The sequence below is a fragment of the Strix aluco genome, chromosome Z (assembly GCF_031877795.1).
Source record: "Strix aluco isolate bStrAlu1 chromosome Z, bStrAlu1.hap1, whole genome shotgun sequence".
NCBI lineage: Eukaryota > Metazoa > Chordata > Aves > Strigiformes > Strigidae > Strix > Strix aluco.
Window position 1 is genome coordinate 71,883,004 of NC_133971.1, and position 144,179 is coordinate 72,027,182.

At 40.3% G+C, this 144,179-nt stretch overlaps 1 protein-coding gene across 1 annotated transcript; it reads left to right on the forward strand.

Moving 5' to 3' along the window:
* Positions 1-54,032: 54,032 nt before the first annotated feature.
* On the forward strand, positions 54,033-101,432 carry SLC28A3 (solute carrier family 28 member 3). The gene is made up of 18 exons (XM_074813664.1): positions 54,033-54,089; positions 61,768-61,869; positions 67,569-67,651; positions 74,895-74,986; positions 76,413-76,602; positions 78,593-78,737; positions 80,395-80,508; positions 81,940-82,017; positions 87,522-87,602; positions 88,549-88,629; positions 89,682-89,807; positions 90,970-91,100; positions 91,921-92,089; positions 93,699-93,896; positions 96,549-96,630; positions 97,474-97,572; positions 99,315-99,438; positions 101,318-101,432. The coding sequence occupies exons 1-18, from the start codon at positions 54,033-54,035 to the stop codon at positions 101,430-101,432; spliced, it is 2,067 nt and encodes a 688-aa protein (XP_074669765.1).
* The last annotated feature ends 42,747 nt before the right edge of the window (positions 101,433-144,179 follow it).

Sequence of the window (144,179 nt, forward strand, 5' to 3'; positions counted from 1 at the left end):
ATTTGGAGTTAATAAATAGCATTTACACAAGCTATGCTACATGTTTCAAGTCAATACAGGCAAAAAGTAATGAATTTGATTGCTTAAGATATATATGCGAAGCTCAGCAAACACAGACATTGCTAGTGAAGAAAATTTACTGCAAGAGATACCTAAACCCCAAGCAGGATATTTAAATCAGTTCTCCCCTCTTTGCTCTTAAACTTTGCCTTTGATCTTAAAAAAGGAGCTTACAGAGGTCTTCAAGCTTTTCTCAGATCTCAATTTGAGATAATGAAGACAAAGATAGTTTCTCTTTCTGAAAATTATGATCTCTGCTCTCTCAGACACGGAGGAATGGCAAAGATAGACAACATGTCTCCAGTTGAACACCTTCCTTCTAACAAAACATAACCTGAAATTCATGCTGAGACTTTGGTCAACAGTCAAGTGAGTTGCATTCAAAACTGAGTGTCCATAACAGGTTGTATTTTGTTTGGTTATGTCTGGCCTTCAGAGGAAGCACCAAATTTTTTTCTCTTCACAATATATCCATATTGAATGAAAGCAGAAACACAAGTGAAGGCTCCTGAGTCCAAAACTGCTCTGCATTACAGCCCAAGGTGCAATCCAACATGAAAATGAAATTGAGTAAATAAGGCCAATGACTATAAAAGCAATCATATTCCTCCTTGAACCTGTACCAGTGAATAACTCACCTTATAAAAATTGCTTTTAATATGGGATCTTCTGGTACATTGGCAAAACATTTAGCATTTAAGGTCTCCATTAAGATTATTCCTTGATCTTGAGAGTGTTGACACTGCTTTGTACTGTGATGTTTCCTTGTCTCTTGTCAGGGAAGAAGGCAGAAGAAAAGACAGGAGAGAGAGGATTAATTTTTAATTTGGGCATGTTTAAAGTAGTTTCTGGCCATCATACCAAGTAATTGAGTGTCAAAACAGATACACTGAAAATAAGTACTAAGGTTGTTTGACGATCATGTTACAAGGATGAAAAGAAATGCCCTCCCAAAACAAAATAATTTGTTTTAATGATGAGCTCAGGAATTCAGCATAATGTCTTATATGACTAAATATTTTAGCTTGGGTTGTATCATTTTTAGTTATATTGAATAGAGATCCTTTTAGCATGTATCATGTCACTGAATTCTACAAGATGACAAATGAAAGAAGGTACCATTTCTGTGGTTCCCACCCATAACAAATTTTCCAGAGGAATAGAAGATACCACTTCTTTGTTTAGACTCAGCTGCCAAATATATTTGTTCATGTTATGTTATTTCTAAAACATCTAAGACCTGCCTAGGAAGAATTTTTCCAAGAGCTGCATCTGTGTTGGATTTAGGGAGCTTGTGAAAAGCTAACGTCAAATGAAGCTGCATACCTTCAGTGCTGAAGGATGAAGAAAAATTACTTAGAGCAACATAGATTAGTTTAGAGCAATTTATGTCAGTTTATTACTATACGAAACATTCAGGCTATTTCTTGCTAAATTGTCATGTTAGATGAAAGAAGGACACAGGGTGAAGAGATAAGATGTGACCACAGAAGAAAATTTCATAAGAATACTAAAATATTAAATTAAAACTGATGTTGCAAAGTTTAAATAGAAAAGATTCAAGATTTTCAGGAACAAGTGTATGAGGCGTTTGCAGTTCCATATTTAGAAGTCTATCTTCAATGTACAGAGCCCAATTTTCAAAGCTGTTGACTATCTAGATGCCCGAGATGGTCTCAGGGATTATGTCTAGATACTTAGAAAGCTTGCAAATTATACTAGCTTCTAATATTTCTATCCACACTACAGGAAGTCCCATTAAAAGCATTTTCAGAAACCTTATTAGTACAAATGGTACAAGCATGTCATCTACTTTGTAATATCAAACTGTACTAATCATTCTCTCAACACAGTCTGTTAATAGATGAATGCTTTATCCAGCTCAAGTGAGGTACCAGAAACTGTGCAATGGACAACAGTGTCCAAAGCATAAATACCAAGAGGCCACATTTGTTGCTGTCATAGCTTTGCATCAGTCTAATTTGTTACTTCAGAGACTATGGGATCAAGCAAGGTAAGGGCATGAGGGAAGCAGATGCTTTTCATCTACCAAAATACCAGTGTGGGACAGAAAGGGAAAGAAGAGCAAAATGTAGTTTAAGATGATATTGGGCAGAATGGAGCAGACGCGACATTGGAGCACACACAAATTTATATACCTCACAGAAATAGAACATTTCACTATAGGTTCCCTCAGTTAACAGCTATAGGAAGCTAACTGGATGTAAAACAGAGGGAGCAAACTTGCGGCAGGAAGAAAAGTCATCCCAGAGAGCAGTTTCATTGCTTTGTAGTTCCAGCAATGCTGCTGGCATGAGCATAGTGTTTATACTATAAATCCTCAGTCTACTTCTATTTTATGGTCTTTTTTAACTTTCCACTTCTGGATTGCTTTATTGCAGAGGGGATTATGTCATATTTTACCAACTGTGATGCTCTAAACTAATAGCTGGGAATGTGCTTGTTTTAAATGTTTCTGTTCAATGCAAGGAAGAAGATTATCATTATAGGTTTCAATATGCTTCTCCTCGCAGATGCTTCATTGCCTCACCTTTTCATGTTGAACACCCTTTATTTTCTGAAGCTTTAGGGTTTGCTCAGAAGTAAAGCACTTTCCTTTATAGACTTGAACTCTCTACTCTTGATATAGACTGCTCTTTATTCTGTCTGATTTGGTTCTCATTTACTTTATTTTTATAATTATTTCATTCACCTGGGTGTAGATGTTAATGAGATTTAGACCAGAAGGCTGTCTCCACGTTATCACTGCTCACATTGTCCACCCATGAATCTTTTCTGTTTTCATGCCCATACATGTACACTCATGGTATTTCATACAATAAGTGACATTCACTGACCAGAAACAGGTTTTGCACTTTCTTGGCTTCATCCTGCAACTGCATTTAATTCTTAGTCTCCCCTGACCTACTGACATCAGATAAGCAAAAAAAAGCCTTATCTATCCACACCCAAACCACGTCATGTGCAAGGGCGGGAAGGAAGGAGAAGCTGAGCGAAGACGGCCCCATTCAAACACTCTTCCTTGGGACCATGCCATCCCATGCCAGGTGTCTCCCCAGTCTCCTGTGCTCACACTACCCTGGCCCCTGCAGCAGGACAGCCCCATATGGGACCACTGTTGGTCCCAGGTCACCCAGATCACAATAACTAGTCTGGCACTGAATTATGGCTATCATAGTGCCCACATGCACCCGCTGCCCTCATCCACTGTGCTTCGCCTAAAACCGATGCTGCAAAAGAAGTAAGAGCAGCTCATGAGCAGCCACATAAGACAGATCAGATAGTCATTAATAAAAGAGATTCCTCTAACCAGATCCAAAGCAATGTATGGTCATTTAAAAAAAAAAAAATAGAAAAAGTGTACAAAATTGTTTGACAACTACTGACATGTTAAGACATGCAGTTATTATGGAGTGGAAAGGGGTTCACTTAGACCAATAATACAAAATTTTTTTCAGGCAAAAATTCCATTAATTTTATCTGATTGGCTTAATTTGTCAATTCAGGGTAAACACATTCATTTACAGCAGCAGCTAACACCAGGAACAATGCCTGGCATTATTTCGCCCACACCTGTCAACATCCCACTCAAAAAGAATTAAAACCCATGTATGTAGCTTTTCTGTAGCAACAAACAAACAGTTAATGCTAATTAGCCACATTTATATTCTCTAAATGTGCTATATATATATATGGAAAAACCATGTATTTAACTGTGTACATGGATGAAATTGTTTACTGTTCTACCTAAAAATAAAGCACAAAGCTATAGGCTAAGACAGAAAGGAAGGCAAAGGAATTCCTAACGCATTTACAAGTCCTTAGAATTAGGGTTTAACTGCAGTATAAAACAATTTGTGATGAGAATAGGGCAGTGTTCTACCTTGAGGCAGCCCTTTTTTTTTTCACTTTGATAAAAAGTTATCCCACAGACTAGGCCAGACACCCACAGCAGTTTGCAAGATGGCTGTTGCTGAATATCCTTCACCCTGATGGCTGTGATGGTGCCAGGAGCCCCCATGGAAAAATTCCTTCCATGCGGAGCAGTTCAGGTCCTTAAAGCAACATAATCCATTCTGGATTCCTTCAGTTTTTGAAGTATGAGACTGACTTTTCAATCACTAAATCTACACTTTGGCTGGTATTTTTACAAGTACTCCTGCCTCTTTGTGCTTCAAACCAAAACACAAAAGTATTTGCCAAAAATTCTAACAGCAAGAGTTAAACCAGCTCCAAACAGATTAAACTCAGCCTCTTTACTGTCAGGCCACAGAAACGACCCTAGTGCTTGACTTTTATCTTCCAGATTAAAAATTCAAAGGAGAAAGAAAAGCCAGATAAGATACTGGAACTGAAGGGATGATCTGGCGTTTTCAGTCCAGAAAGAAATCATGTTTATTGGATATCCCAACTGTTCAAATTCTATATAGTTTCTTTAAGTAGAGAACCTGAAGAATTTATCCCTCTATAGCAAGCTATGCACAGTTTGGAAGATAAATTAAGATTTATCTGTGCTCATCACAACTTCATGAAAGATCATTAAAAAGGTTTCCAAAAGTCCCAGTTGTAAGCAAAAGTAAAAGCATGAATTTATGAGAATATAAATCAGCTCTTGCTGATACAAATTTTCCAATTTCCTAGGCTTCTCCAGCTCTATAGGGCACACTGGTGCTACTTAAGAATGGCATAGCTTTGTGAAAAAAGGAAATCTAGCTTTCACTTAAATATTAATGTCAAATACTTTACAATAATCACATAAATACCTTTGACTGCAAGCGTTCAAGTGGAGGAAATTAATTGCTTCACAATGCAGAAAGATTAAAGTTATCTGTCAGAAATTAAGAGGCTGATTGGGTAACATCAGTAATCTTCTTTCCATACAGACTGAGGTAGACTTTTCTGGACAACAGTGAGAACAACAGCCTCTTATGAAGACCTCATAATGAGCTTTTATAATTGCTTTAGTAATTCCACTGATACCAAAAGAAGCACATCAATAATGCACCCTCCCTAAATATAAGATGCCTTATTACCTGATTTAAGTTACCTGATTTAAGACTGTATTTTCAGAATCACACATGCTTTCCCAAACACCTGCCCTCAGTGTAGCCCTCCTTGGTGTGGTGAATCGTAACCCAACTATACTAATTTATCTGATTGCCTTCCAAGGGTGATGTGGGGAAAAGCAGCTGACATCAACCCATAGTCTCACTGGGATACAGAGAACCCATCTGGTGTGTGACTATTCAATCAAAAAAAAAAGGTATTGAGAGACTCCTGTTTTCTGAATCCTCATAAGGGTTAAGAACGTACTGAATACATCCAACAATGTACATAAGGGAACATCACTGGTGGGAGGTTGGTACTGGCAGCACAGTAGGATGGGAATTGACTTATTGCTGTGAATGGTGACATACACCCCAGAGCCGAAGAGGGATTGGAGCCACAGCTTGGGAGTAAGCATAACAGGTACAAAATGTCTTAGTTTGTCCCTTATGTGACATGTAATGAAAGTGAGTTCTGCCCATGTCAACTTGTGCAGAGGTCCGGATCCTGGCATTTTCCTTGGTCCTAGTCAGGCTGGGCTGGAGGTGGTCTGAAAAAACTGGCTACTAAAACATCACTTGGAAACTTGTTTTATCCTGGGATCCAGAAGTCTCCTCCTGGCCCTGCCACCACTGCTGGCTAACAGCAACTCAGTGGACATCCTGGATGGAAATGGCTATGAAGTTTTTTTGCTGTTTTGTTAGTAGATAATGCTACGCCAGCAAGATGTCCAAGGCCATTTGATTATAGCAGTGGTGCCAGGACTGTCAGGCTGATGCATTTTAAGGTTTATAGCTGGCAGCTAATAAAAACAATTGACCATCTCTGATAGCAGATGCTTCCTTAAGGGTATATAAACAACATTTTACTAGAGTCATCCAGTTCAGCACTGATTGCTTTCCTGTATGTGACAAAACCAGATGTGACAATAATAACATAGCAAACCACTGACTCAAGATCCCACATTACAGAACTATGTAGAGCAGAGATGTGGATTCCTATATGTAAAGTTAGGGAAAGGTCAGTGCATTGTAAGTGTCTCTTAAATGCACTTAACCATAAAATCAGAAAGGTCTCATTTTTGATGCATGGTGGGGTTTTGGTATTTCTTGGCAGAGCTTCACTGTCAAAAGACTTTTAGGTAGCTATCACCCACTTACATGGATTTCCAGCTTAAGCAGATGACATCTAGAAAACAGTTATCCCCACCTTTCCTATTAATGCCTCCATAAACTTTCACTAAAATAATTAGGTTTATTGGTGTTTCAAGAACTGTTTCCTTACACATTGAATCTCTTGCCAACACAATGATGTTACAGAATTCACATGAATTAAAATCCCAACTAACGTGAGGCTTTTACTTTAAAAAAAAAAAAAAAAAAAACACACCATAAAAACTTACCAAACTTGTATGAGAGTTTAATGTCTGTGATTTGAGTCATGAGGCACTTACTATGATCAGCTAAAACCAAAAGTTGCTTAGTATTCCTGATAAGTGATTTTCAGTTTAAAGCCAAAACTATTTTTCCATACTCTGTCTCCAAGGGAATTTGTAAGAGAAAGCTCCTCTTTCAGTTTACATTACGCTTATGATAGACTGAAATATCTTTTTCTGTACTCTGCAGTTAATAATCAGTATCTTTTATTTTGCTTTTTGACACTTGAAGAGTCTTTTGATTAATAGACCCTATGAGCCCTGTATGATCTCAGGATGATTTTTCAGGTAGACTTCAATAAAGTGTCTTCCTAGCCTGTCACCCAAATGTATTGCTGTTTCTTATCAGTCATGCATGAATGTGCTAGTAGAATTTACTCATGAATCTTAGCACTTTCAAATAAAATGGAATTGAGATTTCAGCTTTCTCGAGGCCAGGATCTGTATTGTTAATGGTCTTTGATTACAAAAAGCTTTTGGCTTTTTAATGATTAGTGTAGAAAAACACATCAGAGAACTTCATGGGTGTTTTTCTTTTTTTTTTTAAATACTAGAACTGCCAAGAACACTGATTTTTTTATCCAGAACGTTTTGACATCAGAACCGTAAACTCTTAAAAAAACACCACCCAGTTGTTTGTTGATAACATCATAAATGTACTAAAACACATTCCACTCATTTTCAGCATTTGTCAGTGACATTACAATTGCATGTATATGAGTGCTTCTCAGGTATGTTTCAGGAATTCATCTAATCCATGCAAAATTCTTTGGAATGGAAACTCTTCCACTGCAAACATGACACTTGCAGAACTAAGGTCTACGGTTGTGTTTCCCAGAATTTGAAGCTGCCTCTAGATATAAAAACAAGGTATTCTAATGGAGAAACAGACTTTATTCAGGTTATCTTTTCATATGTACTGATAACTTACTGCACTCTAAGGGGAAAAGAACTCAAAGGAAGGGGGAAAAACACAAATGTCAAAAAATCAGTACAATGCAAACTGTCTGCTCACTTTATTGTGAGGTGTATGAAGAGCTATAGATGCTTTAGGCTAGCGAAAATGAGTGGAATTCTGTGTATGACTTTTTGGTGTTATTTGTTATACACGTAACGATGGTATTATCTATTACCTTTCTTAAAAATAAGACTGTATTCCTGCTGAGAAAAATGGTATCATAGCAAATTTGATAATATCAAACTCCCATTTCCCCATTTACCTTGATTTTTCACTATTCCCTTGCCAAAATGAAAGGTAAGTATTATGCTGAGTACATACTTGCTGAGTATGTTTGGGTTTATGGTATCCTCTGCTTTGATACAATGAACTCTGCTTTTGTCTTCGAGTGTAATTCTTGTACATTAAAATATGTATGTTCTCTGTGTTATTACCATATACAGTGATGATGTGTGAATAAATCTGTCAGTTTAAATCCCTGGGGAAGGATGTAGCTTTTAAAACCATTGGGTAAGTGAAAGGTTTGTATTCAAGAATGCTAACTCATTTCTAAATATACATTGGGCTCCTTTGAAACCTTGTTAAAGATTCTGCATCCAAGAGTGAAGACAAAACTAAACCATTTTGACTGCTATTTTTAGAAACACCAAAGGACAGCAATTCTAGCACAGATGCAAGCAGAGCCAACCATAGTTTTTGGTATCCCCTTCAACCAGGTATATAGGCAACTTGGTAGACTGGATCAGGTAGCTCCAAACCTCTCAATGAAGTTAATGTTATCAGCAGTTTGCTGTCTTATTTCCTTCCTCCTCCACTCCTGCACAGACACTCTCTAACTAGGTTTTCTATCATCAAGGAAAAATTTTGATGTTCACCACTTACAAGCAGAGTAACCTGGGAGATGCTGCTGCAGCGAGCTGAATGAAGACATCCTGAGACACAGTGACTGTATCTCTAGGTGTCACACACTGGCATAGTCAACAAGAACCAGTGAGAAAATAGCTCCCATCTTTCCAGTAGTTCCTAAGTCTGCTACAGTTTTCAGTGTTTCCCAAATGTAAAATATTTCCTTTTAACTAAAAAAGTTATGGAAATATTTAGCTATGAAATCGTACCTCTTCAAGAAGACACATTGTCTGCTTTTAACTTTGAAGAGGGATACAGCTGCTTGGTAGATCCAGAGGATTTACCTTTTGGCTCTAGCAAGTTTTGCAGCACAGAGAGAAAAATGTATTGAACAGAGCATGTACCTTCCTTATAATACAGTGTCAGGAATATGATTGAATTCACAATCTCAAATAAATTGATTTTCCCAAAACTGCCTTTAAGTGTGGAGCTGTTGCCTATAAAATATTCAACAGCAATATTAAAAGACAATTCCTCAGTTGTACAAAAGCAGGAAAAGCAAAGATAGCTGGGTTTGGTTCAGTTTGATATGTTTTGTGGATGGGGTTTGCAGGCAGGCCTGTGCAACATAGGGTGGGTGTGCTTAATTGTACTGGTTGCAGTAGCCTTCTGTGGCAGTATCTTGGAGTCGCCCAAGTTCATCTGATTAATGAACTTTCATAGCCTACTACTCTGACCACAAGGTGCATTAAACAGCCCTCTGGGAATGACTCCATTTTCACTAAACTCTTATTTTATAACTATATTTTAGTATGGCTTTAGATAGTACATTTTCAAGTCTCTGTTTTACTTTCTGGGGTAAACTTAGGGTTTCATACCCCTAATCATGAAGATGTAACACATGGGTGTTTTTATCTACTTTCATGGAAACTGATGGAATTGAGCACTGGCTCTTGTACTGAAGTACTGCAATGAAGCTGTACAAAAATGGAGCAAAATTAGACATATCAATCATGTTTAATAATATGTAGGAAAAGAAAACAGTAATCAGAGCAAAAGCTCAGTAAGAGAAAGACACTAGTTTAAGTTTTTCACAGTCATTTTCTCTGTCGGACTATGTTCTTTTCAGTGTTGCATAGAATAAAGCTAATCTTAATGCAAATATTGTTTGGAAAAGGAATAATGGTATCCTGGTGAATATTGGAATGATTTGTAATGTGTAGTAGAATCACAGCTATCTGTGACTTCCAAATATTGGTGTTCAACAACTCAAACATTTTTCATTTCAGTGGAAGAGTTTAAGGCAAAAGTACCAAATTCAGAACTTGTCTAAAAAGTCATAGTACCCAGGACATTGAACTTAAATTCCTTGCTCTTTCAAAAATACACGTAAATACAAGTGCAGCAAAAGTAAAGCTTGAATTCAATTTTTAAGTGCAAATTGTCATTACTATTTCAATGTTGCTTATCGAGATTTTAGTGTATGAATAAATGTGATAACTGAGCTTACACCTACTTCCATAGTGACTACATGGCAATTTACTGGTGATTCATGATGTCTTCATTTTATTTCATGTTAGAATATCTCCCTAATTATTCCTTCATAAGCAAGTATAAAGACCTTTTGTTTATCATGTTACCAAGCTGGAAGAATCCAGACCCCTGTCACAGTGCTGTCAGTTTCCCACACTGCAAGTGTCTGAGCACATTTATGAATCATGTGGTTCCTGATAAAAAAGAAAAATGCCGGTGGTTCATGCACATGCATGTAACTTGGTCTCCTAAAATGGTGACATGTTATTTTGTTTTGGTGTTATTCTGTACTATGGTACTGTGGTACATCCCCCCAGTGGGACAGGGAGACGAATTGGAAAAAAAGAGTAAAACTTGTGGGTTGAGATAAGAACAGTTTAATATCTGACATAAAATATAATAATAATAAAAATAATTTTATTGAAAAGGAAGATAACAAAAAGAGAGATAAATAAAAACCCAAGAAAGACAAGAAATGCACAATGCAATTGCTCACCACCCACTGACCAATGCCCAGCCAGTCCCCAAGCAGTGATCGGCCCCTCCTGTCCAACTCCCCCAGTTTCTATATGGACCATGACATTCTATGGTATAGAATATCCCTTTGGTTAGTTTGAGCCAGCTGTCCTGGTCATGCTCCCTCCCAGCTTCTTGTGCACTTGCTCACTGGCAGAGCATGGAAAACTGAAAAATCCTTAGCTTAGGCTAAGCACTACTTAGCAACAACTGAAACATCAGTGTGTTACCAACATTATTCTCATACTAAATGCAAAATACAGCACTGTACCAGCTACTACGAAGAATATTAACTGTCCTAGCTGAAACCAGGACACTTGTAAAGGAGACAAATATTTTATCCCAATCACAGTTCCCTTTATCCCCCAAAAAGGTGACTTGAGGTATCTTTAGACATAGAGCTGGAATGTATCTCACATAAAAAAATATGCTTCCTTCTGCAAAAACAGGGTGGGAACCATTGTAAGGGCTTTACGTTCTCCTAAGGTTACTTATCAGCCATAATTACTCATTTCCTGTGTTGATTTTTTTCAGAAAATTGCCTATTGCCTCTCTTTGATAGAATCAAGATCTACACAGTTGCCTTAGGACTTTCCTAGTTAATCTCCATCCAAACAGAGAACCAGTATATTGCAATTTAGGCAATCAATCAGAGCAATCATTTTGCAGGATGGGGTGCTTTATGCAGGACAAAAGGCTTCTGATTATTAATGCCTTTGCCTTTCAAGTACAAAAGTACATTTCAGGAGAAGAGAAATTTTTACTAATGAGGAATGAGTTATGGCAGACTGATAATAGCAGATGATTATTCCAGTTCAGACATCAATTCCATACTCTACAATGCATGAGAGAAAGGGATCACAACAGAATTTCTCAATTCAAAACAATACATTTTATATACTCCAGAAGATCCAGAAGAAACTGCAGCTATGCCAGTTAGATGGAAAATGCTGACAAATTGACATTATGACTTAACTTACTCCTGAAATCTGAGGGGAAAAAACTTGAGCACTATGCTTTTTGCCATTAGGTTACCAAACAGATTTATGATTCTCTCACTAAAGCAAGTCCATATTTGGGCCTAAGGCAGGATATCAAGCTTTCCAGCTAGCTGAGTGCATCCAAATACACATTTGTTTAGAATATCAACCAACATACCTGAAAATAAATTTCCTATGTTATTGTTCATAAGATCTAAGCTAAAGGTATATTTGTGGAGGGCCTGAAAGCAAAGAAGGGGAACCCATCTAACACTGTTCAGTAGGACAGCTATCCTCCACCACACATACTTACACCATTCCCAAGAACTACTAAGGATTTAAGGCTGAGGTTACCCACGTCTCTTTTAGAGGGGGGTCTCTCATGGTGACAATTCCCTCCTAGCCTGGAAGGAAGGGGATAGAGAATCTCTGAAGTATGTCATTGCTTCAAGAGGCATTTAAAGGGTGCAGCTGAACCATTTCTTATGAAAACCCTGGAATGCAGATGTAATAGCTAGTGGATTAGTGAACCCCTGAGCATCTGGTAATCTAATGCTGGGGTTAGGCCTTTATGGATTGCTGGGAGCTGCAGTGCTAAGGCTTGGACAACAGGCCCAAGCCAGAGTTGACCTATAGATGAATCCTGTATATTTTATAACTGCTAACCATTGTGCTAGTAGGTATTGTACTAAGTAAAAACAACCCACTTATGCTGATGTAAAAAGTGCTGAAGTGTTGAAGTACTGAAGCCTGAACAACAGGCCCAGAGCTGAAGCTGCTAACTTAGTATCATTAACAAAGTATGTAAGCTCACTAGTGAAAGATGCAGCTTAGACAGAATATAATCAGTAGTGAGGATGAAATGCTGAGAGAATGTATCCAACTTCCCTGTTTAGCCTTGTTCAAGGCTGAGAACCCAAGTGTTTGGCCTTGTTAGAAACTCCTTTGCTTTCCCCTCCCCGAGCCCAGGCCAGGCCATTCACAGGAGAATGAAATCAGAAATTTTACGCTCAAAACAAAGGTACCAGTTATTCTGGCTTGCCAATCTCTAGTATATAAGGCTGGACCTGCTTGCAACGACTTTGGATGCCTCACCTATGGGTGGACGCACCGCGTAGGATTTCCCACTTGCCGGGACAGGCTCTCCAAATCCTCGCTGTAACCGGGGCTCCCCAACATCTGCGGATCTGGATGATGGTAACATATGCAAGTGGTGATGTATCTTTCTTAATCACTATTCTCTCTCTCATGTAGTAATGATTTGATGCATTACCCTGTATTTTCCTATTTATTTCTTTAGGTGCATTATTCTGCCTTTTCTTACTGCATGTTTTCTGTATTACTCTGTTACATTATTTAGTTATGCCCAGTAAAATACGCCTACTCTTTTCACTCTGGTGTCTGAGTTTAATCGGTATCCTTAATCAGCAAAACAGGAGCACAACTGGATCACGAACGTGCTCCACATTTCCTCCCTCTTCATAAAGCCACAGCATTTATCTAAACAAGGCAAAACACCCCATGGCCTGATTTGCAAGTTTAACCCTACTTAATTCTGTAAGGCCTTTTTCCTTGCCAGTTGGGATGCTTTGCACCAGCTGTAATTTCCATAGGATCTTCAAGGTTAAGTCCATGTGGAGGACATTACAATAATCCCGTCAGGAAGTAGGTGCTCAGAGCCTGGAGCATCAACGTGGAGTACAAATTTTGGTTTGCTTCTTCCCATAGAATTGCAAATTTCAGTCTTTGTCCTCATGAGCTGACATCTTACTGCATCTGGTCTGGAAAATGCCCTTCTTCCAGTTTGTAAAGCTGAAAGCTGCTGAAGTTGATCGGTCTTTATCGTTCAGGTCAGTGGAGAGGTCTGCCTGATCCATGCAGTGCCACTGGCAGGGAAGCTTTTGTCTTCCAGCTGGCACCATTATGGGGACTGGCAAGGAATGGTAGGTTAACAGCACTGGCATTTCAAGTGGCACTTGCTGGCCACTCCATGGAGGCTTCCTGGGGGGGGCAGGAAAGGGCCAGCAGCCAGGGCTCTCCCACCACCCCAGCCAGGGAGCAGGGCAACCGAGGAGCAGAAGGGCAACCCTAGCTCTGGGCACCAGCTTAAAAGTAGCTCCCAGAGGACAGGGGTGGTCTTTGGTCACCACCTCCCCACAGGGCATCAGGGAGCCTCTTCCCATGGCACTAGGCAGGCAGGGCTGCTCCCTTAGCAGGATCATCCTGAGCCCTGGTGGCCAAAATTCCTGGAGACCGACCATGTCTCTAGGCCCTGACATTAAGTGCAAGAGGTGTAAAGCTCATGAGCCCAATCTTTGCACTGAACACCAGGAACAGTGGCATCCCAGTTGTCAGTTTGGATACCCTCTAAAAATCCATTTCTCTTTCAAAAATTATTCTGTGTGCTCTGTCCTGGTTTAGCCAGGATAGGGTTAAGTTTCCCCAGCAGTGGGGGGGAAGCTCTAGCCGGGTTATTCATATATCATGCGAGCGCGGGAAGAATCGGTGATTGCGTGGGTTGGCGCAGCCAGTTCTCTCTTTGCTGTATCGGTATATACTTTGCTCTGTTCATTGTTATCGCTGTTATTCATGTTGTTATTGTTTGTTGTGTTGTTCTTGCTCTGTTGTATTAAACCTCTCCTTATCTCAGTCTCGGGGCTTTGTATTTCACTCCCTTTGTGGGGGAGGGGCAGCAGCCGCGTGGTCTCAGACCCCGGCAGGGCCGAAACCACCACAGCTCATGTACAAATTTTAAGCATCATGACATTACAAATCAGACTCTAGACTTCTTGGGAAGAGTTCTGTGGTTTTAGATATTAATCAGAGCATGCTTTGCATTTGGCTAAGATACAAAATCAATAATAAAGCCAAATTCTTTTCTCAGTTTTTAGGATCTTTGTAATTTTGAAAGTTCCAACAAAAAATACGTGCTTTTGAGTCCCCAACCTCCTTTGTTTTCTTTTAATCTTTTCTCAGAATTGTGATAAGCAGAAAAGGGAACAAAAAATACAAAAAATAACGGTTTAACCTTTCAGAAAAAAAAACTTTCTTATCATGTCCTGTCCATTGTAAAGAGACTGAAGAATAATTTTCTCCCTTTGGCTTCAGTGCAGCTGAACTGAGATTAAATCAGTGAAGACATGAGAGAATCAGGTTCATGTTCTCGTAGCCACATGAGATCACAAACAAAGCCTGTTAGTAAGGAAGTACAAAAACTGACTACTGCCTAAAGAACATACATACAGATCTTGAGTGCAGATCTTGATCTTGAGTGTTCTGAATACAAAGAGCTTTCCACATACTGCAGTGTTATGACAACAGGACTCTATCATGAAACTTAAGCAGTTTGCAGTCCATGAGAGTCTGTATTTACCCAAAGTTCATAGGTTACTGTAAGACTTCTAGCGCACCATACATAGGCTCAGTCAGCTATGGGAAGATATAGCCAACCCTCCAGAGCCCTACTAAATACCTTCTCAATGAAGGTGAGAAATCATATTAGAAGGAAAATTATGTTAGAGGCAAGATTCAGCAACTCTGCTTATATATGATTCCTGACTACTTGTATAAATATGGGCTTTCTGTGGATTCCACTGCACAGCTTTAAACCTTGTTGCACTGTGACCTGAAAATGGTGTTCAGGCACCTTAATACTTTGCATCTGTTATGCATTTGCTTTTCAAGACTCCCCAGGAAAATAAAAATGTCAGTTTTCATCTTGTGCACCATATGGTTCAGGCATTTTAGATCTGGCAGCTTAATCTCACAGATCTGGCAGTTTAGTCTCACTGTGTTGTTTTTCAATTTTAAAACAAAAACCTCCCCTTTAATACATAGCACGGTACTAAATGAAAACCTCCATGTAGCATCTAGTATGGTCCCAATTATAAATGTTGGCACAGGGATGTGTGCTGAAGAAAAGGACTTCTGGGTTCTTAGACAGAAAACAACCATAATTCACAAGTGGAGATCATATCATAAGGGATGCATCTCAACACAGTGCTATATCATCCTTATCAGTCAACAGCATCCCCTTTTCACTTGTGAATTCCTGGGAGCTCAGATGTTTTTGTATTACACATTCAGACACAGCTTTGCACAACAGGGTCCTGATCTACAGTGGGCATCATGAAGGCAGAGATGACAATTCTAAATATTCAGCTCTGATGGCTTTAGAGTCTTTCCCTTGGATGTTACATACTCTCCTAAGGGAAAAATTTGCCATTTTGGATATCAGCTGGTGTATTTGAAGAGCTGTGTATTTATCTGAACCAGGTCCAGCTGGGAAGAATAATGCTTTGTTGTGACTGAACTCATAAACTCCGTAGACTACCAAGGTGGAGATGTATGCTTAGATGCACTCTCTTGTCTGCCTGTTATAACATAGCTTTCCTCTGACTCACAGCAATAGCAAAGGCCAAAAGGCACTTTTGCTATCTGTGTCTCTTCATTATAGGCCTATAGTAAATGCAAATGCAAAATTGTAGTCTTCATCTGAAGGTTGTTAGCTGATGTGGTAAACTTACTGCCTTTGTGGTATGATAAATCTTCTGATTTGTTTATTGTTGTTAGTGTCTGCTTTCTGTTACTTATAGGCATCAGAAATATAAATTTCTGTTTATGGTAGTTGTATGTAATTTGTTAATTACAATCCACCATGTATTGTATATCCGCATGCCATGTCCTGCACTTGGGCCACAACAACCCCATGCATCGCTACAGGCTTGGGGAGGTGTGGCTGGAGAGCTGTCTGGAAGAGAAGGATCTGGGGGTTCTAATTGACAAGCAGCTGAACATGAGCCGGCAGTGTGCCCAGGTGGCCGAGAAAGCCAACGGCATCCTGGCTTGTATTAGAAATAGTGTGACCAGCAGAAGTAGGGAGGTGATAGTCCCCCTGTACTCTGCACTGGTGAGGCCACACCTGGAGTATTGTGTCCAGTTTTGAGCACCTCAATATGAGAGAGATATCGAGGTGCTGGAGCAAGTGTAGAGGAGGGCAACAAAGCTGGTGAAGTGCCTGGAGAACAAATCCTATGAGGAGCGATTGAAGGAGCTGGGACTGTTTAGCTTGAGGAAGAGAAGGCTGAGGGGAGACCTCATCACTCTCTACACCTACCTGAAAGGACATTGTAGAGAGGTTAGTGCTGGTCTCTTCTCACAGGTAATTAGCGATAGAACAAGAGGGAATGGCTTTAAACTGCAACAGGGGAGGTTCAGACTGGACATTGGGAAAAAATTTTTCACAGAGAGAGTGGTCAGACAGTGGAATAGGCTGCCCAGGGAGGTGGTGGAGTCACCATCCCTGGATGTGTTTAAGGGTCGTTTGGATGAGATGTTGGTGGATATGGTGTAGGGGAGAACTTTGCAGAGTAGGGCTGATGGTTGGACTTGATGATCCCAGGGGTCTTTTCCAACCTGAATGATTCTGTGATTGGACAATATAAGATGGAGGTTTTTTCCTATGTGTTAAGTACCTTCACTTAGAGTTACATTATTTGTATTTTACAAAGCAGCAAACAAAATCACTGTGAAATCTAAAAACATGGTAGGCAAAGTGGGGGAAGGAGGCAATCTAAATTACTGCTGCAACATAATAGACCAGGATATTTACATGGGGGCAGAGGGTTGGATTATAATCTTAAAAGGTAAGAATTGTTTTACAATGAGATCTTTAGTGCCTCTAATCCATCTTTCCATTTCACAGTCTGAGCAGCACTGGGTGCTTCAGAGGAACATATAAGAATGCTACAGGAGTGATAATAGAGTAAAAGTCCTTTACAGCTGTATTTATCTAAGCTCTAGTAGTTAAAATTCAGTTTAAATTCTAGAGCTTTCATTTAACAAACCCATTCCTTTCTAAGTACCTACAGTTGTGACAAGTCTAAATTTTGAGATCGTAACCATCTAGTCTCATTTTTAAACTTGCTAAACTATCATCCTTGATTACTTGCTGTAACGACGAATTCCCTGGGCTCAATATAGTACACCTCTGTAAAAATAGTCTTTATCAGTTAGGAGTTTTATACTTTCTGATAAAACTGAATAGTTCTAGTTTTGCTAGAGAATGCTAGTCTTAACCCCTGATCTAATTTAGCTCACTAATAATTTTATACACACACACATATGCATTAAAACAGCACCTCTTATTTATCTCCTTTCTATGGTAAGATATCTTTTCTACATCTCTTCAGAAGAAAAAACTTCTTTCATGTCTTAACCATCCACAGGCTTTCTTAACACCTGACGAAGACTGTGGTAGAAAATGGAGAAACGACTGCTACACACAGATGAAGATATGTCACTATACACATCAGTGCTATTGTGCTTTCCATACTGATCCTCATGTCTTTTTCTCTGTATTTTCCTTTTTCTTTTCTGTTTTGATGGTTGTTTGGCTTTTTTTGCTGTAGCTTCATATTGAATTGCCCATACAGATGATCTGCTCCTTGTCACATAACTATAAAGAACTCAGTAAAACATGGAAGTTAAATGTTTTCCTTCAATCAGCAACAGATGATAACACTTGTTAACACTGGATGCTGTCTGCCACCTTCCCACTATGGAGGGAAGGTGATGGACCCTCAGCATGTGAATCTGATTCTTGTTTGAGCCTCTCTGTTCAAAGGTGGATCAGGGCTCAACATAGCAAATAAGTTCAGGGAAGTAAAAGTGCTGTCCTCTTCTGCTTGCCTGTACTTTTGCTGCCTTAGAAAAAAGATGGATAGCTTGCTTTCTGTTGATCTCCCATTTAAAAAACTTCGACTATCTCACAGCTCATCTGAAGCCACCCCTACTTAAAAGGCTGGTAGTTCTGCCAGTGCTGTCAGTAGAAACACCTTATCTCTGTTCTGCATGGTGTAGAAGAAGAGATCATGTCAGAACTCTTTTGCAGTAACTTGGCTCAAACTCTTTTGCAAAATAGTAACATGTACTTATGTTGCATTACAAAGCAGATGTTTAAGACAACTCCTGCAAAAAAAAGCATCTAAGTCTAGGCTTCATTATTAATGTCTTTTTTGGCTTTTTTAAATTAGGAATTCTATAAACCTTTTCAAATTGCCGTATTAGAAAAGAAATTACAAAGCTGCACAGCCCCTTAGTTTAAAAGCCTTGTCAATTTGTCATCTTGGGATTTCATGTCCATTAATCTTATCACTGAAACATGTGATGTTCAGAACAATCAATGAAGTGTCCTGTCTATAAGAGAGTAATAGCTTCTGGAAATCTGAGACCACTATTATAGATAGTGGTTGCTATAAACTAATAGAAAATAAATGGAAGAGGAACAGAAGCCCAGGAGAACCCATAGCAGAAAGATAAAATAAAACAAAAAAATCTCTTGTCAGGCAAAAAATAGAAATGAAATAGTGTAAGTAAGGGAAAAAAGTCACAATGGGTACCTGCAGGGTGACAGAAAAGCATACAATTGAAAGAAAGCGTGAAATATAGATAGCCAAAGGAGCTATATCTAGACTTCTCACATGTGCTCATACTTTAGGCTTTTTTGTCACGGAAAATGAGTCAGATTTGCAACACAATCACACAAGAAACCATTCCCTCTCCCATCCTATTTCTCAGACAGCTCTCAGGATGGTGAAATTAACAAAACACCTGAAAAGGGAGAAAATAATACTATCTTGTGAAAGCTTTTGCTGTTTCTTTAACACACTATTTTGATCAACATTAACATTGTGTTACACTTTGTGTGTATGAATTACAGTGGATGGATGGCACTGAAAACTGAAATGATCTTTACCTACTAATGACATGATGTGAGCTTTTTCCCATACAAATGTATCTCAGACCTGCTCTAGAAGCAAAACTGCCATGGGTGAGAGAAGTCAGTGATGAAAGATAATCAGTCCTTACATTTTATGACTAATTGTTAAAGAAACACTTGATTAGTACAAATTACAGGTAGCTCAACATTCAGTAAATCTAAAAAAGTACTGCAAATAACCAGAAGCGTTAATATGTTTAATCTTTCCTCATTTAACAAGCACAGCTGGCACTCAGTCTGCAGGGAGGTGGTCACAATTTGAGACTTGCTTTTCATCACCGAGGTGAACCAGTGATCAAACAAGAAAGGTCCTGTCCCCACCAATTGCCTACTTCTTTTGCAGTTACAGAAAAGGATTCCTACCAACACACATGGTATTTAGAAGCCTAGTTGCTGTTCACCCTCAGTAGAAATTAAACCTTTAATAACCATCTGTGCCTCAAATTTTAACTTCTATCAAAAATCTAATGGTGATTGGCCTCCTAAATCCCACCGGTTCCCTTGCAGAATCTCCTTTGGAGTTTGAAAAAAACACTTTTACACTTAGAACATTGTGTACAAACTGCAGGGAATTACAGAGTGATGCATTTCTTTCATCTCCTATGCATTATCAACTGATAAAATCAGATGTTACTGCACACTCTGTTAGCTAGGATCCCTTACAACAGAGATGCTCTAATATGGGAATCCCTTTTGGCTTTCATTAATTCAATATAAATCTGAAACTTGCAGATTCAGCAAGGCTGTCCGTGGTAATTTAACTGGCCTTGCAGGGCAACTGCATTGATCTGTTTCACTTGGATAAAGACAGGAACACCACAAGAGCAGGTTTTGTGTTTGGAGGTCACTGACGTACAGTCAAAAGCTAGCATGCAAGGAGGTATTGCTCCTGTCATTTCTGGGAAAAAAAAAAAAAAAAAAGGCAGTTGACCAATACACATTAAATGATCTCTCTCACTCTTATATGTTTACCAGGAGATGTTACAGAGTCAGCAAAAGTGTTCATGAACACTCTGGAAGAGTGTAACAGGCAGACTATGCAAATAACATACATAAATAGCAGTATGCCAAATAAAAATTAATTTCCAGCTGTGAAAAGCCTGTCAAGTGTTTTCAGCTGGTAAAGACAGCATCTTGATACCTCATCATATGAATAATTACAAGTGCAGCAGGCTCTGTAAAAAACACACATAAAGAGCCTTCATCCTTTAGGAAAGTGATACTTGAGCAACACAGTAAGTATTGAACCTGATTCACTGCCTGTCATTCTCTGTGGAAGGCAGAGTTGTGTACAGTGTTAGTTTGCCTAATCATTTGTTAACTCAATGGCTTCAATATTTTTTTGCCTAATACTGAATCAAAGACATGCACTGTGTGCTTCCAGTGATGTGATGTGAGGCTGTACCTGGGTTTTCACCCTCCTAGTGACAACAGAAAAAACTCTCTCCCCACTCAAGTCAGCTTCACCAAAGGATGTGTCTAGCAAGGAGTTTCTGACAGTTTGAAAGGACCACCTAAGCGTTCTCCCAAACCAAAAAATCTATTTTGCTCTAAGCTCAAGTTTAATATGAAAAACAAAACCAAAGAAAAGAGTAAGCACCCCAAACAGTCTCTGGATATATTTTATATGCAGTTACATCTGGCTAGATCAGGTGTTTTCTACGGAATATGGCTGTATGGAAGATATGTCTATATGTTTTATATGGGATATGTCTCCTGTAGAGAAGGACTTGGGGCTACTGGTGGAAGAAAAAATTATATGAGCCAGCAATGTGCCCTCACAGCCCAGAAAGCCAACTGTATCCTGGGCTGCATCAAAAGAAGTACAGCCAGCAGATTGACAGAGGAGATTCTTCCCCTCAACTCTGCTCTGATGAGACCCCACCTGCAGTACTGCATCCAGCTCTGGGGTCCTCAATATAAGACACAGACCTGCTCAAGTGGGTCAGAGGAGGCCATAAAGATGATCATAGGGCTGGAGCACCTCCCTTATGAGGATAGGCTGAGAGAGTTGGGGTTGTTCAGCCTAGAGAGGAGAAGACTCCAGGGAGACCTTATAGTGGCCTTCCAGTACTTAAGTGGACCTACAGGAAAGGTAGGGAGGGATTCTTTATTAGGGAGTGTAGTGATAGGACAAGGAGTAACAGTTTTAAACAGAAAGAGTGTAGATTTAGATTAGATATAAGGAAGAAATTCTTTCCTGTGAGGGTGGTGAGACACTGGCACAGGTTGCCCAGAGAAGCTGTGGCTGCCCCCTCCCTGGCAGTGTTCAAGGCCAGGTTGGACAGGGCTTTGAGCAACCTGGTCTAGTGGAAGGTGTCCCTGCCCATGACAGGGGGGTGGAACTAGATGATCTTTAAAGTCCCTTTCAACCCAAACCATCTATGTTTCTATGATTCTGTATTGGAAGTGAAAGTGTGACTCCTAACATAGAGGCATTCCCAAGATTTTTAACCTACACAGACCAGCACAGCAACTGGTGTACAGGTCTACCAGGGACCCTGAACATATTTTTAGATTTCTATCATGTGCTCAGGTTTTAGCTGCCATATTTTGTCACATTTTCCTTCAACTAGAGAACCCAGTCTGAGTATTGGAAAAGGCAAAAGCTTATCTTCTTCCAGAGGTTTGGTTTCAATTTATCAAACTCCAAAATAGTTATCAATCACATCAAGACAACCAAAGTTCATTCCAAGTGTATTTCAGGAAGTGGTTCAGCCTACTACCTACATCTTGGTCATCTACAGATGATTCTTCTTAAAACATCACAGAGTTGAATCTTTCCTTTCTCCCAGTGCATCTGACTGATACACTCACCTTCAAAGTCTGATATTTCTGGCTGGTTTTTGAAAAAAGGACTGGCTTTTGTCCACTCCAAGAGCTAACCACTCTCACTGTTTTCACCTGTCCTCTCAGGCAAGGGAAGGGTTCAACTCAACATTTAGGAGTGAAAGCTCTGTATGCCCACAACTCTGAGAAATGGGTTTCTTCAAAAACAGCTTTTTGAAAATGTTGGCATGCATGGCACTAACCTTAGCAAGAATAGCTCAGGCCTTCCTTTTGGGAAAAAGATTTTCCCCCTTCTTTATCCTAAAAATCACTGCATACAGGTGCCATGCTGCGGGATATTTTAGTTAAAGGTTTATGGCGGCATGACTATGAAATTCACACCATTTATATATGCACATTCAGCTGTGCCTAGGACTATCAACATAGGGAGTGGGCAGCACACCACCAGTTGACCTTGGCTATAGTGTTTTCCCATATGGATTCAGGCAGTTTTCTAAACAAAAGTGCATCTTTTTTTGGCACATGTATGTGAGTTTGTGCATAGCAGTTGTGGTTACAGTAGCACAGACTATAAACTCTAATCCCAAAGCAGCTAAATGAAGTCTGGCCAAGGTCTTTTTTACTAGTCTGCCACAGAAGTACTAATCTGGTCTTTACAGGGTTCAGTTAAGAATCTGTCCATTTATTTCTAGTCTGATCAAATTGTTTTCTTGGGGTCCCGACTATCAAGATGTTTTCATTGTTGTGGGTAACCAGCATATACATTCCTTTTGTTCTCCTGCTGCATACATGTGACTGTGTTGTGTACCTGCTAAAATGACAGAGGAGTGGTTTTACTGTAAAACACACATATTAGGACTTATTTTTAATTATGCTACACACAGACCTAGGGACAGGTTGTAGAATCTGTTTATGTAACTTTGAAGGGTTTAGGTCTCACCTAAGAAAAATATGTTGGAAACTTCTGAAAAGGCAGCCTGAGGATAATTCTCTATTTTTTCATTTGTAAATGAAAAATTTTCAAAACTCAAAATATGGGGATATCTTGTACACCCAGGCTAGGCTGTGCATAGCTCTACGCAGATCAGAAGCAAAGGTACGACAGGAATCCAAAAAATAGAGTAGGATAAAAGTAAAGGAAGAGGGTTTGGTTTTGAGTGTATTCTGTAAAGCACAAGAATGAGATTGGTTGGCCTCAGCTGTTTCAACATACCTATTTTCATATATTAAAAAAATGCATTGCAGAAACCTTGTGATTTCTTCAACTGACTCATCTCTGCATTTACCTTAAAAGCAATTTCCTACTCAAATGGAAAAATTGTTGTACCACTGCTTTTGCTGGTTAGGAACAGTAACAAACCCTGTCCCTTAATTTTCCTCTGGGGGAAAAAAAAAAAAAAAAAAAGAGTGGATTTTATTTTTATTTTTTTAAGAGCTTTCTCTACTCAGTGTGAGGAAATTACAGTTCTGTAATTTTCACACTAATGCTGAAATCCTCATCCCCGTTCTGCCTAGCTGAGTTTTGGAGGCTACTGTTACAAATTTTAAAGAAAAACACAAAGAAGCCCCTAACTGGGAGCAGTCATTTAATGTACAGTCAGTTATAAAGACGAGATTTAGTCTAGGTAAGTATTAGTTCCCCCTTCAGCTCTAAAAAAACCCTTTCATTTTCCAGTTTCCAGATCTCATGAGCTGGAAGAGGAGAATTAAGAGACACTAGGCACAAACAGTTCATTCTCTTCGCATTCACACTGGGGTAATGCAGCTTTATTGACTGACAGGGTCTCCTCACTTGCAACCTAACTCTCCTACTTGTTACAGAAAGGTATAGATTAGACCCCCAGCTGGTGCAAATCACAGCGATCTGATGACTTTATTGGAGGTGCATCAATCTGCACTCTTCAAGATTCAAACTATTCTATTTTCTAAATGGTAAAATTGCAAGCCAGTGAAACCCATGTTTGTTTTCCCATTCACCACACTGGGGCCCCACTGTTCCCATGTTCAAGAAATTAAGAGTTGGAGCTAAACCCTAGCCAATTCACAAATAATTTCATATCATGTGAGATTCATTTTAAAATAACCTCTGTGTATTTGATGCTATTCTGATCTTATGGCAAAAGAACGACACTGTGAGGGAAATTAATGTCTGTTTTCAGTATTAGTGATTTTTTTCACCGGTAGCTAATTTCCTCTTGGTGAAAATATCCTGAATATATGCAGATTACCTTACAAATTAAGACTGTGTCAAAATAATTCTTCACTTAAAATATTAACTTTCTATGAGTTCTATGAAATGTTTTACTATCTTACCATTTTTCTTATTGATTCAAAGGCAGTAAAAATTAAACACAGTATTGCTTTTATTGGTGTATGAGGTTCAGTTTCTAATGTGGTTATTAAGGAAATGCTTTGTTAAAGAGCTTGCATTATTTATCAGAAAGAACAATAAAATCATAATTAATGTACACTTGCGGTACATAACTTTCAAGCTGAGAAATCCTCTTATTCCTCCCTGAGATACAGGGGCATGTCAGTACCAGTGAGCTAAGTGACCAGCATTATTGCATTAGTAAGTTACCCTCCAATTAATGAAACTGAGCACAGAAAAAATTTCAGCAAATATAGCACCATGTTGCATGAAATATATCTGCAAAGTTTATTGCTTTTCACTCACCCCTAGATTTTCAGCCATTCCAGCCTGAGCACCCCTTGGTGCAATTCCAGAAAATCCTAACAAGACTCCCTCAAGCCAGTCAGAGGCAATACAATACAACACTAAGACTACAATCTTAAAATCTTCTGAAATCCAAGTATGAAACCTTTGCCAGAGGAGAGGGAAGTACATTATTTAGCCAGTGATATTCTCAGAGAACATTAGGGACACTGATGAGCTTCATTTCTCATTTGATCAACATGCACTTAGCTCCCCACCTGACCTGAAGCTCAGTTCTGTTTGAAATTAATCTTGCTGTTGATGGTGATTGTAGCTAAATCTGTTCTGGATGGCTATAACAAGGATATCATAGATTAAAGTTGCCTTTTCAGGAGATATTCTGATGCTGGCAAAGGGTGAAGATGTCAGAATCACTTCTTATTTAATTAATTTTCAGATTAGATGTCCCCCTTTCCACTCCTTCCCTGCAATTTACACTGCTACAGAATGGAAAGAGAGCTCAAGACTTTGCTCTGCAAGTCCAAGAAACCGTATATGACTGCAAAGTCTAAGAAGCCTTTACAGCTCAGTTTCATGGGCTGGAAAAGCCCATACTGTGATGTCTCAGAAGTTTCTTACGTTCCACCCCTACTGTAGAAATGATTGCAGCTTCTCATGGAGCAGCAACTAACTCACCAGAAATTACCATCTGCATAATTAAAAAATTCATCAGTAGTAGTAGTTTCCTTTATGGTGCTGGGCTGTGAACTGCAAAAGCTCAGCAGTAGGAAACACCCCAGCCCACCCTACTGAAATACCGGACTCCTTACCTTGTACAGTTTCCTTGGCTTATTGCAGTAGATTACAATCAAGCAAGGTGCATTACTTTATTCTGAGTGCTGTGTGTACAAGTCTCTGTGTTCTCTTTGTCTCATGAAGGTGTAACAGGGATTTCCCCTTCTAAAAGTAAAACATTTAGAACATTTTGGCCCTGATTCAGCAAAGCCCTCATTAAAAATACAACAATTTCAATGGCATAGTTGTTAACATATTGAAAATACTTTGTAGAATTAAGAGTTGAGTGAGATCTACATGCCAAATCTAGAAACTTGTTCTTTCTAAAACACAGAAAGAAATTTTTACACAGATATTCAATACAAAACCAGTTTATGATGAAGGAAAAATACAACTGCTGGAACATCTTGTGTAAACACAGGCTGTAAATTTCTAGCCTTTCCTGTCTTTCAGTTAATTCAGTTCTCATGATTCATAATGCAAGGTGTAACCAAATTTTCAGCTCTTTTGACATATATGAAACGATATGATTTGACACTTTCTACTCCAGGCAGTTCTAAGAAAACAGCTACACCTATCCATAGTTCATATTAACCTCCTAAAGAGAGAATGTTTTGTCATACATTATTTCTAAAGCTCTTGCTTTACAGATTACAGGATATTCATATCCTGTTACCTTTCTTAGATCAAATTAAACTGATATTATGTAATGTAATGTGATATTTACAAAGATACAAGTATAATTTATCTCCACCTTGAGACGGCAGACTGTTGGTATTTCTATGCAAGCAGAGACTTGATACTGCTCTCACACAAGTTCTACATTGCTAAAATTCCTCCAGTTTCAATGATTTCTCCTAGTGTTTATTCACAGAAGTAACATGACAGTGAGGAATATTTTCCCACTTCAACGAATAAGAAACTGGTCCCTGACATACTGTTTTCAAGATGGTGGCATTATGACAGCCAAAATTAGAAATGGCTGAAATGGTATCCATTTTAAAAATTAAATGGCTGTTCATACCTCTTTCACTTTTGAACCCTACAGCTGGAGCTGAATGGGGAAAAAAAAAATCCACAGAGAATATGAAAATCTGCTAGTATTTTGCTTCTTTTTAAAATTTGCCTCCTCCTAAAACTAACATTATTGCCATTCACAGCTATATTAGCAAAGTTCAGCATCAGAGACCTTCACTATCCCCCTTTTCCCATTATAACAGCTCTCCCACTTTAGCCTGCACAGGCTGGTGCTGGTTTCTTATGAAACAAGTAATTCTTCATACCTCATGTTCTTCATGGTGAGCATTTGGTCCTCTGTGTTATGCAAGTAACATACAGTATTTAGTCTGGATTAGTGTGCTTCTAATCTTTCCAGAGGTCCAATATAAGTGAAGTGGACCTATCAGGGGTTTGTTTGCTTGTTTGTTTGTTTGTTTGTTTTAGCACTTACTTAAGTAAGTCCTGTTAATAACTACTAATGTGAATAAACTCAGGATTGTATTTGCTTCTGCAAGACTTCAATAAATACCAACATTCCCATTAAATTCCACAGCATATTATCACTTTCATTGACTAAATGTAGGAATCAGAATTGTAAGCTTTCATTAAGACTATTTTGGAGAAATTCTTTAGTCTCATGTAGGCACTCCATTTGTAAGCACAGTTTAGAAGTGAAGGTGTATATGGGAGCAATAAGCAACGTGATACTTTAAAAAATAATCAGAACAGAAGTAGTCCTACATGGCATTAATACATTTCATGGATTTATATGAGGAAGACAAAAGCCAAGTAAGTTTGTGAAGGAATCCAGCATCATCAAAGTTTTATCACATCTGAGATATGATCCAGAGGTTAGATGGTCAATTATGTGCCTGTAACAGCCTACTGGGCAATCTTCCAGTCAGATGCATCTACCGTCACCATTGCTGAAGCTCAGTGGTATCTGAAATTTACACCCATGTTCACAGAATATAAAATGACTGCAAGAAATCTCATAGCTCAAGGAAATGAAAACAAACTATCCAACCAGGATTGCCCATGGCTTTTTCTGCAGAGCCATGTGTCATTTATGTTATTGAAACTTGCACCTGAATTATACAATTTGCTCAATATAAACTTCATATAAATAGTTGTTTAAGGAATTAGTGCATGAGACCCCCTGGGAAACTGCCCTCAGGGACAAAGGAGCTGAACAGAGCTGGCAGCTCTGTAAGGGCATTTTTCTTAGAGCACAAGAGTTCTTGTTTCCCACGTGTAAGAAATCAGGGAAGGAGGGTAGGCAACTGGCATGGGTCAGTAGGGACCTCCTGGTCAAACTAAAGTGTAAGAAGGAAATGCACAGGCAGTGGAACCAGGGACATGTATCCTGGGAATAACATAGGGACAGTGCATGGATGTGTAGGGATGGGATCAGAAGTGCACAGCTGAATTTGGCAGTGGATGCAAAGAATATAAGAAGGGCTTCCACAGGTACATTGCCCAGAAAAGGAAGATTAAAGAAAACATACCCTCCCTGACAAATAAGACAGGAAAGCTGGTGACAACTGACATGGAGAAGGCTGAGGTATTCAACAATATTTTTTCCTCAGTTTTCAATGGCAATCTCTTTTCCCACGTCTCTCAAGACCTTGAACTTCAAGGCAGGGACTGAGGGAATGAAGTCCCTCCCATTGCAGAAGAAGATTGTGTTTGAGACTACCTGAGGAACCTGAACATACATAAGTCCATGGGACCCAATGAGATGCATCCCAGGGTCCTGAGGGAAGTGGCTGATGTAGTTGCCAAGACACTCTCCACCATATTTGAAAAGTTGTGGCAGTCAGGCAAAGTTCCCAGTGACTGCAAAAAGGGAAACATCACATCCATTTTTACCAAGGGTAAAAAGGAAGACCCTGGGAACTACCAACTAGTCAACCTCACCTCTGTGCCTCGTAAGACCACGAAACAGATCCTCCTCGAAGACATGTTGAAACACATGGAATACAGGAAGGTGATTAGAGACAGCCATCATGGCTTCCCCAAGACCAAATCATGCCTGGCTAATCTCATGGCCTTCTACAATGGAGTAACTACATCAGTGGACAAAGGAAGAGCTATGGATGTCATGTACCTAGGCTTCTGTAAGGCCTTAGATATGGTCCCCCACAATGTTCTTGTCCCTAAATTGGAGAGATATGGCTTTGAGGGATGGAACGCTAGATGGACTGGGAACTGTCGGGACGGCTACATCCAAAGAATCACAGAATCATATAGGTTGGAAAGGACCTTGAAGATCATCTAGTCCAACCGTTAACCTAACATTGGCAGTTTCCAACTACACCATATCCCTCAGCGCTATGTCAACCCGACTCTTAAACACCTCCAGGGATGGGGACTCCACCACCTCCCTGGGCAGCCCATTCCAACACCTAACAACCCATTCTGTAAAGAAATACTTCCTAATATCCAGTCTAAACCTTCCCTGGTGCAACTTGAGGCCATTCCCTCTTGTCTTATCACTCATTACTTGGTTAAAGAGACTCATCCCCACCTCTCTGTAACCTTCTTTCAGATAGTTGTAGAGGGCAATGAGTTCCCCCCTCAGCCTCCTCTTCTCCAAACTAAACAACCCCCAGTTCCCTCAGCCGCTCCTCATATGACATGTGCTCCAGATCCTTCACCAGCTTTGTTGCCCTTCTCTGGACACGCTCAAGTAATTCAATGTGCTTTTTGTAGTGAGGGGCCCAAAACTGAACACAGGAATCGAGGTGCAGCCTCACCAGTGCTGAGTACAGGGGCAAGATCACTTCCCTGTCCCTGCTGGCCACACTATTTCTGATGCAAGTCAGGATGCCATTGGCCTTCTTGGCCACCTGGGCACACTGCTGGCTCATGTTCAGCCGGCTGTCAATCAACACCCCCAGGTCCCTCTCTGACTGGCAGCTCTCCAGCCACTCCTCCCCAAGCCTGTAGCGCTGCTGGGGCTTGTTGTGGCCCAAGTGCAGCACCCGGCATTTGGCCTTATTGAAGCTCATCCAGCTGGCCTCAGCCCATCGCTCCAGCCTGTCCAGATCTCTCTGCAGAGCCTCCCTACCCTCGAGCAGATCAACACTCCCACCCAACTTGGTGTCGTCTGCAAACTTACTGAGGGTGCACTCGAGCCCCCCGTCTAGATCATCAATAAAGATGTTAAACAGGAGTGGCCCCAAAAATGAGCCCTGGGGGACACCACTCGTGAGTGGCCGGCAACTGGATTTAGCTCCATTCACCACAACTCTTTGGGCCCGGCCATCCAGCCACTTTTTCACCCAGCAAAGCGTGTGCACATCCAAGTCACGAGCAGCCAGTTTCACCAGAAGAATGCTGTGGGAAATGGTGTGAAAGGCCTTACTAAAGTCAAGGTAGACAACATCCACAGCCTTTGCCTCATCCAATAAGCAGGTCGCCCTGTCGTAGAAGGAGATCAGGTTTGTCAAGCAGGACCTGCCTTTCATAAACCCATGCTGACTGGGCCAAAGAGTTACAGTTAGTAGCTCAATGTCCCTGTGGAAACCAGTAATGAGCAGTGTCCCTCTAGAGTCTATACTGGGACCAATATTGTTTCATATCTTCATTGATGACATACACAGTGGGATTGAGTGGACCCTCGGCAAGTTCACAGATGACACCAAGCTGAGTGGTGCAGTTGATGTGCTAGAGGGAAGGGATGACATCCAGAGGGACCTGGACAGGCTTGAGAAAAGGGCTTGTGTGACCCTTGTGAAGTTCAACAAGGCCAAGTGCAAGGGCCTGTAACTGGATCAGGACAATCCCCAGTATCAATACAGACAAATGGATTGAGATGAATGGATTGAGATCAGCCCTGCAGAAAAGGAGTTGGGAATACTGGTGGATGAAAAATTGGATATTAGCTGACAATGCATGCTTGCAGCCCAGAAAGCAAATCATTTCCTGGGCTACATCAAAAGAAGCATGGCCAGCAAGCTGACGGAGGAGATTCTCCCCCTTAACTCTGCTCTGGTGAGACCCCACCTGGAGTACTGCACCCATCTCTGGGGTCCCCAGTACAAGAAAGACATGTTATTGCAGGTCCAGAGGAGGGCCACAGAAATGGTCAGAGAGCTGGAATGGCACTCTTCTTTCCTATGAAGAAAGGCTGAAAGAGTTGGGGTTGTTCAGCCTAGAGAAGAGAAGGCTCCAGGGAGACCTTACTGTGGCCTTTCAATAAGGGATCTTACAAGAAAAATGAAGATAGACTTTTTACCTAAGCCTGTAATGACAGGACAAGAGGTAATAGTTTTAAACTGAAGAGAGTAGGTTTAAATGGGATATAAAGAAGAAATTTTTTATGATGAGAATGGTGAGACACTGGAACAGATTGCCCACAGAGGTGGTAGATGTCCCATCACTGGAAATGCTCAAGGTCAGGTTGGATAGGGCTTTGAGCAACCTAATCTAGTGAAAGATGTGTTTGGACTAGATGATCTTTAAAGGTCACTTCCAACCCAAACCATTCTATGATTCTATGATACTACGAACTTTGCTCCTTATAGAAACACTGTATTTTGTTAACATGGTTAACATGGCACAAAGGACCTGACAATATCCCATTTAGGGCCATTACAAAATTATCAGAGAGATAAATGGGATATTAGCTCCCTAGTAGCACTGCTTGACATTGTGAGGAAGGCCCAGGCAATGAGGTGGTGTTCTTATGTGCACCCTCCCAGCTCTTAAATCAGGATTAGATATTCAGCTGAAGCAGGTAAACCAGTTTAGCAGGTTGCTTTCCTTTCTTTTCCCCACTCCAGACACCTGCTTTCTCTTTTTCACTCTCCCACGTGCTTTTCCAGCACAAGGAACTGTGTGGCAAATCAGATTAGGGAAAGAAACTGGTAGAAAAATAACCTCTTATATCAACAGTTATTTTTTGGCTTGCCACACAGCCAAGCACAACACAGAGATGGTGGTAAGTGGCCAGGGAAACACACAGCTACGTAAATTGTCAGAAAGTTCCCAAAAAACTGTTGCAGGCTTTTCAGTAGGAGTTTTGCATTAGACTATCTCCTTGCTGGAAATTCTGATGTTACTGTCTCAGAAAGCAAAACACTTGATTTAATATTCACGTACACTAATAAGAAAGCACATCATTAGTATGTATTTCTTATCTATTACACATGAAAGCAATTGAAGAGAGCCTGTATTGTATAGACCTACATAAAGAAAGGGAGTGTTTAGAAAATCCACTGTGTTTCCCATGAATACTAATATCTCATGCTCTGCACAACTCACTTCCCAGCTCCCCTTGTTGTGTCATGGGTAACATATCTTTTGCTCATATTTACACCAGAAGTGGTATAATCTCTACTGTTATCACACAGCAAACATGTACACCAAGCATTTACAGCAGTAACACAGCTTCATGTCAACGCAGCTGTCAACTTATGGTCTGGTCATAAGATGAAATCTATGTCATCTTGATTTAGCCCTTCTATATCAGCTATCAGTATATAGTAAAATAACACCAAAGGAAAAGGGAAACTTAATCTGACGTGATTTCAGATTTATTTTTCTTAAGGTCATATTTATATATTTTTCCTTTTTTTTTTTTTTTGAAAAGCTTCTGAGATAGTCAGGATTCTCTCATAATGTCCCAGAAACTCAGTTAGTTTCTCAGTTTCATTAGAAGAATATGGTGCTGTGGTCTCCAAGCTTGCAAGTGGTTTTACTTTGATGTTTTATGTTTTGCTCTCCTGAGCCTCCATAAATAAGACTCTAGAAGCCCATTTGCTTCATTTGAGACATTTTAACATAGTATTGAACAAAGCATTAGCTCCTCAAAGAGAACTACTGCATAATATATTTATGGATTTAAAAACTAGTATATGCTCAGATTGTATGGATTTATGTGCTTGAGGAAAGAAAAACCTAATGGATGTAATTTATAGTAAGCATGTGAGATTGATACCCTTGCTTATTGATGGCAATAATCTATTAATAATTGAAATACAGTTCCATTCCTATTATTTATACATACTCTACAACATTATTCATATTTATTCTGTGATGGTTTATCAGTATGATCTGCACATTTCTACTTATTATGTTTTTACAATGATATATTTTTAGGGCTATACTCGATTTGCCTCCAACTTTGAAATCCATGAGCAACCATAAATTCAGAAGTTTAATGCAGTGTTTTAGTTTTTCTTAAGAGAGCAGAGCAGGTGTAGGTATAAAAAATGTCCAATTTAAAAAAAAAAAAAGACAAGAAAAGAAAATAAATGTGAAGTAAGGAATCAAAGGATTAAAAATTACACCAGACAGTCCATGTTTTAAAAAAAAAGGGGGGGGGGGGAGGGGGGAAATACACATTCTAGCTGCAAATATATCTTTGGGACAAGATACCTGCATTACTTTGCTCATCTTGCTCAGCTCAAACTACATAAAACTAGTATAAAATAACATCAAACTCCTTGCTGGGTTATGTGCCTTACAGATATGCTTAAGCAGGATTTACACCAAGAACCTGGAGTGAATGTATTCACATCTGAATTTACATTCAGATGGAAAAATGAGGCAAGGAAAGGTATATTAACCATCACATCCTGTTTGACATGAGACTTTGCAAGACATCAGCAGTTCTGTTTCTAAACTTGACCAGAACTACTTTAGACTCAATAGCTAGGTGTCTAACTGCCATAAAATCATACAAGAAAAACAGGAAGAATTTTTAAGTTTTTTGATAAGCCCTGTCCAGTTGGATGCTGCAAGTATATTTCTTACATGCAGACTCTGACCAAAGTTTGTTAACTGCTTTCTCTCAAAATGCAGCCAAAAGAGGCCCCCGCATTTTATGTAACAACCCAGCAAAAAAAGCAGTCACATAGGCAATACAGAATGAGTTTCTAGCCCTCCTCTGATGAGGTTCAAGACATGAAAACACTCTAACCAGAACGTTATAGGTCATCAGAAAACAGAGATGATAGATAGGAATATGGACTGGCATCCCTTTTTCCTACCAGCTGAACCAGTAAGCTACCTCTTTCTGGCCCAAGAAATTTTGTTCTCTTCTACCCAATCATAAAATGTGCACAGGACACAAGAACTCATTGTAGACAAGTACAAAGTTGAGGAGCACATATTGAGGACTTGTACAACCAAAACCTTCTATGTTGAAGAGTCCTTTAGCAGCACTGAGGAAACTCTAACGTATCAAGATGGCCCCTACCAACTCCTCAACCACTCCACAAGGGGATAAGGTTTCACCACACCCCTGCTTTCCTATTGATTTGTTTCCTATTGACTAGGATACAGACCACCTAGAGCACTGCTCTGAAATACAAAATGTCCTGAAATATATAATATCCTTACAGACTATAAAAGGAAAAATGGGTCTTCAGCTCTGGGTTTTATATTCCAGTCTTGCACCACATTTTTGACATCCAGGTGTTCATTTTGGAATTCTCTATGTTAAGTGGCATCAGGTCAGCATACTCCCATAGAATATGCCAGAAGAGCACTAAAATACCTATTCTTCAAGAACAAACTGATGTGAACATCACAGTAATTACTTTACTACTTAATTTCATACTGATTCAGTTTTTAGCTCACTTACAACTTGCTTTTAATGAGGTGCTAAGTCTTTCAATTAAAGACAAAAGCTGCAGAGAGACCTTTGCTCTTCACAGATGTGCTACTTAAAGATTTCCTCTTCTCCACTCCCCATCTGTTAGCAACTGTTTGCCTGCTGGAGGTTGCCACCCTTGCAGAACAGTGTGTGTGAATGATGCTTAACCCACTGCTGGCAAACCAGCTGCATTAATTTAAACAGTTCATATAATGGTTTGAATTAACTTGGTTTATTTTGCCTGATCTGCATTAGGGGATGTTCCAGCATCACTTTAACCAGCCACAACTGTGGGAGGCGGAAATTTCAAACCAGCCAAGAAAGATACCCAGAGGGAGAGGGCAATAATGTCTTCAGCTGATGCTGGTGCACTCAGAAGAGAACATCTGTCCAAAAAATAAAATGCAGTTTCAGAAGCAGTAATACTGAAGCTTTTCACTAAGGAATTACCAGATATTATGAATTCGATCTGAATCAGGTGTGAACATGTAATCACATTTTTATCAAATTAGCCATAGTAAGCAACCTCTTATCCAATAGAAAGTTAGAGAAGTATGACAAATTATGCTTGATCCAAAATAAAATTGACCTGGAAAACCACAGATAAAATACATTAAAGCCACTTTGGATGAGAAAAGTGAATTTATATTGCTTTGCTGATTTGTATCATAGTAATGCAGCTTTTTTGATCCATATACAAATACCCCAAATCAAATTTACCATCGTATAGAACCACAGCTTGACAGAAGTCTATTCTGGGGTGTTTGGGGAGGGGGTGGTCTTGAGGGGTTTTTTTATGGTTTATTGTAAAAGAATTCATGCTTCCTATGTTTTTGAAGGGTTCAGAGATCCCCTTTCATAGGAGAGGAGGCCCCTGTTTCTTGATGAAGCTATGGAGTCAATAGTGCAGATAAGGGTCCTAATTGTAGGGAAATCTGCGTTCGTATGAAACATTGTTTTACTTCCTAAGTAAATCTGTGATAATTAAACACATTGAGATCACTGGGACCACAAATGGAGTAAGAAGCACCTCATAACAGGCAAAAGGACCACAACCTGACACAATGTTTGTGCCTTAATGCAGCTATTGATTTACTCTGTATGGAAATCTTTGCACACTGCTTTGATTTTTATATTATTTTGAAATATTCTGACTCACTATCCTCAAAACCCCCCATCAAAGTCCAAGCCAAGAGAAAATACTTGTTGATGTCTTTATGAGATTCATTATTGATCGTATCTGTAAGTAAGCTAGTGGTTTGAGCACTGATTCAAGAACCTGGTTTTGAAATTACATCTTGAAGATCAAACATTTCAAAACTTTTATTATCAAAAATAATAATATTGTTTGTGGGAGATGATTGTAGGGAAGAGAGATTTCCGTTAAGTACTGCTTGCCTTAACTATTTTGTCTTAACCATTATCATTACACTAAAATACCCAACTGAAGGATGAACCAAAATCAAAGTGACTGAGTCAGTCATTCTTGATGTGGAATGGAAACCAAATACAGCTTAGAATTTTGAATTGACCACTGTAAATATTTTTTTTTAAAAAAAGGTCTAGAATGAACATCTCTTGAACTATGCAGGATGTAAAACCTTGGTTCATTTTCAGATCAGAATTTTATCTCAACATTTGGACCAGATTCCAACCACACCGCAGCTCCTTTAAACACCTAAGATTAAAGAAAATCTATAAAACTCAATTAACCAGACTATTAAGGATGCCTTTACACAAAGTCTGTGTGTAGAGAAAAGCCCTGCCTTGCAAGTTGTATAAATGTGCTGAGGAACCGTGGGGGATTGTTTCAAGAACACCACTCTTCTCTGGTGATCTGAAACAGTTTTTAATTGACAGGTGAGACAAAACTTCCTGCTTCCTGGCTGCTGGCTTACGGTTATCTCACTCTGCTCAAACTCTAAAGCTAAAAAAAAAACCAATCCACAATTCTCAGTTACGAATCTGTAGATTATTTTCTGTTTGTGAAAAGCAGAAAAACAGAGAACTAGTTCAGGAGTAATGTTTGCACTGCAAATATTCTAGCCTCATTCTCTCAGCTGTTTCATTTTTTTGGGGTTTTTTTGTTGGGTTGTTTATTTTGGTTTTTTTTTTAATTTATTTCTATTATTATTTCCATATTTCCTAGAGGCACTAAAGAGAATCTAGGCTTGAGTAAATCAGGTTGTCCAAATGCACAAGAAAACACTATCCCATACCAGAAGATATATGAAGACTTGCAGCCATGTTTTATGACTGAGTTTTGCACCTTTACATTAAAGGTTCTATGTATCATGAGCATCTTTGCAAATCCAGTCATGATCATCTTTACACTCAAGAAGATAATGGGACACTCCCTCCAAGAATCCTATTCTACTATAAAAAAGCAACAGACTTTTCTGTTCCAGAAAAAGGATAAAATAACATTACATACTCTGGAGCACCATCTGCTGGTACCTGACCAATTGTTTAGCAACTAGATTATTTAAGTTTTTTCTCAGTAAGCAGCTTTGTATTTTCTGTGATTCGGAGTCTTGAGGGAGGGACAGAGTCTGGGAAGGGGGGAGCTGATGTTTTAATAGAAAGAGGAGAATTAGACTAAATCAAAAAAAAGTGCTACATTTCACAAAAGGATTCATAGAATTTCCAGCCACCCTCAGTGTATGTATTACGCAGCCATCTCTTTTTTTACAGCTTACCCTTATAATGCACCTGTATCTCAGAATGCACAGGACAGCTCAGAAGCTCTAACAACCCAGCTTTAAAGGCAGCTCAGGGCAACAGGGTCTTGGCTATGTAGACTCACTTGGAAGGACAGCGAGAAAAGATTAAATGGGATACCAGAGAATAAACGTGGAATGGGGTCTTAATAAACTATGTAGGTTTGTTTCACAATGGCCACTGTCATTCTATCTCCAGTATGGAGACGAAGTGGTGCCTAGGGAGACAGTGGGGGCCACTGTTACTATGTTGTCCTTCCAGTGTCACCAATATTTGACTTGCCTATTGAAAAGAGTTGGCTAGGAGTTTCTATTTGAAACTTTCATAAAATATTTTAAAATGTAGCCTGTGAAAACTGAAATATTGCATGATCATGGTCCAGCAAAACAGGCAGAGTTGTCTTCTCTTCGGGCTCTTCCAGCTAGCACAGGGGACAGCCTGAGGTTCTGGAGCCACCCTGAGCTGCAGTTCTGGGGTTGTACCATTATCCTTCTAAGTAGCTGGGGCTGGAGAATGCCTCAACTAGGTTTCAGGACAGTTAACTTTCTCCCTGGGAGAGACATAACCAAGTTAAGAAGCTCAGAATGTGGATTCCCAAAGGAAATAATTTTAAAAACCACAACTACAGCCTAAACAAATAACTTTAATCATTACTAAATAAAGGTCCTCAAATTCTTCATCCCACTGGAAATGCTGGAAAATCTATTTACTTTTTCCAAACACAGAGAACATTTTAAGAAATTTCCATGGAGAGGAATTTCAGTTTCCAAAGTGTTCTGGTGCTGAGCAAGATTGCTCAGTGCATTGCTGTCTTCCTAAATCCTGCCATTGCTAGCCATTCCTTTGGGAAAGTAAAAGGGGCCAAAGCTCTCCTCTCTCTCTCCCCAAACACACACACACATGCATCTTACTATCTCCTGGAGCCATAGTGATTTCAGCAAATATTTTCAACGGGCCCTGCAACTTCTGAATTTTGATTAGTTCAACTCCCAACTCCCATCAGTATTGCTTCACTTAGCATAAATTATTAATATATTACAGAGAATTTCAAGGGGACAGAGGAATAATTCAGCTGGATAAAGACATCAGCTGCAACAAGGCAAGTGAACATCCCATGTAGTGAGAGGGGAAATTTTCTGTTCACAGCTTTTCAAATGAAAACAGGTGATAAAGTGACTCAAGTGGACATGAAAAGTCCCCAACTTCATCCCTAAATTAATTACTCAGTGGATCACATCCATAGTTGACAAAAATAAACAACATTAAATCTATGTTGCTTTACAACAGCTGAGGACCTTTCTTAGCATCTGAGGGGGACTGAGTTGTTTTCTTGTGTGATTTTCTTTTACTTCCTGATGTTATGTTTTAGAATAAAATTCCAGAGTTGTAAGCATCATGAGGAAAGCCATACTATAACACTATATTGTATACTCAAAGCTGTGAAAACATCTCATGAGACCAACAGGTGCTCTTCTCTGAATCAAGCAGGAAAAAGAGAAGTAAAATTGGGGGTGGAGCATGACCCTAAAACATTTTTCTTGTTCTAATCCACTGCAGAAAGCCAATTGCATTAAGGAAGCAAAATATCTACCCAGAATAAATGCCTGGCATTTGATAGTTTTACCAGAGCACCAGAATGTAGCTTTTACTATTTTCACCACAAACACTTGCATCTGCTGTTCACATCTGAAAAAACAAAACAAAACAAAACAAAAAAAAAACCCAAACCAAAACGAACAAGAAACAAAACCAAGCATTTCCACAAACCTTATTTGATAACAGGGTAGATGAAAAATATGCCACAGCCTACAAGTGGGAATGTAGAAGGGGTTGAATTTAGATATTGGTATGCATATACCAAAGTGCTTGTATTGAGCTAGGGCGCACTTGCCAGCCGCCCCCCCCCCCCCCCCCGAATGACTTCTTGCCACATTTATTATACCTCTGCCATTTGTGTGCAGCATTAGCAGGGGATTGCTTCAGTCATCTGTACAGGCTAGGCAGCCTCAGATAACTATTTCCAAAGGTATCACCAGTGGCAGGTCAGCAGTAAGCTGTGCAGGAGGATGCCCCTCATTGTACTTGAGGATCACTCTCACCTACTTACCTGTTTAGAGATATTTTGCACCAGCAAGTTGCCAAGTGCTTCAACTGCTACTGAAGCATTGTAGCCCCCTGAAGGCAGTAATTATTGGGAGTCTAATGATATCATAACAATCATACCTTCACTCTTAATCAATATAACCCACATCAATGTTATCAGATGAACTGTGAAAGATTTCAGATAACTGTTCACTTAACTTTTATCCTGAGATTGAGCAGATAGCGTCAGTGAGAGCTCCAGAGGCAGAAAGTCAACAATAACTAGGAAAATGAAATATTTAAAGCAAAATTGTGTCTGGCAACAGTGGCAGTAGAACTGAAAAGAGTAAATAATATTTACTATCCTTCCACTTCCCTTTCTCTGTGATTCTATCTCTCCCTTCCCACCCTGCCGCGGCTCCCCAGGCAGCCAAAAATGCCCACAGCTCTCTGGAGGCTGCATTGAAAACCGCAGAGCTAATGGAGTTACTTGTACAAGAACCCAATGCAAATACTGCCATCAAGTGCCCAACAGACCTCTTCGCACTGCAGACTCTCATCGACAGGTACACACAAAGATGTGGATGTTAATACCCAGCATACATCAGTCACAGATGCTCATATACGAGTCTCTCTGGTACAGTGTCAAACAGTTAATGAATCTGAATGCACAGGTAAATGCCACCATCCTCCTGGAGACTGCAGAGCTGCATTAGAGTTTAAAAAGTGTAGCCCGAATGGGAAATCATTCTCTCCATGGCCTGGTTTCTATGACTGTAAGGCCTATTCCATTTCCTGGCATGCCCCAAAATTAAATTTAAACCCTTCTTCTTGATTCAGCACTTAGGTGTCCTGGCAAGGGCTTCAGGAGAAAGCACACTTAAATCATGTGGGATTGTTGCCAGCACCCATGCAGGCTGGCAGTAATGTGGGCATTGATGCCCTGATCACAGCTCAATATGGCCTGACAATGCCTGGGAGGAGCCCTCAACCTGCTGGGGACCCCAGGGCAAAGCCCACCCAGAGGCAGGGACCAGCTCCTGGGCAGTATCACTTCTTCCCACTGTGCTTACCATGGGAGGTGAGACCCTGCTGCCTGCCTGGCCCTCTGGCTCACTGGCACCAGCCACCTTTCCCCTCCTTAGTTTTTGAGTATACAAGCAGATTTCAACTAAATCTAACTGAATGTATCTGCTTTTTGAAAATTGGTGATTTTTAGTGAAAAAGAGAAACCCTAGCTGAGTTTTTTTCTTATTATTCTTGTGAGCCAGCTGGTCCATAATAAGGATCAGGACAGGATGTCTTCTTATTATCAGTAACTGTGTTTGCATTTTTCACTCTGTTACTTTAAGTAGTTAATGTACAAAGAGTGCTTTGCAGTCATCAAAAAAATGTATGTCCTCTGGCCATGTTAATTGTAACACCGTAAATTACTGAATCAGCAATGTAAATCAAAGTTTTGAGGGAACCTAGTGCAAACAACAATCGTTAAGTGAGAAAAGCAGGAGCAGGAAAGTTTCCTGGGTAAACAGTCTTTAGAGTGACTTGAAGGGAACTGCTTGTGGACAGAAACTGTGCAACTTCTTGAAGGTCAAGAAGCACTGCAGCAGGAGAGTGGAAATTGAGAGGCAGAGAAAGACACTAAAGAAAGGGTGAAATTAAAAGATTAGGAAAATTGAAGGAATTTGGGAGGAAAGTACAATAAATAAAGCTGGAGATTAAAGCAGAAGCATGCCTGTATGGGATACTCAAGGTAAAAATACAGGAGAGGTGAGATAGAATAGTTTCATTATTGTATAAGGCTTAAAGGTGAAGACTAAAAGCCTGAATATGATGTAGGAAGACAGCCAGATAATCAATGTGGTGTTCCTAAATGTGATCCAAGACACTGAACGAGAAGATAATCTCATAGGCAGGAGCAGGTTAGATTATTCTCTGTGTGTGTAAAATATTAGTATGACTGACCATAGTTGAGCTTAGGGATCCTTATACAGACAAAGGCAGAGAAAATTCTTAGGAAGACTAGACATATAAACAATCTAAGGAGTGGTTTAATATAAGTGCTGGAAAAAGGAAGATTACAGTTAAACAAGTAGGAGATATCAGGGTAAAACAGAAGGCAGAGTTTCAGTGCCAACAGAGGAGGAGGCAGGCAGGGAGTTGGCTGTTGCCATGCTTCAGCAGAGGATCTAGGATCAGGGATGACCTCTTCACCTAGGTGCCCTGCTATGCAGCAAGGGGAAGTCAGCAACATCTTTCACATCAAGCTTTGACTCTTGGCAGGAAAACTGATCCAAATGTACGCTAAGCAATGCATCCACCTGTATGCATGAACCAGATATTTTTGTTCTGTTATTTGGTCAAGAAATAAGGGCATATGTATGAATAATCACATACAAGTAATAGGAAGAAAAATTCTTATATTCACTTTTCATACCTCAAAGAACAGTGCTTACTAACAGTGTCACTTTAGGATAAACAGAGGCTTCCCCCTCTCTGATGTGTGGCCTATATCTGGAGAATACCACACATATACTGAATTTCTGATACCAACAAATGTTACTCCTCTGCTTAGAATGAGATAATTTATTGGCACTTGTTCCCCCTCCCAAGAAAGAAAGGGGGCAGGGAGTGCACCTGACCTTTCATAGTTCTCCACATCAATCACTGCTAGGGCTGTAATAAAATTCCCACACATTGTGGTTTGGTGCTGCCTAACAATTAATCTTATGTACAGCTGGTGCAGGGCAGCTCTGCAAGGTAATTTGCTTCCAGTGGAATTTTTGAATATGCTTTAAGGCACTTAAGTGTAAAGCTTTGTAAAATGAATAATCCATCACAAATAGTTAAAGCTGCTCCTAGAGTTTGATAGTCAGTCTGTCACCAAAACAGGATAAAAGAACTTATGAACACCAATGTGATGTAGATAAGCAGACACACCTTTTTAACAGCCGGGTGTACAGGGGAGTCATCTCACCAACAACGCACCCCTAACTCATGTAGCATGCTGACTATATTGGCTACAGTAATACATATCAATCAAGTTTCCATACATAAACATGATAATACCTGTAACTCATTTTCATATTCCCACCTCTTTCCGGTCATGTGCACTTGAGTCCTGAAATGAGCCTGGGAGCTGCTTTTGAGACCACCACGGACTACTGACCCAAAAGAAAGACCCTCCAACACCCTTGACTCAAGGACTTTGGCTCACATTGCAATTTTAACATGCTTCGAGGCCCTTTCACAATACAGCTTTTAAAACACCTGGTCTACAGGGCAATAAATCATCCTCACCAAACAGTCTAACAATGGTACCTCGTCCAGCAGCATAACTGGTTGTATGGTTACTTTAAGCAACATCTCTATGACTACTTAAAACATTACACCACTATCTATTATAAAAAGTCCAATATTTCTGTGAGATTCAATTTAATTGATTAGTCCTAATCATTCCTTATCAAAATCACCAAAAATCATCAATTCAAATTAATAACAAATCAGTGACAATCAGTAACAAGTCAGAAACAGATATGTCATGCATTTAACTTACTGGTTATGCAGGGCCTGAATTATCAGCTTTTCTGATAGGGGCTCTCTGACTTAGATGGCAGCAGCTCCAGAGGGTGTCAGTGGGCAATTTGTTCATGCAAGAAAAGGATAGCAAGAATGGAAGAGGAATTAGCAAGAACTTTTACAGTGGTTATAGGGAGATGTGTCATTCTACTTACTTAGGGTTTGTTTTTTTAATGTGGCATTCACTCTTCAACTGGCATTTACTAGTTTTCTGGCATGCAAGATCTTTTATCATTATGTTCTGCACCTGATTCCATAATTAACTAGAACATCTTGCTCAGCTACATGGTTACAATTCCTTCCCATTTTTAAATTAATTCTTTACTTTTTAGTGCAATGGTAAATAATTCCATTTTCACCTCACTGCTTCTTTTAAGCAACGTGTTACTCCTCATGCGTACTCAATATGTGTGTCCCACCCCACTGTGATATGTTTGTATACACAGTTCAGGTTTGGAAATGGAGCCTGGAAGGATTTGCATTTGACTTTCTTTAGGTACTCTCTTTCCTCTCCTAATGCTTCAAAAGGTCTTATTTATTCACCAGTAACCCTCAAGGATCCCATAGACCTATACAGGCCAAAACATATGGAATTTAAAGACACACAAAGAAATTGCAACCTGCAATGATATACCAAAATTAAAAGGAATTCCATGAGTATGGGGGATCAGAAGACTAAAGTGAACAGAAGACTTCTCTATCTAGAAGTTTTGTGCAATATTTATTGGCAAATTACAAGACAGTTTCCAATGCAAACTAGATCAACATAGAGTAGCCAATTCTTCTGTGGTAACATTGTTGTGTGTCATCAATACTTGGATCTAGGTGGCATAAATCAGCTAGGGGGAGCTCTGTTGTTGAAAAAGCTGGGAGAAAAATTATACTTGTAATATGGTGAAGTGGGATGGATGGTTTTGTCTGTCAGAAACATAAGGAAAATTTGTCTTCAGGCTATATTTTGTCAGTTTTATGATTACGTTGCTTTGTCTAGCAGTATATTTAAGAAATCCAAAAACGTCACTAGATGTCCTGGTTTTGGCTGGAATATGGCTATTTTTTTCTTCTTAGTAGAATAGAAGTGTGTTTTGGATTCAGTATGGGATTTGTTATGAGAAGAATGTTGCTAATACACTGATGTTTCTAGTTGTTGCTAAGAAATCAAGGACTTTTCAGCTTCCCATGTCCTGCTAGTGCACAGGTGCACAAGAAGCTGGAGGGAGAGCACAGCCAGAGCAACAGACCCAAATTGGCCCATGGAATATTCCATTCCATTCCATTCCATTCCATTCCATTCCATTCCAGTGTCATGCTCAGTATATAGATGAGGGTTGATTCAGAATCTAGCTCTCACTTCTGGGATTGCAGCTTCAGGACTCTCTCTAGGATTGCTAGCCAGGAATGGGCTGGACATTGGTCGGCGGGTGGTGAGCAATTGCACTATGCATTACTTGTTTGTATTTTGTATTATTACTATTATTATTATTATAATTATTATTTTATTTTAATTATTAACTGTTTTTATCTCAACTTACAAGTCTCCTTACCTTTACTCCTCCAATTCCCTTCCCCATTCCCTGGGGTGGGGGAGGGTGAGCAAGCGGCTGTGTGGTGTTTGAAGGCTGGCTGGGTTTAAACCAAGACACTAGGTCAGCAAATATTTAGCTGAAAGGATACTAATGAACCATCAGTACCTGCACCCTGCAGTACAGAAACATTATAATAAACATGCAAGGCAGGAGCTTTGGATTATTTTGAAGTACAGTAAAACAAGATCTGCAAATACAAACTTCCCACTAACAGATTAGTTGTGTGAACATGGGATCTGTTGGTCAAAGGAGGAATCCTTCGGGAGATTATGGTACTGGTTCTCCAAATCCACTTACATCCTGTTAAATCCTTTGCTTTGACAGACAAGCTATAGTTTTGTGTCTCTTGGACCTTGAAGATGTATATCCTGAATTCCTTAGAGGGGAGGCAGGGTTGCAACTCCTTATACTAAACTGTGCTTGGAACACATATTTTTTAATCTTAGACGTAATTCCAGGCTTGGTGTCTTGCAAGATGGGCTTAATTTTCCCAAAGAAAAGTTAGTGCAGGGGATGGATGAAGGGGTCCTGCTGTGATGACAGAGGGCGCAAACATCTCCAAGCTCCAACATAGGGTTCATTTCAGCTTGAAGAACTGGTCTGGGCAGCACTGCTGTGATGCTGAGGCAACCTAGAGCTGCCCCAAACTGTGCTCTAGGCCAAGTCCTCCCTGAAACACTATCAGGATGGTAACACAGCTTTAGCTGTATTAACAGGAGTATGTTAACAGTGGTGTTTAGCCACTGTTGACCTATTCATCTCCTCATTTGTGACAAAGGTCTGAACTTCTAAATACCCATTAAAAATTCAAAAGAGCATTTTAAATGGTGCCTCTCCCTACCCAGACAGCAGCAGTTTAAAAAAACGCCCTGGAGTTCAAACTGGGTGCATATATTGCCCTTGGCTGGTATAGTATTTCACAACCCAAGGAGTTATTTTCTCTTCTGAAGCACATTTTACTTCATCTTCTGCATCTGGTCAATAAATGCAAAATACACAGATACAGAAAATACCAAAGGGTGCTTAATCGCATTTAAGCATTTGAACAAATTGACTTCCCAATATTCAAAGGGGGAGTGGTGGTGTATCTTTCTTTTAAAAGGTTTTGATATTCTTATTTCTTTTAAGTTGCATTCAGCACTCAAGAGATGACCCTTAATAGAATCACACTGGGTGATCCCATTGCATCAAGCAGAGAGATGCTATATCATCTCTAGCATACCTAGGGAACCAGCATGGGGGAGAGATTTAGCCCAGTCACTTCAAGTTACTAGGTTGTATTCAACCTCATTTGTCTTCAAGACTTTATCTTTCATACTGTGCTCATTTCTGAAGTTTTATTCTTGCTGTGGACCTATGGAATATTTATTCGAAACCACAGTATGTGCTTGCCCTGCTTCAAAGTCATTCATTCCACTGAACATGAGATATGTCCTTAAAGTAGGATTGTTTAAAGAAGGTGTATGAGTAGCATATTTTCCATCCCCTCAGAGGAAGTACCAGTCTCTAAAAAAATCAGCCAAGAAAAAAAAACAAAAACAAAAACCCAAGACAAAACTAATGGTAAGGAATTTGCCTAAAAAGAGCTTATATTAGTATAGTCCTTTAACTTGATTAAACCCAAATTCTTTCTCTACTTCCTCTTAAAGCACACAGTTCAGAAAGTTTGCATCCTTGGATAGGTTTTGTTATCTCTCCTAGCTGAAAAGCACTTCTAGTACTAGTATACTAGATGAAAGGTACTTAGGGTAGCATGAACACCAATCTCTCCTACCACATTTCTTGTGTTAGTAAGGAGGCTCTGAGGCTAGAGTAATGGAAGCTGGGTGTCCTGGTCAGAATCGTAAACTAGGGCACAATCCTTAGCTCTGTTATTTGAAAATAGAAGCCTGCTGAATTGACAGTAAGCAAAAATAGGTGGACCAGTAGATGGATTAAAAAGGAAAGATAGGACCTTTTATTTGCAGTTAAGACAGTCTTACAGACATGTCAAGGTTAGCTCTCTCACCAGTGCTGATGGTTTTCAAATCCAGGTAATTTGGAGTGCAGGTAAATTTACAGTTCTGTGTAAAAATGTTTAACCTCACTGTGATGGTGCCAGCCCAGGGACTACAGTCAGCAGAGCTCTGTAAGTAGCATAAGCTACACTGGTTGTGATTTTTACAGAAGCAAAGTTTTGTTGCCTGTGTAATAAGTGTCTCCCCAGGGAACCACACTAACCACTGTATATTCACACTGTTTCTATATTACCTTGAATCCGAATAATATCGATGAGTGATTTACTATTAAATGTAAGGAGAGTAAGCACAGAGCTTTTTGTGATGTCCTCTTCCTCCCCCAGTAAGTGAGGATTCCCACTGCCTGGTTTAAGCTCCTGCTTATCAACATCCTGCAGCTTCAAGCTGCAGAAACACTGTTGAGTGCATCAGGGAAGAAATAATCACAGAAGAGTAAGTGTTGTGTTATGTGTATAGCTTTTTCTTGAGGACAGACATCTAAATACTTTCAGGACTTTTGGTAAGGTTCTTCAGATTTCTGATCCATGACTGGCCTTTTTTTCATCCTTTTGAAATACTTTATCATAAGAAAAACATTTATTTGAGCCGCTAGAGCTTAAAGATCAGTACCATACTCAAGCTTATATTGCATTGGCAGTTAAGATCAGCACACCTCTATTTAATTATGTAAAAAGCACTTCAGGAAGTAGGCAAGTATCATTGTTTTGGTAGTAACAGGAACAAAGAATCATATAATAAACACTGAAGTATTCAAAACTTGTCAGATTCTGACCTCACTTTTAAACAAGTAGAAATAATTGACACTGTTTTATAGCAGAAGATTTTGTTGCAGAAGAAAGACTCCCTGAGCTGTACAGACATTCACAGATGGAGTGCTAGTTACAAAACCAATATATTGTGATCTTTTACATAGATCGGGTGATGTTTATATGCGAAACTGAATCTCTTCGATGGGGCTGTCAGCCACTAGGCAGATGATGCGGGACTCCCCATTGCAATTATTGCAATGGCATCTTCACTGGATCAGATAAGACTCCCCAAAGTGTAGTTGAGGTGAATTCTTACAGCCCTAGGTGATCCTACTAGGATTACATGGGTCGTGCTCAGTCCTATTAGCAGGACAACTACTCCAGTAAGTGCATGATCAATTATTATGGGGTATTTTTAAGTACCTACAAAACATATTCTATCTTGGCTGTGCACAAAAGGCTATACTTACCTTACCATTCCTGCATATTCAGGAACAGTTTCTACTGACTATTCAAATTCTCTTATCTATGTATGTTTTGATCAACTCCTTTCTTTGCAGTAGGAACTGCCTGGGGGAGCCCCCAGAATTAGTCAGTTTCTCCACCCAGGGTGTTAACTGACACATCTCAACACACTCATAGTGCCTATCCACTGGTCTCAGCCCCGCAGGGGCTGCCAGGGGAAGCCCTGGTGCTGCTGGGAATCCAGCACATGGAGAGATCCAGTACCAATTAGGCAGCTGCTTTGTGACAAAGCAAGTTAGAAATTCTGTCAAGTAATTTTTCACAAATGAGTCCACTCTCTCATCTCTACAGGGACAAGCTGGGGAGTTCCCGTGACTAAACATTCCAGGTATGCACACAGGCAACAACCTTTGTATACACAGCCCTTGCACATGCCAGCCACACCACAACTATAACTATAGGAAGAACTTGAATTTCTTCCTTATATCACAATTATAATTTCCATGGGGTTTGCCACACCTGCCTTCACAGAAAGTACAACATGCATGCCTTACTTACCTTTAATTCACTTTTTACCTCAGAGGTCTAATTTTCACAACAGCAGTGATTGGCTAGCTGGTTGACTCTCTGTAACATTTCATCCCACTATACAGAAAGGCAAAATTATTACAAAGCAAAAATCAACTAATGAGTCTGCACACGTGCTCAAAGCTCAACTGCATCCAGCATGAAGTGTATTGACACAACTGTACCACCAAAATCAGTTGTCTTTACACTGCTTACAGGTTCTATTTATGTGTCTAAGCAATGAGTAGAAGTGGTGTTGTAAAGATTTCCAGCATACATATGTATAATTTAGCAAGCAGAATTAACAAACAAACAAAACCAACAAAAACCAACCAACCAAACAAAAAAACCCCACTGCCCAAAGGAAGCATGGTATGCTAACATTTCAGTTCATCTTTGCATGTAACATTTACAGATTGATGCCAGATATATTTCTATGGATAAATATTTAGAAGAAACTGTCCAAGTGACAGCCAATTTTTTTCTCAATTAGATTAGAGAATTATATCCAAATAGCATCTATTAATGAAGATATTTTAGATTATAAGACACTTTTAGATTAATAAGGCATTAAAAGACAGCTTTTCAAACCTAATTGCATTTCTGTCTTTGAGCTATATTCACACAGAGGTTCCCACCTGCAGATGGCCAAACCCTTTCTGAAACGTAGTCACTGAACCTAGGTAAGACTTCTACCCTGATGAAGTAATTTCCCTGTTAATATTCTTTGAAATAATCCTTCCTATTACCTTTAAGTGTATACCTTTCTTCTTTTAGTTGGGTTTGGTTTGTTTGCTTGTTTTCTTTCTGTATTCACATGAATGTGCTAGGGAAGAATCTATGTAGTGTTATTTTCTTTTGCTTAGCCTACGTCACATGATTAAGATGTCACATAAAATCCTTTTTCTCTGTTTCTCAGAAAGCCTGCTCCCTTTGGGGTGGTTTCTTTGAACTCTCCTGAAGTTGCTGCTAATGTCTGAGAATCAACAGCGGTAGGATTGTTGCTGTTTAGTTTTACACCGGTATTTGTCACAATGTAAAACACAACAGCCCTCAAAGGCCCTTGACTTGCCTCCAAGAAGTCTTTCCTCCATAATTCATTGCGTTTGTTAAACATGAAGTTCTTTTACATTAATGTTTCCCTCCTGTCAAGGGGCAACTTCGGAACAACTGGGAAACATGAAAAAGTTTCATTTCTACTGCCACAGAAAACTGGGGAAGTGAATAATTTTCTCTGCAGATAGTCTGCTCAAATATTCACACAGATTTCAAAAGTATCTCAGACCATGAGCTGGGAGCCATAGTAGGAGCTGGAGAGTTACTGGGCAAGAGGCTGAGACTAGTGTGGACCAAAGACTGAATTCACAGCAGAACCTGGGAGAGGAGAAGGCAGCACCTGGCCATTCAGCCACTTTATAACTGTGGGAGTAGTATATTGTCATGAAGTCCACCTGGCAAAAAGTTTAAATTATTCTGAAAATGTTGATGGTTTTCCCCCACCATTTATCTATGTAGCAAACAAGCTGTCCAGCACATATTATGAAAGAATTCAAAGTATTTCCGACAGGCTAGATGTCATGTCTCAGATGCTAGATGCTCTGGACTGTCCAGCCTTTATCCTCCACCACCACCACTCCCATAAGCTTACTTAATTTTCCAAAAAGTTTAATAATTTCTTTTCTTTCTTAACAAAAGACTTCAGATGAAGGAACAGTTCAATCAATATCAATGCCTTATGAGGTATGCAAAATATATATGTGTACAAAAATGGCTGCAAAAACATCTAACATTTCTTTAATAGCATTTACTGTCACATTGTACAGATATAAAAGATTTTTTTAAATGGAGATTATGGGGTTTGTGTCCACATTTCATTGAACTTGACACTGTTTGTGTTTTTCAAAATTGTTTTTATCTTGGTAAGAACTTCTTACTTTCTGCTTTTCTCCTAAGAATACAGAACCAGTAGATGAGAATTTTAAAAAGAAATCTTCCCCTTTGGTAAAAATGAGTCCCAAAGTCAGCTTTTTCAAGAAAAGTGTGTGCAAGAGACAATTTTACACATTTAAAATGTGTTTCTTTCCCAGAAGACAGTAATTTCTTCCTTTCATCCTTTATTCTCATGATACTATAGAGTATGGATACTATGAAAATTGAATAGCCCGTAGTGCAAACACCTGCAGTTTGGAAATTATGGATATCAACAAAGAATGTCAGTAGGGGGATAAGCATGGCTGGCTAAATAAATGTTAGGATATATAGCAAAAAGCAGAGCAACTAATCTGCTACTTGCCAACCATTCGTGAATTATAACCATGCTTTTCTTTCACTCACCTTTCCTTTGAGGAGCAATATCTAAGCAGTAACATGGAATAATCAATAAAATATTCGTGCATTTACAGTTTCACTCTGACTCTTCCCACAACTCTTCTTTGGTTTTTTTCTGGCTTTCACCATGGAGATCTCAGCAGCTCTGGCAGAAATTTGCATAGAAAAACATGGTCAGTGATTGCCAGGGTAACACCATCTCTAGGAAATCTACCTGTGTCACTAGGTCAGGATTGAAGTTGTTCTGCCCACTTTTTGTTTGAAGTCTCAGTTTACCCAGGTCACGTATTGACCAAGATTGTTCAAGATTTTACCATCTCAAAGCTTTTGAAATTTTTTACCCAATTATTCTAGAAACCACAGCTGAGTAAAATTAGCACAACTATAAATACAGAATATGATCAATTAAGTATAAAAAAAAAAATCTTTGAACAACTGTACAAGTTCTAACTATGAAGTTGCTTCCAGCAGTTCAGCAATTAAAAAAACAGAATGACCTTACTCTTTTTAAACACCCCTCTTGTTTCTTTATACTCCTGCCCATCTTCTCTATGTACCTATCAAATTTTTAAGAATCATATTGCTATGTATCTGCCTTCTGTGTATACAGTAAGAAATGCTGTTGATTAATATATTTATAGTACCCAAAAAACCCCTCTGGCCTAGCCAGTCTGCATGGCAATTTCAGAGCAGATTGAGCACTGCTGTGTTGTTGCTTGAAGCACAAAAATGCTCTGAATGCTATTCCCTGTGACTATGATTTCATGGCAAAGTTACTTAGCACTGGTGTGGGAAGGCTTTTTTGCTAACCAAAAGTTTTATTTATTTGCCATAGTACTCCTTTTTTTACTACTCAGACCTCTGTATATTCTATGGGAAATACTGATCTCCAGTGTCAGCACAAAACTACCACTGACTGTAAGATACCCATTTATAACAACCCGTATTACTTTATGCTACAGATAGGAACATTTTTCTGTATCACAAAGCATAAAGCTCAGCTGAAAGCCTCTCCTGCTACCAAGACCTCTGGTTACCCTTACCTTAGAATTCAAGGAAAACACTCTGAGGGGGTGATGTTCAAGCTTTCTGCTTCCTTAATAAATCCCTGTGGAATGACTGAAAACACCTCTCGTGTTTTGAGGAATGGATCCAAGAAAATAATTATTATATACAAAACTTTTTTTAAAATGTTAATTTCTCAAGTTTATTAATTTTCTAGGCTTCAGTTGTATGTGTGATAAAATAACATTATGCCATTCTGTTCATTATGCCAGCTACCTGCACAGTTGTAAAGATACAAAATTCATTGAAATGAAATTTTCCTTAGTCCGTATCAAAAAAGTAGTTTTGCACACTTAGTGTGCTATTGAGGTCCTTTTCTGGATTGCTGTTTTAATACAATAAAATACTTTCCCTTCCTAGTTTCTCAGTCTTGCTAACCAAAACAGCAACATTCTTTCAATAAATTCATAAACTTCTATCATTGAAAAAGGAAGTGAGAAGCACACAGGAAAAGATACTTATGTCTTCAAATGAGAATGAACTTCCTCCATGTATTATTCACACTAGGAAAAATATAAATCTCATTTATATTTGAAACTCAGTGAAAAAATGTCTTTTTGATTGTTCTTCCTATAACTAAGAAAGGGTCCAGAGTTCATGTAGAAATACTGGGATGGAACATAAAGTCTCTTAGTGCTATCCTTAGGAAGCAGCTCTTCAGTAATTATAAATTTTTCTCTCTGTTATTAGTCAGTAGAATTTTGGCAACACATATTTTCTTGAGCCTAGCACTGTTAGTCTAATGTTGTAAAAATTCAGAGTGCAAGTCTTTAATGTCTTCTTGTAGCTGGAGGAATCACTTAAGTGGAAGACGAATGTCCACGCTTGTTATCGATTGAAATGGCAGGACACGATATCCTTCAGACACATAATATTTCTTAAAAATCCATGTCTTCATGTAAGTATATAAACTAATCAGAAACTGAAAAGAGTTTGCTGTAAATCAAACTTTAAGTAGACTGCTGGCTGAACCTGACAAAAAATATCAGTGAGTTCCCACATTTTGTTTAAATACATGGTCCTTTGCCCACAGGGAAATGGCATATTTAATGTTTTCTATAGTGGGTTCAGGGTTTGTCTTGGATGTGTGGTATTCTTGCTTTCAGTATCCTGTGAATTTACTAACATGAAATGTAATTCAGCAGAGGAAACTTTGGACTGAAATAATCAGTCAATGTTGTTCTGACATTTCTGAGTGAGAAAACCAGTTTTAAAAATGATCTAGTGAGTTCCAGGAGAAGAGGAACAATAGCAGAAAATACTTGTGTCTTGGCATAGTTACCAGGGTAGAACTTTGTTCCAACCACGCAAGTGCAGACTACAGATTTTAGGACTGCAGGAGCTGGATTTGAAAATGATTCACTGCTTTGTTTCCTCTATCCTCTTCCCTCTGATAGTAAAATCATGTCCAAAACTGGCAGAAGGAGAGAAGGAAGAAAGGAAGAGAGAAACAGCTGAGGTATGCAGTAATTAGCAGTCAATTATATCAAAATTGTTAAAGATATTTGCAGCCATTTTTGCTGGTGTGCAGAGAGAAGCAATTAGTCACAGAAATTGCTCTACTCCCGGGGCAAATACAAATAGCAATAAAGATGCTGATTTCAAAACCTGGGGCATCAAAAAAGATTCTGAACGTTGAAAAACAGAATATATCATTAAAAATCACGTGCTCCTTACTGAAAAGAAAACCAACTAGTCCTTCTTTTCAAGCAATAGTTACAAGATTCAGAGAACATATATTGCAACTGCATAATTTATAATTAAAACATAGTTGGAAGATTCCTCAGAAAGATGCATCATCCTATTTTTCAAGTAACTGTTCTTTATTTCCAAGAATATATTTAGTCATGCTAGTCCATTCTGTCTTTATTCCTAAAACAGGACATAATTTTTTGCTCTTTCACAGGATGAGGCAAAACTCATGACATTTTGAATCCCTGTGTAGAAAATTACAAATTTAGGCACTTAATGAGTACATAAATAAATGTTGCTGTATTTCAAAGAAACAGAACCACCCTCCTTTTTGTTGTCCTTAAAGATGAAAATTATGTTTGTTCAAATCCTGCCTGATGGTTAGTGTCTGTAATAATGCTACTATTTTCAGTGAACTTACACAGAACAAGCTGTACATACAAAGTCCATAGGCAACTAAAAACACGGGTAGGAAACCCAACTGATAGTTCTAAGAATATGATTTTACCATACTGCAAATAACAAGCCTGAAAACCTGTATTAGAAAACTCTTCAGTTAAAGGTGAGTAATCTGAGGACAGGTAACCAAATGACCCCATGCCCTAAGATTTGGGATGACAGCTGAAAATGTGTATCTGATATTTGTTGGAGGTTTGGGGTTTGTTTCTTTCCCTTGTTTTCTTTTGCTAGATGAAGTCCTTAACCACTGTGAAAATAGAGCCATGATAGCATCACAGGAGTGACTTGAGAACAGCTGTGAAAAAGACAAAAAATTGTGTTGACCTCTCAAAGATCTGGGTGGGGAAGATTTTCCCCCAAGCAAGTGAAGAAAGCCAGAAGTCATGTAAATACACACATTTGCCTTTGGGATCACCCAGAGATATGTCTGCCTCTTGGGCCCAGCAGGAATCCTCCCTTCTTTTCTCAAGAAACATTGAATGCGGTTTCCCACGCTGGCCAAAAGGGGCTGTGTCAGGGGAGTGAGAGGGTGGAGCTACAAGTGAGCAAGAGTAACCTGAGAGTGCCCCCAGGTAAGTAGACTTCAAGTAATACTCACAGACTCCGTGGATGGATTAACTAGGTGCTGACTGCTGTTGCCCTGTGATACAAGTAGCTTTCAACATTCACCCAAAACTCTCCTGTCCATGCTAGGCGCATGGAGCTGACAGAGACCACCCGTGATCACTCAGGAGTGCACAATCTGGCCTTCCAGGTAAGCATGGTTTTCTGTGCTTTGTGGGGAAGAGGAAAGAGTTAAAAACAATGAACAATGCCTACTCAGAATCACAGAATGGTTTAGGTTAGAAAAGACTTTTAAGAGCATTGTGTCCAACCCTAAATACTTCAGTCCCCAAACAAAGAAAAGGCAATTTCTGCTCTCTGGCTGCAGATATTTTACAACACACCACATGCTTTGCACTGATACCCTGCCAAAGTACAAGGCTCTCATATAAAAAGCTGGAGCACAATTGACACATTCAGGAGTAGGCTCCACTTACTGCCTTCATCTGCTGCCTGGTGTACTGGCATCTTTGAAAAGTCTCCTGACTCAGTAATATTTCATAGGCTGATGGATCTCACAACTAGCTCATCCACTTTTCCCATCTGCTGTATCAGTTGATGCCTTTTCCTGAGGATAGGTAATTCAGTTATGTTGTAGAGGAGGTCATAATTATGCATCAGACATGTATCTCATCAAAGCAATGTATATTAATAATATGAGAAAAATAATCATGTAATCACATTGGGACATATCTTTTTTCTTCCACACATAAACTAAGTGCAATTGTCTTGTTCTGCTCCCAAGAAGAGCACAGAGAGGAGGTAAGGAGCCAACCCAGAACGTTCCACATATTATGTGTGTGAAGTAATGTTAACAGCTATTATAAAAAAAAATGCAGATTTCAAAAGCAGAAGCACCAAAAAAACCAGATAGTTACTGTTTCTTAGTGCCCAGCATCCCTGCACTTTCATATGAATTAGAGCAGGGACAAACAGAAATTTGCAAACTCACAGCCAGGCTGGTTCACTGTACTTGTTACTGAAGGTAGAACCAGCCAGGGAGAGACAGTGGCTCTGAAGTGTGCTGTGTTAGCAAAGCAGCCCTGGCTCTCCACTGCAGACTCTCTGATCCTTACACAGCCCCTGAGCTCATCTAGCAGGAAGGGTAGCATGTAGTGGGTGTGAATACCAGCTGACACAATTCAAATAACACAGAAAGGTCTTTCTAGATGCTAAGCATGTGGAATATTATGTAACATCAGTGCCATCCAACCACTCTGTATATTTATTCATTGGGCTATGGAGACAGACAAGCAATAGACTGATTTTATAATCTGCCAGTCAGGGAATATTTGTGGAATGTAAGGGAGCTCAGGTAAAGTCCCTACTCCAGTCAATAGTTAATAATTCACACTAAGTGGGACAGCTTCAAGAGGAGACAGAGAGAACTCTCTTAAAACGTGATAGCCCAGTGGTTAGGGCATTTTCCTGGGTAATCAGAGTGCCTTCAACACATCTGTGCTTCAGAGCAGATAGACAAGCAATTTGAACTTGGGTCTCCCTCAGTTCGAGTGAATGACATGAGAGCTTCATCCTGGCTGAATTTTCACATGAAATGTGTGCCTAAAATAGTGCAGTCAGCTTCCAAAGTCTATACCTACAAACCCATGAAGGAGAGAAGTCCCTCCCTAGCTGCAGAAGCTTGGTGCCAAACACTCTTGGATGATCCAAACTGAAAATCACCTTTCCTCAGCGGTCTCTGTGGAGCACAGGACAGTGACTCAGGTTAATCCTCTGCCTTAATGCAGCTAGCTCACCTGGGCAACATGCAGGGAACCCGGGTGCTTCCTTTCCTGTTCATTGCAGATATTTGCAAGAGCCTGCAAATCCTCTTTGGTTTAAATAATGTAAATGCCAAATCATGGAGACTGATCAACAATGAAACTTGGGGCCTGAGTCAGGTCTGGTTACTTTTTTTTCCTGGCATACCAGAAGGTGTTTACATTTACATTATCTCTGATTTAACGTATAAGTCACTCCCTAGAGAAAATAAGACACAGAAGGAAATAGGTAAACTTCTGCATATAGAAAAAGAAATCACTTCACAGTAGAAGCTACTAAGAAGAAAACAATCTCATAATTTTTTCCATTTTCTTGTATTGGAGCTTTTCTTTCACAAAGAGTGAATATTTTTCTTCCTCCAAGATACAGTGTCTTCTAGGATTGTACAATGAGTATCTTCCCTAAACCACAAAATATAAAAGTGTTCCAGAAAGGAATTAATTTAAGCCATTTTAAGTATCAGTGTGGAATTGCACTCCATAGGTACCTTTAGATACACCTGAGCCATTTAATGATTAACGCACAAAGGGATAAAAAAAATAAGACAGGGACAAAGTAAACCTGGGCTAGGTAGTTTGTTCTATAAAGTAAATAAGTTAAGAAAACAGCTCTCAACACAATACAAAGCAGTTCAAGGCTAACAAGTGATGGATGAAGGATCATATCAGAGCATTATTATGTCAAGAATGAGAGGCATTGTGCCTTCTGTTGTGAAGGGACTCTTAACAGGATGTTTACACAGAGTAATCTACATTTTGACTAGTCCTACAAATAGTCAAAGGGGGATAACTACTGGAGCTCTTCTTATTTTCACATTGGCTATTGACATTTAAACACACACATCCTTCTGTACTATGATAGGATTTTCACTGCATCACAGAAGCATAAAACTTTTTCAACTGTACTGTAGTAGACCCTCAAGAAATTATTTAAACAATGTTAACTTTCAGAGAGGGCATGCATCCATGTAGCGTAAAGTTCTATTAACACCATGAATTACATTTTTAAAAATGCATGATCCTGAAAAATATCAGGTACTTCTTTTGTACTCTACACAGATTCCACCTGAACTGTTTATAGGCATAGTGTCAAAAACCTCAGGTCCTGCATTATTGCCTTGTGATAATGCCAGTACCTGTGAGACCCAGAAGCAACTTTTCACCTCATTAACAGCTAAAAACCATCTCAAAAGAAAACAGACAACAAAACCCAAATGTAAGGCTCCAAGCTGTATCTCTCCTCTCACTTTCTTTGATACTAGGGACATCTCCATCACTAACAGACATCTGGGTGTATTACAATGAGTAAGCTTCTTGTATTGTTTTTAAGAAGATACATAGCTCTACCCCCACTGCCAGTCTTCCCAAGCACACTCTTACCCTTCAGTTCAATGTAGCCTTAATAAAATCCCAATGCAATTGTTAGGACCTACATGCTAAAGTTACCTGCTTTGGATAATACTTCATAGCTAGAATCAATAGATTGCAGCACTGTTTATAACAACACATTCAGGTTTTGAGTATTTTTTTCCCCCTTAAATATGTCATGCAATTTAAGAAACCGAAATCATTATCCTCATAGTGTCATCATTATTCAGAAGATTGACCACGCTAAGTGTCTACATGCCAAAGTAATATATTCTGTAGCTATATCTACAATAATATCATACATAATGTATAGAAACACTACTGTTATCTCTTGCATTCAATGTGGTTCAGTTAACTTCTCTCTGATGGCACTGGCTGGAGGATCATTACAGTTGCCCACAGAATTTCCTGCTCAGAAACCCTGCGACATTAACAGCAACCCTAAAATTGAGATTGAATTTACCTAGCTTGTGTTTAGTCCTCATTTGAGAGGCAAAGTTTTACCTAATCAGTTCTGATGATTCAGCTCTCTGCCAATGATGATATTAAACAAGTCACACTTATTCCTCAAGGAACCATAAGAGCTGGTTCACAAAAAGGAACGGTAGGTGGGATGAAGACAGTCCCTGGCTTTTAAAAGGAACTCAAAGATAAAAATAAAATAGATATAATGCAAAGGGAGGATAAGAGCTAATAAATATTTATTGTTCACTGGCATCCTGTTGTCAGTGTTATGATGCGTTAATCAGTCAGTAACTGTTTCTGTAGCAGAGCACGCTCTGCTCTTAAGCTGACTTGAGGAAGGATCCCCTTTAAAATTCTCCCTTTTACTCATGTTACATAAGGATATTACATATGCAGCTTTTGTACTCCATATCATTCAAATAAGCTTATAACATATGCTAAATAATGTAATTTATTTCTGTGTTTATTGCCATTCACCACAGCTTCCTAGATACTCTTGTCCAGTTGGTTAATTAAGTTTATAGGCACTATTAAGAATTTACATTGCATGGGCAATGTTGTTCTAATTTCCCTTGGAAATTATGAAGGCATTTCACTGTGTAACACCATCAGATCCAGGCAGGAAATTATGAAGTCCTTGTCCATGTTTTCAAAACTTGCTTTCCAAAGCCATGTTTATTTAAAAAAACAAAAAAACAAACAAAAAAACCCAAAAAACAACAACAAAACCAAAAACCAAACCAAAAGCAAAAACAAAAACTGTGACATACTACCCCATCTCTTACAGGAAATAGTGAAAGTTAGTTGTACCTTTAGGCTCTTTTCTTCTCAGGCTAAATAAGTATTCCTTGCGAAAACCATTTTTAAGATTCTTGTTCTTGTCATACTCATTGTGTCCCTGCTTGACATCAACAGATGTTTTAAATGCTATAATTGCAGGGGTCATGTGCCCCTTGTTACCTTCTCAGGAATGTGCAGATCTTTTTTTCTTGTCTTCATTTTTCTGGATTTTGCTTTCTGCCTCTCATACATTTTTTGCTCTGAGAGCAAATGAATTTCCTGTTTCTTTTTTTATGGCCAGCTTCGGCCAGTCTGTCATTTTAACTTGTTTATCCTGCATTTCAGGATACTATCCAACTATCCTGCTCAAGACTGACAACTTAAGCCTTTAAAGAAAACACTAATGTATGCAGAGATGGGTCAGCCTGATTTACAACCCATTTCAAAACACCTCATGAAGATTTAGTCATCTGAATTTAAATCTGACAATCTCTACAGCTCATTTACTATAGTTTAACACGTGGATAACAAACATTCCTCTCTCCTAACCTGTACACTCAGTTTTATAATTTGACAGAAATTTATAAATGCTATGATTATTGATCAGAAAAATTCTTTCTCAGTAATTAAGATGCATTTTAACTCCTTCAGAATCATGACACTCTGGCTAGCAAAAGGTAGTATATGGGGGAAAACCTAGATGAATGATCTTCAGTTACACTGAATATTAAAAAAATAGCAAAGTTTTGAACTATAAATCAGATGGCTTCAGCTGACTGAATGCAATCCAAAATCCAATGAAATCCAACATGGTAATTTAAAACATTTGTTTTGAAGCATCTGTTTTCCACTTAGTTCCTTAAGTACCCTGACTCTAATCTCCAAAGCTAATGTAATGACCCACCCTTAAACCATAAACAGTTTAAGCGTTGCTTGGATGCTCTGGTAGCCAATCTGTCCTCATCATTAACTGCTTCCTTATGTCAATACAGTTTGAGTAGGTTCAAAAGTGACTCGGCATGTCGCTGGATCTGGCCTGTGGTCATAGCAGGGCTATGCTAGCTATAGTTCTTAAGGCTTGAACTCCTATTTTCTGTTGCAATGTTTTGTTCTGCAGACATTTCCAAGGAGGCGGAAAAGGATACTGAGCAAATGAGGTAGATATAAGCTTTTCTGCCCACGCTGGGTGCTTAGGTAGCAATCTGCAACAGCAGGTGATAAGAACATGCAAAGGAGTTCCTTCAGCAAACTCAGAAAGTCTCTAAGCAAATAGGAGAAATGAATAGGCAGTTTTATTTATCACTTGAATATTGCTAATCTTAAGAGAAATTAAAAAGAATTTTTATTAAGTTTAAATAAAATGTATTTTCACCAAACAAAATTTAAAAATTGTATAAAGGGAAGGATGAAGAGATTGTACTTGAGGAATCAGCTGTGAAATACAAGGAAATTACTCAGCTTCATGTCACCCAGAGACTTTTAGTCAACAGAATTAGTCTCTTACTGAAGTTGTTATCAATAGTAATTAACCCGTTTCTACTGAATTTGACAGAATATGCCAGAAATATGGTATGATCATTTGAAATGAGTGCTTTTTATGCTTGCAGAAAATAAATCTATCATTCTGCAGTGCAGGCTATTTAGAGTTCCAGTAATCATGTGATGCTCTTACTAGTTTTTTGTTACATTACTCATACATTCATATATTTTAATTACTCTATAAATGAAACTCTTACATAATTATTGTAGTTGAGCAGTGGGTTGGACAAAGTGACTTCTAGAGGTTTGTTCCAATGCAAATCATTCTGTACTTCTGTTGCTTGTAGACAGCAACTTGCACGTTTACTGTTTTTCACATGCTCGCTGACAAAAGTCCTAAGGAATCTGCTTTTTCTTGCTCAGCAACAAGTATAGAAATCTTCAAAGAGACTATCCCCAGGGGTGTGTGTGTGTGAATTACAGAACCGTACCACTTCAACTTCACTATGCTGTCCTGCATAGTATTTTTAATATATTATATCTCAGTGCTACAGTTAAGCACTGCTTCTTGTGATATATATTTTTTTTTTTTTTTGCACTGCATGGAGTGTTCAGTAGAGGCTTTCACTGCTGACTGCAGTGGCAGCTATGGCAATCTCCTAAAACAACATGGTTAGAAGGCAAACAAGTACCAGAGGTGCTTTCTGAAAAATAAGTATCTCCCTCTTATGGGAATGCAAAGATACTTTTCTCTTAGAAGGAAGGGAACTGATGTATCAACATTTGGTTTATCAGGGCCACAGGAGGTCAATCAACAGCTTCTTGCAACTGCCTCCTCTTCCCCCAGACACACAAGGTTCCAGAAACACTTTTACTGAAATGGATTATTAGTGAAGTTTAGAGGCAGAGTATCTTTAAGGAAAATACTTTACTGAAAAGTGTTCTGGTTGTTTCTAAGGTCAAGTTTCCGCTAAAAGCAAAATTTATTTTATGTCTAGTAGTACTGCTTATTCCTGCCTTTATCAGAATTTACTGTGATTAAGCTTGTTTTGTATGTTCATTTGGAATGATCATTTTCTTAGAAAGCTAAATATAGATACTAATTTATTCATTTTATTACCATGTAAATAATGAGATACTTCATGCAATAAAATGCAGTGAAATGACCATACCGTAACTGTTGTTGTAAGAAACCACTGAAATATAAAACATTTGTATCAATTGCAGATACAAGTTATCTGATATTTTGTTTAAGCAGCTTTCATATGACACCAAAATAAGAACCAGACCTTTGAGGATCATTAAAAAGTAATAATGTATCCTTCAAAATATTAAACAAGAAAACTCAGCTTCAGAATAAGAAAAAAAAAAAAAAAAAAAAAAAAAAAGAAATAGTGGAGCTGGTTATGGCTGTCTTCAACTCTCAGTACACTCTGAGAAAAGGTATACCACAGAGAATTAATGTAGTAAGGCTAACTGCTCTCTTTAAAGATACTCTCAGTATTTTATTCCAAGAGCAATTTAAGTATATATTTTTTAAAAAAAATTCATTTACTGCATATGCATAAGGAGCATGTATACTGGAGCAAAGGTACTAACAATCTGGGGAAGGCCCAAATAGGCCCTTTTGCCCTTGGTGGGGATAAGGGCTGAATCTCTGTAAACTGTTGAACCAGTCCTGAGGCAAAGGGCAGCACTAGGAGGACATGTGAGTTTTCATCAAGAGAACAGCAGATTCACATTAGTCAAGCACCATCCATGACCGATGCAGCTTTGTGTAATAGTTCAGGGACTTGAACACCTGAGCTCTGTACACTGAGTTTTGAACTCTCTGTACTAGTAAAGTAAAACATAGAAGTACAGGCATTGGAGTGTGAATCAGTTCTTACCGCACATGAGAAAGGCTTTCAGCTTTGGATTTGAACCGATACTATTTCTGGTCTTGTCATGCCCCAGAACAACAGCAAAGGTGTGGATGTTACAAATCCAAAAGGTCTCGGAGACAATTCACAGAGAATCAAGAATACACAAAATGAGAAAACTATACATACTAATCAGGTATGGTTTTTTCTTTTTCTTTTTTTTTTTTTTTTTTTCCTTTTGAATAACCTTATGCAAATTCATAAACCTCAAATTCAATGTCAGTAATTAGTTGTAATAATACATCCAAGACAGGTATTTTAACAAAACCTGAATTTGATTTAAAATTCATAAGCTGACAGGGAAGCAAGTTCTGTTATCCAAAATACATTAAGGAAAAAACACAGAAAATTGACAGGACATGTAGGATTCAGAAAAATGCTTTGTAATGGCATAATGGCTTCATACAAGAGACAAAAGAGGCATCACAAATGTTGATCAGAGGGAAAACTATGGATGAGGAGTTGATATAGAAGCATTTTCTCCTGTGAAGTTGGAGAAAGAGAAACTGGAAACATTGGGTTTAGTGATACAATCTTTCAGTCAGACAGGGCATACATATTATTAAATACCTATTTATCCAAATTAGTGAAATTTCAGACAAACTGGAGGCAACAGCTCTGATGTACAGCTGGCCAGAGAAAGAAGAGGAGAATACAATACAGATTACTTCATAATAAACACATCCATTTGGCTTCTGTTGACTGTACATTTGTTTAAGCCTACATAGTCAGTAGCTCACTGTGAAGACATGAAAGTCAGATTTAAAAAACACTTTACTAGTGTCATGTATTAATATTTTCATATCCACATTCCAGAAATAATCTGCTACTCTGAAAGTGCCATTAAAAACTTATAGTATTTTCATGTATTGTAATCATATCTACTTGCCAAGCTTGGAGATGGAACTTGATGCAGCACATAAGAAATAGAGGTTTCCTGATGCCCTGATGCTGTGCATATTCTTTTCTATCTTCCAGTGGTTTTTGGAGGTGATCAGAGGCAGCAAAGGCATGCTGCCAAAGAAATGCTTCTGCTCTCAAAGTTGAAGTGATTCCAGATTTACAGTGATGGAAAGAATCACTCGGACTATTCTGATATGCACTCCTGGGAACTAGACCAGAATCTGAGATCCTAGGAGAGGAAGGTTGTAGACAGTGACTATACCTTCCTCTTCAAAAAAGCCAGCAAAAAGGAAGATGTCAAAACAAAAAGAGTAAAAGGACTGTCAGAACTGATTGAAACTGTTGAAAGATGGAGAAAAATAGTGGCAGGCAATGAAAACTTGATTTTGATCAAGGAAACCAATTTCCCACTGAAAAGGTTCATCTGAAAGCATTCAGCCACTATTTTGTTCAAGTGTAATACAGATATGTATTCCCACGCCAATACTTTCTCAGGTACTCTGTGACTGAGGCAGAAGAGTTTATTTTGAGGCTCTGCAGAGTATGGACCTTGCTGTGTCCCTACTGGCAGAAGTCCATGCAATCCACATAGCCCTTGGATTAGCCTCAGCACTGGCCAGCACTTCCCAGGAGCTGGATCTGATACCATGTTTGGTCATGAAAAAAGAAAAAAAAGGGTTTTGGATCCATTCTCCCTTTTCCTTCTGTATCTGCACAGAGTTAGACACAAGGTGATCTTTGATTTCAGATTTTCTAACAACCTTTAGTGTAGCTGTAAAAAAGCATTTGTGACGATAAAATAGTGACATAATAATATTCTGAGCATATTTAAATACATTGTAGACAACATGAAAATGTGTGGATTGATGCTTTTTATATTGAAATACTTAAAAGAAAAAATAGATTACATTCTCAAGACAAACAATTTATTTCACAAATTTGAAGAGCCAGAGCCCAGGCTGTGGGTGGTCCAGGCAAGCTTTTGGCCTGGGGAGGATGCTGTGGCATGGGGGAAAGTGATAGGGGAGCACGGTCTGGCCTGGGCAGTGTGTGAAGTGGGGAGCATTGGGGATGGTGGTGGGGATAGAGGCAGGAGGTGTGAGACATGGGCTTCAATCTATGACCAGGAGAGGGGACATGGTACCACAGGGAGCGCAGCCACCTACAGATATGAAAGTACAGCTCTTTGACCCAGGGAGCTGGGCTCTCCCAGTTTATAATGTAGGTTCAAAAATCTGTGAGAAGCACTGGCATGCAACATACCCCAAATTTAAGCCCAGGAATAAGTGGTACTTCAATATTATCAGCACTCAGTGTCCTTCACTTTCTACAGCCACTGAGAAGAGTGTTCCCAGTTACCAAAAATAATAGCAGCTTAGCAGGTGGCAGCATTTACATTTTTCAGCTTTGCTTTATTTCATAGGCAAGACCAAAGAGAGAAAGAAATTGAGTTGAGTGAAAATGTGGCCGTAAGTTACAGTGCAGCTCCACAGAGCCACATGGCTGCAACTCAGGGAGAAAAGGAGAGTTTACAGCTTTTGGAAGAAGGGGTTAGCCACTCACAATGATTACAAAGATGCTGTGATGCTATGCGGGGCAGAAATCAGGAGGTCTAAAGCCCAGCTAGAAATTAATATGGCTTCAGCAATCAAGGACAACAAGAAATGTATCTATAAGTATGTCAACAACAAAAGAAAGACCAGGGAGAGCCTCCATCCCCTGCTAGACGCGGGAGGAAACATGGTAACAAGTGATGAGAAAAAGGCTGAGGTGCTTAATGCCTTCTTTGCCTCAGTCTTTAATAACAAGACTAGTTGTACTGAGGGAATCCAGCCTCCCCAGCCAGAAAACAGAGACTGGGAGAACGACCCCCCCGCATTCCATGAGGAGATAGTCAGTGACCTACAGCATCACACAGACACACACAAGTCTATGGGACCGGATGGGATACACCCGAGGGTGCTGAAGGAGCTGGCTGGGGTGCTCACCAAGCCGCTTTTCATCATTTACCAGCAGTCCTGGCTGACCGGGGAGGTCCCGACAGATCGGAAATCAGCCAATGTAATGCCCATATATAAGAAGGGTTGGAAGGATGATCCGGGAAATTACAGGCCTGTCAGCTTGACTTCGGTGCCCGGGAAGCTGATGGAGCAGCTCATCCTGAGTACCATCACACAACACATGTGGGACAACCAGATGATCAGGCCCAGTCAGCATGGGTTTATGAAAGGCAGGTCCTGCTTGACAAACCTGATCTCCTTCTACGACAGGGCGACCTGCTTATTGGATGAGGCAAAGGCTGTGGATGTTGTCTACCTTGACTTTAATAAGGCCTTTCACACCGTTTCCCACAGCATTCTCCTGGCAAAACTGGCTGCTCGTGGCTTGGATGGGCACACACTTTGTTGGGTGAAAAACTGGCTGGATGGCCGGGCCCAAAGAGTTGTGGTGAATGGAGTTAAATCCAGTTGCCGGCCACTCACGAGTGGTGTCCCCCAGGGCTCATTTTTGGGGCCACTCCTGTTTAACATCTTTATTGATGATCTGGATGAGGGGATCGAGTGCACCCTCAGTAAGTTTGCAGATGACACCAAGTTGGGTGGGAGTGTTGATCTGCTCAAGGGTAGGGAGGCTCTGCAGAGAGATCTGGACAGACCGGAGCGATGGGCTAAGGCCAACTGTAGGAGTTTCAATAAGGCCAAATGCCGGCTGCTGCACTTGGGCCACAACAAGCCCCAGCAGCGCTACAGGCTTGGGGAGGAGTGGCTGGAGAGCTGCCAGTCAGAGAGGGACCTGGGGGTGTTGATTGACAGCCGGCTGAACAGGAGCCAGCAGTGTGCCCAGGTGGCCAAGAAGGCCAATGGCATCCTGGCTTGTATCAGAAATAGTGTGGCCAGAAGGGACAGGGAAGTGATCTTACCCCTGTACTCGGCACTGGTGAGGCTGCACCTCGATTCCTGTGTTCAGTTTTGGGCCCCTCACTACAAAAAGGACATTGAATTACTTGAGCGTGTCCAGAGAACGGCAACAAAGCTGGTAAAAGTCTGATGAGGAGTGGCTGAGGGAACTGGGGGTGTTTAGTCTGGAGAAGAGGAGGCTGAGGGGAGACCTCATCGCCCTCTACAACTACCTGAAAGGAGGTTGCAGAGAGCTGGGGATGAGTCTCTTTAACCAAGTACCAAGCAATAGAACAAGAGGTAATGGCCTCAAGTTGCGCCAGGGAAGGTTTGGACTAGATATTAGGAAGCATTTCTTTACAGAACAGGTTGTTAGGCATTGGAATGGTCTGCCCAGGGCAGTGGTGGAGTCCCCATCCCTGGAGGTGTTTAAGAGTAGGGTCGACATAACACTTAGGGATATGGTGTAGTAGCTGGGAACTGTCAGTGTTGGGTTAATGGTTGGACTAGATGATCTTCAAGGTCTTTTCCAACCTAGATGATTCAGTGATTCTGTGACTCCCTCTACCCCCTACCTCCAAAAACTGCAATTAAGAGGACTGAGAGACTCCTGTCTATGTCACGCTGAGCTTTCTCCTAGGGGAATGAATATCATCATCTACATACATACTCCTCCGTAACCATTCTATTTACTGGCCATGTGTTAATTTTGCCTTTGAGCTGGTTCAAGTCTGTCACTAAGAACTAACTGAGGGCTTTCCAGAACTTTCAGTGATGCCTGCAGCAGGGAAGCCAAACAGAAGGCAAGGGCCAGGGCAAGGTCTGCCATGGGCCTTGCTTCACACAGCAGTTTGGAGAATGGGGTTAGCACAAATAATAGTAACACAAAAATAAAAGGTTAACTCACTGGTAGCCTGCCACTGCTCCATGTGGCTGTGCACAGAGGGCCAGCTCCTCTTGAAAGGGTAGGACATGACCACCAGCTCAGGAAAATACTGTCTGCATTCACCGTGGTCCTGGCTGGACACCCAAGGGCAGGCAACCAGTCACACTGCCCTGGCATGGCGTTAAAATGAGGAGGCGCGAGCATGGCACAAGGGCCACGTGCAGTTACACTGCTGTCATTAAACACAACAGTTGCCTGGCTTGGGTCACCAGGCCCTCCAGATGCCCCATCATGAGCATGGATGTATGTATCCATGGGACAGGCACCTTGCCTCTGCCCCTCTGGACCAGGTCAGGGTAAGGAAAACAGGGTGGACACGGCAGCACCCACGGGTGCACTGATTAGCTCCCAGGGGCTGTACTACTCCCAACCACCTCAAGGACAGTCCTTTAACATGGTGGAGGTCAGGCAGCAGTTGTTCAAAAGCCTTAATGCAGCTAGGCTTATGTGGATTCAGGTAGCAAAAAGGTATGTTCCTGATGCAAATGTGCTATGTGGCCAGATTTCAAGTTTCTGCTACAAAGCCCATGGATGCTAGCTCTCTTTGAAGGATTGTGACCTGTTACCTTTTCTCAGCAGCTTTTCTTAAGAATAAATGTATTGGCTTAGTTAAATTTTTAAAATAATAAGACACACACACCCCCAATTCAACCATTGTCCATACATAAAATTTCCATCATATTTTAGTTCTGCAAAGAGAGAAGCATCAGAAACAGGGGGTCATCAATAGGAGGTGCTGGGCAAGCTGGCTAATTAGCAGCTCTACCATCCCTACCTGAAGCTGTCACTTTTTGGTGTGTTTGCAGTGGTACTCTGTAGGGGCCCCTCCTCAGCTCTGAGTAACTTTATTTCCCTTTTCAGAATGGTGTGGATGGCTTGGGAAGGTTCATAGCCGCAGTTTAACCACCAGGTTTGCCTGATACTGATCACAGCATTGCTGGCAGAGAGGAGAGCTGAAGCCATGCACTTAGTGCAGATGGGAAAGCCGTGAGACTGCTTCAGCCATCTGCCAGTGGGAATCTGTTTTTTCACACCTTACTTAACAAGCATGTACCCCTCTCACAGCCTTGATACTGATCTGTTTTCCAGGAGGATGAATACATCAATATTGAGAGTGATCTGCATGAAAACAAACGTGACTCAGTAGGTGATGAGCAACCACGCTTGAAAGGGTAATGTCTTTTGGATGAGTAAGTTTTCCACTCACTTCATCCTGGCCTAAGCAATAAGCTGCCAGTGGTTCTGCTTTTGGAGTGACAGCTCTAAATTTCACTCCCTATGCTACACAGACCTTCATATTGCCTAGCAATGTGTAATAGAGGAACACATTGTATTTAAAATTATTATACATTTCAACTGACATGTGTGATCATGAAACTATCCTTCTGAAGCCTTGCAAATTAAAGGAGCAATATTTTTTCTTTTTGTACGTTAACTACTTTTCCAGTATTTCCATAAGAGACTTTTTTGAAGAAAGGTCTTTAACAGTGATCTCTTTCAGGAAGTTAAAGATTCACTGTTGTCCTTCAGTTTGCATAGCTATTTACCTCAATGCAAAATAAGAATAGAATAGCTACAAAAAAAGCCATTTTGATGGAGCAGAATTTTTACACTTTGTTAGCTCTGGTGCCAAGTGACCACACAGTGAATGCATACATCTACGTTTTACTCAATGATTAGTTTTTTTGGCAAAAACTACAAACCCTGTATAAGACATTAAAAAAATTAGGATATAATACTTAAAATTACGTTTTAATGTCTTAGTATTTTTCTGTCATATTAAATCTTCATATAAACATTCATAGAAATCATGTTGTACTTTCCCCCTAATTTCTATGACTACATTCTGTTATACAGCACACCATTTCAGCTTTGAACCTATCTCTCTGTCAGCTGATTTTAGTAACTCACTTACTAGGTATCTCAAATTTTTGTCTTACTCAAATTGGACTACTTGGAAAGATCTCATGCCTGTACAAATGATACACTTATATACAGAAGTAGTTGTGAAGATTTTAATTATGCTTTCAAGATGTACATGGAGAACTTAAAGATGTGTTAATATGCTCAGGTTTAGTGATGCCATCATACTAAAATTCTGCTTCAAAAATCTAGCAAATGTATTTAGAAGTCACTTAAATATTCTCTTGTTTCTCCTCTCTGCTTTTTTGAGATTTATCAGTCCTTTAGCAGTACATAACATGAAACACTTTCTTGTTAAAAACATTTGGGTTCTTGTCTAGCAAAAACAATAGCTGAGATTTGATAGATCAAACAACCAAGTCTGACAAGCCCCTCCAGTGGCAGGTATCCAGCTTTACCCAGAAGTAACCTAATTGCACAAGCAAGTGTTGACAAGCAAATGGCTATACAAGGTTAGCAGGTTCTCTCCCCCTCAAACCTGGGCCCACAGGAGTCGCTCAACAAGATGCATCCCTGCAGAGAGATGGGTTGAGTTGGAGCAGAGATGAAACCTGTATATTTTTTATTCATTCTTGTTTATTTGTACTCCCATGGAGAGCCGAGAGATAAATAAGATTTAATTCACAGGGCTTGCTGTTCCTGAGGTCCCCTCATTCTTCCATCAGCAGCCAGTACCATTGCCCTGGGCAGCTCAAGCTCTTCACAGGCTGGAAGCTGAAGAGCCTTTGCTCTATTCTCATGACAAGCAGGCTACAGCTTGTTCTGTGCTCTCTGATTTTGCACTTTGTCTAGGTTTGGTTTTATGTTGAGCACCTGACAAGGGCAATGGAATTGCTACCAAGTGATTTTTTGTAAATTAGCTCTTACAAGCAGGCACTAATAAGATCTATGTCTTCCCTGCATCTGCTCAAAAGTAGGAGTCACAAAGCATGCCTCCATTTTGAATGTGTCGATTCCTTTCAACAGATAGTACTGAAAAGGCTGTGGTCTGAGACATAACCCCTTTGAAAGATCAGTCTGTTAATAACAAGGTTTCACTACATGTGCAAGGTGTTAACATTCACTTACAGAGTACATGTCGACCAGAAAAAGGATTTCTGAATTGCAAAATGCAAGCAAGAGTAGTTTTGGCATATACAGGTATTTCACATTAAAGTTCTCTTTTAAATGTGCTTAAGTGATACCTGCTTTTTCAACATCTTTGGTTAAGTAAAAGCCATCAGCAACATGCTGCACTTTAAGCCTATAAAATCAGCTCTTAGAAAATAATGTTTCCTTAGTAAATTATTGATTTCATAAGGAAGATGGTTTTTTCTGCTAACTTTCAGAACAGAGCTGTGTATTTATGACATATATGCCTAAAATATCCTGGTACCAAAGTGATAATCACCTAAATTAATAAAATAACAAGGAAGAGAGAGATGTTAGAGCAAAGAAGAGATTACGAGGAATTGTAATCTTAAAATAACAATTTTAAATCCCAAAAGACTCATAAGTAGCAGTAACAGATAGATAATATTTTTTTCTTTTTATGGTTGACGGATGAACCATAAATTTGATAAAGTAACTCTGGCTTATTCATGCATCTGCCCTCATTTCTCCTTTTCTTTCTTTTCCTGTTGTATCTAATCTCTCTGCTGAGACTGGGTAGACAACCTAATGTTCTTACAAGTAAAAAATAAAAAAGAGCTATGATTTGTGGGGCAACAGGAATTCCCAGAACTAAAACTGAAATATCAAAAGCAAGCAAGATTTCTCAAAGACCCTGTTACTCTTCGTACTGTGAAGGAGAGTGTTCCTGCTCTGCTGTTCAGAGTGCTGATACAAATTAAGTTAATATTCCTTGTTTCTCTCCAACTTCATTTAAATTAATCCATCTTCGGGGTTTTTTTTAAGTGCAGAAGAGAAGTATATTCATGGTGCATTTTGTTTTGCAATTGACTCCAGCTGCATCTAGTTTCCAAACAAATACAGTCTGGATAATTAGTATCTCTAAATATAACATTGCCTTTTTAGACTGTAGGGTGTGAGACACCCATTTAGAGAGACAGAGCTATAGCTGTGATTTCTTTTTCATCTTGCACAGCATGAGGGTGTTTATTTAGCTACAGCTTTTGTAACTGAAATACATCTTTATCACTAGCATACCTAACATGTCAGTCTGTGTTTTATTAACTCCCTTAACTGCTATTTCCCTAAATTTCAGCCTCTCTCATGAAATCACTCTGTGTTACGCTTAGTGAGATGAGAAAAGAACAAGGGACATATGTAATAACTGGAAAAACGGATACTAGAGTAGGACATTCAATAGAACAAATCATTTTAGCTTCTGTGAATTGATGAGTCTTAGATGAAAAGTTAATGTAATTAACAATCAAATTTTCAAATATACAGAATCACAGAATCATTCAGGTTGGAAAAGACCCTTTGGATCATTGAGTCCAACCATCAGCCCTACTCTGCAAAGTTCTCCCCTACACCATATCCCCCAGCATCTCATCTAAACGACCCTTAAACACATCCAGGGATGGTGATGCCACCATCTCCCTGGGCAGCCTATTCCACTGTCTGACCACTCTCTCTGTGAAAAATTTTTTCCTAATGTCCAGTCTAAACCTCCCCTGTCACAGTTTAAAGCCATTCCCTCTTGTTCTATCGCTAATTACCTGTGAGAAGAGACCAGCACCAACCTCTCTACAATGTCCTTTCAGACAGTAGAGAGTGATAAGGTCTCCCCTCAGCCTTCTCTTCTTCAAGCTAAACAGTCCCAGCTCCTTCGATCGCTCCTCATAGGATTTATTCTCCAGGCCCTTCACCAGCTTTGTTGCCCTCCTCTGCACTCGCTCCAGCACCTCGATATCTCTCTTATATTGAGGTGCTCAAAACTGGACACAGTACTCCAGGTGTGGCCTCACCAGTGCAGAGTACAGGGGGACTATCACCTCCATACTTCTGCTGGTCACACTATTTCTAATACAAGCCAGGATGCCGTTGACTTTCTTGGCCACCCAGTCACACTGCTGGCTCATGTTCAGCTGCTTGTCAATTAGAACTCCCAGATCCTTCTCTTCCAGACAGCTCTCCAGCCACAGCTCCCCAAGCCTGTAGCGATGCATAGGGTTGTTGTGGCCCAAATGCAGGACCTGGCACTTCATCACGTGAATGTTGGCCCACCGATCCAATCTATCCAAGTCTCTCTGTAGAGCCTCCCTATCCTCATGCAGATCGACACTCCCGCTTAACTTGGTGCCATCTGCGAACTTACTGATGATACACTCTATGTCCTTATCAAGATCATCAATAAAGATGTTAAACAGAAATGGTCCCAACACCGAGCCCTGAGGAACACCACTTGTGACTGGCTGCCAGCTGGATTTAACCCCATTGACCATCACTCTCTGGGACTGTCCATCCAGCCAGTGCTTGACCCAGCAGACCGTACGCTCATCCAGGCCATGGGCAGCCTGGGGAACTGTGTCAAATGCTTTTCAAAAATCCAGGTAGACAATATCCACAGCCTTTCCCTCATCCAATAGTCGGGTCAACTTGTTATAGAAGGAGATCAGGTTTGTCAGGCAGGACCTGCCTTTCATAACCCCATGCTGACTAGGTGTGATCCCCTGGTTGACCATTATATGACTTGTAATGGCACTCAAGATGACCTGCTCCATGACCTTCCCTGGCACCGAGGTCAGACTGACAGGTCTATAGTTTCCTGGATCCTCCTTTCTGCCTCTCTTGTAGATGGGTGTTACATTTACTACCCCCCAGTCCAGTGGCACCTCCCCAGTTAGCCATGACTTCAGGTAAATCATGGAAAGTGGCTTGGTGATCACATCTGCCAACTCCTTCATCACCCTTGGGTGTAATCCATCTGGTCCCACAGACTTGTGTGCATCCAAGTGGTGTAGCAGGTCTCTGACCACTTCCTCTTTAATTGTGCTGACCTCATTCTGCTTCCCCTCCCCATCTCCCAGCTCATGAGGCTGGGTGTCCAGGGAACAGCCAGTTCCACTGCTAAAGACTGAGGCAAAGTACGCTTGGAGCACCTCAGCCTTTTCCTCATCCTTTGTTACTCTGTTTCCCTCTGCATCCAATAAAGGGAGGAGATTTTTCCTAATCCTTCTTTTGTTGTTAATGGATTTACAGAAACATTTTTTATTATCCTTAACAGCTGTAGCCAGGTTGAGCTCTAGCTGTGCTTTGGCTCTCCTGATGTTCTCCCTGCATAGCTTCACTACATCTTTATAGTCTTCATGAGAGACTTGGCCCCTCTTCCAAAGGTCATAGATTCTCCTTTTGTTCTTGAGATCCAGCCAAAGGTCCCTGTTTAGCCAGGCCCGTCTCCTTCCCCTCCTGCTTGTTTTTCAGCACACAGGAACAGCCTGCTCCTGTGCTTTTAAGACTTCTCTCTTGAAGTATGTCCAGCCTTCCTGGACTCCCATATCCTTCAAGGCAGCCTCCCAAGGGATTTTGTCAATCAGTCTTTTGAACAGGTCAAAGTTTGCCCTCCGGAAGTCCAAGGTGGCAGTTTTACTAACCCCTCTCTTTGTTTCTCCAAGGATCGAAAACTCAACCATCTCATGATCACTGCACCCTAGACGACCTCCAACCTTTACTTCCCCCACAAGCGCTTCCCTTTTCACAAGAAGCAGGTCCAGGAGGGCACCTCCCCTGGTCGGCTCAGTCACCAGCTGTGTGAGGAAGTTATCCTCCACACGTTCCAGGAACGCCCTGGATTGTTCCCTCTCTGTTGTGCTGTGATCCCAGCAGATACCCAGGAGGTTAAAGTCCCCCACAAGAACAACGGCAAGTGACTGCAAGATTTCTCCCAACTGTTTATAGAAAGCTTCATCCACCTCACTGCTTTGGTTGGGAGGTCTATAGCTGACTCCCACAGCAAGATCCGCTTTATTGGCCCTTAACCTACTCCAAACACTCTCAATCCCGTTATCACTATACTTGATTTCTGAGCTCTCATAACATTCTCTAACACACAGGGCCACTCCACCGCCTTCCTTCCCTGTCTATCCCTCCTGAAGAGCTTGTAGCCTTCGATTGTGGCACTCCAGTCATGTGAGGCATCCCACCACGTTTCTGTGATATCTACTATGTCATAGTTCTCATGTTGCATCGCGTCTTCAAGCTCCCCCTGTTTGTTGCTCATACTGCGTGCATTGGTATAGTTGCACTTGAGATGAGCTCATGAATCCAACACCTTTTTGTGAGTGTGGGCCCCATTTCCTACCAGACCCTTCTCAGGTGCTTCCATGGTTCCTAAACATCTTTCCCTTCTCTCAAATGAAATGGCAGAGGGAGAGCCCTCACTAGTCCACCATCCTTCAAGCCTTGGCACGCTTCCCTTGAGCTTGTTCCTAACAGGCCCAGTTATCTCCCCGTCCCCCCTCATATCTAGTTTAAAGCCCTGTCAATAAGCCCTGCTAACTCCTGCCCCCAAATCCTTTTCCCCCTCTGGGACAGGTGCATGCCTCCTGTCCCATTTGTCGCCATCATACCAGGTGCCTTATAAACTTTGCCATGATCAAAGAACTCAAAATTCTGATGGTAGCACCAGTCTCTGAGCCACATGCTAATCAGATGTGTTTCCCACCCTCTTTCAGTGTTTTTCTCTTCCACTTGAGGCATTGATGAAAACACCACCTGAGCTCCTGAGCCTTCAACTAGCCACCCCAGTGCCTTAAAGTCCTTTTTGAGTGACTTTAGACATCTCCCTACCACCTCATCATTACCTGCCTGGATAACCAACAAAGGGTAGTGATCAGAGGGCTTCACCAGAGCAGTGAGCTTCCTTTTAATATCTCTAACCTGACCCCCAGGGAGGCAGCAGACCTCCCTATGGTGTGGGTCTGGTCAACAGATGGGCCTCTCCGTACTCCTCAGAACAGAGTAACTCACTACAATTACCCTCCTTTCCTTCTTAGGAAACATCTATGCACACTGTAATAAGATTTTTGATGGACATTGGTTATTTTGCACACACAAATGCAGTCTTAAGCCTTCACAACATCAACACCATATCAGCCTTCACATATCAACACCACTGCTCCACATAGTAGTGCTGGGCTGGCTGTATTAACAATCTTTGTGGGTCTATTAATGGGCTCTGAGTCGTTAACACCTACCCAGTTTGCAGTAACCCTGTTAACAGACCTCTTCACAGAAGAGCTGTACTTCAGAGGCTAGCAGAACTGGCATGTTAACTTCAGCCCATTAGATAGTTGACAGATTGGCCCATTAGATATCTGCCAGATCTTCTTTTTCACTGGTCCAACATCAAACTAAAGAAGTCCCACCAAAAAGCTCTGCAGATGTTGGCACGATTTTCTTTGGCACTTTGGGATTCAAATTTAACCCTTACCAAGTGCAGCATACTCCAGTGGTTTGATCAATTTAACCAGATCTTCCTGTGCAAATTACTCTTTTATCCACAGCTCAAGTTTCTGTTCTGTTTGTTTCTTTGCATTTTCCTAGGCATTTAGAAGAGAAATACGATAAAGCCTGTGAATTTTGCAAGAAACATAAATCCAGAATTCATTACGTGATCTATGGAATTTTAATAACAGGTACAGTATATTACACTCAGGGTTGTTGAAGCCTTATTTATTTACCTATATGAGATTTTAGACTGAGCCTATCTTCTATGTGACACAAAAACTCTCTACTGTCTTAAAGAATACATTTGAAAGGAGGTAAAAGTGAATTTAGTCCCAGAGAAAGCTCCAGATCACAAAACCTCCACTCATTCCCAAACTTAACAAAAGCACAGATCTTGCTACATTACTCCTCCAGCATCTTTCAATCTGACTACCAATTACATTTGGGATAAAAAGATAGTTCAGTCTTTGTGTCTACTCCATTACAAGCCCCCTCTAAGAGGCACATTAAGTTACAGCTGTAGGAACTTGCCCAAAACCATGAAATCACATTAAAAAGAGTCAGGCACCAACTTGGCCTGAACTTAAGTCAGCAGGCTAGAAAGGAAGGTTTTCTGTTCTGACCCATATAACTTAATATCCACAGCAAATGTTTGTTAGAGGAAATGTGGTTTATGTCAGCATGCACTGAAAAGTTATTGATACTCTTTTTTTGTCCCTTTCCTAATTACCCAGTTGGTTTGTTTCCTTCTACTTCACCAGATTTCTTTTTGAGATCCTCCTACTTGAACACTGAGAACACATAGACCTGAAATATGTCTGTATGATAGGCATCAGCATACCATAAAGTGGTTATAAAAGGATCTCTTGCATGCTGAATATCCTGCCCTCCTAGCATCAGCTCGCCTTGCTTTTGTCATAGTACAGGCATATCCTGGCTCAAGAAAGCAAGTGAGTTCTAAGGATGTGTCAGGGCTTCATATGTTAATTACATAAAAAAAAAACCCTTGCCTTACAAAAATCAGTAGTTCTTCCTTATTTGCCATAGACAAAATCAGTTTATTTACAAGAACTGAATATTTCACTGGCCAGCAGCTGTTAACAATGAACCTGGGAAACTGACAAATCATTTCACAGCTACTTTATGAAATAAACTACTTCTAAGCTTCCCAATTACTTGAGAGGGTCATCAAATCAGGCAATTGACAAATGTTTCTAAGTGTTTCTTCTAGCTTTGTTGGATAAACTCATCCTCCTGTGAAAGAAGAAACAAAACACGTTGTTCGTAATTCACAGTTTTTACACAGGATAAAGCAGTTCTGTAGAGGTGTTTATTTTTTCCCAAGTGATTAACATGTTTGATAGGATCTTGGTTTGGCCAAAGCACATAACCTGCTTTGACAGGATGAAAGCCACTTTTTATATCAATGAGCATATCGTAAGTAACAACACTATCTATGAAAGCAAAATTTTTCGGTATTTAGGCCAGGAGTCAGAAAAGCACTTAAAAGATAAACACAGGCCTGACTTTAACCATATCCTTTAAATTTAAGATATGATTCTATTTTTAAAAAGACCAACCTAACCAACATGTATATTCTTGTTTCTGTGACAGCATACTTGGCAGTAGTTATTGCAGCCTGCAGCTTAAATTTTCAGAGAGCCTTACCACTCTTTATCATCACTGTCCTAGCCATCTTTGTCATCTGCTGGGATTTTTTAATAGCTAAGTACGGAGAAAGAATTGCTGCATTCTTTTCCCCTGGCAAAAGGTATCTGGAGAAACAGTGGTTTTGGCTGAAGTGGTAAGTGTGAATTACTTTCTATTTATGCAGAACGACAAAGCATTAGTCAGTTTACCCCTATAGTTCTATTTCAATTTACACACCCACAAGCACAGGGAGATGAATCAATCATACAAATTGCAAAGAATACATACAGAATAATTCAATATTTCAGGCACACCTTTAAGATTGCAATACAGTAGCTAGATATCAAAAATCTTGACAGAAAGTGTAAAAAAATTCCTCAAATTGACATAGGACAAGTTTGTGGTTGCAAGAGAACATGTTCACAGAATTTCAGGTGTGTTGTAGCCTTCTGCACTCATTCTGCAAGCCACAAGGTGCCTCACTGTCACTTGTTCAGAGAGCTGTGAGATTCATAAAAACCTTAACTCTAACATATGCAAACTGCTAAAGACTGAAGTGTATTATTTAGAGAATACTTTTTCACATATCCCCATAGCGATTTTTACTTGACCTTCAGGAATCAAAACATGTCAGCCACACTTAGTGTCATAATAAGATCATACAACCTTATTTGGGATGGTAGACATTCATCTGATAGATAAATGGTAGATACTTAGATCCTTATAGATCTATATCTACCTATAGGTAGATACTTATTCAAAGTATTCCTGAGCAGTTATCATAAAAATTTAAGTTATTCCTGGGAAAATGGGGAGTCAAAGAAGGCTTGTGGACCAAAGAAAAGACCAAATGAAATTTCATTATAAAGGAAAAGGAAACTGGCCAGCTGCCTTCTGTCTCAAATAGGTCACCTTCTATCTGAGAGAGAAAAAGCTCTAAGGAAGAGTCATTTTGGGCTCAGAAGAATGTCCCAATTTATTCTTAAGATTTTGAAATGATTTTGCCACAGGAGCAGGAATGTCTAAGAAAGATGCTATGGAGATTGTGGTCCTTCTGCTCAGGAGCCACATTAGAGAGCAGTCACACACAGGCACCTTCGTTAGACGATCTGGCAGCCTCTTTTGGGACAGGAGCAAACTGAACAGGAGAGCCCTGATGAGCAAGCCAGGGATAGTAAGTGCTGTATTACCTGAGCTGCAGAACTTAAATTGTACATATCACAGATTAAGTGCTTAACTGTAGATCACGGTTACCTGCAAGAGACATAAAATCTGTCATGTGTAGAAAGTGTTATTCAGCATTGCAATGGCCAAGCCATTTTGTGGAGTTGGCCTGCAATATTTTTGATCCAGGTCTAAAACCAGAATTTAGGTATCTAGGTACCTGAAATCAGTGGAAACTAAACAACTGTTAGACACAAGTAACATTAAAGAACTGGGACTATATTTAGTTTAGTTTTCCCCTCTGTAGATGGAATGATGTATTTCCTTGCCTCTCAGGCTGCTGTGATAATTGCCCTCAATATGCAAACTGAACACAGTTCTGTGATAGTGGGGACCATAGAAATGCTGAACACAGATGTCCACATGGCTCTTTTCATTGTTTCTGAGATAGCAAGAATTGTTCTTATTAAAAGGTTTTTTTCTAAACAGACTACAGCCGGTTACAAAGAAGAAAACCATTTATAACCTGCTCCTCAATAGTGTGTTTCTTAGACCCACCAGTTAAACAGCACAATGCAATTCATAAAAACCACAGCCTGTCTTGCCCACAGCTAAGAAAAGACTCAATAAAGAAGACAGGAAAGGAAAAGGAGGATGGAGTGAAAAAGGAGGGTATCTTCTCACACCTCATTTAATAGAAACACCCAGACAAAAGTTACTCATGCTTTATTGGGTTTCCCCCACACTCTGACTTTGGGGACATGGTTGGAGGACATTTCTCTGGATGCCACCAAGGGATGTTGTTGCCAGAGTTGCATTAGCAAAGGCAGGTTCCTGTTTGTGTAGAGCTTCACATTTCAGCTTAATACATTGCTCAGAGAGTTCATTCACAGATAAAGATGTAAATCTTGTAGAGAGGGGAAGGGAAAGGAATGTCTGTTCTTCTTCAGGATGTCATGCCTGACACTTTTTTTTTCTAGGGTGTTGTGTGTGGCTTTTATTATAACCATCATCTGCTGGCTCATCTTTGACACAGCAAAACAGGGATCCCGCCAGCTAATCTCCTTTGGTGGGCTTGTGATGTATGTTCTCTTGATGTTTATCTTTTCCAAATACCCAAACAGAGTGAGTATTTAGTCCATGTTGGATATTTTGGAGTTTTTTGTTCAATGTCTCAAATGCTCTTCCTCTTCCCTAGAACCAAGTTCAATAAGAGTAACAGAAAGCTGATGAACGTCAAAATTTAGGTTTACCAAAACCCAGTGATGTATTTCATTTCTGAGGAAAGTAATTTTGCTCTGACGTCTTGGGGAGCATGTGTGGGGCTATACCAGCATCTGGCTCTCAGTATTTTGGGAGACCTCTGCCCATCCTTTGTTCCAGCCCTGATGCATATTGGAACACATTTGCTTCTAGAGCATCAGTGCAAGCTGAGGCAGGCCTGCTTCATGCTTTCCACCCACAGGAGGCTCACCACAGTCCTCAGGACATCACAAACACTCATTTGAGGACACTGTCATCACATTAACATAAATCACAGGGAGCTGGAGATGTGCTTCCCTTGTGTAGCTCTTAATCCTTCACAAGTTTGATTACCACTGCAATGCAGCAGCTGAGGCCAAGCTGAAGAACTCACTTTTCACTAACCTACTCCCACAGGCTTGTCAATGCCATTTTTTTTTTTTCATTTTCCAGCTGAGATGTCCACTCTGTACTGCTGTGATATTACAAAGGGGTTACTTCAGCAACTACAACTTTCCACCTCAGCTTTTACCTGTGTGCATACCTAGCATGCAGCACATGCTTTCAACAGTCATATATTAATCCATTGTCCAGGTCACCAAGTTTCACCAACACTTTTTCAACTTTCCTGCATCAGTGCGGAGACTTTCTTAATAGAAAAAGTCCCCTCAGCAGGGACTAATACACCTGCCACTCCCCATCCTTTGCAACTGCTGCTATCTCCAACTGAGGTGAAAACTCATGTACTCCAACGCTTTCTGCTTTCCCATGGGTCCTCATTACACCTAATTGGCTTGTGTTATTCAAATATCATCTGAATAAATTAGAGTGACATCTCAGCTCTTTGCCTTGTAAATAATCTGATTCAATTTTCACAAAACAAAGACGTTTTCTGAGGTAGCAGAGCAGAAATCTGTGGTGTAGTGAAGAGGGACTGGTCACAGGCAGCCACAGTTTTTCCTGCAACTGCTTTTATGTCACATGAGTTGCAATATCTAACTGTGATTAGTTCTCAAGTATCAGAGCTCTTTAGAGCTGGGGAACAGAAACAGAGTTGAAATTACCCAAACACACACAAAAAAAATGTAGCAAAATCTCCTTATTCCCAGTCCAGATATGTGAAGAATCTGCATGCTTGGTTACCTTTTTTTGGATGTTTTCATTCCAGTTGAAAAAAAAAAGAGAAGAATCATGTCTGCTGCCCTCATGTACGTCCATTTCATCTATAAACTATAGCACAGGAAGAACTATCTCTCCTTTTCCCACTTCTTGATTACTTGCAGTCTATGATGGTGAATGGGCATGTCCATATTTCATGGCCAGGCTTTCAACAGTTGGCTCAGATGGAGACATCCACATTGTAGAGCTCTCAAATTAGGAGGGGTGATTCACGCTCCAAGTCCCCTGCAACCTGTTTTGGCAGATGCTTCTATCCTGCAGTACAATCAGACAATCCCTTATATTATTTTAACAAACATCTGAAGTATAATTAATTTAAATAACAAGTGGTTTCTTTATTTTTATTTTTCTGTCCATCTAGGTTGCTTGGAGACCAGTATTTTCAGGAATAGGAATGCAGTTTATCCTTGGGCTTCTTGTACTGAGGACCAAAGTGGGGTTTGATGTATTTAACTGGCTAGGCATTCAGATCCAGGTAAGCTACTGGGCAAAAAGTTCAATTTTTATAGAATTTTCTCTCTTGAGACTCTTACATAACAGCCGGTCAGATCAAGGTTCTATTTGTCTCTGGATGTTTTCCCCTCTTGAGGAAAACTGTGTTCTGAGAAGAGTAATTGACTACCTGAATTCAACCTTCTCATTCTTTTTTGTCCAGCTAATACAAGACCATGTGGGACAGGCTGATGAGTAATGGTCAGAATGACCCTGCTTCTTAAAGACTTTACCATCCTTGGGCTGAAATTATAACTTGCACCCTCCAAACACAAAAATGCTATTGTTCCAGGGCACTCAGAGAAACTCTTAGACCTGGCCCAAATCCAAAGCATCCTTGCAGTAGACCTGATATGCTGAAAAGCCTTGAGATTTAGCAGGGCTGAACCACCATTGTCTTCAGAGTAGTCACAGTCCTGGCCTTAGGGACATTTCATAGTTCTCACGACATATAAGAAAATTCAACTACAGGTAGAAAAATTCACAGCTGTGAGCAGCAAAGGATCTCTAGAGAGGGGTCTGTAGGTGCCCCTGCAGGCAGTCTGAAGGCACAAAGTTTTTTGAAGTAGTCCATTACTGTAAAGTAATAAGAGAAGTCCAAAATGTAGATCAGAGAATACCCACTGACTTTTCACCCCAAGGATACTATTCACTTAGCTGTTCTTCACAGTACAGATAATTAAGTGCATTTAAAACAAAACAGTGCAGAATGTACTGTCTGCAAGGGAGCAAAGGTACATTCTTGATGTCTATCTGGGTGCTAATCTGCAAGCGGTGGGAGTCATCTGGATTTTGCCACCAGGTTCTCAGTCTCCTCTTTCATCTCTGACTGAAGTGGGCCCAGTGCTCCCTTTCGTTAGCTCCATACGGCTTACGGTCACTCCTGTCATAACTCATTACTCCAGCTATTATGTCTCTATTTGCATATGTTGGCATCAGGACCATAAAAATGCACCACTGTATCAGAATTAAAAGCAGATTTTTTTTAGACTGGCTTTTGGCTACTTCTTTCAAAACTCATTACTTCAGCCATTAAATCTCTGTTTTAAACTGTATTGTTTATTGCACTTATTTGCATGAGAGGGAGTGTAGAAATGCACCACAGTATCTGGATTAAAAAATAAATTATCCTTTTAGAATAGTTTATGGCCTTTATCATGTTGTGTACTGAAGGCAAATGTGCCCTCTGCTGTTGCTGTTCATCTACATACTCTGAATCATCCTGTGCTCTCAGCCGAGCAGAGCAGAGACTGTGGGTTCAGCCAGACACAGTCAGTGAAGCATGGACCCATACAGAGCAGACCACAAGCTCCTTGGACCTCACCATACCTGTGCAAGACAACTAGCAATATTTGCTTAGTTTTTGACAGGGTCACAGAGCTTATGGCTAACTTTCTTTGTTTTCTGTCCCTAGACTTTTCTGGAGTACTCTGACACAGGTGCTAAATTTGTATTTGGTGAGAAATATACGAATCATTTCTTTGCTTTTAAGGTAAGACAGGTTTTATGTATACTGTATGTGGCAGATAGATAACAGAAAAAAGAACAGTATGGCTGGGAAATAAATTCATTGTATGTCATCTGATACCAGTGCAGTCACCAGAGAGATCAGCTAAGAGGTAAACTATTCCATACTGTGTGACACTCTGAATAGAAAATTTGGGAAACCCACAAAAAGCCCTTCATTTACTGTTGTAAAATGAGTTAGCTTACACTTGTTTAGTCTAATTTTAACAATGCTTATCACAAGTAGACAGAACTTTGGGATATGTTTCTACAAGGAACAGGTTGAAAGGCTCCTACCTGGTCACTGAAAGAAATATTACCTCCAGCCTATCTTCCCCATCTCTCCACAAGTAAAGGGTGCTATACCATCATATGCTGTTCTGTCCTAGAATGCTGTGCAGACCACTGCCTTGTAGACATTCCCCCTGTAGAAGTGGAAAGCCTAGACATGTACTTATACCAGGTAGAAGAGATAGAAGCTGCAATAAGCAGGAAGAATTACCTTACATTATTATAACATTAGTAAGATCCCAGGGAGATTTCCCAGCTCTCCCTTAGGAGACTTTGTTGGGAAACTGCTGGAATACAGCTTATGTGCTCTGTGCTCTCTAATCTGCACCAGCATCCTGTCTGACTTTGCTTCCACACGTAGCTCATGCCATAGTACCTGTTTAGGCTGGAATTAAGAACATAGAAAGCAAACAAAAACCCCAAACCAAACAACCATGAGAAATGTATCAGGACTTTCTCAGATACCATTATTCTGTCTGGTATTTCAGACAGCTGACCATGGGTTTACACACCTTTTATCTTTTTTTTTTCTGGATGTGATACTCCGAACTGGATATTCTTCACACTTAGCTCTTTCACTACTTAAGAAAAAAAATGCTACCTGTAAAATACGCTGCTACTAAGAATAGTCAGAACATCTTAGAGGAGGAAAAAAATTAAGCACTTTAGCAAGAAATATAAATTATATTTTAATTGCAGTATTTTTGTACCTTCCACTTCACTTTCCAGTTTCCTCTCACCTTTACTCTGTTGAGCAGTCAAATGACAATTTGCATTCACAGTTACATATTTTTGGGGTGAAATGGTTTAATTCCCACCCCCAATGTTATTTTTCCTGTCTTTTTCCTCAACACCTTGTGAATATGATATTTTCAAGGTGGTTTTTTAGTGCCTCAGTGATGATGCAAAATATGTTGCTGACTAAAGCCATAACTAGGGATCAGGCAGTCAAAAGTTTTATTCTGTGTATGCACACATCCATCAGTCTTATTTCATGGGATAAACTGGCAGAAGACATGTAGAATTTCTGGAAGAGGATAACAGCAACAAGTAGCTTATTTTCACACTGAAAAACAAGAAAGCAACACTCATGAGTTGATTTTCAGAGCTGCCTGTCTTGGTATAGGAATATATATGGTAAACAGAGTGGCAGACAAGTGCACAGCAACACCAAAACATACTCCATCTGCTCCTCCTGTAGAAAGAGATTTCTCTCTTCCAGCATCAGTGAGGGACAGCCAGCCTATTCTCTCATGAAACACTTGTCATTTATGTAGAGATTAAGATGGTCAAAAGTGCTCTTTTGTCTCTGTCAGATATTTTATGTTTGCATGTAGCATTGAGCTGTCCAAATCTTGCCCCAAGATACAGCACAGCACCCTCCAAAAGAGAAACCTCTCAATCTCAGTTTAGCTCTTGAGAGAGAGTAGACAAGTGATAGGGTATATCTTCACAGAAAACTGTCAGAGCCCAGTTGTAGCCATACTGCATCCTTAGTGGTATGCAGGTACACCTCAGTTTTCTGCTAACTTAGATGAACACAGCTACCAGAGCAGACACATCCCTTGCATGTACTCACTGAGTGTTCTGACCAGCCCCACTACAGCCTTTGAGCACACAGTCTTGGAAGCACTAATTAGCCATAAATACATGCATTTGCATGCATAAACTGCATTTTTTTAAATGTGTATTCGTGCATGCAGATGCAGAGTTTTGGAGTTCTGTAAAAAACTTGCCCACATAAACAAGCACACCCAAGTACTTAAAGTAGGCAGAAAAAAACCTCATAGTACTAAGTCATCTATCCTGTTGACTATGAAAGGCAAAGTTTGCATTGAGCAAGCAGGAAATTAGACTGCTGTCATATCAGTAGCTTGCTTTGCTGATACTGATACTTTGCTACTTCCTTGCTATGCCAGAAGGATTTTGACTATGGCTCCCTGAGAACGGCTTTGATTTGAAGGTCAGGCTTTAGGAGTGTCTGAAACCAGGATGTTTCTTAAACATAAACAGCAACTTCTTCTTTAAAGGTACATAAGGAAAAAACTGAACAGTTCAGAGTACCCACATGTCTGAGGCAGACTCTTGCACTCAGAGAATAAGGGCACTCTAGCAGAAAGAGGGAACTAGGAGTCCATGAGACAGAAGAATGAGTTTTAAGAGCTTTTGTTTTCTTAAAAGTAATTTCATGCAATCTTTGAAAGAAATAAATGGGACCCTTGACCTTTTATTTTCAAATACATTTCACATTTAACCAACAAAGGAAACACTGCCAGTTAAGGCCGATGTTCCACCATGACTTCCCCCTGCTCTGCAGATATTCCTACACTCACAGGATGTGCGATACCCCCATGGTTACAGAGGGAAGATATTCTGACTCCTTGGATCATCCCTGTGCCTCCTTTTCTCCCCCCTCAATCCCCTAGTTCTCCAGACCCCTCCTCAAATACAAAAGTTTGCATGGGGTATTCCTCACCTGCCCAGATCCTGTACCCTCAGCTCCAGCAAAGCTGAGCTCCTTCCACCCTCCCCAGACTTGCTCCTAGACTGAGGTCCCTTTGCCCTCTGGGTGCTTTGCTAGATTCCTGACTCAGAAACACCACCAGAGCTTTCCCCTCCTTCCCCATGACCCTGCACATCTCTTCACCATTGAGGTATTACCTGGACATGCATGTCCTGCTACCCAAGCCCTAAGACCCTCAGAGGGAGCCCTCCAACATTATTGATCCTGTGCCACCTACTTCGCTGGTTTTGTCAACACGAAGAGGAGGAAGGAGAGTATGGGAAGCGGGAGAAGACTCTCCTGTGTTAGTTTTCCCACTCTTGTCTCACCTGCAATGTGCAACCACACGTGGGCCCAGCATGAAGGCAAAGCTACTCTCAGGGCTGGAGGAGAGGAGGTGGCCATTCCATGTAGACATAGAACAGAAAGAGTTTTCCTGAGGCTGTTCTTTCCTCTCTTCCGAGTTTCAAAACCACTGACTTAATGCTTCAGTGCATTAACACCATGGGGAGCCTTTCTGTAAAAGAGTTCTGTTTTTTTCAGTTGAACTAGTTGTTTCATGTTAAGTGCCTTTAATTGCATTTATCTCTGTGGACAACACAATTGAAAACCCACTGCAATATTGCAAGTAGATTATTTACATTCTGCATATTTTAGGGTAATAATTTGCCAGTGTTTTCCACATGATTTTGTTATGCCTTAGATAAAAGGTATCCTGGACATGACAAATAGTTATAATTACTTGTTAAATGGTTGATACACCTTTCTGATGAAGACATAACATTATAGTACCACGTTAAGTCAATGGGCATTTAGGCAGAAGGGTTTAGTTGTACAATAGTCCCCAAATTCTTTATGCAGTCAAGACACAAATGATGACAACTGAAAAATAAATTCCCTGTTTCATAAAGACAAATGCATCATCCATAAATGCCTGCAACTGCAAAAATGAAAAAATATGTTTCAAAATTATCGAAGGTATTTTCAGAGGAATGTGCACAAGAAGCAAGGCAAAGGGTGCCAGCTGTTACCCAGCATAGGCAGTACATTGTCTTCTTGCTTCTTCAGCTAAAACCAAAACACAGCTCTCAAACCTGAGAGTTCCTCTCATCCATTTGGAGTGACAGACTGGAGGACACTCACTTATGGCTTTTACCATCCAGTACGGACAGTTTTGACCTTTCCCTGTCTGCCCACTGCCTCTCCAGACCCATTTTCCTACAGGCATCCAGGCAGTCCCTACTTGTGCCAGGGTCTGGAGTCAGCTGGGAGCCAGATGCCTTTCCAGCTAGCACACTATTAGGAACAGGGAGGGGGAATGACAGGAGAGAAACAGCATGGGAGAAGGGTGTTACTTCTACTGAACTAAACTTTCCACTATCACCGCATGGCAAACCACCCCTAGAGGATCGCTAAAAGGATCAGAGAATCAAACTAGAGAAAGCAGCCTTATATTAACTTGTAGAAGAGCACAACAATTGCACTGTTGCACTGTTTCCTTTCAGTTAAAGATTCTGATCACGCAAATTGAGTTTCCAAACCTTTATCAAAATTGCTGGTAGTGCTAACACTCCTCTAGAAAGGCAGAGCTTCTATTTACTGAAAAGCTCTGAACTAGCAAAGTGTTTTGTTCTTTTTCATTCTGTTCCTTACTTTTATTTATAATGCATTATGCCCTCAGCTGAACACACATAAAAGCTTCCTAGTGTTAGTGGTACTGTTTTAACTGTAACTAATCTGTCTGCCTAATTTTGGACTTTTGTGGGGATTTTTCTTCCTGTCGTATACCTGCATAGAAATGCTGAGATCCTGTGTATTTAACATACTTGAGAACCAAGTGATACTAGTTTTATTCAGATGAAATAACAACACATTTAATAACCCATCAGATCGTGGGTTAGGCATTCATACAATTCTTTTAAATTATATGTTTAAGGAAAACATTTTTCCTTCAGTCTCCACTGAAAGAGACTTATATTTGATTCTTGTATTTAATAAGTATACACCTGTGAGTTTGTTTTTAAGAAGATTCTGTCTCTGCTTACTGTTACAGAGCCCTTGAATAGACCACATTGTCATTATAATCAATCCTATAAATAGAGCAGAACAAAAGAGGATTTTTCTGCAGTGTGTTATTAAAAGGCAGCTACACAGTACAGGCTTTCTAAGGAAGCTGCCTCTTGATTCTGTGAAATCAAGTCAGCTACAATCCCAATCAAAATCTCCAACTTCAGCTTATATAACAGTCTAAAGTGTGTTTTTTAAACACAGACACAGAGAAGTTGGGCTCTGAATTCTATGCCACAGTCCCACTGTATTTCTGTTCATGATTTTTGAAGTCTATAGATGTAGATATCCAAGTCTTTGTAGATGCCATTGCCCAGTAAATGTTTGAGCTGACTTACACATGGCTATAAACTAATGCATATCATGTTAAACCAGACAGTTTCAAAACCATTGCAGTCCTGTTAGAAAACTATGTAGATATATGAAAAATAGTGAATTCTAGCACAAACATAAACAATGAGTATAGAAGGTTAAAAATTTCACAGCATAAATGTAAACTTAATTATGAGTTTTCAATACGTTTATCTCCAGAAGTATGAGCCTCTTTTTTTCAAAAATTAAATGGCCTATAGCATCAAGGAAAGGAAAACCGCCATAGAAGTGTTAATGATTTTGTGTCTCCAAAACAGGTCCTGCCAATTGTGGTCTTTTTCAGCACAGTAATGTCTGTGCTCTACCACGTCGGGTTCATGCAGTGGCTCATTGGAAAGGTATGAATTTTTGCCAGTAGGTACTAGTTTGACTAGTATGGGACACTTTTTGAACACATACAGCTGAACTGTAACATTGGCACTGACCAAGCTGCTCAGGGGTAGATATATGAAAAGTAGTTGTTTATTTTTAACCTGGAAATAGTTCCAAATGTTACCACTGAAAATCCTAATTGCCGTCACATGGCACACTTTCGTCCCTCCCCAGCCTGGTTTTATTTCTAATGTCATAGTAATTGTTAGATTTTCCTGGCTAGCTTTAGTATTCCTCAGATGCCATGCTTGCTTAAATCTTCCTTTCTGCCTGCCCCTCTCCGAGCCCCCAAAGTGCAGGATGGGGGTTACATCACAGACAGTGGATTTCTGCTCTCTGCTATGCATGGAAGTAGCAATTGCATATACCATCCTGTCACAGATCCCCAGAATAAGATCAGAGTCTGTTTCCTCACCTCATGCTCTAAGTGTTCGTTTCTGTCAGGTCCTATGTCCAGTCCCAGTGTCCATTAAGATAAGAGCAAGTCCACAGAAAGTCCATTTCCCCTGTCTGCCCAATGAACTTATCATATGAGGGAAAAGATCTTTCTGCATTGTGGTAGTTAAACCTTATTTAAAGGTACTCGTAATAAAAGTCCTTTGTCCTCCTCATTCACAGGATCATATAAGCACCACAAACCTCATCCAGCTGAAATTGTGTGCTAAAATTTCTACGAGGCATTTTTAGCCTTAATCTAAATTTCACATTTTTTTTCCCTTCATATGGTCCAAGTCCCTTTGAACAGGTACATAAGTAATAAGGACACATCAAAATATCTGCTTTGATTAATTTAGTTTAACAATTTAGTGCCCAGAAGGAGCTTGGGGTTCTCTCAATTCTGTTAAATTATTCTTCCTCTGGCTTACGTAGCATGTGTTTTGGGTTTTTTTTTTTCATTTTTAATCATTTTAGGTTGGCTGGATAATGCAGATTTTCATGGGGACAACTCCTGTTGAGTCTCTGGTAGCTGCAGGTAACATATTTGTGGGACAGGTGAGTTGGAACACAGTAAAATGTAATAGCACAGGATTTCTGAATACTGAGAAATACTGCAGCTCAATGAACATCTGTGTATGAAAAAAATCATCACTTCATATGAAGCTAGGAATCCAGTACAGCAGGACTGGTGGCTGATTTCCAGAATTGCAGTACATTCATACGTTGGCAGTGATGCATAATGGGGTGGGTTTTGGGAACCATATGTTTTCCCAACAGAAAGTCAAGCACAAACACAGGTGATAGATCTCCTTTAAAATTACTACCAGACTACTCCAAGGCTATGAAGAAATAGCAGTTGCAGGTTGTTTTCAACTGAAAAGGCAAAAGGGATGAAAAGAGGGCATATGAAACAGGCAAGAGCAGGAAGGACACACAATGAAGAGAACTAAGATCCAGGGCTGCCTGTCCAAGGCCTTAGCCACAAAAGCATGGGACAGAGTCTAATAGTCCAGTTTAATGGGAAATCCATTAAACCCACACTACAGCAGTGTCTGTCCCAGGCTTCAAAGCAGCGTGGAAAGATCACCAAGCAGCATTCAAGCTCAAAAGCAACATTAGCATATCAGTTATTTAACAGTGGTCCATCACTGTATCACATGGCTTCAAGATTTAAACTAGTACTTCTGCATGACACTGCCTCTAGGATGTGCTCACACACATGTCAGAGGGGCTGGGAGCTTTAAGCTGCCCATAGTGACTAGTGCGCATGTTTCACTTGACGCACAGCCTTACCTGTGGCTCAGACCTGTGACTGTCCCTAACTCTTTCAGAATTGGATTAGGATTTCTTGGCAGTTTCATTGGCCCTTTGGAGGGACAACAAACCAGCAAGAATTGTCTTCAGACAAGATAGATGTTGGTATAATTTTCCTTTTTGGGGTAAAAAAACTCCAATTTATTAATATTCAGAACACTCATTAGCACTAAGATTAACTACTCAAAGACACCTAAGAAAGTGTGATGCAGCCATTCATTTTTATGTCCTGTTAATAAAACTCCGAGGGTTTGTTGGGAAGTTCTTAATTTGTAGTTGTTTTTCACTTCCAGACAGAGTCTCCTCTCCTGATACGGCCCTACTTACCATACATCACCAAATCTGAACTCCATGCAGTCATGACAGCAGGGTTCTCAACTATTGCTGGAAGTGTCTTAGGAGCATATATTTCTTTTGGGGTAAGATGGGGAAAGAGAACTGGAAAATATATACTGTTTATCTGAAATCATGTAAGTATAGACACCCAACTAAAACGTTCTGGGAGTATACCTGAGTCATTCCCATCTTTTTTTTTTTTTTTTTTTCCTGAAGGAATTAACCATAAAAATCCTCTGTCTTCTGACAGTAAAAAGGATACCAAGATCTGACGTTGAAGATATTAAGTAGCACAAACATCTACCTAAGTAATAGAAGAGAGACTTCCTGCCATAGCAAGGAAATGACTGATTTGTATACTTTCCTACAGTCCAGATGAACTGATGTGGAATATACTAACTGATCAACCCTCCCACTTCTGTGGCAGTGATATAGATAAAGTCCTTCAGGAGTGATTGCTAGCCATGTGAGTCTGATGAGTTGACTTGTGACTGAGATTCTAGTGATGCTGTACAAACACAGGTAGTAGTTAAACATCTCATCTGCTGAGGGGTTGACAGCACAAAGCCAGAAAAACAGGGTTGAAGGTGTGATTTATGATCAGAGTCACTGGGGGATAGTTGATAAATTTATTAGTTCCATATTTGAATAAAATACAGTGGAGAGGCAGAGGCAAGAATGGAGTATTGGCCAAAAAGAATGAGAGAGTGAGAGAAGGAGAGAGAGAAATACTGCAGAAGTTAGCAAAGTTGTTTTGTGTATAAATTTGTGGAAGAAGAGGCGAAAGGGGAATAGAGGAAGTTATGTTATAATTTATGTAATTTTTTTTTTTTTAAAAAACACAACTTCAAGGGGTAAAATATTTTTCTGCCATTGCAAGGCATACAGGGAGGTGTTAAGGAAGGCTGGCTCTCACTCAGCTGATCCATTATTGCTACACCCGGCTGCCCTCAGTGGACCTGGCTTTCTTTGTTTCTTTTGACTTCTGGCTTGCCATTAGAGAGGAGTGAAGCAGTTTGCCTCTTAGAAAGATTATTCTGTACTTTTCACCCCTTAGACTTTTTCTGTCTCCAACTGGCATTCTCCTGTATTGCTCCTTCTTTTCTTTTCCTTAGGAGTAACGTGAAGTCTTTAATGATGCCCCATAGAAAAATCATCCAAGCATCTAACAATTTTAATTGCTTTCCTTCATGTTTGTGCATAATGTGGTTATCACAGTGTATTTTCTGTCACCTGGAATTCTAGGTTTCTGCCTCCCACCTGCTGACTGCTTCTGTCATGTCAGCACCAGCATCATTAGCCATGTCCAAACTGTTCTGGCCTGAAACTGAAAAGCCTACAGTAACTCTGAGGAGTGGCCTACAAATGGCAAAAGGGTAAGCTGATCTAGTTTTTAGTTAATAGTAATACTCATGCAAAAATGAGATTTGGAAAAATAACTTCTCACACATAAGGACAGGGGTAGTACATGGTAGATGTGCAAGCAATAATTCAATTGCACATAAATATACCCCCAAGGAGTAGTTTGTGGATTCAGGTGAAGCATGCCCCATTACAATATATGAAGCTATCACTACCCGTTGGGACAGGCACAGAGATGCCAAGCACCTGGGCTGGACAGTAGACTCTCCAAAGAAAGAGGAAAATACCTACCTGAGGCGAGCCACCAAGAGATTTTCCCATTTGCTCTGTTGTTGTCTTTCCTTTGTAACAAATCTGTAAATGCAAATGTGCAGAAGCAAAGGTGAAGCAATCATTTCAACCATGACAGCAGCAAACTTGTTGCCCATCTGCAAGGTCTCACTTGCCTTGAGAACTACATGCAAAACAAAAAGGCTTGTAAGGAGCTGTTCATGAATAGCCCAGGCATCTCTGCAAGGGCTTCCTGGAAGAAGAGTAGTGCCCACCCCCTTGTCCCAGTGGTGCCCCAGGCAGACACAGTACTGAGACCTGATCCAGATCTTGCCCAAACCTGAATGTGTCAGAATTTTCCTCAAGGCACCAAAGGCATACCCTCCCAGTGACTCCCATGAGGATGGAGACCAAAAACCTACTCCACCTCATCATTATTTTCCCTATGAGTGAACAGACAGCTTCAGTAGTAGATTTCTAATGAAGTCCATATAACTTTTAGTTCTATGATTTGTTCTTGAATTAAGAAATGTTCACATTCTGGTTTTCTTTTAATTGATAAAGTGAATCAAAGAACCTGCTGGAAGCAGCCAGTCAAGGTGCCTCTACCTCCATCCCGCTGGTAGCAAACATTGCTGTGAATCTGATCTCCTTCCTTGCCCTGCTGGCTTTCCTTGACTCAGCCCTCTCTTGGGTGGGCAATCTGTTTGACTATCCACAGCTGAACTTTGAGGTATGGTCTCCAGGTCCTTCATGTAGTTTATATACATGTATAATTTGTCTTTCTCAGATTAAGTGCCTGTGTGGTTTTGTTGTGGGTTTTTTTTTTTGTTTTTTTCTTAATATGATCTAAACCCATTTATTTTTATGTGTATGTTCTTGAAAAATGTCTTTACAGGCAAAGGAAAACTGTTGCCACGTAAATACTTCTGTATCCACTAGCCCATGTATAGCTTCCCTCTGTGGTGTTCTTGCTAACCAGCAGAGTATGTTTACAGAGCATTTTATGCTAACACCTGCCTTCTCTGACTTGACAGTGCAGAAGATCTGCCCGTTACTCACCTGGCAAGCCATTAACATCTCTTTCAGCTAAACATTAAAGTGGTTTTAGCTTTGGAGAGCCCCATCAAGACCTTAATGCTCACTAGCTTCACTTAGAATAAGGACACTGAGTCAAGGCAGGACACTGCATGCAATTCACTCAGCTGAGCAAACAAGTGTTAAAGAGGACTTCTTTTTAAATCTAGGTCAATACATCATTTTTGACCCAAAGCAACAGTCTTGGTTCAGTGATTTTGGGCTTTTTGTTTTGCAAGCTCCTAATAAGAGTCCTGTGTGAAACATGGATATAACATTGCGATAAAGGTGCTGCAGAAGTGAATAGACACTCATAGCAGATGTGGCAGAAATATTAAGATGTTACCCTCCAGAGCTTCCACAGATTATCCCAATGCCTGCTATCTGATGCTTGCAAGCACTGCACAGACACCCACAGCAGGGGAAAGGCACAAAGGGGATACCTCAGCCACACTCATGCAAGGGCTGGTATTTTAATAACTGCTGGATGGAGTTAGATTTGGACAGATAGATAACCCACAAGGAGCTGAGACCCACAGGCACGTTGCATTCAGCCAGCCATCCTGTTCGAGAGGCACTAACCTCTAGCCTTTTGTGGGCAGAGAAACCAACCAGGAACAGTAACTGCTTAAACACCTTAGTTACATTCACTAAGGACAATCTGACCAAACCTTTTCACAGCTGGAGCTGTTTTCTCTCTTAAACAAAAATAAGCTATGCTGTGATAGGGATTTTTTTTTTTTTAATTTCCATAAAACTTTTAATGCTAGGAAAAAAAGTACAGCTTTATTTATGTCAGATGCACAGCTTTTACTCGAGTCTTTTGTTTACACCAGTTAGAGCCCAACAACCTGGTAATTAAGCATGTTCATTAACACACTTGATTTAATCAACGGAAGAACTAGACTTCTCAATTGTCTTATCAGCTCTGTTTAACCCTTCTCTGTTTCAAACACTGTGCCCAGTCTGAAGCCATTGTTGGGGAAAAAAGACACAGAAACTTCTATTTTACTTTAGGTAAAATTAGGGACATACCTAATTGCTTTGTGATATCTAGATTTGGGTTAGTCTTTTAAAAATTACTCAAATATACCTTACTATTAAAAACCCTCAGTCTCCCACATGTCTTGGCAGTAAGAATTCAAGGCTAATTTTCCTCTGCTGAAATAAAACCATCCTTATTTTAAGTTTAGAGAATTTATAGCATGCCATTGTTCTTTGACCAACCATATCTTTTGATCAGCTTTGTCTTACATATTTTGCAGAACATTTGTGCTCATGTCTTCATGCCATTCTCTTTCATGATGGGAGTAGACTGGGAAGACAGTTTTATTGTCGGTGGACTACTGGGTTACAAAACTTTCTTCAATGAATTTGTGGCATATGAGCGCCTCTCAAAACTGATTCACAACCGAGAAAAGGGTGGGAGCATGTACGTTAATGGTGTGAAACAGTATATGACTGTAAGTAACATTTTCTATTCTACAGATTTATTGGATCTAATACTTACCTGCTGAAACTCAACTCATTTTTTAATGTGGACATAAAGGGATAATGATTGCCTATTACTCTAAAGTGTGTCAGTGACAGAGTTAAGTTATAAAAACACAGCATTGCTTTGTGAGGCTGCCATGACTGTCACCACACTAGCTATCTCAAACATAGCAAAAGGAAGACATAGTTTTGGGGATGATGCAGTGTCCTGTGGGACACTTAAGACAAAGGCTGTCTTCAAAGTCAGTTTTTTCTTACCGCATTCTTAGCTAGCACTTCCTTATGAGATACTCTCCCAAGAAAATCCTGGGCAGGAACTGAAGGATCCTCCTGCCCACAGAGGTTTAGCCAAGCATTAAGCTTCAAGAGAGGCATTCAGCAAGCTTTACCTGATGGCATTTAAGATATTACTGACACACCTCTGCCATTATTGTTCCCTGTGCGGAGAGCAATAGTACCAGACATATTAAATGGCATACATGTCCCTTGCAGCACTGAGTCCAACCAGTGTGTTTTAATTGCCAATGAGGATTTCCAGCCAAAGCCTGGGCCCACCTCTCATTCAAATGTCCACCCAGATTCACCCAACAGGGTACATAATTGCTAGTACAAGCACTGAGGAAGAAACCTAGAGGATGACAATACAAAGGGCATCCTAGGTGTGTGCAAACAGCATGCAGTGATGAAGGCTGATTTTTGCAGCCATGACTGCTCCCCCATCTGGCATCCACGTGCACAGCCTGCGCTGAATTTGTCCTCATTCTAAGCACAGGCAACAAAACCCATGATATCCAGCTGTATTCCTGCGCTGGCCTTTCTTCCTCAAATCAAGACAAATTGTCACTGTAGAGGTCCTTTAACTAGAAAGCATCCTTTTGTACAGATTTTAATGTTCATTTAATCTGGTGTGATGTTGCGGATACCTGCCTTATATACAAAACCAAAAACATGTTCTTGAACACTTCCATTTCTTATTACCAACATATTTCACAAGTGGAGGTAGAAAGCCAGGTGGTCTGTTCAAATACTCACATGCTTGCCTGAACATCCTTTACCAGTGTTCCTGGAAGTGCTAGAAATAGGATCCTGGGCTAGATGGACCTTTGATCTGCCCTGCTATAGTCATGCTGTATTCTGCAAGAGGAATATGGCTCTGAAATCCTGTATGAGTAAATAGGAGTTTTTTAATCCAGAAGTCAGCCTTAAAATGCATCAACTGTATTTCACCTTTTTTTTCTGTTTTATTCTAGTAAGATGTCATATAGAACTTCTAATTCACTTCTAATACCTATAAAAAGCTGTATTAGCTTCCATGGTAAAAAAACCTCTGAGATATAAAAATAATTTTGATTCATAACACTAGTAAAAGTTGCCCAGTAACCATTTTATTTATGGCACAACAGTTCAGGTGAGAGTGTGCTTGACTTCCACTTTTAATTACTCTTTGGCTTCAGAACTCTCTTAATACACAGATATTCAGTCAGAATGAGCAAACAAGCGGTCTTCTGAACTTCCTCATCCAAGTCAATAATAACAAGGCTTCATGTTTTCAGAGCTAGGAAAGTTCAAATGAAAGCAGGGAAATCCCAGTACACAAAGCCTCTTCTAGGAAAAGCAGGTAGAGTGGGTACTTGAAAATCATTTTTCTGCTAGTGTGCAGAGTGATTGAAAATATCTACAAACTGTTTTTTATAACAGGACTGGAAATAGAGAAACTTTTAATAAACAGGAAACCTACTAGAACACTAACTCAGGCATCTTCAGCTTGGACCTAAAACACAGTAAATAGAAATTCAGAGCTGCCAGGGGGACAAAAATCTGTTTGCTGAGATATGTTACCTCCTTCCCAAATTTGTCTGAAGGTTTGCAAGTTTTGTAGCCTGATTTCACCCAAAGTAATTTTGTGTCCTGTGAGGGGTGCCTCGACCGGGGCAAAGGCCAACGCAACCTTGTCTCTGCTCTGAGGTCCAGACTGCGCTGGTGTTGCCCAAGGGGAGGAAGGTGGCTGAAGTCGGGAAGGAAATATGGTGCTAATGGGGGTTCCGAAATCATAATGCCCCTCTGCCTGTTACCACATCAAAGCACCCCCTCTCTAGGAGACTCATTTCCCTTTTTCTCTGCGCACATGGTGGAGCACACACACAACAGCTTTTCATGTGAAGCACTCTGCATGCTCAGGGACAAAGAAGTCAGGGATGCATACCAAAACTTGAGGTTTCAACAGAGTGTTATAGAGGCAGTCTAGCTATGAACAACAAGCTGAGTGAAAGCTCTCTGACTGATACCCTCAGAAAACAGCAGTTAAATTGCCACTAGTGAAATAGGAATTACTTTTTGTCTTTAATTACTAGTACTCAATTCAACCAAGCACAGCAATATATGTGAAAAATAAAACCATCACATGGTTTATGAATCCTCACACGAGCAGTGGGTATGAAAGCCTGGACCTTTCAGCAAGAGAATGAGCTTGTCTTGCTGAAAGCCGCTCAGTGGGGCAGTAACCAAGCAAAATGGAGTACTTTCAGTGCTCAGAGCCCTGAGCCACAGTGCCATGTTTTCACACCTCTAAAGCAGCACGAATTGTCTCAAACCATTCAACAGGGTATGTGTTTGTTTTCCAGGTTCGTTCTGAAGTCATTGCCACATATGCTCTTTGTGGATTTGCCAACTTCGGTTCCTTGGGACTGGTAATAGGAGGCCTGAGTAAGAACACCTCTCACAGACAATTTATTTAGCAAGCAAATCCCAAAGAAAACATGCAAAGGAACAGGCTGTGGGTGAAGCTTAGCAGCATTAGGGGCTGAGCAGCTGCTTTGCCGAGACCCAGCACCCAACTGTGCATGGAAGGGCTCCAAGAGGGGCACAGGTTTTGGCATGGAGGTACTGGGAGAGGGGCTGAGGGCAAGGGGAGGGGACCAAGTCCTGCTGATAGGCCTTCCTGTCCAGTCTTCACACTGTGACCCTGAGCTGTTAGGACCCCTGGGCTTCAGGAGGAGCAAACCATCTCTGTAACCTGCTGGTTTGAAAGACAAAGTTGGCTGTTTCCTATTAAAATGTCACATACATGCAGTAGGCTTAGAGGGAAAGGGGGAAAAAAAGGCTTTTCAGATCTCTAGGGAAAAAAATCTCAGTTCCCCACTGGACAGTCAAAATTGCTGGAAGCCGCCTTTACCCTGAAGCCCAGGTGGGCTCCGTGGTGTCAGCAGTGGGCCAGCTTGGAGGAGCAGGACTCAGCCACGGGGCCAGACCCCAGTGCCATGCCCAGGGTTTGCTTCTGAAAGCCATCATCAGGCAGCACAGACGTGCAAACTGCCAAAGCAAACAGAAGTCACCATTTTATAGACAGGCCACCTTCTTACCAGAAAGAGCCACCATTGGCACTAGGCCTTCAAATGGCGTGCTAAAAATGTCTCATTTTCCCTCCTTTTTTCTCCTGGTTCAAACTGCAGAGCGGGAATTTCCTCTTGCGGTGAGAGAGCTGACAGGTTCATCTTCTTTATATCTTTATGCATTTTTGTTTGACATACACTTTACTTTTCTTCCTAGCAAGCATTGCTCCCTCAAAAAAAAAGGAAATAGCTGGTGGTGCTTTCAGAGCAATGATTGCGGGAACTGTCGCCTGTTTCATGACAGCCTGTGTTGCAGGTACCGTACACAAATTTGGTGTCCCTTACCGCCAGTGACCACAGGGTGGCAGTGCGCCCGTGCGATAGACACGGCTGGACGACGCATGTCACTCAAAAGCTACTATTTTCGAGTTTGGCAGGGTTCAGCGTCAGTATGAGGCGAGAGGTTCCTGAAAACTGCAATATGAAAAGATTTATTTCTTCTATTATGCCTTATCTCTTTTTTTGTCAGTTTGTAATACATGACTCGTGAACAAAGCAAATTACAGATGCGTTACAATCCCTCCTCCACACTTCTGGCTGCAGAAATACATATGTAACTGTGGAGCAGAAATGGAGAAGTGGAATGAAAGGAGGCTGTAACAGAAAAGGAGAGAGGGGGAAGCTGAACAACTTTTTTCCTTAATGTTAAGAATTTATAATTTAGGCTGATAGTATTCCCACAGGGCATTTAAGTTAATGAAACTGTCCTAAGGTGAGACTCAACAGCAGATCCTTATTTTCAAAGTCTCACCTTCAAGCTGAGTAAAGAGTCACAATGCAACAGCCATTTTTAGGAAGGAAATTAATAAGAATATAATGACTCAAAAGATTAATTAATTGACCAGATATGATTCAGCAGGTAAAATTTATTTAACAATCCCTTCCCCAGCTTTCTTTTCTGAGCACGTGATATGCAGAATTGCATGATGAAGATTAAAGCACTCATATTCCTCCAGTGAAGAAAAGATCTTGGTGCTTTAGATAGCTGAAATCAGCATGTCTGTTTCTAGCACAGCTTCCCTATCCCTTTGTGTTCACCACAGCAACAGAAACATACACATGTTAAGGATAAGCACACACTATTTTTTTGAAGGTTATAGAACTAGTACACTTGAAATGTCATTAGTCTCACAGCCCTCCATAATATTTTAATACATGAACACTACTCTGTATAACTGAGGAATCAGGAAGTCTTACTAAAATGTGTCGTTTCACAATCCTGGCCTTAAGAATAAAATTGTGAGCAGCAACTGGAAAATCTTTCCAAAACAATAAAATCTTGAAAGAAAAATACATTACACCCACTCCTGCCATGGCAAATGCTTTCCTTATGCCCGGAAGAAGATAAAAGAGCCAAGCAATTTCTACTACCCCAGTTAAGATAAGAACATATTAAAAATGTGTCCAGGTTCCACAACACTATGTACAAGAGGGAGCTATCACTTCCACACTTTCGTGTTTCCATTACTGCAATGAATGCTGACATTACTATTTATAGGAAATATTGGAGAATTATCTAACTAGATAACTTGCTAGAATAATCTAGCAAAGCAAAGTTTAATAAACCATAACTGTCTCCATTTAAAATTAAAGAAAAGGTCCTGTATTTAGTTGCACTGCTATGAATGCAGCATAGCTCCATTTTAGTTAATAAAAGCACACTGGCCCATCATCAAGAAATCCATTAGCATGCCTTTTTAGTAGCATTAAAAGGGGCAGAAAAACAAAATAGTCTAAGTGTGCATGTTACCATACTCTTAATTTTTACATATATTGAAAAAAAATGGTCACTCCTTAATCCAGTTCTGTAAAATGATTCAGATTTTCTTAAAAATCCCACAGTTTGAGGGTTTTAATCCTGCACCTTTACAGAAGCATCTCAGAGGGTGATTTTGTATCAGCCAGAACATTTCATCTGACCATGCCCCAGTGACTGACATCCCCAAGTCTTATTTTCCTCTTCATTACTCATTAAGAAAATTGTTGCTTACTTCACAGGAATGCTGACTGTCCCTGATCTGGAAGTTCCTTGCCACATCTTACTAGGAAATGCATTCAACTCCACAGATTTCCCTGCCAACAGCACAGAGCTAGTTGAATGCTGCCAGCAATTCTTCACCAGGTATTGAGGAACTCTTTATCCTTCTGTCAGCATCATTTAGGAAGCTCACATACTCTCTAAAAGCCTAATTTTATTTTTTGTATTTGACTTTTTTTCTTAGGTACCTGCTTTCATGAACTTGCTTCTTTTAGAGAAATAAATATTTTAATGCTGCTGAATTGTTCTCCTTTCTTGGGCATTTCTATGTTACATGCAAAACACAAACAGGATCAACAAAGAACTCAAAACATTTTTGTCCAAACCTGAGCTTCCCAAAAGACTGAAGATAGATTATCACGTAAAGATTCAGTGGTCTAGCTCAGGCTCATCTCAAATGTTAATAAAATATTTGAACTAACATGATGCTAACATAGTATCTGAGGATAACTCTAGCTGAAAAAAGCCAGGAACTTTTCCTTCTGCTGTCTATGAATCTGTCTGAGGATGATAGTAATTGTGCCTGTTTATATAGAAAGCTTTACACACATTTGAAGTAGAAAAATATTTTGAGATAAATTGTATCTGATAATTCTCTATTCAAGATATATAATGATATTAAATAAGGAATATATTAAGAGATACTTAACACTACATCACAAAGAACCAAAGGTCTTTGTATTTAGATTATGACAAAAACCTTTAAATTTGTACTAATGTACCGCTTTTTTTCCATTTTCACAACTAATTGCTTTAGAAATAAATACTCTAATTCATCTTTTTTCCATATTATTGAAAATAGAACTTCATCCTTCTTTTCATATTTCTTTTAGCAAAGACAGTGCTCTAAGATTGAGCATGTCTCCAACAAAAATGTACTATGTAAATGTAACAGTGATGTTGCTGTAATCTAACCTGTAAGAATCCTCAAATGGGGAAATTTTTCAGAATTGTTTTTATTTCACTGGATCTGCCTTCACACCCACTCACTTAACTAAAATAGGGGTTTTGTGCATGTAGTAGAGAGTTGTCTTGTTACATCTTCTCAGTATCAAGCCTTGTGGCAACTTGAAATTTCTGATGATGTTTAACTCCTCATGTTAGGAATCAAAATTCCAATTCTAACTTCAGGTGATTTTTTTCCTCTGTATTATTCTTTGGACACATATATTTCTTCCTTCCATGCCTTTGCATAAATTGTAGCTTTGATTATGGGCATATACAATATCTAAGGTGGTCTTATTTATATGGTAACATTTTTAGATTTCAACTATTCACAAAAATGTAATTAAAAAACATTATTCATGTTGGTGTCAAGATAACCAGCTTCTGCCTGAACATCAGTGCTTGCATATCACTGCAAGAAATTTCTGGTTTTGCAGCCTGGTGTTCCAAATTAGTTTATCATAACTAGTGACAAAACCTTTTGTGCACAGTAAAAATCATCTGTGATATTAGGTACATTCCTTCATTCATAATTCTTCATCACTCCAACTTTTCCTCATCACACTAATTTTAACTCTACCAGATTGCTACAAAGAACTTGCTCTGTTTTCACCAGAATCAGTGTTGACGAAATGCTTCAAAGATGGAAAAATCTTGAATAGTGAAGTGAAACCCTCGATCGTTTTTGTTATCTAGGAAGATATACCCAAGGCATGAGACTTTTATTCAGAAAACCAGGCGTTACTCTGATAAAAAGGGAGAACATCTGGTCATGATACATAGCTGGTGTTTGGGAAGTCTTCTCTCTGCTTAATTTCTCATGAAAATTTTAACACATTTAAAGTTGCTTTCAAGAAGGTGTGTGCGTGTGTGCACATGTGTGTGCGTGCATGTGCATATGTGTGTGTGTATGTATATACATATACTACATATATGTACAGGGGGGTGGAAGGAGAGAGAGAGATTCCCATTAGAGAAAAAGAGTATGTCTGATTTCTCCTTTTATCTCTTTCCCCAGTGTAAATCATTCACAGGAGATCTTCCCAGGAGGAAACTACAGCTTGAGTTATGGGAAAGGATGTTGTCAAATACTGCATCGACCTGCTTTTCAGTGCACTTGGATTAAGCCTTAATTGGGGGTGAATAGATCATAAATAAGAGCTGTGTTCCTTGGTAGAAAGGTAATAAAAAATTTCTTTTTTCACAACAAGCATGAACACCCTCAGCCTTTATTTTCCATCTCCTACCAGCCCAATTCCTCTGACTTCCTTGGAATTACTCATAAATTAAACTGCAATAAATGCAGGACACCTCTTGCTGCAGATTTCTTCTCCCATTACAGATCAGAAGAGGAGAACATTTCTGAGCCTGATTCTCCTGATTTCATTTCTGCCCTGAAACTGATGAATCTCTAGAATTAAACTGCCGTAGGCAAGAAGAAAATCAGATTCAGAGGATTTGACTGCCACTTACAGAAAGTTGTGAACTATAAATGATATTTAGAATTGTCATCCATTCCTAATAGTATTTCTGCTCTTTTTGATACCAAAGAAGTGGTTTTACTGCACGAAGATAGACAACTCTGTTCTCAGAAATCTCTGCACATTTCTTCTGGTAGCTATTGCTGCACATGAACTGAGCTTCTAACGTGTAACGCAAATCACCAGCTTGGTCACTGAAACACTCAAATCAAGGACTAGCCACTGTGTGCCCCAGTCCCCCTCCTACCCACAGGGGTATCCAGGCCACATCTTGATCCAGGAGGTTGGTCCCTGTTTAGAGGTACCTCATAGAAATGGAAATGTCCCACTCCAAAGAAAGTTTCTGGTATCGATTCTTCCCAATCTTTGTTGTTAACAATTCTGAAAATTGATCCTGGAGTCACCAACCAGGAAGTCAGAGCAGTATTCCTACCAGAAACAACAGAGCTGTGCTGCAAATCAAATGTGGATAAAATGAGATCACAATCTGACTACCCCCATGAAAGTAGAATCATAGAATCACAGAATCATCTAGGTTGGAAAAGACCTTGAAGATCATCCAGTCCAACCATTAACCTAACACTGACAGTTTCCAACTACACCATATCCCTCAGCGCTATGTCAGCATGACTCTTAAACACCTCCAGGGATGGGGACTCCACCACCTCCCTGGGCAGCCCATTCCAATGCCTAACAACCCATTCTGTAAAGAAATGCTTCCTAATATCCAGTCTAAACCTTCCTTGGCACGACTTGAGGCCATTAAGTCTTGTCCGATTGCTTGACACTTGGTTAGAGAGACTCATCCCCAGCTCTCTGCAACCTCCTTTCAGGTAGTTGTAGAGGGCGATGAGGTCTCCCCTCAGCCTCCTCTTCTCCAGACTAAACAACCCCAGTTCCCTCAGCCACTCCTCGTAAGACCTGTGCTCCAGACCCTTCACCAGCTTCGTTGCCCTTCTTTTGGACATGCTCACATAATTCAATGTGCTTTTTGTAGTGAGGGGCCCAAAACTGAACACAGGAATCGAGGTGCAGCCTCACCAGTGCTGCGTACAGGGGCAGGATCACTTCCCTGTCCCTGCTGGCCACACTATTTCTGATACAAGCCAGGATGCCATTGGCCTTCTTGGCCACCTGGGCACACTGCTGGCTCCTGTTCAGCCGGCTGTCAGTCAACACCCCCAGGTCCCTCTCTGACTGGCAGCTCTCCAGCCACTCCTCCCCAAGCCTGTAGCGCTGCTGGGGGTTGTTGTGGCCCAAGTGCAGCACCCGGCATTTGGCCTTATTGAAACTCCTACAGTTGGCCTTAGCCCATCGCTCCAGCCTGTCCAGATCTCTCTGCAGACCCTCCCTACCCTCGAGCCGATCAACACTCCCACACAACTTGGTGTCATCTGCAAACTTACTGAGGGTGCACTCGATCCCCTCATCCAGATCATCAATAAAGATGTTAAACAGGAGTGGCCCCAAAAATGAGCCCTGGGGGACACCACTCGTGAGTGGCCGGCAACTGGATTTAACTCCATTCACCACAACTCTTTGGGCCCGGCCATCCAGCCAGTTTTTTACCCAGCAAAGCGTGTGCCCATCCAAGCCACGAGCAGCCAGTTTCGCCAGGAGAATGCTGTGGGAAACGGTGTCAGAGGCCTTACTGAAGTCAAGGTAAACAACATCCACAGCCTTTGCCTCATCCAATAAGCAGGTCGCCCTGTCGTAGAAGGAGATCAGGTTTGTCAAGCAGGACCTGCCTTTCATAAACCCATGCTGACTGGGCCTGATCATCTGGTTGTCCCACATGTGTTGTGTGATGGTACTTAGGATGAGCTGCTCCATCAGCTTCCCGGGCACCGAAGTCAAACTGACTGGCCTGTAATTTCCCGGATCATCCTTCCGACCCTTTTATATATGGGCATCACATTGGCTGATTTCCAATCTGTTGGGAAAGCAACATTAATGGATCTTGAAGATCACTACAAGGTCCTCTTGAAGAGGAGTCTGTTATTTTTTTTAAGCTTCAGACCTTTAACGGACTCCAAAATCAAAAAATTCTTTGCAGATTGTTTTTCAGAAGATTACGAGATATATATTCCTATCCTATGACACTGTTGATGCTCAAGTCTTGGGAAAAAAAAAGCTAAGAACTGAAGTACAGGAACAGCAGAAAGTCCTGACATACCCTCCAAATAAAACTTGAGCAGATGGAAATGAACCAGTCTATTCTGATAAAACAATAACTAACTTTTCAATCTGCCATTAATTATTGGATAATCTGTTCTGGGAAATCCAGATTCATAAATTTAGACAGCTGCCAGTACAGCTATTTTCAGTGGGCATTTATTTGTGCTTACTGTAAAAGATGCTAGTTTTCTGGAAAACTCAGTTTATTAACTTAATCCTCTGAAAAATTATAAATGCCAGTATTACTACTACTTGTGACTTTTATCATGGGTTTCATATTGTTAGGTGCTTTTCTTCAGCCTCATCCACCCAGATTTAGGAGACTGCATGTCAACCTCAGTTTTCAATGCTTTTAAAGAACGTTGCTAATCCTGATTATGTCAGATATATGCTCAAATATTGTATGCAAACCAGTCCTAAAGAAACTGCATGGATTTCGTCCACATTTTTTAGCCAGCATTTTGGTTATAGCTTTCAAATAAGTTTCTCTCTGAAATAGAGGAATACATTCTTTCAAGGGAAATCAATCAGAAATGTTAACTCTCACTGCCAAGCAGAACATAACCCACACCTCCCCCCATTTCTAAGTCATTACTGGCACTCTCCCTCCTTGCTGCTCCCTACCATACTCTATTTAATATTAGCCTCTTCCCATTCCTGCAATTGTAAGCTGGCTAATAAAGACAACCATGCATAAACTTCTAAAAAAGCCTCTTGTATAGCTTGAGCCAGCAGCCTTCCTCCCACAGAAGAGATGTAGTGTGTTTCTTTTCTTTTTTAGGACTCCTCTATAGCAGGATTACATGGAAGGCAATTTTAACAGAGGATATGTGACATTGCTCTACCAACAGCTGGTCAAAGAGATTGCCCACATGGTTTGCTGATGGCTTAATCAAAAGATTATATACATGGGACATTGCATCCTAAATGTACCAAAACCAGCAAAAGTAGGAGGGTATTGGTAACAAGTACCATCATGCTTTCAGGTGACTATTCTCCTTCTGTCCTTGTGGTGGTGCTAGAAGTTCAGTGTAGAGGTTCAGAGTGTCTGTCTCCCGCAACACAAAAAGGGAACCATGCATTTCACCTGCTCGGGGTTAACTGGTCAGCTTGGACACTGAACTATCAGTACCCAGGAATACATTTCCAGCAACACGATTGCCAGGAACAGTGAATCTGCAACACAGACCTGAGAAGAAACATTTGATTTAATCAAATGCTTGCTAGCACTTGTGGTGGACACCAGGTGCCCATCAAAGCCGCTCTATCACTCCCCTCCTCAGCTGGACAGGAGAGAGAAAACATAACGGAAGGCATGTGGGGCGAGATAAGGACAGGGAGAGGTCATTCAGCCATTACCATTATGGGCAAAATAGACTCTATTTGGGGAAAATTAATTTAATTTAATGCCAATCAAATCAGAGTAGGATAATGAGAAATAAAACCCACATCTTAAAACACTTTCCCCCCACCCCTCCCTTCTACCCGAGCTTAACTTGCTCCTAATTTTCTCTACCTCCTCCCCCTCAGTGGCACAGGGGGACAGGGAATGGGAGTTGCTGTCAGTTCATCACACCTTGTCTCTGCTACTCCTTCCTCCTCAGAGGAAGGATGCCTCATACTCTTCCCCTGCTCCAGCATGGGGTCCCTCCCTTGAGATACAGTCCTCCACAAACTTCTCCAACATCAGTCCTTCCCATAGACTCTAGTTCTTCATGAATTGCTCCAGCATGGGTCCCTTCCACAGGGCACAGTCCCTCAGGAACAGACTGCTCCAGTGTGGGTCACCCAGAGGGTCACTAGTCCTGTCAGCAAACCTGCTCCACCATGGGCTCCTCTCTCCGCAGGGCCACAGGTCCTGCCAGAAACTTGCTCCAGCACAGGCTTCCCACAGGGTCACAGCCTTCTTCAGGTGCATTCACCTGATCTGTCATGGGCTGCAGGTGAATATCTGCTCCACCGTGAACCGCCATGGGCTGCAGGGGCACAGCCTGCCTCACCACAGTCTTCCCCATGGGCTGCAGGGGAACCTCTGCTCCAGTGCCTGGAGCACCTCCTCCCCCTCCTTCACTGACCTTGGTGTCTGCAGAGTGGTTTCTCTCATGTTTTCTCATTCTCTTCTGGCTGCTGTTGCACAGGTTTTTTTTCCCCTTCTTAAATACATTATCACAGAGGTGCTACCACCATCACTGATGGGCTCAGCCTTGGCCAGTGGTTGGTCTGTCTTGGAGACAGCTGGCATGGGACATGGGGTAAGCTTCTAGGAGCTTCTCACAGAATCCACCCCTGTAACACACATCCCCCCTCCCAAACCTTGCCACACAGACCCAGTAAACACTCTATACTTGTATAGATTCAAAGATCTACATGAACATTTTGGAAATAATGGATTAAACAACAGATGAAACCTGCATGAAAGTATTCCTGTTTCAAAGGTCTTGCAAAAAAGGGAGAGCTTAACCTGCTTTGTAACTACTGGCATGGCAGTGCACAATAGGTTGTAACTAATATAGATGACAAGTTAATGAAACACAGGTGGCATGATCTGTCACCCTCAGAAGCCACCCACTGGATGTCAGTATGTATCTGACAGCCTTGTGGAACTTTGTATTGTAGCATTCACAGGGTGTTAGTTAGTCACTAGAAATCACCGGTAATAATTCCAGGAAATGTTTTACACAGTTCAGTGTACAACAGTTCCAGGAAACATACTGTGTAGCCTTTTCATGCTCAGAGCATATACAATCAAAGAAAAGTATCCTTAATGTAAGACAAGTTCCCTCTGGCTCCAGTCTAGAAAAGCACTGAAATATGTAAATGAGGCAAGGCTGGAAGGTAACAGGAATATTTCTATTTTCATTGGCTGAGAGGCAGTTGGAAAAAACAAGCACACTCTTAGAAACAAACTCTTTTTCCAATTCTACATACCACAGCAGCACTGGCAACCTATATACCTTTATGAATATGTGAATAATTGACTATGTCAAAGAGACAGTCATATACAGCAAGTTATGGAGCCAAGTAAGTGTTCTCCAAACCAGGTATCACTTCTTTCTCACAAAAGATGTGAATAGAGAGAGGTAAGATGCTGAAGATACAGAATATGGATACAAATTATTTTCTTCTGCAGAGAGTTTTTTACGCAATGGTCAGACTGCTTCTCACTTTTCAGTGCCATAAATCCATGGTTCCCAAATTTTGTGTGTCTGTGGATCACTAACAGACCTCCAAATTTCAGTGAGATACAGGAACTTTAAAGTCATTTAAGCATGTTGCTCAGCAGTGGCATAGAGCTGTGAAGGTGACTGAACCTCAGCCCCACCAGTAGTGGTAGAAGACAAATCTGTGTCAACAGCACTGGTGCAGGGCAAGGGAAGCTCTCTGCTTTTCTGAGGTACATGGCGTGGGGAGCATGGAGCCCTGCTTGGCAGTCATCTGCACAGGTGGATGAAGCCTGACCTGAAATGTCAGTCTGGGCTCTGCTGTGGTTTTGCCCTGGTGGCAGCTGGTGTGAGGCCCCAAGTCTGGAGTTTGTGGGCACAGTTCACCCATGTGTCAGCACACCAACTCTGAAAGCAGGCCTACAGAGTAGGTAGGGCTGCTGCTGTCCTAAGCTGTTGTCTGATATCAAGCATAGAAACAAGTGGTGGGTTACAAAACTTTCATATTTGAGAGGCTGAATCAAATTGCCCTCTCGTTTACGTCAGTCTAAACTCAGGGGATCTTCACTGAAGCTGGAGTTACCATACACTTATACTAGCGTAAAGCAGACTAGAATTTGTTTCCTTGGATTTGATTCTGATTTCAAGCTGTTTTAAAGTCTGTCAGTCCACAGGAGCCAATGGAACAACTTCAATTAATTCAATATTGTATAATGATCAGCGGTGACTGTACACATGCTTCTGTTTTGCCTCATGGAGCTCTGAGTCTGAAACCTGAGAATATTCAGAAAAACAGACCGATGAAAACCAGTTTACTCTAGCTCAGGACTACTTCATGGTGGTTTTACAGAGGGAAAAAAAAAATCAAAACATCTTGTTGCTATGGCATTCTGCAGCATATGGATTCTCTGCACTACCTCAAAAGGCATTGATCAGAATGCATGGGTTGCCATGGCTGCCATAGTGAAAACAGATATTTTCTTTTTGCTGTATCGATTGGTACCTTTGATGTTAGGTGGCTAGAAATATCAGAGAGATAGGAGCACCCTACATGAGATTGCTACATGTTCCCTGGTGGCAAGTATGGATGGCAGTTCAGGACTGTTCAGGTTTGTTCTAGGTGAGATGAGAAAATCTTGAGTTTTTACGTGCAAAATCTTGCATGTTACCATGATTAAACATATGTAAGAAATATTACACTTGGTTCTTGTTGCTTACTTGTTTTCCACATTCTAGGGAAGTGTTCTTACCTCAGCAGCAATTGCATTGCAACATTTGGACTCCCCATGTTAGGGAGAATGGCCCCATGCATAGGATAATAAACCTGGATTTTTGTCCAGTTGTGAGTTTTACCACAGGCCCCATGTGTACTTCGGAAAGTTTCTCAGCTCTGTGATGTCTCTGTTCCTGATCTGTAAAATGAAGCAGTAGCCTGGGGGAGTTGTTAGCAGTTGCAGTACAGCAGAAATTGTTAGACAGCAGAAATGGGAGAGCAGGACTTTTGCAGTTGTGGGATTATACACCCAGGAGCTCCCTCCAGCCTGATTCTGTACTGAAAAGTAATGAGAAACTACACATCACATGCCTAGTTTCTGTCAGAGGCTCTTACACATGTATTGGAACAGATACAACTCCACCAACCTGGCACTTTTAACAGCTCTGGTTCAAATAAAGGAAAAGACCGCAGATAGGTTCACACCAATGTCATTTCCCCCTCTAAAGAAACATAATTGCACTGCTGTAGCATCTGAGCTCAAATAACAGCAGGGACACAAAAAAAATTGGTGCCCATACCAAATGACTGCTGTTACCATCCCAGCTACTCCCATAGCTGTTTTATTATCTCTGTGACCCCAAGTATTCCAAGTATGCTTAATTGCTGACTGAACTTGTCCTACAAAACTCTTATTTGACTCTAGTTGGCTATTTGGCCATATTGCAGTTATTACACAGGGAAAGACTCCAAAGTCTCTTACTGTTTATCTTGACTAATTTCTGTGTTACAGGTACTTCCCCAGGAAGACACTGAAAAAAGTATTTATCTATTTTCAATTCACAAATACCATGTAAAAGATATCTGGCTCCCACAGTTTTTTGAATAATCATGACCAGACATTTCAAAAAAGGAATTTGTCCTTGCAGTTATACATTATTCTTGCAAACAGCTCAGCTGAAGACAACTGAGGTACTCCCTATACTATATGCCTACCTTACATAAGTGATTACAATACCTGGCTTGACTTGAAACCACCTATGAAAACTTGCAAAACCCCCTCAGAGCTATTCTCTATTTGTGCTACCTTGACTGCCGTAATAAAACCACAGCAGAGCCCAGACTGACATTTCAGGTCAGGCTTCATTTACCAGGCAACTGTTGTATTCCCAAGCCTCTTGCTTCCCTCTTTTCTTCTTCAGCCACACCACGGTTTTACAGTACCACAGTTCACATCTTGTTTTCTATATCTGCTGCTTTTACTTTTGATCACCTTTGTTTTGTTTTCACACATCACGACAGGGCTGCTGGAGTTTTTTCTTTCTCGGAACACTGGGTGGCAGAACACAATCAGTAAAAGTTCTTCCCAAGAAAACACATAGGAATAAAAGTATCTACCTATTTGTATATATGGCCTACTTGGGGTTTTTGTTGCTTAGAATTTCAGGTTAAATACTTTTATTAAGTATCCCCCATTTTCAGGTAATACAGAAATATGATATGCTTTGGCCAAGGTGGTTTGCTTTTAAGGGGCTACTGTGGGCACTTCAAATAACTCCGCTTTTCAAAGTGCCACACATCCATCTCTGAAAATAATCTTTTCCTAAAACGCTGCCTGCTGATCCCCCCAGATTTCTTATTACCTTTGTATATTGTGGTGAAGGGTGTTATTGCCTGTCTGTAGTAACCTTAGTGAAAGTAGTAGAATGAATTATGGAATAAATAAAGTCTTAGATGCTGCAAAAACTTGTAACAGATGGTGGTGTGGGGAGGGTAGTTGTTCACCCTGCTACAATATCCCCATTCTACTTAGCTGCAGGTAATATGGGGCTAAAGGTTTCTAAAACTCATGCATGGCCCAGAAGAGCAACACCAATGACTACCAAAGTCCATTTTACTGTAATCTCCACCACTCACTCAAGTCTCAGCAGGCACTCTGCCTTGGGGCTTGCTGAGCACAGTAAGGCTTTTCACACGATGGTGTAGTTTTTCTCGGTTGCCTTGTAGAGTTAAGGGGGAGCAGGAGGAATCAGCTCACTGTGGTAAAGAGGGTTAAGAAAAAACATAGTAAGGATGACATACACCATGAATAGCAGCCCTAGAAAACAGTACCCTTGGAAAGGAGAGGGAAATGATTTATTGTGGAGAAAGAAATGACAAGACATCTTTATGACATGTGACTCAAGTAAATTACTTGTTTCTGGAGTATCAATTGTTGCAGTGTCTGGCAAACTATTTACAAGGAAGAGAGAAGAACAAAGAGCCTCCCTTGCCTTCCAGAGGTACTAGAACCACTACTCAAGAGCTTAAATACTTACTGCTAAATATGGCAAAGTAATCCACTTCACAGAACAACAACCTGCTTACAGTGAGTTGCAAGAGCTTGTGCAGAATTTAAAAGGCTCTTTAAAAGAAACTGGATGGGTATAGTCTTCTCAGAACTTAAATAAAGAGGGTCTCTCCATTACTTTCACTCCAATTGAGAAATGTTTCATCAAATAATATGAGACAGCAGAGCACTTGCTACCTACTTTGTTCTTCATCTTTCAGATCTGTGATTGTGTTAATGGGAACATTCGGGAAAGGCATACACAAAGGCAAGGGGATGTGAGCACCCATCCTTCAGAAACCTGTGCTGGAACCGTCCACAGAACACTCTCAAAAAACTTGAAGGACTCAAAGCAGGAGGTAGTGTGCTGTTGAGACAGGCTCAGATAGATTTGACTTTCTTACATCAGTGTTTCTTCATATTTCCTAATTTCATTCTGTAAAGTCTGTTGCATATGCTTATCGCTGGAGTTAACTAAAGCCCTTGTGGGTGGTAGGTGGGTGGTTTTGCTCTTACCAACAATGCCCAGCATTGAAAAAGCTCTCTCTTCTGGAACACTGTTCATAAAAGCATTTTCACTTGGACATGAAAGGGAACATACTCTCCAAAGATACTTTCAGCTAGTTCCAAAATGTACATTTCTGTCCTGCAGACTTTAACTTGACTGTTTCCAATGAGGAATTTGCCAAACAATGGCCAAAAGGAAAAGATTTAAGTGTTGGTCTAAGTCACCATAGTGTTTTCTCTATAATCTTTTTCTTTCCAGGGAAATGCAAGACTTTAAATAGTGATAACTTTCCATTCCATGAAGTTTGCTGCCTGAAGTTCCTTCAAAATATTAGTGTCAACTGGAAGGGCTTTCTTCCCCATGCCTGAGTGCATTGGAGTAACTAGAAAAATGTAATTCTTTATCTAATCATTGCTATTCTGATCTACAGAGACATTGTCCTTTGCAGTTCTTTGAGGATTCAGTAGGATGCTAAAATTGTACAGAGCTTGTTCCTGCATTAGAAGTCACCCTCATCCCTTTCTTAGTCTTTAAACAGTCCCTAAAATAGCAATGGCAAGGTGCTTTCAGCTGCATCTTCTCTGAGACAAGGTCTTTGGTCTGTACAAATATCTCCCAAAATCCTACAACATAGGTATCAGTCTAAAATGGCTTCTCCACTATATATATGTTCACTTACATGTGCTTAGTTGTATGACAAAAAAATCTTTCAGTATATTTGACTCCCACTATATGAGGCAGCAACAGATAGTGAACTGGGTTTCTCTCATGCTTTATGCTTTCTCAGATACGGATGTTATAGTTACGTCTGGACAAATCCAATCAGGTAATTACTCATTAGCCATCAATGAGAGGAGTAGCCTGATTTGTGATAACTATTTGACTCTGTAGCACTAGTTATCAAGAAAAAAATCTTATCTGACAAGCTTGAATCTACCAAAGAAAGTTCTGATTGAACCAGACCTGGCAGTGCTGGCCAAAGCAGAGGAGAATGGTAATTAATCCCTTGGTTTATTCTGAGGGGGGATAATGAGAAAACCAGTCTTGAAAAGACAAAAAAACCCTTCCATTTGCATATTATCTTTGCCAATATAGACATTTCAGAGAAAAAAAGGCTGAATCCTGAGGTCTTGGTACAAATGACCCAGGAACTATTCTGTGAACATTGTGAACATTTACTGTTCTTTAAAAATTATCTCATTTAAGAATCTTGGAAGAGCCTTTCATATTTATATGCCCCAGAACAAACTGCTGCTAAATGTCTTTTTCCTGACTGTGACAGAGTAAGATTATGTTGATAATGGCTGTCTTGTCTGACGGCACAGTTTCTAGCAAAACATATTCTAAAACACAGTAGGTATAATTCTGTGTATTGCTTTCACAGGGACCATGAACAGGCATTGATCTCCATTTTACTCTACATTGTACAAAGAAATAAGTCAAGCACAGAGAGCTTTTGATCCAATTTTTATGGAATACAGAAAAAACATGTGTAGAGATCAAGACAACACAGACAGGTGCGTAGAATAGTAATCATAGTAGCGCTATCATAGATAAATTAAAGGCAGTACAAACTAAGCAGCTATTAATGATACAATATAGAGCACAATACAAATATAACCAGGCCTCTTTTCCAAAGCAAGAGTATGAATGTTACACTTTTATTCTATTTGTATAGCATTTGTAGTCCTCAATTACTGATAAAACAATACACTGCAACCAGATAATCTCTTCATTTCACTGCTGTGCCCCATGTTTAATGGTCCATGACTACGTCTGTATTGGTTGTCTCCACCACCAGTCATGGATAAGAACCAAAGTTCTCATTTGTTATCACAGATGGGCCCATGGGGCTTTGCTTCCACCCCAGACAAACAACAGACACTCGGTGGGTCAGTACTTGAGTTTTATATACATGTATCTTGTGAAGAGACCCATGTATTGCTCTAACATTGGTGACATTATCTGGGGGGAATTTTTTGTTTTAACCAGTGTTAGCACCGGAGTCTTGATAACAAGTCTAGATAGACCAGGACCAAAAATATATGTCTGGCGCTGCTGCTGGTAGCACCTGTGAAGCTGAAAAGGGGATATAAGGACAGACTTTTCACAAAAGTGTTTGTAAAGGGAAGGGGCTGGAGACAATACCTTTGTTTGGGTTTTTTGTTTGCTTAGTTTATAAATAGTCAGCTTGCTAATGTTCAAAAATGAAAGAATGTATTAGTTGTGCAATATCTTATTCAGCTCTGCTCTCCATTGGTTCTAAGGACTGGCCTATGAGGTCTAGGTGGCTCTGCTAGGTGGGTGATGGCTCTGTGCTAGATCTCCACCATAAACCAATGTAGGTGACACCATTAGAGCTCTTCTGACATCAGTGGCAGAAGTTATGGAGCTGCCGTTGCTGGAGCACTCCTGCACATAAGCACACAGGACTCAGTGTGTTATGATGAAGTGGTGTATTGAGTTTATGTGGCAAGGTTTTGGTAGTGGGGGGCTGCAGGGTTGGCATCTGTGAGAATAGACAAGGGATGCCCCCATGTCAGACACAGCTGGTTCCAGCTGGCTCCAAAATGGACCCACCACAGGGCAAAGCTGAGCCCAACAGCAACACTGGTGGCACCTCTGTGGCAGCATATTTAAGAAAGGGTAAAAAACACTGCACAGCAGTTGTGAGAGACAGAAGCAAGAAAAACATGAGAGAAGCAACCCTGCAGACACCAAGACTGGTGGAGAAGGAAGGGGAGGAGGTGCTCCAGGGACCAGAGCAGAGATTCCCCTGAAGCCTGTGGAGAAGACCATGGTGGAGCTGGTTGTCCTGCTGCAGCCCATGGAGGACCACACTGGAGTAGCTATACACCCTGTTGCCATGCTACAACAGGTGGACATACCCTGAAGGAAGCAGCAGCCTGTGGAAAGCTTACTCAGGAGCAGGTTTCTGCAGGATTTGCAGCCTGTGGGCTGCACACTGGAGCAGTCTGTCCCTAAAGGGCTGTACTCTGTGAAAAGGACCCACACTGTAGCAGTTCTTAAAGGGTTGGAGAACAATCTTAGAGCTGCAGTTGTAATCTCTTTTGGAGGCAAAGTCAGCACAACATCAAACCTCAGACTGCTAAGGGAGCAGTATGGCCTAAAAAGGAAAATTTTTACACCTTTGTTGCAGAAAATCCTCACTTGCATCTGCCTTTGCTTTATAGCAAGTGAAAAACTGCTTTACTGCTTAAACATAACTTGGGCACGGTTCCCTACCTTGTTAAAGTACAAAACATAGGTCCTGTCTTATAACTGCCTTACATGACTGTACATGAATTCCCGATACTATATATAGGGAAATATTTCCACAGGCTGTCAATGTGCAGCCTACGGAAAAGGTTCACCCTATCAAATTGATCTGGATGTCCCAGCAGGCTGGACGTGAAAAAGAAAACAGTAAACAAACAAATTTCAAGTGCTGGGTATTAAAAAAGAGTCATGAACACCACAAATGACCCTAATGGAAATATTACTGGCCTATCACCTTATGCTCAACCCATGTATAATCAGAAATACCAGACAGCCCTGTTTAACTGTTATTTAACAAAAAATGACCTGCATGAACCAGTCTGAGCCTTCTAGTTAGTGTAATCATAATCTATGTTATTTTTCTCATTCTTCTCATACAAACTATAAGATCATTTAAGGTTAAATTTCATTATTTTTAATTTCAGCTACTTCAGTTATGATGTGTTCTTGAGTAGCTAAAATCTGCCCAGGAAAGTCTGAAGAAGGAAAAGGACATCTGCAGAGGCAGACTTTGTTTCCACTCCTGTACCTATTTCTACAGGGCTCAGTAGTGTCAGCACAAGGTCTGTTCTGTGGTTCCACCCTCACGAGGACTGGGTACACCAACGGTAGAAGTGACAGAGCCTGGAGCTGCCACACTGCTGTGAACGTGTCAGATGAGCCACATTTTGGGGACAATTTTTCAAGCATCTCACACTTACAGACAGCTTTAATGCATGTCATGCATCCTGGCACACCCAAGATGGCCAAAGAGGTCAGAATCCAAAGTCTTGTATATCTTAAGAGTTTACTTCTTTTCTGATGCTGAAATGGGATCTGAGCCCTTTCAAATCTGACTATGTACTAGCTACGTCCCCCGAGTAAGCTCTCCAGAACAGACTTTCCATAGAGCTTGGGCTTGTGAGCTGTGGTGGGCTCTGCAGTCAGCAAGGTCTTTTTCAGATTCCTCTCCAGCATCCTTCTGCTTAAAAATGCTTTAAAAGTTGCTTCAATTTACCAGTGTATTGGAATCCTGTGATACTACCATGAAAGTATGTCAGGAAAGATAAAGAACAAGAAACAAACAGCAAGGTTGGCATGAAGCACATAGGATCAAATGAGGAACATTCCCTGGGGTGAAAGGTCCATGTGACTGTTTTCTACCTCTCATCCATCTGTAATGAAGGGTCTCCAAAAGAGATCATACTCCTCTGAATTTCAGGTCTAGGCAAGAACAAAGCAGCAATTCACAGGATTTCTGAAGGGAATGTAGAGCTCTATTTTACAGAATTTATTATTATGGGATACTCTATAGACACGATTGCTACAAGTGAAAAAAAAAGGTGGGAAATCTCCAGATTGAAGGATCCTAACCACTAACACCTCATACGTATGCTTTTAAACTGTTTCTAGTAATTTACTACAAAGTTCTGAAAAATCCCAATCTTGTTTGCACTGTGACATCATAATGATCCATATGGCATTGATGATACTGACATATGTTGTGGCATATGTTGTGGAAACATATGAGCCACAGTCCTCCCCTAAGAAGTAAGAGTATGGAGAGGCGTGGATCTCTAGGCACAACAGATGCCTTCTCTTGCTTGCGTGTTTGCATTTCTGGCAGATGTTTCTTTAAGTCTTTGGTATCTTTCTGAGGTTTTCCAACCTCTTTTCTGCCCTTCCTCTCTGCTCTGATCCTTTTGTGAAGGAGGTTGCCAAGGAGGTTACCAGGGCTCCCAATGGTGTGAGTTGGTGGGCTCACTCCTCTTCCCAGCACCCAGGGACAGGGACTCCCCTTCTCCGTGCTCTGTTCTCCCTCCAATACTTTTCTGTTTCTTTTCTATTCTCTCCACTGTGCTTCCCTGCATCTTCCTGTCCCTCTTTTTGGAGGCTGGAGTGTGTTGCTGCCCCCCAGGTGGCTGCTTTCCCTTTGGGGGACAGAAAAGGAGGAGAGGGATGCAGCAAGGAGAGAGGGGGTGTACGCAAAGGAGATGTGAGACACATGGTGTCAGGCAGGATGAAGTCAGGGGTTTGTCCACACCCAGAGTGACAAAATTCAAAGCTGTCTTTGCAAAGGCCCTAAACGCCACCCACAAGCTGAAGACTGTCATACTGCAAAGAGGATTTTCAGTACCATGTCTTCTGGGTGTATGCAGAAGTATCTACAATTTCTCACCAGCCCAAAGGTAAAAGATGAAAACACTTAAGAAAGCCTGGAGAGTGGACCTGAAATACAAAATGCAAAACAGTGGGACATTAAAACCTTCAAGTGCTGCTTGTACAATTTCCATGAACTATTCTTTTCCGAAACAAGCTTTTCAGCACACACTTTGTTTTTCTGTATGGGCTGACGCTACGATTCTAATTTTTGTTAGTGTTCTGTGTTTGGACTTCTTATCATTAGGAAATATACATATGTCACATATCTGGCATATAACAGGTTCATTTCTGTTAATTGACAAATTCAAATTGTTTAAAGCTGTATTTTTTCATGAGGCAAAAGAAAGCAAGGTTTGCATTTTAAAATTAGCTTCTGAACAATGTCCAGAATGTGTATAATAATTTGTATCAATGTTGAAAATTTGATTGCTCCATCTCTCATTGTGAACCTCTCATAGATGCATATATTTAATTTTGTTGCCTGATGTTTTCCCCAGCTCTAGTGTTGTCTGGTTTCCAAAACCAAATGAAAAACAAAGAACAAGAAGTGACTGGGAATACTTTTTAGAGATGGAATTCATTTTTCCTCTGTCAACTTTTTAACTTCACAGGTTTATTTTTTTTGTGTCTGCCACAACATCCCTGCACGTAGCATGAGTTTACCTCCTGTGATAAGGAACACCCTAGAAAACCTTGAGATTGGTTTGAATCCATAGGCCAATTGCTCTGTGGGAGTGATCTCACTCTGCGCTTCCTGTTATTTCATTGTCAGTTTTCCCAGCTCAGGTTTTCAAAGCATCAGAGAATTGACAAACACAACATTTTAGAGAAAACGATAGAATATTAAGTGCACTCACTTTTCATCAAGTAGATTTCCTGAAGTAATCATTCCTGAACCTAAAGAGGCCTATTACTGGAAACACCCATCACTAGAAAACCCTCAGCTTCAATGTAACAACTAAATAGTCATTCCAACTTTCCTCTAGACTTCCGCAGAGGTATGCTTGCTCTATTGTTGCCTTGTCGTCTCTGGCTGATTGAAAACTCATCTCCATCCTCTTCACTCTCTGAGAATGATGGGAAATTAATCTACTTTAGAAACTCCTGCCACCTTCTCAAACTTTCTCTTTTTTTACCTAGTGCCTCGTTGCCCCTCTTCCCGTGTTTCAAGCTGTTGTTGTTCCACTCATGTCCTACTGACTCAGCTGTGTGCTGTTTCCATGGTTCCCTGCTTTTAAAACTGCTTTTCTGAGCCCATCAGCTACACTGACTTCTATTTTCTAGTCCCTTCCCACAAACCTGTTTGACAGTTCAGCCTTTCAGACAATTAAACACGTTAGGACTGTCCAGCCACACTCACCCTTTGATTCTGGGCTTTCCTCAGCTCATTGCTGAATTTTCTTCTCCTATTTTTCTGGTCTTAAACCTAGAGCACCTTTGAATAGGGAGTACCTGTAAATATATGATTAAATGTCCATGTAACTAATATCTTCCAATAAAATGCAGACTTGACCATGCTGAACTCTAGGGATTTTTCCAATCTACTGGCCTGTCAGAGAGTCACAGCCATGTAGGGCCTGTTTCAAAGGCAAGTAACGTCAGAGAAAGTCACACTGATTTTGAAGAGCTTTCAGGTTAGATGGCACCTGAGGTGTGATGTGTCATTGTAAGATGATGAAGTAATAGATCTGTATACATGAAACATCTATTAAGTTACCTGTCATTTTATAATTCTGCAAACACATGAATGGAAAAGTGTAAGGTACATGGGTTCTCGAGATGTGACTGTCAGGGAAAACTGGAAGGAACAGGTTTACATGTAGCAGGTACAGTGTAGGCTTAGATATTTGCCACAGTCTTTCCAAAGTCACTCTGAAGTGGGATTTAAAATACCAGCAATAAGTATGCTTTTACACAGGATTAAGCAACTAACATCCTGTTAATTGATCTACATTTAAATTAATGAACAAAACCTTTGTTCTTCCTCTTTTTCTGTGGAGAAACTCAGAGAATGACATCAAGATTTGAAGAAGAAAGCTTTCAGGGCTTAAGTAAGGAGCCCTCTCTCTTAGGTTTTTTAAATGTAACTTTTCAGGGGTTGATTATATTATATTGAAAGGGAAAAATCATTACTGGGAGATGTAGCAGTGCAAAAGCATATTGAGGATTTGATGACATGGTAACCACAAGAGTGACTCTCAAGTGGCTTGCCACACTGTGTAATCCTGAGAGGCTGAATGCGTGTCACTACCCTCGCTGGCAGTGCAGTTCATGGATTGATGGCTTTTGTCATGCTTTAAGAAGAAGTACTTGTCCCTCTTCCCTCCAATGTGAGCTGTAGATATAATTCCCACAGGCCAATTCAGTCTTGTTACTGTAGTTTGCTTTTGTCATTTCTGCTTTTATTTTTAATTGTTTGCCAAAGAACCTGACCAACCTTCTCTCATTTTGGCAAGGATCACAAAACTACCATATGTAATATTCGTGGTGCTCTTGACTGTTGAAAAAACATGTCAACTGAATGTTCCTTCCAGAATTATCAGTAAAAAGAAAGTTAATAATATTGATACAAATACTTTCCCTGAGACATCAGAGCTCTCAAATGCAGTAGCACAGGTAGTGTCTGTTTCACATTACCTGCTGGTACAGGCTGACTTTGCTGCACTCGCTACATTCAGTAGGTATTTGCAAGGCTTTCTTCATAATTGTAAGCATTGCACAAGTCTTCTGCTAGCTCTGGGTTAAGTTGCCACCTATCAGACAGTCTCAAATATTTAGAAAGGTAGGAAAAAGCTATGGTTAATATTAAATGAGAAACAGTATGGAAAGCATGTGAAACATACAGATACTTGTCACTTGGACAGCTTAATTTTGCTCCTCTTGTAATGCACTGATGGCGGGGAGCAAGGAGTAGAAAGAAAATGGCAGCAAATGGAATGACTGCAATTCAGCTTTATATCTAACCAAGAGAGAAAAATATGGGAGGGTGCGGAGAGAAGGGAAACCCATGTGAGTCGGAGCACAAGGAAAGGAGTAAAGTTAGAACCAGAGGATGGGGAAAGAAATACAAACAGAAGAGAGAGGTGGGGAGTCAAAAAAGAGAGAATAGTGATAAGGAGGACCAGAAAGGGATAAAAGAAATTAAGGGAGAGAAAATAAGCTGAGACTGAAAATGGAGAAAGATAGAGGTGAGTGGAAGAAACAAAGTGGTTGGAGGGACAGAAATGCTGATGAACAAGAAAGACCATTAAATTGATAGGGCCAGGATGATGAAGTGGAAATAAAAATCAGAGAAGAAACTATAAGGACATTAAATAATTCAAAACTCCAGGACAACAAATGCAAGCTCTAATTACACAAATGGATTTTTTTTCTTATGCATTGATCCCCTTGCTGTGGCTATATTTCCCCATGAGGAAAAAAAAAAAAAGACAAAAGGATAGCAGATGATCCAGATGAAGAAAATCTTGGGCCAATTCTGACCTACACAAAGTGGGAGGAAAATCTTTAATTTCTTGCTATGGACAATCTGTAGATCCGGTTCTCAGTCCTTGTAAGAAGGCCAGAAGGAGCTGTTTGTCTCAGGGTACCAGGTACATCTTTCTAAACAGGTAACTGGGAAATACAGTGGAAGGATTCAGTCTGTATGCCCTGCCCTTTGGTCAGGGGAGAATTTGGTTCAGGTCAGTTAAAGCATTTCTTTGGGATATTTCAACAATCTATTAAAACTGCCACTATAACTATCTTGTATTTTAGACACGAGTGAAGAAGACTGGATTTTCCATTTTGAACAGGCTATTTTGATAATTTTGAAACTTTTCCAAACATTTTACAACCTCAGGAATTTGTTGAAAGGAATGCTTTCCTAGCAACAATTTTTGTTTTGAGAAATTAGCATTTTATGGGAGAAAAAGGGTTCTTTGATCAATTCCTGGCTCTCTATACTTAAGGAACAATATTTCCTTTAAAAAATCAAATGTGATTTTCTGATATAGATGTAGAAGTTTACTGTCACTGTTTAACAGCTAAGGCGTTGCAACCAAACCCCTTTTGTACTTCATGAGTAATGATCCTTGTTACTTACTCTAATTAATATGAGAAACCCATAAACAAGTCTATTAAAAATCAAATAATCTTTGTTAACAAGGTTTATCTAATTGTGATTTTCAATAATGGGAAATATAGATTTAAGCTCTTTGGAAATGCCTTTGCAGATAGATGAAAGGGTGCTGGATATGTGCAGTCTCAACCAGAATCCTGCCAGATGTCTTGGCTCATCACCATGTTCAAAGGCCACGCTGAATGTTGCACAGAAAATGGACCTCCGAGTTTCTTTAAAGACTTTATAGAATTTATATGGGAAACCATCCAAGCCAGCTGTTTTCCCATTATTTAGTGAATTAATGGTGTCCTCAACTAATGCTTTTTCTAAGATATCCCTTTGTGTGCATAGGCATGTGGGGCATTTGAAGGCTGCTAAGAAGTCCATTATTTTTTTTTATGTGCATCAGAGTAGTCATTTTCTGAGTACCATTTTCTGAGTTTCATCACAGACCTGCCTACAGGCTTTATCTTTTTGTTTGCTTAAAGTTGTTTCCCTTTATCTTGAATTTAAATGGAACTTATTTTATTATTGTTGCTTCATTTTCTAAGTGTACATTCCAGATATTTTTCCTTGCCTGTTCTCCATTTTCCAGTGCTGTTCCCTTAAATGATAATGTACAGCATACTCTGCATTGGAGCTGGAGATCCTTTTTATCTGTAAAAGCTGTAAAATTGAAAATTCATCCCTCCACTACAATAATGTGTCCTGAGGTTTGATTTTTCACAAATCAAAATTTGAGATGGATCAATAATAGTTGGCATTTCTATAACAACTTGCATTTCAGGAACTAAAAGCACTTAAAAAAAAACATTACCAGAGCCTGAGAATGCCCTGTAAAGTTTTGGTAATTCTATGGTGTGTTATTTCTCCCACTCGCTAGGCTATACAAACACAATACTTTGGAGCAGAAAGTACCACTGACAGTTCCTCATACTTTGGCTGCAGTATTAGGACTGAAGCAGAAGATGCTGACATGTCTGTTCATAGTCCACGCACAACACCTAAGAAGGGGACTGAAGAGCTTCATTGGTGGGACTTATGGGGAGAAACGAGAGGGGTTGCCAAGATCAGCTGCAGAGGGGTTTGGATCAGGGTTATTATACAACAGTAACAGAGTAAGAGAAAGCAGTAATAGAAAAAAACCCAGTCATTTGTTAGAACGATATTATTTCAGCTAAATCCCTTAATTAAATCTTCCTCATTATGTCTGTAGTATACCAATGCAATATCTATGTTGTTTTCTGATGCCCAGCTCCTTTTGCTTAATTTCTTTATCCAGAACTTTAAGTAACTTGATACTTCTAATCAGTTATGTGAGCTCCAAAGATTATTTTGACTTACCATGTTATGTATCATTGCAAAAATTTCATTAGGAGGTCTCAAATGAGAGCTGATCCACTGATAAAAAAATGGCATGGTTATAAAAAAAGAAAAAGGTAGAGGGAGAAAAACCACATTTTTTTCTGTTTTTTATTTTAACTCCTTTATTTGAAAACAACTGAAAATATAAGTAAGTGGGCCCACAGACCCTAAAATCAAAAGTGTTTTTTTGAGGGGCTGAGAGGCTTGGGAGATCCAGCTTAAGTAGTTTATTTTTTCATGGTCAGATTTCTTTACCCAGGATAATTTCACATATCTGGAATAGAAAGCAGTTGAAGAGCGTTGTCAGCTCTATGTATGGCAAATGAAAGGAAAGAAATGGCCTTGTGAATGAGACTGATTACACCTTGAAATAGGTCTACTGGTGACAGATTAATTTATTTGCTTGCTTTTGAACACTTGTGTTTGCTAAGCTGAATTTGGTGATTAGGTTCAGGAAATCCACACTTTTGCGCCCAAACATTTTTGCTTCACCCTAACACAAATTATTCATAAACTTCTGTGGCTGAGGTTCTTGGGCAGTAATTTCTGCAGTCTTTTTGCTGAACTTATTTTTTCCTGGTGAGTTTACTTGGTTTTGGTACTTGCGTGCTCCTGCAGCAAGGCTGTAAGATGCCCCTTACACAGATCAAAGAGTAAATCTCAATTATTTCCTGAGGGCCCAGTGTTTATACACTCACACATTTTCTTCTGTTCCACATACAGCTCTAAACAGCCCCCAGTACCAATACTGACATTGTTCAAGCTGTGTTATGAGAACTGTAAGACTGATAGCTTGTCCTTTGTGCATGTGTTCACTTGTCAAACGGGGGGAGCATTCTGACTGAAGTATAATCATTCTGAAGCAACCATGGTGCGGAGGCAGCTCTATTTAATAAACTAGCAAACTGAGGTGGGACTGAGAAATATAGGGATTATTAAACAAATAGCATTTTCACCCTCAAACAAAGGGGAAGTTACCTCTTTAAAATACTCCACTGCTGAGGAAAATTCCAGTTTTTGATCATTCTTTGTCCAGTGGAATCCATTTAATAACAAACCGGGCAAGCCTCTCTTTGCATGTTGCAGCTGTCTATTCCAAAGGGCCAACTGCCAGCAGTTTTGCTGAGAGCGGGAGCCATCTGATATTCCAGCACAGAGAAAGAGAGCGAAAGCATCAGCAGGACACAGGGGATCAGAGAACCGAATAGCATTCAGAGCATGGCCTGTATTTTCTGTGCAGTTTGAGAGACAGCACAAGTTGTACAAAAACATGATTTGGTTGGTAACCAGGTTTTGTCCAACCGGCTCTTTTTAAGCTCTAAAAATGTAAAAGATGTGCTTATTATTTACAGCTTGTTAAATGAGGGCTTGAACAGCTCCAGTATGAGTCAAACTATTGTTCAAGACAGGAATGAAAGGGAAGGACCTTACAAATCTTTCTGATGCGGGATTATGACATGATAGAGTACTTTGTGCTGTGCGTTAGCCCCATGTTTGCACTTTCCCCAGTACCAGACTCCAACACAATGTGCTCACAATGCTTCACATTTATTGACCTAGATGTACTTTTCAAGTTCACTTCTCTCTGAACAGTAGCAAAATTTCCCACCAGACAGTATACTGCCTAATGCACATACCTTTACTATAAAGTTAAATTTACTACACTGTTGACATAAATCTTCCTGTTCACCAACTAAAACCTCACCCAGACTCACTGTGGCTCTCAAGCTGTGCTGGCTTGCTGTCTAGGCTAGATGCTAAACCCCAAGTTAGGTTTTGGGCTCAGCTTTGTAAGTTGTCCACTTTGCAGTGAGGTTGCAGCTGCTGTCAGTCAGCTGTGGGTAGATCTCCAGTGCTTCCCACTTCATGCCCAAAGAAGAAACATGCTCTTTTGTGAGTCAGTGTGGAGGAATCACAGAATCTCTGAGTTTATCAAGGCATCAGGACATGTCTGCCTCTGCGTCTGGGTGACAAACACCACTTACCACTCTGCCAGTGAGGGCTTGCTGCTCACATCTGGTTTAGGCTGACCTGTGTGGTCAGACTGAAGCAGGAAAAAATCTGGCTTGACTCTGCAGTGAGGACACTCCACTTGACATTAGAGTTCCCAAGTCTGCTCTCAGGTTAAGTGCCTCCACACAGCTCTGTGTAACAGTAGCGAGCTCTCACTCCTTTCCACTGTCAGAGAAAACCCTTATAGAAGGAGTTGAGTACTTTCACTCCCCTGCAGTCATTCTTGAAAATTATTGTAATCAACATCGTTAAAGGCTGTGAAAAGAGTATGTCACTCTCATACACTCATATTGTAATTATTTATGAGCAAAACTTAATGATTTCTGTATAATTAACAGAAGAAAGCAGGATTTAAATACAATCACTCAAGGTGAGTAATCTCAGGCAGTTTAAAGTTTGTATTTCTCATAACATGCTGTTAGTAGTGCATTCAGCTCAGTAACAACAGAGATATTTCAGCCGTTTAATATTGTATATTAATGTCTTTCACTGAATTATTATCATGTGGGTTAACCCCAGTAAGCAGCTAAGTACGACACAGCGGTTACCACACAGCCCTTCACTCCCAGTGGGATGGGGGAGTAGCAAAGGGAGAGTAAAAGTAAAAAAACTCATGAGTCTAGAGAAAAATTGTTCAATATGTGAAGGAGAAAATGAAACAAAACAAGTGATGCAAAAGCAATCGCTTACCACCTCCCGCAGGTAGACCGGGGCCCAGCCAGTTCCCGAGTAGAACATGGCTAACCTCCCTAAGTCCGTTCTTCTCTGTTTCATTGCTGAGCATGACGTTACTTGATGAATATCTCTTTTGTTAGTTCAGTTCATCTACTTGGTTGTGTCCCCTCTCAATGACTTGCCCACTCCCAGCCTCCTCACTGGGGTGGCAGAGGGAGAAACAGAGGAGGCCCAGATGCTGTGCGAACACTCTTCAGCAATAGGTGAAACATCAGTATGTTATCAGTGTTGTTTTGACCACAAATCTAAAACACAGCATTGTACAAACCACCGTGAGAAATTTAACTCCATCTCAGCCAGAGTCAGTAGTGTTATTTTTGTCTGAAATGTGGTAATACTTTCCCATGGGGACCAGTGGGTAAGTATGGTAGTGAGGAAGGGCATGGTGACATGAACTCTTGAGGTGTTGTGAAAAGGTATTCAAGGATGGAAATTTTTGTGTCAAGGTACTAACCTGTATCTGTTCTGTACTTCTCACTGGTCAAACTGGTGATCCACAGGAGATATTAATTTAGTTTATATCCAGATGTGTGTGGCAGTTGTTCACTTACTCTTTTTAGAATGGATATAGCAATGCTAGTAGTGAACTTGTCTAATTTTGTTTTCTTTTATTATGTTTTTATAGAAAATTGTGTTAATTTTAGTGGTGGGAGGATAATTTTGGGAGTTTTTGGAATGACATCTGAAATTACAGATAATGAGATGACACTAATAATAAAGTCTATCCAGTCACTGAAGCAATGCAATATAGGAGAATTCAAGGTCTAGAAACGGGTGCTGGGGTAATGAATAATAATAGTAGCAATAATTACAGTTCAGGAACTTTTGACTACATACATCTCAAGCAATAGTTTGATGTATGTGTCTGCGTGACTTAACAGGACATAAATCTGTAAGAGGATAGCATGATTTTCTATTCAAATTATTGTGTTTGTGTATATATGGTGTGTTGAAAGAGGCAGAGGTAAACAAAGTAAAAAAAATATGACCCAGTGTAAGTATCACTTTCAGATTCACTCGAATAACTCCTGGTCTTCAATTATTTTATCTGATTGCTGGGTAGGTGCTTGTATGAACTCTTGGGTTCGGTTTCTTTTCTTAATTAGTGAACAAACATGTTAAAGGCAGAAAGAAGAGGAAAATGTCAATGTTTCTGTTGATTTAAAAATCTAACAGTGGATGACAGGAGACAAAAGCAGAGTGTCATTTCTTAAGTACATCTAAATGAACACAAATCACTTAAGATCAGGCCATCAAACACCATATAAAGTGCCCATACTTTATACTTATGCACATCATTGGTGGTTAGTATGATACAAGGCATGTTTTCTAAAAGCAATATTAGAATAATAAATGTGTTCAATTTTGCAAAACAAATTGCTAACGTTAACCATGCCAAATCTAAAAGAGGTTTCAGGTGTTGGAAATTACAATGGGATTTGGCGCTTCAAGATGGCAGAGGGATTTAGCCACATAACTTCCATTAATTTCAAAGGTAGCTGAATGGCTAGGTGTCTTCCTTGGTTAACTCTGTAAAACTTTTTGTCTTTTTAAATCAAAGCTGAATATTAACTAGTGTTTGATCTCAGCTTAGTTTTTCTTGCAGACGTTTCAAATCATCAAGAAAGACACTAGTGCATAACCTTCTGTTCAATTACTTTGCTTCTATCCAGTTGTCTTTTCCTATTTATGTTAGTAAACAAAATACTAATAATAGCTTTTTAAGTATTATTATGTTCCTAAGAACCAAAGCGAGGCCTGTTTGAGTTTACTAGCAAGACCCTTTTTACCTGGGAACACATGTACATGCTGCTTAATTGTGAAACACAGTTACTGAAAGATCCAGCAACCAAACAAGTAAGAGGCTGAAATGGTCTATAAACCCTGCTTAGTCCAAATTAGCAATGTGGGCAACAATAGTGTGTTGTGTTTTCATCTCCAATTGCATATATTAACAGCTACACATGCAAAACAAACTCCCCTTTGTGGAGAATGAATTATGTAAATGTAATTTATAGCATTAATTTGGACTTGTAAATTTAATCCACTCAAACATAAAAAGGTTTTCGTGCACTGAATATTCCTGAGGTGGTTTAATACGCTTAAAATAAATATTGAGCAGCTGACAGCAAAACATGCCCTCAATATCACAAAAGCTGTTTTAAAACAATAATTTAAGTGCCTAATTAATATTTACTACCCAGGGATTAAACTCCTAAGTAAATTTTCTTTCTAAAACATTAATTGTGAAATCTATATAGGTGGCAGGTATAGATGGGAATAGATCACAAATGGAGAAGGCAAAGGCACGTTATACATGCTACTATATTCAAATATACTATGAAGTAAGAGCAGTTGATACAAAAGGAAGTTCAAGTTTCAGTTCTTCTGCATATGAAGTGCATTTTCCACCAGCTCCCAAGTTTCCTGAATGTAAAGGTAGTGTAATTTCCAAAAAAACCTTTTGTTTGAAAGGATTTATATTGGTAATACAGCATCAAACGCTTGTTCACCAAAAGGGAACCACGGTGAGGCTCAGCCCCAAACAAACAGTGAGGTTGCCACATTGTAGTTGTTGGGTTACCCTGTACTTGTGTCTTTCTTCCAGTTACCTACTTCAGCTTTTGAGCTGATCCACACCTCAGAACTTGTTAAACTCTACCAGATGAAACTAACTTGTCTTTCCTTTTGGTTCTAAAACTCAAAAAAGAAATTTGACTGGGTGAAATAAGGTAAATCTCCCAAATGAAAATGGTATCAATTTGTTTCCTTTGCCTTTTAGAGCAGAGACAGAAAGAAAAACATATCTGTGAGTTCTCTGTTTTCTTTCTCTGAAGTGCATCTTCACTTATCTATCTTAGGGACTATAACATGCTCTTTTACAATCAGTCATCTTGCTTTCCTTCAGGCAAATCCTCCTTATCCTCAGTAATGGATTAGTTTGCATTTAGACTACAAACAAAAACCTTGTGTTGTTTTTATGAGCACTATCTTTATTAAAAAATGGTGTTTTGCAACATCATTTTCATGCAAAGCCAGTAACTGAATAACATTGAACCTTGCTGCATGTCCAGCCAACTGGAAGCAAGTATGAGGAAATCAAACCTCCCACAAGACACATGAGAACCAGGCTTGATGGAATTAAACAAAGCTGCTGGTGGGAGGACTTTTGTAATCTGATGAGGGTTTTTTTAAAGTTGAAGGTGGTAGATCTGCTCCTAAAGGAAATTAATTTATGTGAAATCAGGGTTCTATCATGACCACTGAAAAAAGTAAAATATAAAGGGCCAGAGTGTTCTGGAGGTAGAAGGTCTGTTAGGTGTTTGACCACTGGGCATCAGGGTATACTGATGAAAAGGCTTGAAGAGGGTGAAGTGATGCTTTGGAAACCCCTTCTAACCTGAAGAAGTGGTGCCCAGGGTCAGTGGTTTAGCAGCATTGGCTTGTCCGTACTTCCTTACATGTCTGGTGTTTCAAGCCAGGCTGTGTGAAAGGAGTGTGACCTACACTGCCAACAGACAAGAGGGTTCCCATACTCTCAGTACTGACTAGCAGCCTTTCAGTCAATCACTATTAAGTGGAGAAATCTGATTAAGGCAATCAGTGATTTTTATATAAATATCTAAGTAGTTACCTGTAACAATATATTCACCCAAATGTGAATTTAAATTTTATATTACACATTCAAATAAAGGCAGATGCATGTGATAAGATCATCTAAAGGTGCAATCATTCATAGGCTTTTAATTTCTCTTCTTTATAAAGAAAGACAAAAATTACCTACAGATGATCATAGTATATTGGAGGCGTGTTCCTATCATTTGCATGTGCTGATGCCAGGAGGCACAAAGTTGTTGTTTCTCTATTATGGAGTTTAGACACATTTCACTTTTTTGTAAACATTGAAGTTAGATAAGTAATGATAAATTGCCTTATTGCTCTTTATCTTCTAACACAAACAAATCCAATCCTGGATCTTCTGTAATCTGTGAAAAAGAAAGACAAGAAAAAGATCAGTTTTAACTCAAGACTATCCCTCATGGTTCACTGAAATTACTTAAGGCTTACTAAATTACTCCTGCTAAAATTAAAGCAGACCTTTATGATTTCCCAAATCGTGTTAAGAGTTTGGAAAAGAGCTATAACAGCTTTTGGAAAAGTCTTTAAGTGCTCCAGCAACTAATTAATTCAGAAATAACTTTGTAATTTTGCATCATGCCCCTGAATTTTTTTCTGAATTACTGTTAGCCATTTTTTAAGTGGGATTCATACAGCCTTGTTGTATAGCTCACTTAATATTTAGGAAAGCTTTGAGAATTCTAGGAAAGACCATTTTCAAAGAATTCAAAGACTTTAGAAGTTTAATACCTCTAAACACTTTTTTTTTTTTTTCAACTACTGTTATGTTATGATAGTTGTATACTTCCTCTGCACAATCTGTAGCAGGACTGTAGCATGGGAAAAATAATTCTAGCAAAGTAGTTTTGTTTAGAGTATGCAGCACATCTTATTGCACTAATGCAAAAAGAAATGGTAATAATACAACGGCAACACAGTGTATTGAAGCACAACACAGCAAATGTTGCCAGCTGGCTCTTGCAAGAGTTTCTAGAATATACATTTCCCTATGCCTTTCTCTGCTCTAAGTCCTCTAAGTCATTTTTTTACAAACAAGGGTATATGGTGTAGCTCAGCAATGGTTGACAGCTCAGCCTCTTTCCTCTCCAAAGACCTTATGAAGGCTTTTGGCTGGTAATCAAGAAGACTCTGATATCTCCTGTGCATCTTTCAATTAAACATGGGAATAACAGAGAGTGACCTTAAAGATGCCTGGGACCTGTCCTTTTAAGATAATTAATAGATATGAAATGATGTCATCCATGTGATTCTGCTATGAAAATGATCCAGGGTGATTTAACAGCCACCATAGAAGGCATCACATGGAGAGAAATCTGGAGCATTAGCTGTCCTCAGTGACTGACATCTGAACCTGCTGGACTGTTTCTTTTGGTGTGAGACACAGGAGGACAGAGATCACACAAGTCCTTGGCAAGCAAGCCTCATCATCATCAGGAGTTGCTGGTGACAGGAGAACAGGATGCAATAGCAGATACTGAAGAGCAAGAGCTCATCTCCTAGCTGCAACCTGTCATGGGAGAAGGAGCAGCTGAGGGTAGGACTGAGGATGAAGTCCAGCTCAGGCACAGGGACTAACTGGGTACTGTGAGACTTGTCAAGGTTGAGGGCCCATGCTGTGTCCAAGGGAGAGGGATGTGCTCACAGAAGGAGTGTATGAAGGAAGAAAGAAGAGATTCTCATTACATTTCCTTTAGCTATTACAAAATTTACAATTTTATTCGTGCAAGAAAGAAACAGATCCTTCACAGAATGTAACTCCTAAGAATTCAAAGGTGTAATCAAGAAAATCTCTGATGCAGCAGTTCTGCCACTGACCTTCTATTGCTTGCCAAAAGCCTGGCAGAAAATCAAGTATTATCCCAGTGAACTATCCTAATCTACTCCTCTGTGGCATGAGTGACCTGGTAAATTTTCTGTGCCCAGCAGTGAGTGGCATAATGCCATTTTAATGTGTACGCTCCTGTGAAGTTGCAGAAAAATGAGGCCATGCAGTACCTTGCTAGACCAGCTCTGTAACTCATGTTTTTTCTCTCCTCCCTACTCTCCACAAGGATTCTTGAGCCACTTTGGCTATAGAGAGCAGCTGGCCTTCTCCATCCCTAACTTCACTCACAAGACGTGCCTATGATGTCCCTGCAAATCACCCTATGCATAGGGACTGTTGGGCCTGACCATACAATGCAGCAGGGATACAGCCCATCCTCTAAAAAAGAAAAAAAACCCCAAAACCTCCAGAAACCCAAAGCTGCAGCACTGTATTGCAGCAGACAATTTTGACATTGACTATTCCCAATTATTTTTTATATAACAGATTGCTTTGGAAGGTGAATAATACAACCACTTCTTTCCTTAAGTAAGGCCTTTAAATGCAGGATTTGTAATTTAATTACAACATGCTCAATTTATTACCATGAGTGTGTCTGCCAGAATTAAAAAGTCTGCTATGTCTTTTACCTAATATGTAAATTGTTCCTGGAACATAATAAGAATTCCCTTTTACTCTTGCAAATTCAAGCACAAGGTATCCAACCAGCTTGGTTTTAATTTCTTTATGTTAACAAAAATACATGTTACCTCTAAGAGAGATTGAAATTTGAAAGTCAACACAGCAGTCTTCCAGCATGAGCCATAATTAGAAATGAATTAGAGTTTTATCTGAAATAAAAAAGCCTCATGTTTATTGTTGACAATGTTTATCAGCTTTGTTAATTGCAACAGCAACAGAACCCTTTTTTTTTTGTTTCAGGACATGTCTTTGGGTTTCAGAATGTCTAACAGTGTTGTAGTATAGCTTTGGTATACAAAGTTAAGAATAGTTCTGTCATGTCAATAATTCTTTACACATCAGGGAAGGCTTGATAACAGCAGGAAAGAAGAATCCACAATGCAGCTAAGTAATTTTATCATTATTCCTAGAACTTTGAAGTTATAATACTGAAATACAGGAATCACTAGCTCTGGCAATTATCTAAACCTGTTTCCAGATAAATTACCTACTGAAATAAGTGTGTAGTAACTATCTTCTTTAAAAAACAAGTAGGACTGAAGGCAAATCATCTGGACCCCCCTCAACCCCCAAATTTAAACAGCTATTTTTAGGTTTGCTTAAAGCTCTGAGTTCCTAGGAAGATTTGCCCAGGGAAACAAAGAATGTACATCTTTTCTGTATCGTTATCAGAAGATATTTCACAGAATAAACTAGTTTATTTGTAGTAGATATAGTGCTCTTGAAACATGCCAGGCTGCCAGATTTCAGGACCAAAAAGAAGGCAGAAAAGGAGCGCGTAACATGCACATCATGAAGCCAGTGCATCTTTGCAGGGGAGAGTTTAATGCCTGTGCTGCTAGCTTGTTTGGCTCTTGCATTGATCCCAACCAGGAGCCTGTTGCACAGAAGCCAGTGACCCACAGCACATCTAACTCAGGCAGGTGCCACACTCCCAGCATGTCCGTCATGCTGTGCTGTGCCATGCCATGTTATGCCATGCTACATGCCTCCTTCAGCCGCAGGATGGACCCAGCCTGTGCATGGCACTGTCATGTCCCGCTCAGAGCCATCCTGTTTCCACAACAGCCGTTCCTGTTTCCTCCCTCCTCCAGCTGCATTTTGTTATTCGGGCAGCCTTATCAGCTTTGACCTCCATATTATGCACCCTGTGACTCATAGTTTTGTCTTGCGAGTGTTTGAGGCATTCCTTCAATCAGTCTCAACTTTTGCTTTCTTAGGCTGTTTTCCTTAGTTTCTTGCAGGCCTGGTTTCTTGTCTCTCACAGGCGCCAGAGGAGCCTGCAGGCAGCTCTTGCTCAGCACTGTGATTACACCTGCGTGGCCTTGCCCTTATCTGACAGTGAAGTAAGGAGTTCTCATAGGAACATCCTTTAGAAACAGAGTTGTTTTCTTGTAAGGGAATTATAGATGACCCCAAATGACTGAAATGGAGAGTTTCTCCCCACAGGTCGGATCGGCTCTGCACAGCATGCCATGGGAAAACTCACTGGGGCTCCATCCAATGTTGCATGAATGTGGGCTTCTCAGCATCTGAGGGGACGTAAGATGTTACTCACTACCTATATTCCTCTTCTTATTCTGTCTTATTAAAGTAGTTACCTTATTAAGTCACTTGTTGGACCTTTCTTACTGAGATTCAGAAAGATCCCTGTGCTGTCTCATTCTCACCTCACCCCACCTCCCACCGCAGTGCAGAACAACTCTTAGCTTAGACAGCAACAGCTCTGGTGGCTTGTTACTTCTAAAAGGGGTATTTGTTAGCAGATATTGAAATAAAACTGCCTTAGTCTTTCCCATTAGACAGCCGTCCACAGCTTCAGCTCCAGACAGCCTGGACTGAATTCAGCATGCTGACATGGAGGTGAACAGTTCTGCATCCCATCATCAAGTGCCTAATCTATCCACTTCTTCCACATGTAAACATTTGAGTGTAACAAATTAACTTGCTAAGAAAGTTCCCAGATGTGTTGTATCCTCACTCTACTGGATGCTAGCAAAAGGGGGGGGAAATGGCCCAAACAGAAATGTTTTATTTTTCTGCATGCAATTGTATTTGGGGGAAATATTAGACTCAGTAAATCTGTACCCTTTCAAATGTATGCAGTAACAGATCTTCATGTTTAGTAGCATGTTTAAATGCTGAGTATTGTTAATATTGCAGGGATCACAGCCTCAGAAAAAGGAACCTCAACGGAATTCTGTCTTCTGTGTTTTCATGAGCTCTTTTACTTTTCTAGCTTTCATTTAGCTCATTTTTGCTTCGGAAGATGCCAGAGAAAGGGGGAAACCAGCTCAGCAGTCTCTTCTAGTTCAGGCAGTTCAGATGGTTAAGTACCAACTTTTCTGAACTGAGATCTGTTGGTTTAAAGTGCCTGAGTTACAACATTAACAGTGATATTTTTTAGAAGCTTTGCATTTACATGTGCAAGAAATAATGACAAAATTCCTCCCAAGATGGTGGTGAGAAATGCTATCCTTACATAGCACCTGATGTGGTGCTATTTTGAAGCTACAAGACAGAAAGCAGAGTTCAGATCTATCGTTTTCAGATTCTTTTTCAGCTGACACCAGCTGGGCATGGCAGGATGGTAGAAAGCAGTCCAAGACAAAAGTAAACATGGGTGTGTTGGATTCTGTCTTCCAAGAAGAGGAGGTTTCCTGTAAGGTAAGTACTGCTATATTTATATCAGGTCCTCAGGCATAGAGGCAAACTAATACACCAAGAGTACACTGGTGTTGCAGCTGCAACTTCAAAGTTTGATGATCAAGTTAGGAAATCAGCTTTCGTTTGAAACTTGAAACACAGGTCAATAGCTGCCTTAGAGAATGTGATTGCTAATTTGACAGGAACCTGAATTGAAGAAGGGGGAGGGGAGGGGAGGGGAGGGGAGGGGAGGGGAGGGGAGGGGAGGGGAGGGGAGGGAGGGGAGGGGAGGGGAGGGAGGGGAGGGGAGGGGAGGGGAGGAGGAGAGGAGAGGAGAGAGAGGAGAGGAGAGGAGAGGAGAGGAGAGGAGAGGAGAGGAGAGGAGAGGAGAGGAGAGGAGAGGAGAGGAGAGGAGAGGAGAGGAGAGGAGAGGAGAGGAGAGGAGAGGAGAGGAGAGGAGAGGAGAGGAGAGGAGAGGAGAGGAAGAGGAAGGAGAGGAGAGAGAGGAGAGGAGAGGAGAGAGAGAGGAGAGGAGAGGAGAGGAGAGGAGAGGAGAGGAGAGGAGAGGAGAGGAGAGGAGAGGAGAGGAGAGGAGAGGAGAGGAGAGGAGAGGAGAGGAGAGGAGAGGAGAGGAGAGGAGAGGAGAGGAGAGGAGAGGAGAGGAGAGGAGAGGAGAGGAGAGGAGAGGAGAGGAGAGGAGAGGAGAGGAGAGGAGAGGAGAGGAGAGGAGAGGAGAGGAGAGGAGAGGAGAGGAGAGGAGAGGAGAGGAGAGGAGAGGAGAGGAGAGGAGAGGAGAGGAGAGGAGAGGAGAGGAGAGGAGAGGAGAGGAGAGGAGAGGAGAGGAGAGGAGAGGAGAGGAGAGGAGAGGAGAGGAGAGGAGAGGAGAGGAGAGAAGAGAAGAGAAGAGAAGAGAAGAGAAGAGAAGAGAAGAGAAGAGAAGAGAAGAGAAGAGAAGAGAAGAGAAGAGAAGAGAAGAGAAGAGAAGAGAAGAGAAGAGAAGAGAAGAAGAGAAGAGAAGAGAAGAGAAGAGAAGAGAAGAGAAGAGAAGAGAAGAGAAGAGAGAAGAGAAGATTTCTGTTGGAAGGGACCTACAACGATCATCTAGTCCAACTGTCTGACCACTTCAGGAGTGACCAAAAGTTAAAGCCTGTTATTAAGGGCATCATCCAAATGCCTCTTAAACACTGACAGCCATGGGTCATCAACCACCTCTCCAGGAAGTCTGTTCCAGTGTTTGACCATCCTCTCAATAAAGAAATGCTTCCTAACGTCCAGTCTAGACCTCCCCTGGTGCAGCTTTGAACCATTCCTGCATGTCCTGTCACCAGATACCAGGGAGAAGAGATCAGCACCTCCCTCTCCAATTCCCCTCCTCAGGAAGCTGTAGAGAGAAATGAGGTCACCCCTCAGCCTCCTTTTCCCCAAACTAGACAAACCCAGAGTCCTCAGCTGCTCCTCACAGCACATGCCTTCCTGCCCTTTCACGAGCTTTGGACGTTGTCCTTCTGTGGACACATTCGAGTACCTTCACATCGTTCTTAAATTGTAGGCCCAGAACGGCACACAGCACTCAAGGTGAGGCTGCACCAACGCTGAGTACAGCGGGACAGTCACCTCTTTTGCCCAGCTGGTTATGCTGTGTTTGATGTGTCCCAGGATGCGGTTTGCTCTCCTGGCTGCCAGGGCACACTGCTGGCTCACACTGAGCCTGCTGTCGACCAGCACCCCCAGATCCCTTTCTGCAGGCCGGCTCTCCAGACACTCCTCTCCCAATTGTACTTGTGTCTGGCGGTACTTTGTCTCAGGTGCAGAATCTGACATTTGTTCTGGTTACATTTCATGCCATTGATGATTGCCCAATGCTCCAATCTATCTAGATCCCTCTGCAAGGCCTCTTGTCCCTCAAAAGAGTCAACAGCACCTCCTAGTTTGGGATCATCAGTAAACTTGCTAATGGTGCAACCAACTCCTGCATCCAAATCATTGATAAATATATTGAACAGAACTGGCCCAAGAATTGAGCCCTGAGGAACAACACTGGTGACCAGTCACCATCCAGATGTAGCCCCATTCACTACATCCCTTTGAGCTTTACCCTTCAGCCAGTTCTTCCCCTAGTGCACCATGAACCCACTCATCCCACAGTTGGACAACTTGTGCAGAAGGATGCCTATCAAAAGCCTTACTAAAATCCAGAAAAGCTACATTCACCACCTCCCCTTCATCCACTAGGTGGGTGACCTTATCGTAGAAGGATATCAAATCAGTTAGACAGGACTTTCCCTTTATGATCCTATGTTGACTGTGTCTGATGATTGCATCATTCTTCAAATGTCTTTCAACAGTACTGAGTATAATCTTCTCCATATTTTTTTCCAGGAACTAAGGTTAGATTATCAGGTCTGTAGTCTCCTGGGTCTTCCCTCACACCCTTTTTAACATTGGCTAGCTTCCAGTCAGCAGGGACCTCCCAGACTCCCAAGATCTTTGGGATCTCTCAAGATCTCCCAAGACCTCTCTGATTGAGAGTGATCTTGCCATAACATCCACTAGCTCCCTCAGTACTCTAGGGAGAATCCCATCAGGCCCTATGGACTTGTGAATATTCAGTTGATACAGCTGGTCCATTAGAATTTCAGTGTCCACAAATGGAAAGTCACTGTTCCCACACTCATGGTCCTCTGACTCAGGGGACCACACAGTCCAAAGTCTAGCAGTATTATTCAACAGGCAAAAACCACATTGAATGCCTCTGCTTTTTCTTCATCCCTATTAGTCAGATGACCATCTTCAACAAGTATCGGTTCAATGTTTTCTTTAGACCTCCTCTTGCTATTAATATACTTAAAAAAGCCCTTGTTGTTTGACACATTGGCAAGTTTCAACTCTAATTGAGCTTTGGTCTTTCATGTCTTCTCCCTGCATATACAGAACCACAGCTCTGTAATCCTCCTGCAAAGCCTGATCTTGCTTCCAGAGATCATTCAATTTCTTTTTCCTCTTGAATTCCACAAGCAGTTCCCTGTTCAGCCAAGCTGGCCTTCTGCCCTGCTTGCTTGACTTACAACATAGTGGAATTACTGGCTCCTGTGCTTCTAAAAGGTGGTTCTTAAAGACTGATCAGCACTCATGGACTCCTAAGCCCTCAAAAGCAGATTTGTAGGGCACTCTGCTAAATAGCTCCCTGGATAACTTAAAGTTTGCTCTCATGAAGTCCAGGGTAGCAACTCTGCTGTCCTTTTTTCTCATTACACTGAAAAATTTAAACTGAATCATTTAATGATCACTGTGACCAAGACAGCCACCTGCCATCACATCTCCCACAAGTCCTTCTCTATTCACAAGTAGCCAGTCTAGGAGGGCATCTTTCCTAGCTGGCTCACTGAGTACTTGTGACAAGAAGTTATCTTCTATGAACTTTGATAATTTCCAAGACCTGTTCATGACAGCAGCGTGATATTCCTGGCTGATGTCTGGGAAGTTGAAATGTCCCATGAGGACAAGGGCTACCAATCCAGAAATTTCTCCTAATTGCCTATAGAATAACTCATTCTGACTGGGTGATCAGTAGTAAACAGCCACTACAACATCTCCTTTGTTTTCTGTTCCCCTAATCCTCACCCAGAGGTTTTCAACCCCATCATCACTAGCTGTAAGGACTGTACAAACGTCTTCCTCATGAATAGTGTGACACCTCCACCTCGCCTGCTCTGTCTACCTCTCCTGAACAGCCTGTAGCCCTCTGTCCCAGCACTCCAATCGTGTGACTCATTCCACCAAGTCTCACTAATACAAATTGTATTGTAGCTCTGGGAGCTGATCAACGCTTCTAGTTCATCCTGTGTGTTTCTCTTCTAGTTCATCCTGTGTGTTTCTCGTACTGTGTGTGTTGGTGTACAAGCATTTCACATATGGTCCTGAGCCCTCCATGCTTCCAGAAGTGTAAATGTTCCCACTAGCACTGCCACCCTCAGGTGATGCCATGCCAACTCGGCTTACCTACTGTAATCCTGTTGATATCCCCTTTTCCCAACACTTCTAGTTAAAAGCTCTCTCAATCAGTTCCACACATTTTCCCCATTGGGACAGGTGGATCCTGTCAGGCCCCAGCATACCTTATATGTCAAAGTCTCTCCCATGGTTTAAAAACACAAACTTTTGGTGAAGGCACCAGTCTTGGAGCCAGATATTGTTATCCTGGGCTCACCCGTTTCTTCCAAAGTCTCCCTCCGTTATTGCAAAGATTGATGAAACACTACCTGTGCTCCCTAATTTTTTTGGATTCTTCCCAGGGCTCTGAAATCTCTCGTTTGATCTCAGACTTTTTGCCCACATGAAAGAGCAGGAATGGATAGTATTCTGAAGGTTGTACTAGGCTCTTCAGTCTTATGATGATGTTCCTAATTCGGGCCCCAGGGAGGCAGCAAACTTCGCTGAAAAGAGGGTCTGGTCTGCAAATGGGTGTTTCTGTTCCACACAGGAATCACCAATGACTGTAAGTCACTTTTGTTTCTTCTCATCCCTGATCTTAATGCAGGTTTTGTTGCAAGGGATATATAGCTTTGATCACAGCATCACAGCAGGTTTGTTGAGGCCAGTTGAGGCTGGCAGGCACCTCTGGAGACTGTACGGTCCAAGCTCATGCCCAAAGAGTCACCTAGAGCATGTTGAAAATGCTACAACCTTTCTCAGCAACCTGTTCCAGTGTTGACCACCCTTACAGTAAAAAAAGGCATTTTCTTTTTTTAAAATGGAACTTTCTGCATTTAAATTTGTGCCCATTTTCCTGTTGCTGGGCACCACTGAGAAGACTATGGCTACATATTATTTGCTCCCCCCTCACTCACTGAGCTAGTCATTTTGGTTTAGAAGACTATCAGGTTGGTCAGGCATGATTTCCCCTTCACAAATCCATGCTGATTACTCCCAATCACCTTCTTGTCCTTTATACACAGAAATTATTTCCAGCATTAGTTCCTCTATCACCTTTCTAGGAACTGAGCTGAGGCTGACTGTCCTGTAGAACCCTGGGTCCTCCTTCTTGCCCTTGATGAAGACAGGGGTGACATTTGCTCTCTTCCAGTCCTCAGGAACCTCGTGCGTGCAACCCATCAGGTCTCATGGACCTGCATGTGTCTGGTTTGTTTAAATACTCCCTAACCTGATCCTCCTCCACCAAGGGTAAGAGAGTAAGTCTTCCTTGCTTTAGACTCTCTCACAGATATCAGGGGCCTGGGACTCCTGAATATGGGTCCTACCAGTGAAGACCAAGACAAAGCAGCAGCAGCCCACATTCTTCCTAGTCTTCCTTGTGCTGGTGATATACCCATAGAAACCCTTCGTGTTGCCCTTCACATCCCACTCCAGATTCAACTCCAGGGCGGTTTTGGCTTTCCTAACCCCAGTCCTGCATGTTCAGGCAGTGTCTCTCTGTTCATCCTAAATTACCTGATGCTGCTTTCACCTCTTGAATGCTTCCTTTAAGTGTCTGAGTTTTGTTACAAGCTCCTTGTTCATCTGTGTAGGCCTTCTGCCACCTGTGCTTTAATTCCTGCATGTTCTTGAGCTTGAAGGAGGTGATCCTTGGACATCAACCATCTTCGGTTTTAGTTACACTTCACAAACTGTTAGTCTTCAGTATAGATGCTAGGGTATTTGTTTTTAAATAAAGAGAACAAGGGGAAATGGTCATGATATTTGAACACCAGCACAATTACTATCCATATCTCTACTAAAAAAATAATGGCTTCAGGTTGTAGTTAGAAAATGTATTACAAAGGAAGCATCCTTCATTTTTCTAAAAGCATTAGGAGAACAACATTGCAGTGAAGGAAAAGAGTGGCTAGGGTATTTTGTACACAAAACTGATTACACAGGATGAGAAGAAAGGTGGATGTCACCCTAGGACAGTGGATGTCACCATAGGACAGTGGAAGGAAAGTGGCTTGTATGTGGGCTGAGTTATTTAAGAATCAAGCAAGATTTTCAGAAGTTCTAAAGACACTGAGGACCTCCTTCACCTGTTGCTGCCTTTATACACTGTGAATCTATAAATGTAGCTCTCCCTTTTACAAACCTTTGTATCATATAGGCCCTAGATTTGTGCTGTCAAGGAATCCTATTTGGTACACAGGGAAAGTGTCTATAAGCAGACAGTTGCAGAACTGGGGCCTGAGACTATTAGACGTTTACGAAGAGGATATTTATCTTTCTTTAAAAAGTGCCTAACAAAGAAACTCCATGACTGTCTAAATACTACTAAAATTCAAACATCAAATGATAGTAATGTCATGGTAATTTCAGTGATCTAGTCTGTCTGCGTTTCTTTTATTTTTTTTGCACACTGTAGTCTTTATAGTTCTTAGCTTAACATTTTTACACTTTTTAAAATTTAAAGATTGGGAGATTCAACTTTTTAAGTTTGTGCAAATTTTGATCTTTGTAAACTCATTTACCAGTAAAATACATCAATAAATAATTAATTAAATAAATAACATGTTTCCTTCATGATGCAGTATCAAATAAAAGGACAAGAAATGGAAAGGTAGGTCAAGTCTTATATCACTCTTAAGATAATTGATTTTAAATGCTAGCCAGGACACGGTGACATTGAAATATGAGAATCAAACAATATGCAGAGGGTTCAATTTAAATCAATATTTACTGATGTAACCTCATTTTTTATATGGCTTTAAGTATCAATTTACATTTTAATATGCAGACCTTAAGTACAAGCTGTCATGTTGAATTGATATTATTGCCTTTGGAAGTGTTATTCTCTGACTTGTTATTCTCTGACTATCTGAAGAACAACCTCTTTAAAAGAAGTCTACATTTTACATAAAAAACCTCATTATTTAGCAGTTAAATAACATCAGACCTGACTGACCGCTGTGCTTCCGTGAGCTCAGAAATACCATGGCAAAATCTTCTGTTGCATAAGGTTATTACTCATTCTAACCACCTGCTTTCAAGAGCCTTTGCCAAATCTCTTTATGGTCAGTTTTCACCTCTGAAATGAGCAAGAGTTAGGAAGCATCACTTTTTCAAAGGATTTTCATTACAAAGGTGGAGAAAAGAGTGTTTGCTGCCTCATGTCTTGATTTTCTCTGTTCAATAGTGCTTGCAGCTCACTCTCAGTTCACTGATCTGATACCTGTGCATACTTAGGACCTCTTAAATCTAGGCCATCTTTATTTAGTTTCCTTTTTTTTTGAAAAAAGGGATTTAAGCACTCTTCAGACACCCAGGTTTGAAGTCATTGACCACACTAAGTAGATTATTTAATACCAGGATTGAAAACCCACTAGCTTAGAAACTTAGAGCACTTATTAAAATGATCTAAAGCTGCTTCATGTCATAATGGCAATACCTACCCTGAAATTATTTGCAGTAGTTTATCTATTGCCAGACAAGAAAACAGCTGTTTCCTTACACAGGTAGTTACAGATCTAAAAAACTTTAGAAAAGAAAAAAAATGTGTATTTACTCATTTGCGACTAACCGCTATGTATACGACAGGAAGACACATCCATTTTCAGTGCTTGCATATCACCTTTAATAAACTGCTATCTACAGTGTTCCTGCTCCTACAATGAGGACAGAAAGATGATGACAGATCTACAATCTACTATTCTACTCAGCAAAAGAAACTTTAGTGCTAAAGTTTCTCTTCTCATTGAAGTCAATATTATTTTGTCATAAACTGCAGTGACAGCAGTATTTTGCCCATAGCAAATAAAAATGCTACAAAGCAAGGAAGAAATCTAATGATAGAAGAGAACAAAAGAGGTAATGCATAATGATCAAATCTTCAATTACTTAATCAGTTATACAGTATAAAAATACAGGGCTTTCCCTGACCCTTCCAGTAAGGTACATTAATAAATAGCCTCCCTTAAACAAATGCAGCTAAGATATACTCCAAGACTAACTGGATCTAGTCAATGAAAGAGAATGTAGTATAACATATGCATGAGGAGGAGCTCTTTGCATCTTAACAGTGATATGAAATTGTCTGGTTCACCTGGACGTGTGTATTTTTTAAATGTCACTGGTGAAAGAAAGTTGATTAAATGTAATGCTGTAGTAAACAGGAGGCTATTGTGGATAGGTCTATAGTATAACAACAGATGGCATGGGTTAAATCTATTTATTAGCAGTCATTTGGCAGGCAGACTGAAAAAGAGAAAGAAAAGAGACAAACAGATGCCAGGTGTAACATAGGGCTTGATACAACAGTTTCACAGCTTAAAACTAAAATACGTTTCATTTTCCTGTCTCTCTCACTCAAATTTCCCTTAGCCTTCCACCAAAAATTTTTAAAATCTACTGTTTCCAATTAGGAATTTTTAAAAATCTGCACCACACATATTCTAGGATATTGCTGGACAGCTGGTTTTCCACTGCTGAAAACCAGGAACTTTATTATTACTCCAGTGGAAAATCAAGGACCAGAAATAATGCAAAGCCATCAAACAGTGATGGAGAAGTAGTTTGCCATGGTAAAGGTGGTTAGCTTAACTGTCTGTCAAGTGCTTTCACACTGAACTCCCCTCTTTGTTTATTGTACCACTGCACTGTAGTTCTTTAAGATTTAGGGTGCCATTTTTCACAGGTATTATTCTTGTTTTCTCTGTGAAATTTCTCAAGGGATTAAAAAAAATATTTTTAGTATTTTAGCTTCAAAAACCTAGTGAGCAATACAGTGGTCTGTGTATTCAGAAGATAATTATCCTATTATTGCTCCCTTAGACCGCATTAAAATGGCAATGTATTTTTTTTAAGGGGACAAGGCTGCTAACTCTGGTGTTAATAATATGGTCATCATCCCTCTGTTTTTTTCCCCCCTGTTCTTTCAAACATTTGGAGTTCATGGGAAAAAGGGTAGCTTGGTCACCATTAAATCAGTCTCACCTCATATCCTTTCATAAGTGTGAAATTAATTCTGAATGATACTGATTACAGCAACAGTATCCTGGCCTTGGTCAAACCTAATTACTATTTCATGTGGTGTCGCACTCCATTATTGTTTCCAGGTAATGTGGCCTCCTTTTCGCTCAGCAGCCTTTACAGGCAGCTCCTTGTCAATGAATAGTAAGAGCTGAAAAAAACCTACAAAGAGTCTCAAATGACCTCTTTTGCATTGTAAGAAGATATGTGGATTGCTAAATACACTAGGATGTGTTATTATCCATTATTCAGTTTTACAATTAGTGAACACCTGGCATGGGGAAGGTGAGATGGCTGTTTACTTCCCATCAGTATTAATGTTGATTTCCAACAGGCACCAGAGAGCACATCAATTTCACCCTTTTAGAGGAGACAGAAATGTGAAAAAAAAAAAAAACACCTAATGTTAAGAGACATAGATTTAAATGTTAACTTTAAAGGTTATGGATTACATGCCTTTTCTTAAAGTATCATTTATATGATGCTTCCATATGGAGTTGAAATAAGACTAACAAGGATTGTGAAAGGTCAGTCTATTTCAAGTCTACAAAATAACAAGGAGATAGGTCAAGGAGGTGTAACACTGCAGTTGAGTATAGCCAGTCAAAGAACATTTTGTTTTCTCTCACTGATTTTAATCTCAAGTTAATTTTAAAATATAATTTAAAAAAACAACTCTTCTGTAAATCACAGATATGAAAGCTTGATATGTTTGTTTGACCTCTGTTGGCTGTTGATTGATTCTGTGTCTTTGGTCTCCCAACATTTTCCATTTCAATTTGTAAACTACAAACTTCAAAGAAACATATGGAAACATCAGGATTGCCAATCAACAGTATCTTATAAAGAAGAGATTTTGAATGAAACCAAGGGGAATAGAGTATTTGTTTAAAACAGACTTTTGAACCTCCAGAAATTCACAGCTAAGACTGCAAGTAAAATAAATGGCACAGATGAAAATATTAATATTAACTTTGACTAGTCTTCAAGGAATAAAGGAAGATTTATGCACAAAGGTGTGGATTATTTTTCTTTAATGTGTGTAGGGGTATGCAGCACTGCGTTAATTTCTTGATTGTTTATACTAAAAGCAACATGACCTTCTATCACATCCCACTCAGACAAGGGAGACAAGTGACTTAGATTTGTAAATCCCCAACAGAGTGGACAATGGTGAGATACGTCTCAAAGTCCAGACATTTATTAACTTCCCACAATGTACTAATTGGATACACAATAATTGGCTAAGTATATAACAAGTTATGGCAAGCAATATAGTATGCCTTGCATTACTTAATGGTAGTGAAGGAAAAGAGAAAAAAGGAAAGGAGGTAGATAGAGAGAATAGAGAAATAGAGATCACCAGTTCAGGTTCCTGTGTTGGTCCCATCTGAGTTCATCAGGGATACATCCGTCTTCTTCACTTCTTCCTGTCTTCTTTTTTCTTTCTCCCTTTCACTCCTTGGCACCCCTCCTCAATTTATACCCACTTTCCTTGGGTCTGACCCCTAGGTCAACCCACATACCTATGTATCCCATGTATAGGGAAGGGTAAAGTGCTTCATGGGATGATGTAATTAGCATGACCTTGATAATCTCTATTAGCATGTTGAGGGGCGTCAACTTTAATA

What these genes read in the sequence shown, in the direction of transcription:
- SLC28A3 (XM_074813664.1), top strand. Translation starts at nt 54,033, where the DNA reads ATGGAGCTGACAGAGACCACCCGTGATCACTCAGGAGTGCACAATCTG. An exon ending in TGCAGTGGCTCATTGGAAAG is followed by an intron (nt 87,603 to 88,548) that starts GTATGAATTTTT and finishes TAATCATTTTAG; the next exon opens with GTTGGCTGGATAATGCAGAT. An exon ending in ACTGGTAATAGGAGGCCTGA is followed by an intron (nt 96,631 to 97,473) that starts GTAAGAACACCT and finishes TTTTCTTCCTAG; the next exon opens with CAAGCATTGCTCCCTCAAAA.